Source organism: Petromyzon marinus, chromosome 59 (genome assembly GCF_048934315.1).
Source record: "Petromyzon marinus isolate PM22_M1 ecotype Great Lakes invasive population chromosome 59, UKy_Petmar_22M1.pri1.0, whole genome shotgun sequence".
Taxonomy (NCBI): Eukaryota; Metazoa; Chordata; class Hyperoartia; order Petromyzontiformes; family Petromyzontidae; genus Petromyzon; species Petromyzon marinus.
This window is the reverse complement of record NC_133725.1, coordinates 10,097,968-10,242,146: the sequence shown is the minus strand read 5'-3', so window position 1 is coordinate 10,242,146 and position 144,179 is coordinate 10,097,968. Positions and strand designations below refer to the sequence as shown.

Here is a 144,179-nt window from a genome sequence, read left to right as displayed (position 1 = left end):
GTTTTCTGGTAATAACTCTGGAAGGAAACGTCGCAGACCCATCAAGGTGGTACTCGTACTGCTCGCCTCGTCGAGAGGCATCCAAATATATGAGTGGTAACGCTATGGGATATGAAATGGACGAGTGATCAATAAAACAATATGTATTATGGGGATGAATGTTTTTTGCTATTCACAAAATAAAACACAAACAATCATGCAAATATCTGATTTAACACAGCACAGCAAAATCAGTTGCACCATTCAATTCGGCTCGTCCAGGCGGGGAGAATTCAATCACATTCATTCGATGCGACGTTTCGTATGGGATTTAACAAGCAACAACTTTGTGACCCCAAACCGAGAGTATTTTGGGATGTTTGTGTTTTTTGGCAATCATTCTGGAAGGAAACGTCGCAGACCCATCAAGGTTGTACTCGTACTGCTCGCCTCGTCGAGAGGCATCCAAATACATGAGTGTTTAAGCTATGGGATATGAAATGGATGAGCGACCAACAAAACAATTTGTATTATGGGGATGAATGATTTTTGCTATTCACAAAATAAAACAAAAGCAGTCATGCAAATATCTGATTTAACACAGCACAGCAAAATCAGTTCCACCATTCAATTCTGCTCGTCCAGGCAGGGAGAATTCAATCACATTTATTCGATGCGAAGTTTCTTATGGGATTTAACAAGCGACAACATTTTGACCCCAAACCGAGAGGATTCTGAGATGTTTGTGGTTTTCTGGTAATAACTCTGGAAGGAAACGTCGCAGACCCATCAAGGTGGTACTCGTACTGCTCGCCTCGTCGAGAGGCATCCAAATATATGAGTGGTAACGCTATGGGATATGAAATGGACGAGTGATCAATAAAACAATATGTATTATGGGGATGAATGTTTTTTGCTATTCACAAAATAAAACACAAACAATCATGCAAATATCTGATTTAACACAGCACAGCAAAATCAGTTGCACCATTCAATTCGGCTCGTCCAGGCGGGGAGAATTCAATCACATTCATTCGATGCGACGTTTCGTATGGGATTTAACAAGCGACAACATTGTGACCCTAAACCGAGAGGATTCTGGGATGTTTGCGTTTTTTGGCAATGATTCTGGAAGGAAACGTCGCAGACCCATCAAGGTGGTACTCGTACTGCTCGCCTTGTCGAGATGCATCCAAATATATGAGTGTTTAAGCTATGGGATATGAAATGGAAGAGCGACCAATAAAACAATCTGTATTATGGGGATGAATGATTTTTGCTATTCACAAAACAAAAGAAAAGCAGTCATGCAAATATCTGATTTAACACAGCACAGCAAAATCAGTTGCACCATTCAATTCCGCTCGTCCAGGCAGGGAGAATTCAATCACATTTATATGATACGAAAGTTTCTTATGGGATTTAATAAGCGACAATATTTTGACCCCAAACCGAGAGGATTCTGGGATGTTTATGTTTTTTGGTAATAACTCTGGAAGGAAACGTCGCAGACCCATCAAGGTGGTACTCGTACTGCTCGCATCGTCGAGAGGCATCCAAATATATGAGTGGTTAAGCTGTCGGAAGTGAAATGGACGATTGACCAATATTCAATAAATAAAACAAAAGCAGTCATGCAAATATCTGATTTAACACAGCAAAGCAAAACCAGTTGCACCATTCAATTCGGCTCGTCCAGGCGGGGAGAATTCAATCACATTTATTCGATGCGACGTTTCGTATGGGATTTAACAAGCGACAACTTTGTGACCCCAAACCGAGAGTATTTTGGGATGTTTGTGTTTTTTGGCAATCATTCTGGAAGGAAACGTCGCAGACCCATCAAGTTTGTACTCGTACTGCTCGCCTCGTCGAGAGGCATCCAAATACATGAGTGTTTAAGCTATGGGATATGAAATGGATGAGCGACCAACAAAACAATTTGTATTATGGGGATGAATGATTTTTGCTATTCACAAAATAAAACAAAAGCAGTCATGCAAATATCTGATTTAACACAGCACAGCAAAATCAATTCCACCATTCAATTCCGCTCGTCCAGGCAGGGAGAATTCAATCACATTTATTCGATGCGAAGTTTCTTATGGGATTTAACAAGCGACAACATTTTGACCCCAAACCGAGAGGATTCTGAGATGTTTGTGGTTTTCTGGTAATAACTCTGGAAGGAAACGTCGCAGACCCATCAAGGTGGTACTCGTACTGCTCGCCTCGTCGAGAGGCATCCAAATATATGAGTGGTAACGCTATGGGATATGAAATGGACGAGTGATCAATAAAACAATATGTATTATGGGGATGAATGTTTTTTGCTATTCACAAAATAAAACACAAACAATCATGCAAATATCTGATTTAACACAGCACAGCAAAATCAGTTGCACCATTCAATTCGGCTCGTCCAGGCGGGGAGAATTCAATCACATTTATTCGATGTGACGTTTCGTATGGGATTTAACAAGCGACAACATGGTGACCCTAAACCGAGAGGATTCTGGGATGTTTGTGTTTTTTGGCAATGATTCTGGAAGGAAACGTCGCAGACCCATCAAGGTGGTACTCGTACTGCTCGCCTTGTCGAGAGGCATCCAAATATATGAGTGTTTAAGCTATGGGATATGAAATGGAAGAGCGACCAATAAAACAATCTGTATTATGGGGATGAATGATTTTTGCTATTCACAAAACAAAAGAAAAGCAGTCATGCAAATATCTGATTTAACACAGCACAGCAAAATCAGTTGCACCATTCAATTCCGCTCGTCCAAGCAGGGAGAATTAAATCACATTTATATGATACGAAAGTTTCTTATCGGATTTAATAAGCGAAAATATTTTGACCCCAAACCGAGAGGATTCTGGGATGTTTATGTTTTTTGGTAATAACTCTGGAAGGAAACGTCGCAGACCCATCAAGGTGGTACTCGTACTGCTCGCCTCGTCGAGAGGCATCCAAATATATGAGTGGTTAAGCTGTCCGAAGTGAAATGGACGAGTGACCAATATTCAAAAAATAAAACAAAAGCAGTCATGCAAATATCTGATTTAACACAGCACAGCAAAAACAGTTGCACCATTCAATTCTGCTCGTCCAGGCGGGGAGAATTCAATCACATTTATGCGATGCGATGTTTCTTATGGGATTGAATAAGCGACAACATTTTGACCCCAAACCGAGAGGATTCTGAGATGTTTGTGTTTTTTTGGTAATAACTCTGGAAGGAAACGTCGCAGACCCATCAAGGTGGTACTCGTACTGCACGCCTCGTCGAGCGGCATCCAAATACATGAGTGTTTAAGCTATGGGATATGAAATGGACGAGCGACCAATAAAACAATATGTATTATGGGGATGAATGATTTTTGCTATTCACAAAATAAAACAAAAGCAGTCATGCAATTATCTGATTTAACACAGCACAGCAAAATCAGTTGCACCATTCAATTCCGCTCGTCCAGGCAGGGAGAATTCAATCACATTTATTTGATGCGAAGTTTCTTATGGGATTTAACAAGCGACAACATTTTGACCCCAAACCGAGAGGATTCTGAGATGTTTGTGGTTTTTGGTAATAACTCTGGAAGGAAACGGCGCAGACCCATCAAGGTGGTACTCGTACTGCTCGCCTCGTCGAGAGGCATCCAAATATATGAGTGGTTAAGCTATGGGATATGAAATGGACGAGTGACCAATAAAACAATATGTATTATGGGGATGAATGCTTTTTGCTATTCACAAAATAAAAAAAGCACTCATGCAAATATCTGATTTAACACAGCACAGCAAAATCAGTTGCACCATTCAATTCGGCTCGTCCAGGCGGGGAGAATTCAATCACATTCATTCGATGCGACGTTTCGTATGGGATTTAACAAGCAACAACTTTGTGACCCCAAACCGAGAGTATTTTGGGATGTTTGTGTTTTTTGGCAATCATTCTGGAAGGAAACGTCGCAGACCCATCAAGGTTGTACTCGTACTGCTCGCCTCGTCGAGAGGCATCCAAATACATGAGTGTTTAAGCTATGGGATATGAAATGGATGAGCGACCAACAAAACAATTTGTATTATGGGGATGAATGATTTTTGATATTCACAAAATAAAACAAAAGCAGTCATGCAAATATCTGATTTAACACAGCACAGCAAAATCAGTTGCACCATTCAATTCCGCTCGTCCAGGCAGGGAGAATTCAATCACATTTATATGATACGAAAGTTTCTTATGGGATTTAATAAGCGACAATATTTTGACCCCAAACCGAGAGGATTCTGGGATGTTTATGTTTTTTGGTAATAACTCTGGAAGGAAACGTCGCAGACCCATCAAGGTGGTACTCGTACTGCTCGCATCGTCGAGAGGCATCCAAATATATGAGTGGTTAAGCTGTCGGAAGTGAAATGGACGATTGACCAATATTCAATAAATAAAACAAAAGCAGTCATGCAAATATCTGATTTAACACAGCAAAGCAAAACCAGTTGCACCATTCAATTCGGCTCGTCCAGGCGGGGAGAATTCAATCACATTTATTCGATGCGACGTTTCGTATGGGATTTAACAAGCGACAACTTTGTGACCCCAAACCGAGAGTATTTTGGGATGTTTGTGTTTTTTGGCAATCATTCTGGAAGGAAACGTCGCAGACCCATCAAGTTTGTACTCGTACTGCTCGCCTCGTCGAGAGGCATCCAAATACATGAGTGTTTAAGCTATGGGATATGAAATGGATGAGCGACCAACAAAACAATTTGTATTATGGGGATGAATGATTTTTGCTATTCACAAAATAAAACAAAAGCAGTCATGCAAATATCTGATTTAACACAGCACAGCAAAATCAATTCCACCATTCAATTCCGCTCGTCCAGGCAGGGAGAATTCAATCACATTTATTCGATGCGAAGTTTCTTATGGGATTTAACAAGCGACAACATTTTGACCCCAAACCGAGAGGATTCTGAGATGTTTGTGGTTTTCTGGTAATAACTCTGGAAGGAAACGTCGCAGACCCATCAAGGTGGTACTCGTACTGCTCGCCTCGTCGAGAGGCATCCAAATATATGAGTGGTAACGCTATGGGATATGAAATGGACGAGTGATCAATAAAACAATATGTATTATGGGGATGAATGTTTTTTGCTATTCACAAAATAAAACACAAACAATCATGCAAATATCTGATTTAACACAGCACAGCAAAATCAGTTGCACCATTCAATTCGGCTCGTCCAGGCGGGGAGAATTCAATCACATTTATTCGATGTGACGTTTCGTATGGGATTTAACAAGCGACAACATGGTGACCCTAAACCGAGAGGATTCTGGGATGTTTGTGTTTTTTGGCAATGATTCTGGAAGGAAACGTCGCAGACCCATCAAGGTGGTACTCGTACTGCTCGCCTTGTCGAGAGGCATCCAAATATATGAGTGTTTAAGCTATGGGATATGAAATGGAAGAGCGACCAATAAAACAATCTGTATTATGGGGATGAATGATTTTTGCTATTCACAAAACAAAAGAAAAGCAGTCATGCAAATATCTGATTTAACACAGCACAGCAAAATCAGTTGCACCATTCAATTCCGCTCGTCCAAGCAGGGAGAATTAAATCACATTTATATGATACGAAAGTTTCTTATCGGATTTAATAAGCGAAAATATTTTGACCCCAAACCGAGAGGATTCTGGGATGTTTATGTTTTTTGGTAATAACTCTGGAAGGAAACGTCGCAGACCCATCAAGGTGGTACTCGTACTGCTCGCCTCGTCGAGAGGCATCCAAATATATGAGTGGTTAAGCTGTCCGAAGTGAAATGGACGAGTGACCAATATTCAAAAAATAAAACAAAAGCAGTCATGCAAATATCTGATTTAACACAGCACAGCAAAAACAGTTGCACCATTCAATTCTGCTCGTCCAGGCGGGGAGAATTCAATCACATTTATGCGATGCGATGTTTCTTATGGGATTGAATAAGCGACAACATTTTGACCCCAAACCGAGAGGATTCTGAGATGTTTGTGTTTTTTTGGTAATAACTCTGGAAGGAAACGTCGCAGACCCATCAAGGTGGTACTCGTACTGCACGCCTCGTCGAGCGGCATCCAAATACATGAGTGTTTAAGCTATGGGATATGAAATGGACGAGCGACCAATAAAACAATATGTATTATGGGGATGAATGATTTTTGCTATTCACAAAATAAAACAAAAGCAGTCATGCAATTATCTGATTTAACACAGCACAGCAAAATCAGTTGCACCATTCAATTCCGCTCGTCCAGGCAGGGAGAATTCAATCACATTTATTTGATGCGAAGTTTCTTATGGGATTTAACAAGCGACAACATTTTGACCCCAAACCGAGAGGATTCTGAGATGTTTGTGGTTTTTGGTAATAACTCTGGAAGGAAACGGCGCAGACCCATCAAGGTGGTACTCGTACTGCTCGCCTCGTCGAGAGGCATCCAAATATATGAGTGGTTAAGCTATGGGATATGAAATGGACGAGTGACCAATAAAACAATATGTATTATGGGGATGAATGCTTTTTGCTATTCACAAAATAAAAAAAGCACTCATGCAAATATCTGATTTAACACAGCACAGCAAAATCAGTTGCACCATTCAATTCGGCTCGTCCAGGCGGGGAGAATTCAATCACATTCATTCGATGCGACGTTTCGTATGGGATTTAACAAGCAACAACTTTGTGACCCCAAACCGAGAGTATTTTGGGATGTTTGTGTTTTTTGGCAATCATTCTGGAAGGAAACGTCGCAGACCCATCAAGGTTGTACTCGTACTGCTCGCCTCGTCGAGAGGCATCCAAATACATGAGTGTTTAAGCTATGGGATATGAAATGGATGAGCGACCAACAAAACAATTTGTATTATGGGGATGAATGATTTTTGATATTCACAAAATAAAACAAAAGCAGTCATGCAAATATCTGATTTAACACAGCACAGCAAAATCAGTTCCACCATTCAATTCTGCTCGTCCAGGCAGGGAGAATTCAATCACATTTATTCGATGCGAAGTTTCTTATGGGATTTAACAAGCGACAACATTTTGACCCCAAACCGAGAGGATTCTGAGATGTTTGTGGTTTTCTGGTAATAACTCTGGAAGGAAACGTCGCAGACCCATCAAGGTGGTACTCGTACTGCTCGCCTCGTCGAGAGGCATCCAAATATATGAGTGGTAACGCTATGGGATATGAAATGGACGAGTGATCAATAAAACAATATGTTTTATGGGGATGAATGTTTTTTGCTATTCACAAAATAAAACACAAACAATCATGCAAATATCTGATTTAACACAGCACAGCAAAATCAGTTGCACCATTCAATTCGGCTCGTCCAGGCGGGGAGAATTCAATCACATTCATTCGATGCGACGTTTCGTATGGGATTTAACAAGCGACAACATTGTGACCCTAAACCGAGAGGATTCTGGGATGTTTGCGTTTTTTGGCAATGATTCTGGAAGGAAACGTCGCAGACCCATCAAGGTGGTACTCGTACTGCTCGCCTTGTCGAGATGCATCCAAATATATGAGTGTTTAAGCTATGGGATATGAAATGGAAGAGCGACCAATAAAACAATCTGTATTATGGGGATGAATGATTTTTGCTATTCACAAAACAAAAGAAAAGCAGTCATGCAAATATCTGATTTAACACAGCACAGCAAAATCAGTTGCACCATTCAATTCCGCTCGTCCAGGCAGGGAGAATTCAATCACATTTATATGATACGAAAGTTTCTTATGGGATTTAATAAGCGACAATATTTTGACCCCAAACCGAGAGGATTCTGGGATGTTTATGTTTTTTGGTAATAACTCTGGAAGGAAACGTCGCAGACCCATCAAGGTGGTACTCGTACTGCTCGCATCGTCGAGAGGCATCCAAATATATGAGTGGTTAAGCTGTCGGAAGTGAAATGGACGATTGACCAATATTCAATAAATAAAACAAAAGCAGTCATGCAAATATCTGATTTAACACAGCAAAGCAAAACCAGTTGCACCATTCAATTCGGCTCGTCCAGGCGGGGAGAATTCAATCACATTTATTCGATGCGACGTTTCGTATGGGATTTAACAAGCGACAACTTTGTGACCCCAAACCGAGAGTATTTTGGGATGTTTGTGTTTTTTGGCAATCATTCTGGAAGGAAACGTCGCAGACCCATCAAGGTTGTACTCGTACTGCTCGCCTCGTCGAGAGGCATCCAAATACATGAGTGTTTAAGCTATGGGATATGAAATGGATGAGCGACCAACAAAACAATTTGTATTATGGGGATGAATGATTTTTGCTATTCACAAAATAAAACAAAAGCAGTCATGCAAATATCTGATTTAACACAGCACAGCAAAATCAATTCCACCATTCAATTCCGCTCGTCCAGGCAGGGAGAATTCAATCACATTTATTCGATGCGAAGTTTCTTATGGGATTTAACAAGCGACAACATTTTGACCCCAAACCGAGAGGATTCTGAGATGTTTGTGGTTTTCTGGTAATAACTCTGGAAGGAAACGTCGCAGACCCATCAAGGTGGTACTCGTACTGCTCGCCTCGTCGAGAGGCATCCAAATATATGAGTGGTAACGCTATGGGATATGAAATGGACTAGTGATCAATAAAACAATATGTATTATGGGGATGAATGTTTTTTGCTATTCACAAAATAAAACACAAACAATCATGCAAATATCTGATTTAACACAGCACAGCAAAATCAGTTGCACCATTCAATTCGGCTCGTCCAGGCGGGGAGAATTCAATCACATTTATTCGATGTGACGTTTCGTATGGGATTTAACAAGCGACAACATGGTGACCCTAAACCGAGAGGATTCTGGGATGTTTGTGTTTTTTGGCAATGATTCTGGAAGGAAACGTCGCAGACCCATCAAGGTGGTACTCGTACTGCTCGCCTTGTCGAGAGGCATCCAAATATATGAGTGTTTAAGCTATGGGATATGAAATGGAAGAGCGACCAATAAAACAATCTGTATTATGGGGATGAATGATTTTTGCTATTCACAAAACAAAAGAAAAGCAGTCATGCAAATATCTGATTTAACACAGCACAGCAAAATCAGTTGCACCATTCAATTCCGCTCGTCCAAGCAGGGAGAATTAAATCACATTTATATGATACGAAAGTTTCTTATGGGATTTAATAAGCGACAATATTTTGACCCCAAACCGAGAGGATTCTGGGATGTTTATGTTTTTTGGTAATAACTCTGGAAGGAAACGTCGCAGACCCATCAAGGTGGTACTCGTACTGCTCGCCTCGTCGAGAGGCATCCAAATATATGAGTGGTTAAGCTGTCCGAAGTGAAATGGACGAGTGACCAATATTCAAAAAATAAAACAAAAGCAGTCATGCAAATATTTGATTTAACACAGCACAGCAAAACCAGTTGCACCATTCAATTCTGCTCGTCCAGGCGGGGAGAATTCAATCACATTTATGCGATGCGATGTTTCTTATGGGATTGAATAAGCGACAACATTTTGACCCCAAACCGAGAGGATTCTGAGATGTTTGTGGTTTTTTGGTAATAACTCTGGAAGGAAACGTCGCAGACCCATCAAGGTGGTACTCGTACTGCACGCCTCGTCGAGCGGCATCCAAATACATGAGTGTTTAAGCTATGGGATATGAAATGGACGAGCGACCAATAAAACAATATGTATTATGGGGATGAATGATTTTTGCTATTCACAAAATAAAACAAAAGCAGTCATGCAATTATCTGATTTAACACAGCACAGCAAAATCAGTTGCACCATTCAATTCCGCTCGTCCAGGCAGGGAGAATTCAATCACATTTATTTGATGCGAAGTTTCTTATGGGATTTAACAAGCGACAACATTTTGACCCCAAACCGAGAGGATTCTGAGATGTTTGTGGTTTTTGGTAATAACTCTGGAAGGAAACGGCGCAGACCCATCAAGGTGGTACTCGTACTGCTCGCCTCGTCGAGAGGCATCCAAATATATGAGTGGTTAAGCTATGGGATATGAAATGGACGAGTGACCAATAAAACAATATGTATTATGGGGATGAATGCTTTTTGCTATTCACAAAATAAAAAAAGCACTCATGCAAATATCTGATTTAACACAGCACAGCAAAATCAGTTGCACCATTCAATTCGGCTCGTCCAGGCGGGGAGAATTCAATCACATTCATTCGATGCGACGTTTCGTATGGGATTTAACAAGCAACAACTTTGTGACCCCAAACCGAGAGTATTTTGGGATGTTTGTGTTTTTTGGCAATCATTCTGGAAGGAAACGTCGCAGACCCATCAAGGTTGTACTCGTACTGCTCGCCTCGTCGAGAGGCATCCAAATACATGAGTGTTTAAGCTATGGGATATGAAATGGATGAGCGACCAACAAAACAATTTGTATTATGGGGATGAATGATTTTTGCTATTCACAAAATAAAACAAAAGCAGTCATGCAAATATCTGATTTAACACAGCACAGCAAAATCAGTTCCACCATTCAATTCTGCTCGTCCAGGCAGGGAGAATTCAATCACATTTATTCGATACGAAGTTTCTTATGGGATTTAACAAGCGACAACATTTAGACCCCAAACCGAGAGGATTCTGAGATGTTTGTGGTTTTCTGGTAATAACTCTGGAAGGAAACGTCGCAGACCCATCAAGGTGGTACTCGTACTGCTCGCCTCGTCGAGATGCATCCAAATATATGAGTGGTAACGCTATGGGATATGAAATGGACGAGTGATCAATAAAACAATATGTATTATGGGGATGAATGTTTTTTGCTATTCACAAAATAAAACACAAACAATCATGCAAATATCTGATTTAACACAGCACAGCAAAATCAGTTGCACCATTCAATTCGGCTCGTCCAGGCGGGGAGAATTCAATCACATTCATTCGATGCGACGTTTCGTATGGGATTTAACAAGCGACAACATTGTGACCCTAAACCGAGAGGATTCTGGGATGTTTGCGTTTTTTGGCAATGATTCTGGAAGGAAACGTCGCAGACCCATCAAGGTGGTACTCGTACTGCTCGCCTTGTCGAGATGCATCCAAATATATGAGTGTTTAAGCTATGGGATATGAAATGGAAGAGCGACCAATAAAACAATCTGTATTATGGGGATGAATGATTTTTGCTATTCACAAAACAAAAGAAAAGCAGTCATGCAAATATCTGATTTAACACAGCACAGCAAAATCAGTTGCACCATTCAATTCCGCTCGTCCAGGCAGGGAGAATTCAATCACATTTATATGATACGAAAGTTTCTTATGGGATTTAATAAGCGACAATATTTTGACCCCAAACCGAGAGGATTCTGGGATGTTTATGTTTTTTGGTAATAACTCTGGAAGGAAACGTCGCAGACCCATCAAGGTGGTACTCGTACTGCTCGCATCGTCGAGAGGCATCCAAATATATGAGTGGTTAAGCTGTCGGAAGTGAAATGGACGATTGACCAATATTCAATAAATAAAACAAAAGCAGTCATGCAAATATCTGATTTAACACAGCAAAGCAAAACCAGTTGCACCATTCAATTCCACTCGTCCAGGCGGGGAGAATTCAATCACATTTATTCGATGCGACGTTTCGTATGGGATTTAACAAGCGACAACATTGTGACCCTAAACCGAGAGGATTCTGGGATGTTTGCGTTTTTTGGCAATGATTCTGGAAGGAAACGGCGCAGACCCATCAAGGTGGTACTCGTACTGCTCGCCTCGTCGAGAGGCATCCAAATATATGAGTGGTTAAGCTATGGGATATGAAATGGACGAGTGACCAATAAAACAATATGTATTATGGGGATGAATGCTTTTTGCTATTCACAAAATAAAACAAAAGCACTCATGCAAATATCTGATTTAACACAGCACAGCAAAATCAGTTGCACCATTCAATTCGGCTCGTCCAGGCGGGGAGAATTCAATCACATTATTCGATGCGACGTTTCGTATGGGATTTAACAAGCGACAACTTTGTGACCCCAAACCGAGAGTATTTTGGGATGTTTGTGTTTTTTGGCAATCATTCTGGAAGGAAACGTCGCAGACCCATCAAGGTTGTACTCGTACTGCTCGCCTCGTCGAGAGGCATCCAAATACATGAGTGTTTAAGCTATTGGATATGAAATGGATGAGCGACCAACAAAACAATTTGTATTATGGGGATGAATGATTTTTGCTATTCACAAAATAAAACAAAAGCAGTCATGCAAATATCTGATTTAACACAGCACAGCAAAATCAATTCCACCATTCAATTCCGCTCGTCCAGGCAGGGAGAATTCAATCACATTTATTCGATGCGAAGTTTCTTATGGGATTTAACAAGCGACAACATTTTGACCCCAAACCGAGAGGATTCTGAGATGTTTGTGGTTTTCTGGTAATAACTCTGGAAGGAAACGTCGCAGACCCATCAAGGTGGTACTCTTACTGCTCGCCTCGTCGAGAGGCATCCAAATATATGAGTGGTAACGCTATGGGATATGAAATGGACGAGTGATCAATAAAACAATATGTATTATGGGGATGAATGTTTTTTGCTATTCACAAAATAAAACACAAACAATCATGCAAATATCTGATTTAACACAGCACAGCAAAATCAGTTGCACCATTCAATTCGGCTCGTCCAGGCGGGGAGAATTCAATCACATTTATTCGATGTGACGTTTCGTATGGGATTTAACAAGCGACAACATGGTGACCCTAAACCGAGAGGATTCTGGGATGTTTGTGTTTTTTGGCAATGATTCTGGAAGGAAACGTCGCAGACCCATCAAGGTGGTACTCGTACTGCTCGCCTTGTCGAGAGGCATCCAAATATATGAGTGTTTAAGCTATGGGATATGAAATGGAAGAGCGACCAATAAAACAATCTGTATTATGGGGATGAATGATTTTTGCTATTCACAAAACAAAAGAAAAGCAGTCATGCAAATATCTGATTTAACACAGCACAGCAAAATCAGTTGCACCATTCAATTCCGCTCGTCCAAGCAGGGAGAATTAAATCACATTTATATGATACGAAAGTTTCTTATGGGATTTAATAAGCGACAATATTTTGACCCCAAACCGAGAGGATTCTGGGATGTTTATGTTTTTTGGTAATAACTCTGGAAGGAAACGTCGCAGACCCATCAAGGTGGTACTCGTACTGCTCGCCTCGTCGAGAGGCATCCAAATATATGAGTGGTTAAGCTGTCCGAAGTGAAATGGACGAGTGACCAATATTCAAAAAATAAAACAAAAGCAGTCATGCAAATATCTGATTTAACACAGCACAGCAAAACCAGTTGCACCATTCAATTCTGCTCGTCCAGGCGGGGAGAATTCAATCACATTTATGCGATGCGATGTTTCTTATGGGATTGAATAAGCGACAACATTTTGACCCCAAACCGAGAGGATTCTGAGATGTTTGTGGTTTTTTGGTAATAACTCTGGAAGGAAACGTCGCAGACCCATCAAGGTGGTACTCGTACTGCACGCCTCGTCGAGCGGCATCCAAATACATGAGTGTTTAAGCTATGGGATATGAAATGGACGAGCGACCAACAAAACAATTTGTATTATGGGGATGAATGATTTTTGCTATTCACAAAATAAAACAAAAGCAGTCATGCAAATATCTGATTTAACACAGCACAGCAAAATCAATTCGACCATTCAATTCCGCTCGTCCAGGCAGGGAGAATTCAATCACATTTATTCGATGCGAAGTTTCTTATGGGATTTAACAAGCGACAACATTTTGACCCCAAACCGAGAGGATTCTGAGATGTTTGTGGTTTTCTGGTAATAACTCTGGAAGGAAACGTCGCAGACCCATCAAGGTGGTACTCGTACTGCTCGCCTCGTCGAGAGGCATCCAAATATATGAGTGGTAACGCTATGGGATATGAAATGGACGAGTGATCAATAAAACAATATGTATTATGGGGATGAATGTTTTTTGCTATTCACAAAATAAAACACAAACAATCATGCAAATATCTGATTTAACACAGCACAGCAAAATCAGTTGCACCATTCAATTCGGCTCGTCCAGGCGGGGAGAATTCAATCACATTTATTCGATGTGACGTTTCGTATGGGATTTAACAAGCGACAACATGGTGACCCTAAACCGAGAGGATTCTGGGATGTTTGTGTTTTTTGGCAATGATTCTGGAAGGAAACGTCGCAGACCCATCAAGGTGGTACTCGTACTGCTCGCCTTGTCGAGAGGCATCCAAATATATGAGTGTTTAAGCTATGGGATATGAAATGGAAGAGCGACCAATAAAACAATCTGTATTATGGGGATGAATGATTTTTGCTATTCACAAAACAAAAGAAAAGCAGTCATGCAAATATCTGATTTAACACAGCACAGCAAAATCAGTTGCACCATTCAATTCCGCTCGTCCAGGCAGGTAGAATTCAATCACATTTATATGATACGAAAGTTTCTTATGGGATTTAATAAGCGACAATATTTTGACCCCAAACCGAGAGGATTCTGGGATGTTTATGTTTTTTGGTAATAACTCTGGAAGGAAACGTCGCAGACCCATCAAGGTGGTACTCGTACTGCTCGCATCGTCGAGAGGCATCAAAATATATGAGTGGTTAAGCTGTCGGAAGTGAAATGGACGATTGACCAATATTCAAAAAATAAAACAAAAGCAGTCATGCAAATATCTGATTTAACACAGCACAGCAAAACCAGTTGCACCATTCAATTCCGCTCGTCCAGGCGGGGAGAATTCAATCACATTTATTCGATGCGAAGTTTCTTATGGGATTGAATAAGCGACAACATTTTGACCCCAAACCGAGAGGATTCTGAGATGTTTGTGGTTTTTTGGTAATAACTCTGGAAGGAAACGTCGCAGACCCATCAAGGTGGTACTCGTACTGCACGCCTCGTCGAGCGGCATCCAAATACATGAGTGTTTAAGCTATGGGATATGAAATGGACGAGCGACCAATAAAACAATATGTATTATGGGGATGAATGATTTTTGCTATTCACAAAATAAAACAAAAGCAGTCATGCAATTATCTGATTTAACACAGCACAGCAAAATCAGTTGCACCATTCAATTCCGCTCGTCCAGGCAGGGAGAATTCAATCACATTTATTTGATGCAAAGTTTCTTATGGGATTTAACAAGCGGCAACATTTTGAACCCAAACCGAGAGGATTCTGAGATGTTTGTGGTTTTTGGTAATAACTCTGGAAGGAAACGGCGCAGACCCATCAAGGTGGTACTCGTACTGCTCGCCTCGTCGAGAGGCATCCAAATATATGAGTGGTTAAGCTATGGGATATGAAATGGACGAGTGACCAATAAAACAATATGTATTATGGGGATGAATGTTTTTGCTATTCACAAAACAAAAGAAAAGCAGTCATGCAAATAACTGATTTAACACAGCACAGCAAAATCAATTCCACCATTCAATTCCGATCGTCCAGGCAGGGAGAATTCAATCACATTTATTCGATGCGAAGTTTCTTATGGGATTTAACAAGCGACAACATTTTGACCCCAAACCGAGAGGATTCTGAGATGTTTGTGGTTTTCTGGTAATAACTCTGGAAGGAAACGTCGCAGACCCATCAAGGTGGTACTCGTACTGCTCGCCTCGTCGAGAGGCATCCAAATATATGAGTGGTAACGCTATGGGATATGAAATGGACGAGTGATCAATAAAACAATATGTATTATGGGGATGAATGTTTTTTGCTATTCACAAAATAAAACACAAACAATCATGCAAATATCTGATTTAACACAGCACAGCAAAATCAGTTGCACCATTCAATTCGGCTCGTCCAGGCGGGGAGAATTCAATCACATTTATTCGATGTGACGTTTCGTATGGGATTTAACAAGCGACAACATGGTGACCCTAAACCGAGAGGATTCTGGGATGTTTGTGTTTTTTGGCAATGATTCTGGAAGGAAACGTCGCAGACCCATCAAGGTGGTACTCGTACTGCTCGCCTTGTCGAGAGGCATCCAAATATATGAGTGTTTAAGCTATGGGATATGAAATGGAAGAGCGACCAATAAAACAATCTGTATTATGGGGATGAATGATTTTTGCTATTCACAAAACAAAAGAAAAGCAGTCATGCAAATATCTGATTTAACACAGCACAGCAAAATCAGTTGCACCATTCAATTCCGCTCGTCCAGGCAGGGAGAATTCAATCACATTTATATGATACGAAAGTTTCTTATGGGATTTAATAAGCGACAATATTTTGACCCCAAACCGAGAGGATTCTGGGATGTTTATGTTTTTTGGTAATAACTCTGGAAGGAAACGTCGCAGACCCATCAAGGTGGTACTCGTACTGCTCGCATCGTCGAGAGGCATCAAAATATATGAGTGGTTAAGCTGTCGGAAGTGAAATGGACGATTGACCAATATTCAAAAAATAAAACAAAAGCAGTCATGCAAATATCTGATTTAACACAGCACAGCAAAACCAGTTGCACCATTCAATTCCGCTCGTCCAGGCGGGGAGAATTCAATCACATTTATTCGATGCGAAGTTTCTTATGGGATTGAATAAGCGACAACATTTTGACCCCAAACCGAGAGGATTCTGAGATGTTTGTGGTTTTTTGGTAATAACTCTGGAAGGAAACGTCGCAGACCCATCAAGGTGGTACTCGTACTGCACGCCTCGTCGAGCGGCATCCAAATACATGAGTGTTTAAGCTATGGGATATGAAATGTACGAGCGACCAATAAAACAATATGTATTATGGGGATGAATGATTTTTGCTATTCACAAAATAAAACAAAAGCAGTCATGCAATTATCTGATTTAACACAGCACAGCAAAATCAGTTGCACCATTCAATTCCGCTCGTCCAGGCAGGGAGAATTCAATCACATTTATTTGATGCAAAGTTTCTTATGGGATTTAACAAGCGGCAACATTTTGAACCCAAACCGAGAGGATTCTGAGATGTTTGTGGTTTTTGGTAATAACTCTGGAAGGAAACGGCGCAGACCCATCAAGGTGGTACTCGAACTGCTCGCCTCGTCGAGAGGCATCCAAATATATGAGTGGTTAAGCTATGGGATATGAAATGGACGAGTGACCAATAAAACAATATGTATTATGGGGATGAATGTTTTTGCTATTCACAAAACAAAAGAAAAGCAGTAATGCAAATAACTGATTTAACACAGCACAGCAAAATCAGTTGCACCATTCAATTCCGCTCGTCCAGGCAGGGAGAATTCAATCACATTCATATTATACGAAAGTTTCTTATGGGATTTAATAAGCGACAACATTTTGACCCCAAACCGAGAGGATTCTGAGATGTTTGTGGTTTTTTGGTAATAACTCTGGAAGGAAACGTCGCAAACCCATCAAGGTGGTACTCGTACTGCTCGCGTCGTCGAGAGGCATCCAAATACATGAGTGTTTAAGCTATGGGATAAGAAATGGATGAGCGACCAACAAAACAATTTGTATTATGTGGATGAATGATTTTTGCTATTCACAAAATAAAACAAATGCAGTCATGCAAATATCTGATTTAACACAGCACAGCAAAATCAGTTCCACCATTCAATTCCGCTCGTCCAGGCGGGGAGAATTCAATCACATTTATTCGATGCGAAGTTTCTTATGGGATTGAATAAGCGACAACATTTTGACCCCAAACCGAGAGGATTCTGAGATGTTTGTGGTTTTTTGGTAATAACTCTGGAAGGAAACGTCGCAGACCCATCAAGGTGGTACTCGTACTGCACGCCTCGTCGAGCGGCATCCAAATACATGAGTGTTTAAGCTATGGGATATGAAATGGACGAGCGACCAATAAAACAATATGTATTATGGGGATGAATGATTTTTGCTATTCACAAAATAAAACAAAAGCAGTCATGCAATTATCTGATTTAACACAGCACAGCAAAATCAGTTGCACCATTCAATTCCGCTCGTCCAGGCAGGGAGAATTCAATCACATTTATTTGATGCAAAGTTTCTTATGGGATTTAACAAGCGGCAACATTTTGAACCCAAACCGAGAGGATTCTGAGATGTTTGTGGTTTTTGGTAATAACTCTGGAAGGAAACGGCGCAGACCCATCAAGGTGGTACTCGTACTGCTCGCCTCGTCGAGAGGCATCCAAATATATGAGTGGTTAAGCTATGGGATATGAAATGGACGAGTGATCAATAAAACAATATGTATTATGGGGATGAATGTTTTTTGCTATTCACAAAATAAAACACAAACAATCATGCAAATATCTGATTTAACACAGCACAGCAAAATCAGTTGCACCATTCAATTCGGCTCGTCCAGGCGGGGAGAATTCAATCACATTTATTCGATGTGACGTTTCGTATGGGATTTAACAAGCGACAACATGGTGACCCTAAACCGAGAGGATTCTGGGATGTTTGTGTTTTTTGGCAATGATTCTGGAAGGAAACGTCGCAGACCCATCAAGGTGGTACTCGTACTGCTCGCCTTGTCGAGAGGCATCCAAATATATGAGTGTTTAAGCTATGGGATATGAAATGGAAGAGCGACCAATAAAACAATCTGTATTATGGGGATGAATGATTTTTGCTATTCACAAAACAAAAGAAAAGCAGTCATGCAAATATCTGATTTAACACAGCACAGCAAAATCAGTTGCACCATTCAATTCCGCTCGTCCAGGCAGGGAGAATTCAATCACATTTATATGATACGAAAGTTTCTTATGGGATTTAATAAGCGACAATATTTTGACCCCAAACCGAGAGGATTCTGGGATGTTTATGTTTTTTGGTAATAACTCTGGAAGGAAACGTCGCAGACCCATCAAGGTGGTACTCGTACTGCTCGCATCGTCGAGAGGCATCAAAATATATGAGTGGTTAAGCTGTCGGAAGTGAAATGGACGATTGACCAATATTCAAAAAATAAAACAAAAGCAGTCATGCAAATATCTGATTTAACACAGCACAGCAAAACCAGTTGCACCATTCAATTCCGCTCGTCCAGGCGGGGAGAATTCAATCACATTTATTCGATGCGAAGTTTCTTATGGGATTGAATAAGCGACAACATTTTGACCCCAAACCGAGAGGATTCTGAGATGTTTGTGGTTTTTTGGTAATAACTCTGGAAGGAAATGTCGCAGACCCATCAAGGTGGTACTCGTACTGCACGCCTCGTCGAGCGGCATCCAAATACATGAGTGTTTAAGCTATGGGATATGAAATGTACGAGCGACCAATAAAACAATATGTATTATGGGGATGAATGATTTTTGCTATTCACAAAATAAAACAAAAGCAGTCATGCAATTATCTGATTTAACACAGCACAGCAAAATCAGTTGCACCATTCAATTCCGCTCGTCCAGGCAGGGAGAATTCAATCACATTTATTTGATGCAAAGTTTCTTATGGGATTTAACAAGCGGCAACATTTTGAACCCAAACCGAGAGGATTCTGAGATGTTTGTGGTTTTTGGTAATAACTCTGGAAGGAAACGGCGCAGACCCATCAAGGTGGTACTCGTACTGCTCGCCTCGTCGAGAGGCATCCAAATATATGAGTGGTTAAGCTATGGGATATGAAATGGACGAGTGACCAATAAAACAATATGTATTATGGGGATGAATGTTTTTGCTATTCACAAAACAAAAGAAAAGCAGTCATGCAAATAACTGATTTAACACAGCACAGCAAAATCAGTTGCACCAATCAATTCCGCTCGTCCAGGCAGGGAGAATTCAATCACATTCATATGATACGAAAGTTTCTTATGGGATTTAATAAGCGACAACATTTTGACCCCAAACCGAGAGGATTCTGAGATGTTTGTGGTTTTTTGGTAATAACTCTGGAAGGAAACGTCGCAAACCCATCAAGGTGGTACTCGTACTGCTCGCGTCGTCGAGAGGCATCCAAATACATGAGTGTTTAAGCTATGGGATAAGAAATGGATGAGCGACCAACAAAACAATTTGTATTATGTGGATGAATGATTTTTGCTATTCACAAAATAAAACAAATGCAGTCATGCAAATATCTGATTTAACACAGCACAGCAAAATCAGTTCCACCATTCAATTCCGCTCGTCCAGGCGGGGAGAATTCAATCACATTTATTCGATGCGAAGTTTCTTATGGGATTGAATAAGCGACAACATTTTGACCCCAAACCGAGAGGATTCTGAGATGTTTGTGGTTTTTTGGTAATAACTCTGGAAGGAAACGTCGCAGACCCATCAAGGTGGTACTCGTACTGCACGCCTCGTCGAGCGGCATCCAAATACATGAGTGTTTAAGCTATGGGATATGAAATGGACGAGCGACCAATAAAACAATATGTATTATGGGAATGAATGATTTTTGCTATTCACAAAATAAAACAAAAGCAGTCATGCAATTATCTGATTTAACACAGCACAGCAAAATCAGTTGCACCATTCAATTCCGCTCGTCCAGGCAGGGAGAATTCAATCACATTTATTTGATGCAAAGTTTCTTATGGGATTTAACAAGCGGCAACATTTTGAACCCAAACCGAGAGGATTCTGAGATGTTTGTGGTTTTTGGTAATAACTCTGGAAGGAAACGGCGCAGACCCATCAAGGTGGTACTCGTACTGCTCGCCTCGTCGAGAGGCATCCAAATATATGAGTGGTTAAGCTATGGGATATGAAATGGACGAGTGACCAATAAAACAATATGTATTATGGGGATGAATGTTTTTGCTATTCACAAAACAAAAGAAAAGCAGTCATGCAAATAACTGATTTAACACAGCACAGCAAAATCAGTTGCACCATTCAATTCCGCTCGTCCAGGCAGGGAGAATTCAATCACATTCATATGATACGAAAGTTTCTTATGGGATTTAATAAGCGACAACATTTTGACCCCAAACCGAGAGGATTCTGAGATGTTTGTGGTTTTTTGGTAATAACTCTGGAAGGAAACGTCGCAAACCCATCAAGGTGGTACTCGTACTGCTTGCGTCGTCGAGAGGCATCCAAATACATGAGTGTTTAAGCTATGGGATAAGAAATGGATGAGCGACCAACAAAACAATTTGTATTATGTGGATGAATGATTTTTGCTATTCACAAAATAAAACAAATGCAGTCATGCAAATATCTGATTTAACACAGCACAGCAAAATCAGTTCCACCATTCAATTCCGCTCGTCCAGGCAGGGAGAATTCAATCACATTTATTCGATGCAAAGTTTCTTATGGGATTTAACAAGCGACAACATTTTGACCCCAAACCGAGAGGATTCTGAGATGTTTGTGGTTTTCTGGTAATAACTCTGGAAGGAAACGTCGCAGACCCATCAATGTGGTACTCGTACTGCTCGCCTCGTCGAGTGGCATCCAAATATGTGAGTGGGAACGCTATGGGATATGAAATGAACGAGTGATCAATAAAACAATATGTATTATGGGGATGAATGTTTTTTTGCTATTCACAAAATAAAACACAAACAATCATGCAAATATCTGATTTAACACAGCACAGCAAAATCAGTTGCACCATTCAATTCGGCTCGTCCCGGCGGGGAGAATTCAATCACATTCATTCGATGCGACGTTTCGTATGGGATTTAACAAGCGACAACATTGTGACCCTAAACTGAGAGGATTCTGGGATGTTTGTGTTTTTTGGCAATGATTCTGGAAGGAAACGTCGCAGACCCATCAAGGTGGTACTCGTACTGCTCGCCTTGTCGAGAGGCATCCAAATATATGAGTGTTTAAGCTATGGGATATGAAATGGAAGAGCGACCAATAAAACAATCTGTATTATGTGGATGAATTATTTTTGCTATTCACAAAACAAAATAAAAGCAGTCATGCAAATATCTGATTTAACACAGCACAGCAAAATCAGTTGCACCATTCAATTCCGCTCGTCCAGGCAGGTAGAATTCAATCACATTTATATGATACGAAAGTTTCTCATGGGATTTAATAATCGACAATATTCTGACCCCAAACCGAGAGGATTCTGGGATGTTTATGTTTTTTGCTAATAACTCTGGAAGGAAACGTCGCAGACCCATCAAGGTGGTACTCGTACTGCACGCCTCGTCGAGCGGCATCCAAATACATGAGTGTTTAAGCTATGGGATATGAAATGGACGAGCGACCAATAAAACAATATGTATTATGGGGATGAATGATTTTTGCTATTCACAAAACAAAAGAAAAGCAGTCATGCAAATAACTGATTTAACACAGCACAGCAAAATCAGTTGCACCATTCAATTCCGCTCGTCCAGGCAGGGAGAATTCAATCACATTCATATGATACGAAAGTTTCTTATGGGATTTAATAAGCGACAACATTTTGACCCCAAACCGAGAGGATTCTGAGATGTTTGTGGTTTTTTGGTAATAACTCTGGAAGGAAACGTCGCAAACCCATCAAGGTGGTACTCGTACTGCTCGCCTCGTCGAGAGGCATCCAAATATGTGAGTGGGAACGCTATGGGATATGAAATGAACGAGTGATCAATAAAACAATATGTATTATGGGGATGAATGTTTTTTCCTATTCACAAAATAAAACACAAACAATCATGCAAATATCTGATTTAACACAGCACATTAAAATCAGTTGCACCATTCAATTCGGCTCGTCCCGGCGGGGAGAATTCAATCACATTTATTCGATGCGACGTTTCGTATGGGATTTAACAAGCGACAACATTGTGACCCTAAACCGAGAGGATTCTGGGATGTTTGTGTTTTTTGGCAATGATTCTGGAAGGAAACGTCGCAGACCCATCAAGGTGGTACTCGTACTGCTCGCCTTGTCGAGAGGCATCCAAATATATGAGTGTTAAGCTATGGGATATGAAATGGAAGAGCGACCAATAAAACAATCTGTATTATGGGGATGAATTATTTTTGCTATTCACAAAACAAAATAAAAGCAGTCATGCAAATATCTGATTTAACACAGCACAGCAAAATCAGTTGCACCATTCAATTCCGCTCGTCCAGGCAGGTAGAATTCAATCACATTTATATGATACGAAAGTTTCTTATGGGATTTAATAATCGACAATATTTTGACCCCAAACCGAGAGGATTCTGGGATGTTTATGTTTTTTGCTAATAACTCTGGAAAGAAACGTCGCAGATCCATCAAGGTGGTACTCGTACGGCTCGCCTTGTCGAGAGGCATCCAAATATATGAGTGGTTAAGCTGTCCGAAGTGAAATGGACGAGTGACCAATATTCAAAAAATAAAACAAAAGCAGTCATGCAAATATCTGATTTAACACAGCACAGCAAAACCAGTTGCACCATTCAATTCTGCTCGTCCAGGCGGGGAGAATTCAATCACATTTATGCGATGCGAAGTTTCTTATGGGATTTAACAAGCGACAACATTTTGACCCCAAACCGAGAGGATTCTGAGATGTTTGTGGTTTTTGGTAATAACTCTGGAAGGAAACGGCGCAGACCCATCAAGGTGGTACTCGTACTGCTCGCCTGGTCGAGATGCATCCAAATATATGAGTGGTTAAGCTATGAGATATGAAATGGACGAGTGACCATTAAAACAATATGTATTATGGGGATGAATGCTTTTTGCTATTCACAAAATAAAAAAAAGCACTCATGCAAATATCTGATTTAACACAGCACAGCAAAATCAGTTGCACCATTCAATTCGGCTCGTCCAGGCGGGGAGAATTCAATCACATTCATTCGATGCGACGTTTCGTATGGGATTTAACAAGCAACAACTTTGTGACCCCAAACCGAGAGTATTTTGGGATGTTTGTGTTTTTTGGCAATCATTCTGGAAGGAAACGTCGCAGACCCATCAAGGTTGTACTCGTACTGCTCGCCTCGTCGAGAGGCATCCAAATACATGAGTGTTTAAGCTATGGGATATGAAATGGATGAGCGACCAACAAAACAATTTGTATTATGGGGATGAATGATTTTTGCTATTCACAAAATAAAACAAAAGCAGTCATGCAAATATCTGATTTAACACAGCACAGCAAAATCAGTTCCACCATTCAATTCTGCTCGTCCAGGCAGGGAGAATTCAATCACATTTATTCGATGCGAAGTTTCTTATGGGATTTAACAAGCGACAACATTTTGACCCCAAACCGAGAGGATTCTGAGATGTTTGTGGTTTTCTGGTAATAACTCTGGAAGGAAACGTCGCAGACCCATCAAGGTGGTACTCGTACTGCTCGCCTCGTCGAGAGGCATCCAAATATATGAGTGGTAACGCTATGGGATCTGAAATGGACGAGTGATCAATAAAACAATATGTATTATGGGGATGAATGTTTTTTGCTATTCACAAAATAAAACACAAACAATCATGCAAATATCTGATTTAACACAGCACAGCAAAATCAGTTGCACCATTCAATTCGGCTCGTCCAGGCGGGGAGAATTCAATCACATTTATTCGATGTGACGTTTCGTATGGGATTTAACAAGCGACAACATTGTGACCCTAAACCGAGAGGATTCTGGGATGTTTGTGTTTTTTGGCAATGATTCTGGAAGGAAACGTCGCAGACCCATCAAGGTGGTACTCGTACTGCTCGCCTTGTCGAGAGGCATCCAAATATATGAGTGTTTAAGCTATGGGATATGAAATGGAAGAGCGACCAATAAAACAATCTGTATTATGGGGATGAATGATTTTTGCTATTCACAAAACAAAAGAAAAGCAGTCATGCAAATATCTGATTTAACACAGCACAGCAAAATCAGTTGCACCATTCAATTCGGCTCGTCCCGGCGGGGAGAATTCAATCACATTTATTCGATGCGACGTTTCGTATGGGATTTAACAAGCGACAACATTGTGACCCTAAACCGAGAGGATTCTGGGATGTTTGTGTTTTTTGGCAATGATTCTGGAAGGAAACGTCGCAGACCCATCAAGGTGGTACTCGTACTGCTCGCCTTGTCGAGAGGCATCCAAATATATGAGTGTTTAAGCTATGGGATATGAAATGGAAGAGCGACCAATAAAACAATCTGTATTATGGGGATGAATTATTTTTGCTATTCACAAAACAAAATAAAAGCAGTCATGCAAATATCTGATTTAACACAGCACAGCAAAATCAGTTGCACCATTCAATTCCGCTCGTCCAGGCAGGTAGAATTCAATCACATTTATATGATACGAAAGTTTCTTATGGGATTTAATAATCGACAATATTTTGACCCCAAACCGAGAGGATTCTGGGACGTTTATGTTTTTTGCTAATAACTCTGGAAAGAAACGTCGCAGACCCATCAAGGTGGTACTCGTACTGCTCGCCTCGTCGAGAGGCATCCAAATATATGAGTGGTTAAGCTGTCCGAAGTGAAATGGACGAGTGACCAATATTCAAAAAATAAAACAAAAGCAGTCATGCAAATATCTGATTTAACACAGCACAGCAAAACCAGTTGCACCATTCAATTCTGCTCGTCCAGGCGGGGAGAATTCAATCACATTTATGCGATGCGAAGTTTCTTATGGGATTTAACAAGCGACAACATTTTGACCCCAAACCGAGAGGATTCTGAGATGTTTGTGGTTTTTGGTAATAACTCTGGAAGGAAACGGCGCAGACCCATCAAGGTGGTACTCGTACTGCTCGCCTCGTCGAGAGGCATCCAAATATATGAGTGGTTAAGCTATGGGATATGAAATGGACGAGTGACCAATAAAACAATATGTATTATGGGGATGAATGCTTTTTGCTATTCACAAAATAAAAAAAGCACTCATGCAAATATCTGATTTAACACAGCACAGCAAAATCAGTTGCACCATTCAATTCGGCTCGTCCAGGCGGGGAGAATTCAATCACATTCATTCGATGCGACGTTTCGTATGGGATTTAACAAGCAACAACTTTGTGACCCCAAACCGAGAGTATTTTGGGATGTTTGTGTTTTTTGGCAATCATTCTGGAAGGAAACGTCGCAGACCCATCAAGGTTGTACTCGTACTGCTCGCCTCGTCGAGAGGCATCCAAATACATGAGTGTTTAAGCTATGGGATATGAAATGGATGAGCGACCAACAAAACAATTTGTATTATGGGGATGAATGATTTTTGCTATTCACAAAATAAAACAAAAGCAGTCATGCAAATATCTGATTTAACACAGCACAGCAAAATCAGTTCCACCATTCAATTCTGCTCGTCCAGGCAGGGAGAATTCAATCACATTTATTCGATGCGAAGTTTCTTATGGGATTTAACAAGCGACAACATTTTGACCCCAAACCGAGAGGATTCTGAGATGTTTGTGGTTTTCTGGTAATAACTCTGGAAGGAAACGTCGCAGACCCATCAAGGTGGTACTCGTACTGCTCGCCTCGTCGAGAGGCATCCAAATATATGAGTGGTAACGCTATGGGATATGAAATGGACGAGTGATCAATAAAACAATATGTATTATGGGGATGAATGTTTTTTGCTATTCACAAAATAAAACACAAACAATCATGCAAATATCTGATTTAACACAGCACAGCAAAATCAGTTGCACCATTCAATTCGGCTCGTCCAGGCGGGGAGAATTCAATCACATTCATTCGATGCGACGTTTCGTATGGGATTTAACAAGCGACAACATTGTGACCCTAAACCGAGAGGATTCTGGGATGTTTGCGTTTTTTGGCAATGATTCTGGAAGGAAACGTCGCAGACCCATCAAGGTGGTACTCGTACTGCTCGCCTTGTCGAGATGCATCCAAATATATGAGTGTTTAAGCTATGGGATATGAAATGGAAGAGCGACCAATAAAACAATCTGTATTATGGGGATGAATGATTTTTGCTATTCACAAAACAAAAGAAAAGCAGTCATGCAAATATCTGATTTAACACAGCACAGCAAAATCAGTTGCACCATTCAATTCCGCTCGTCCAGGCAGGGAGAATTCAATCACATTTATATGATACGAAAGTTTCTTATGGGATTTAATAAGCGACAATATTTTGACCCCAAACCGAGAGGATTCTGGGATGTTTATGTTTTTTGGTAATAACTCTGGAAGGAAACGTCGCAGACCCATCAAGGTGGTACTCGTACTGCTCGCATCGTCGAGAGGCATCCAAATATATGAGTGGTTAAGCTGTCGGAAGTGAAATGGACGATTGACCAATATTCAATAAATAAAACAAAAGCAGTCATGCAAATATCTGATTTAACACAGCAAAGCAAAACCAGTTGCACCATTCAATTCGGCTCGTCCAGGCGGGGAGAATTCAATCACATTTATTCGATGCGACGTTTCGTATGGGATTTAACAAGCGACAACTTTGTGACCCCAAACCGAGAGTATTTTGGGATGTTTGTGTTTTTTGGCAATCATTCTGGAAGGAAACGTCGCAGACCCATCAAGGTTGTACTCGTACTGCTCGCCTCGTCGAGAGGCATCCAAATACATGAGTGTTTAAGCTATGGGATATGAAATGGATGAGCGACCAACAAAACAATTTGTATTATGGGGATGAATGATTTTTGCTATTCACAAAATAAAACAAAAGCAGTCATGCAAATATCTGATTTAACACAGCACAGCAAAATCAATTCCACCATTCAATTCCGCTCGTCCAGGCAGGGAGAATTCAATCACATTTATTCGATGCGAAGTTTCTTATGGGATTTAACAAGCGACAACATTTTGACCCCAAACCGAGAGGATTCTGAGATGTTTGTGGTTTTCTGGTAATAACTCTGGAAGGAAACGTCGCAGACCCATCAAGGTGGTACTCGTACTGCTCGCCTCGTCGAGAGGCATCCAAATATATGAGTGGTAACGCTATGGGATATGAAATGGACGAGTGATCAATAAAACAATATGTATTATGGGGATGAATGTTTTTTGCTATTCACAAAATAAAACACAAACAATCATGCAAATATCTGATTTAACACAGCACAGCAAAATCAGTTGCACCATTCAATTCGGCTCGTCCAGGCGGGGAGAATTCAATCACATTTATTCGATGTGACGTTTCGTATGGGATTTAACAAGCGACAACATTGTGACCCTAAACCGAGAGGATTCTGGGATGTTTGTGTTTTTTGGCAATGATTCTGGAAGGAAACGTCGCAGACCCATCAAGGTGGTACTCGTACTGCTCGCCTTGTCGAGAGGCATCCAAATATATGAGTGTTTAAGCTATGGGATATGAAATGGAAGAGCGACCAATAAAACAATCTGTATTATGGGGATGAATGATTTTTGCTATTCACAAAACAAAAGAAAAGCAGTCATGCAAATATCTGATTTAACACAGCACAGCAAAATCAGTTGCACCATTCAATTCCGCTCGTCCAAGCAGGGAGAATTCAATCACATTCATATGATACGAAAGTTTCTTATGGGATTTAATAAGCGACAATATTTTGACCCCAAACCGAGAGGATTCTGGGATGTTTATGTTTTTTGGTAATAACTCTGGAAGGAAACGTCGCAGACCCATCAAGGTGGTACTCGTACTGCTCGCCTCGTCGAGAGGCATCCAAATATATGAGTGGTTAAGCTGTCCGAAGTGAAATGGACGAGTGACCAATATTCAAAAAATAAAACAAAAGCAGTCATGCAAATATCTGATTTAACACAGCACAGCAAAACCAGTTGCACCATTCAATTCTGCTCGTCCAGGCGGGGAGAATTCAATCACATTTATGCGATGCGAAGTTTCTTATGGGATTGAATAAGCGACAACATTTTGACCCCAAACCGAGAGGATTCTGAGATGTTTGTGGTTTTTTGGTAATAACTCTGGAAGGAAACGTCGCAGACCCATCAAGGTGGTACTCGTACTGCACGCCTCGTCGAGCGGCATCCAAATACATGAGTGTTTAAGCTATGGGATATGAAATGGACGAGCGACCAATAAAACAATATGTATTATGGGGATGAATGATTTTTGCTATTCACAAAATAAAACAAAAGCAGTCATGCAATTATCTGATTTAAGACAGCACAGCAAAATCAGTTGCACCATTCAATTCCGCTCGTCCAGGCAGGGAGAATTCAATCACATTTATTTGATGCGAAGTTTCTTATGGGATTTAACAAGCGACAACATTTTGACCCCAAACCGAGAGGATTCTGAGATGTTTGTGGTTTTTGGTAATAACTCTGGAAGGAAACGGCGCAGACCCATCAAGGTGGTACTCGTACTGCTCGCCTCGTCGAGAGGCATCCAAATATATGAGTGGTTAAGCTATGGGATATGAAATGGACGAGTGACCAATAAAACAATATGTATTATGGGGATGAATGCTTTTTGCTATTCACAAAATAAAAAAAGCACTCATGCAAATATCTGATTTAACACAGCACAGCAAAATCAGTTGCACCATTCAATTCGGCTCGTCCAGGCGGGGAGAATTCAATCACATTCATTCGATGCGACGTTTCGTATGGGATTTAACAAGCAACAACTTTGTGACCCCAAACCGAGAGTATTTTGGGATGTTTGTGTTTTTTGGCAATCATTCTGGAAGGAAACGTCGCAGACCCATCAAGGTTGTACTCGTACTGCTCGCCTCGTCGAGAGGCATCCAAATACATGAGTGTTTAAGCTATGGGATATGAAATGGATGAGCGACCAACAAAACAATTTGTATTATGGGGATGAATGATTTTTGCTATTCACAAAATAAAACAAAAGCAGTCATGCAAATATCTGATTTAACACAGCACAGCAAAATCAGTTCCACCATTCAATTCTGCTCGTCCAGGCAGGGAGAATTCAATCACATTTATTCGATGCGAAGTTTCTTATGGGATTTAACAAGCGACAACATTTAGACCCCAAACCGAGAGGATTCTGAGATGTTTGTGGTTTTCTGGTAATAACTCTGGAAGGAAACGTCGCAGACCCATCAAGGTGGTACTCGTACTGCTCGCCTCGTCGAGAGGCATCCAAATATATGAGTGGTAACGCTATGGGATATGAAATGGACGAGTGATCAATAAAACAATATGTATTATGGGGATGAATGTTTTTTGCTATTCACAAAATAAAACACAAACAATCATGCAAATATCTGATTTAACACAGCACAGCAAAATCAGTTGCACCATTCAATTCGGCTCGTCCAGGCGGGGAGAATTCAATCACATTCATTCGATGCGACGTTTCGTATGGGATTTAACAAGCGACAACATTGTGACCCTAAACCGAGAGGATTCTGGGATGTTTGCGTTTTTTGGCAATGATTCTGGAAGGAAACGTCGCAGACCCATCAAGGTGGTACTCGTACTGCTCGCCTTGTCGAGATGCATCCAAATATATGAGTGTTTAAGCTATGGGATATGAAATGGAAGAGCGACCAATAAAACAATCTGTATTATGGGGATGAATGATTTTTGCTATTCACAAAACAAAAGAAAAGCAGTCATGCAAATATCTGATTTAACACAGCACAGCAAAATCAGTTGCACCATTCAATTCCGCTCGTCCAGGCAGGGAGAATTCAATCACATTTATATGATACGAAAGTTTCTTATGGGATTTAATAAGCGACAATATTTTGACCCCAAACCGAGAGGATTCTGGGATGTTTATGTTTTTTGGTAATAACTCTGGAAGGAAACGTCGCAGACCCATCAAGGTGGTACTCGTACTGCTCGCATCGTCGAGAGGCATCCAAATATATGAGTGGTTAAGCTGTCGGAAGTGAAATGGACGATTGACCAATATTCAATAAATAAAACAAAAGCAGTCATGCAAATATCTGATTTAACACAGCAAAGCAAAACCAGTTGCACCATTCAATTCCACTCGTCCAGGCGGGGAGAATTCAATCACATTTATTCGATTCGAAGTTTCTTATGGGATTTAACAAGCGACAACATCTTGACCCCAAACCGAGAGGATTCTGAGATGTTTGTGGTTTTTGGTAATAACTCTGGAAGGAAACGGCGCAGACCCATCAAGGTGGTACTCGTACTGCTCGCCTCGTCGAGAGGCATCCAAATATATGAGTGGTTAAGCTATGGGATATGAAATGGACGAGTGACCAATAAAACAATATGTATTATGGGGATGAATGCTTTTTGCTATTCACAAAATAAAACAAAAGCACTCATGCAAATATCTGATTTAACACAGCACAGCAAAATCAGTTGCACCATTCAATTCGGCTCGTCCAGGCGGGGAGAATTCAATCACATTTATTCGATGCGACGTTTCGTATGGGATTTAACAAGCGACAACTTTGTGACCCCAAACCGAGAGTATTTTGGGATGTTTGTGTTTTTTGGCAATCATTCTGGAAGGAAACGTCGCAGACCCATCAAGGTTGTACTCGTACTGCTCGCCTCGTCGAGAGGCATCCAAATACATGAGTGTTTAAGCTATGGGATATGAAATGGATGAGCGACCAACAAAACAATTTGTATTATGGGGATGAATGATTTTTGCTATTCACAAAATAAAACAAAAGCAGTCATGCAAATATCTGATTTAACACAGCACAGCAAAATCAATTCCACCATTCAATTCCGCTCGTCCAGGCAGGGAGAATTCAATCACATTTATTCGATGCGAAGTTTCTTATGGGATTTAACAAGCGACAACATTTTGACCCCAAACCGAGAGGATTCTGAGATGTTTGTGGTTTTCTGGTAATAACTCTGGAAGGAAACGTCGCAGACCCATCAAGGTGGTACTCGTACTGCTCGCCTCGTCGAGAGGCATCCAAATATATGAGTGGTAACGCTATGGGATATGAAATGGACGAGTGATCAATAAAACAATATGTATTATGGGGATGAATGTTTTTTGCTATTCACAAAATAAAACACAAACAATCATGCAAATATCTGATTTAACACAGCACAGCAAAATCAGTTGCACCATTCAATTCGGCTCGTCCAGGCGGGGAGAATTCAATCACATTTATTCGATGCGACGTTTCGTATGGGATTTAACAAGCGACAACATTGTGACCCTAAACCGAGAGGATTCTGGGATGTTTGTGTTTTTTGGCAATGATTCTGGAAGGAAACGTCGCAGACCCATCAAGGTGGTACTCGTACTGCTCGCCTTGTCGAGAGGCATCCAAATATATGAGTGTTTAAGCTATGGGATATGAAATGGAAGAGCGACCAATAAAACAATCTGTATTATGGGGATGAATGATTTTTGCTATTCACAAAACAAAAGAAAAGCAGTCATGCAAATATCTGATTTAACACAGCACAGCAAAATCAGTTGCACCATTCAATTCCGCTCGTCCAGGCAGGGAGAATTCCATCACATTTATATGATACGAAAGTTTCTTATGGGATTTAATAAGCGACAATATTTTGACCCCAAACCGAGAGGATTCTGGGATGTTTATGTTTTTTGGTAATAACTCTGGAAGGAAACGGCGCAGACCCATCAAGGTGGTACTCGTACTGCTCGCCTCGTCGAGAGGCATCCAAATATATGAGTGGTTAAGCTATGGGATATGAAATGGACGAGTGACCAATAAAACAATATGTATTATGGGGATGAATGCTTTTTGCTATTCACAAAATAAAACAAAAGCACTCATGCAAATATCTGATTTAACACAGCACAGCAAAATCAGTTGCACCATTCAATTCGGCTCGTCCAGGCGGGGAGAATTCAATCACATTTATTCGATGCGACGTTTCGTATGGGATTTAACAAGCGACAACTTTGTGACCCCAAACCGAGAGTATTTTGGGATGTTTGTGTTTTTTGGCAATCATTCTGGAAGGAAACGTCGCAGACCCATCAAGGTTGTACTCGTACTGCTCGCCTCGTCGAGAGGCATCCAAATACATGAGTGTTTAAGCTATGGGATATGAAATGGATGAGCGACCAACAAAACAATTTGTATTATGGGGATGAATGATTTTTGCTATTCACAAAATAAAACAAAAGCAGTCATGCAAATATCTGATTTAACACAGCACAGCAAAATCAATTCCACCATTCAATTCCGCTCGTCCAGGCAGGGAGAATTCAATCACATTTATTCGATGCGACGTTTCGTATGGGATTTAACAAGCGACAACATTGTGACCCTAAACCGAGAGGATTCTGGGATGTTTGTGTTGTTTGGCAATGATTCTGGAAGGAAACGTCGCAGACCCATCAAGGTGGTACTCGTACTGCTCGCCTTGTCGAGAGGCATCCAAATATATGAGTGTTTAAGCTATGGGATATGAAATGGAAGAGCGACCAATAAAACAATCTGTATTATGGGGATGAATGATTTTTGCTATTCACAAAACAAAAGAAAAGCAGTCATGCAAATATCTGATTTAACACAGCACAGCAAAATCAGTTGCACCATTCAATTCCGCTCGTCCAGGCAGGGAGAATTCAATCACATTTATATGATACGAAAGTTTCTTATGGGATTTAATAAGCGACAATATTTTGACCCCAAACCGAGAGGATTCTGGGATGTTTATGTTTTTTGGTAATAACTCTGGAAGGAAACGTCGCAGACCCATCAAGGTGGTACTCGTACTGCTCGCATCGTCGAGAGGCATCAAAATATATGAGTGGTTAAGCTGTCGGAAGTGAAATGGACGATTGACCAATATTCAAAAAATAAAACAAAAGCAGTCATGCAAATATCTGATTTAACACAGCACATCAAAACCAGTTGCACCATTCAATTCCGCTCGTCCAGGCGGGGAGAATTCAATCACATTTATTCGATGCGAAGTTTCTTATGGGATTGAATAAGCGACAACATTTTGACCCCAAACCGAGAGGATTCTGAGATGTTTGTGGTTTTTTGGTAATAACTCTGGAAGGAAACGTCGCAGACCCATCAAGGTGGTACTCGTACTGCACGCCTCGTCGAGCGGCATCCAAATACATGAGTGTTTAAGCTATGGGATATGAAATGGACGAGTGACCAATAAAACAATATGTATTATGGGGATGAATGTTTTTTGCTATTCACAAAAAAAAACAAAAGCACTCATGCAAATATCTGATTTAACACAGCACAGCAAAATCAGTTGCACCATTCAATTCGGCTCGTCCAGGCGGGGAGAATTCAATCACATTTATTCGAAGTGACGTTTCGTATGGGATTTACCAAGCGACAACTTTGTGACCCCAAACCGAGAGTATTTTGGGATGTTTGTGTTTTTTGGCAATCATTCTGGAAGGAAACGTCGCAGACCCATCAAGGTTGTACTCGTACTGCTCGCCTCGTCGAGAGGCATCCAAATACATGAGTGTTTAAGATATGGGATATGAAATGGATGAGCGACCATCAAAACAATTTGTATTATGGGGATGAATGATTTTTGCTATTCACAAAATAAAACAAAAGCAGTCATGCAAATATCTGATTTAACACAGCACAGCAAAATCAGTCCCACCATTCAATTCGGCTCGTCCAGGCAGGGAGAATTCAATCACATTTATTCGATGCGAAGTTTCTTATGGGATTTAACAAGCGACAACATCTTGACCCCAAATCGAGAGGAATCCAATCACATTCATTTGATGCGACGTTTCTTATGGGATTTAATAAGCGACAACATTTTGACCCCAAACCGAGAGGATTCTGGGATGTTTGTGGTTTTTATTCATAACTCAGGAAGGAAACGTCGCAGACCCATCAAGGTGGTACTCGTACTGCTCGCCTCGTCGAGAGGCATCCTTTTACATGAGTGGCTAAGCTGTGGGATATGAAATGGACGAGCGACCAATGAAACAATATGAATTATGGGGATGAATGTGTTTTGCTATTCATGAAATAAAACAAAAGCAGTCATGCAAATATCTGATTTAACACAGCACAGCAAAACCACTTGCACCATTCAATTCCGCTCCTCCAGGCGGGGAGAATTCAATCACATTAATCCTATGCGACGTTTCTCATGGGATTTAATAAGCGACAACATTTTGACCCCAAACCGAGAGGATTCTGGGATGTTTGTGGTTTTTTGGTAATAATTCTGGAAGAAAACGTCACAGACCCATTAAGGTGGTACTCGTACTGCTCGCCTCATCGAGAGGCATCCAATTATATGAGTGGCTAATCTGTGGGATATGAATTGGACGAGCGACTAATAAAAAAATATGAATTATGGGGATGAATCTGTTTTGCTATTCACAAAATAAAACAAAAGCAGTTATGCAAATATCTGATTTAACGCAGCACAGCAAAACCAATTGCACCATGCAATTCCGCTCGTCCAGGCGGGGAGAATTCAATCACATTCATTTGATGCCACTTTTCTCATGGGATTTAATGAGCAACAACATTTTGACCCCAAACCGAAAGGATTCTGGAGAAGTTTTTGTTTTTTTTTGGCATTGACTCTGGAAGCAAATGTGGCAGAACCATAAAGGTGGTACTCGTACTGCTCGTCTCGTCGAGAGGCATCCAAATATATGAGTGCCTAAGCTGTAGAATATGAAATGAACGAGCGACCGCTAAAACAATAGGAATTATGGGGATGATTGTTTTTAGCTATTCACAAAATAAAACAAAAGCAGTCATGCAAATACCTGATTTAACACAGCACAGCAAAACCAGTTGCACCAATCAATTCCTCTCGTCAAGGCGGGGAGAATCCAATCGCATTCATTCGATGCGACGTTTCTTATTGGATTTAATAAGCGACAACATTTTGACCCCAAACCGAGAGGATTCTGGGATGTGTGTGGTTTTTTGGCAATGACTCTGGAAGGAAACTTCGCAGACCCATCAAGGTGGTACTCGTACTGCTCGCCTCCTCGACAGGCATCCAAATATATGAGTGGCTAAGCTGTGGAATATGAAATGGACGAGCGACCACTAAAACAATATGAATTATGGGGATGAATCTGTTTTGCTATTCACAAAATAAAACAAAAGCAGTCATGCAAATATCTGATTTAACACAGCACAGCAAAACGAGTTGCACTATTCAATTCCACTCGTCCAGGCGGGGAGAATCCAATCACATTCATTCGATGCGACGTTTCTTATTGGATTTAATAAGCGACAACATTTTGACCCCAAACCGAGAGGATTCTGGGATGTGTGTGGTTTTTTGGTAATAACTCTGGAAGGAAACGTCACAGACCCATTAAGGTGGTACTCGTACTGCTCGCTTTGTCGAGAGGCATCCAAATATCTGAGTGTTTAAGCTGTCGGAAGTGAAATGGACGAGCGACCAATAAAAACAATATGTATTATTTGAATGAATATTTTTTGCTATTGACAAAATAAAACAAAAGCAGTTATGCAAATATCTGATTTAACACAGCACAGCATAACCAGTTGCACCATTCAATTCCGCTCGTCCAGGCGGGGAGAAACAATCACATTCATTCGATGCGACGTTTCTCATGGGACTTAATAAGCCACAACATTTTGACCCCAAATCGAGAGGATTCTGGGATGTTTGTGTTTTTTTGATAATAACTCTGGAAGGAAACGTCGCAGACCCATCAAGGTGGTACGCGTAATGCTCGCCTCATCGAGAGGAATCCAAATATATGAATGGTTAAGCTATGGGATATGAAATGGACGAGCGACCAATAAAACAGCATGTATTATGGGGTTGAATGCTTTTTGCTATTCACAAAATAAAACAAAAGCAGTCATGCAAATATTTGAATTTTCACAGCACAGCAAAATCAGTTGCACCATTCAATTCCGCTCGTCCAGACGGGGAGAATTCAATCACATTTATTCGATGCGACGTTTCTTATGGGATTTAATAAGCAACAACATTTTGACCCCAAACCGAGAGGATTCTGGGATGTTTGTGTTTTTTTGATAATAACTCTGGAAGGAAACGTCGCAGACCCATCAAGGTGGTACTCGTACTGCTCGCCTCGTCGAGAGGAATCCAAATATATGAATGGTTAAGCTATGGGATATGAAATGGACGAGCGACCAATAAAACAATATGTATTATGGGGATGAATGATTTTTGCTATTCACAAAATAAAACAAAAGCAGTCATGCAATTATCTGATTTAACACAGCACAGCAAAATCAGTTGCACCATTCATTTCCGCTCGTCCAGGCAGGGAGAATTCAATCACATTTATTTGATGCAAAGTTTCTTATGGGATTTAACAAGCGGCAACATTTTGACCCCAAACCGAGAGGATTCTGAGATGTTTGTGGTTTTTGGTAATAACTCTGGAAGGAAACGGCGCAGACCCATCAAGGTGGTACTCGTACTGCTCGCCTCGTCGAGAGGCATCCAAATATATGAGTGGTTAAGCTATGGGATATGAAATGGACGAGTGACCAATAAAACAATATGTATTATGGGGATGAATGTTTTTGCTATTCACAAAATAAAACAAAAGCACTCATGCAAATATCTGATTTAACACAGCACAGCAAAATCAGTTGCACCATTCAATTCGGCTCGTCCAGGCGGGGAGAATTCAATCACATTTATTCGATGTGACGTTTCGTATGGGATTTAACAAGCGACAACTTTGTGACCCCAAACCGAGAGTATTTTGGGATGTTTGTGTTTTTTGGCAATCATTCTGGAAGGAAACGTCGCAGACCCATCAAGGTTGTACTCGTACTGCTCGCCTCGTCGAGAGGCATCCAAATACATGAGTGTTTAAGCTATGGGATATGAAATGGATGAGCGACCAACAAACCAATTTGTATTATGGGGATGAATGATTTTTGCTATTCACAAAATAAAACAAAAGCAGTCATGCAAATATCTGATTTAACACAGCACAGCAAAATCAGTCCCACCATTCAATTCGGCTCGTCCAGGCAGGGAGAATTCAATCACATTTATTCGATGCGAAGTTTCTTATGGGATTTAACAAGCGACAACATCTTGACCCCAAATCGAGAGGAATCCAATCACATTCATTCGATGCGACGTTTCTTATGGGATTTAATAAGCGACAACATTTTGACCCCAAACCGAGAGGATTCTGGGATGTTTGTGGTTTTTATTCATAACTCAGGAAGGAAACGTCGCAGACCCATCAAGGTGGTACTCGTACTGCTCGCCTCGTCGAGAGGCATCCTTTTACATGAGTGGCTAAGCTGTGGGATATGAAATGGACGAGCGACCAATGAAACAATATGAATTATGGGGATGAATGTGTTTTGCTATTCATGAAATAAAACAAAAGCAGTCATGCAAATATCTGATTTAACACAGCACAGCAAAACCACTTGCACCATTCAATTCCGCTCGTCCAGGCGGGGAGAATTCAATCACATTAATCCTATGCGACGTTTCTCATGGGATTTAATAAGCGACAACATTTTGACCCCAAACCGAGAGGATTCTGGGATGTTTGTGGTTTTTTGGTAATAATTCTGGAAGAAAACGTCGCATGCCCATTAAGGTGGTACTCGTACTGCTCGCCTCGTCGAGAGGCATCCAATTATATGAGTGGCTAATCTGTGGGATATGAATTGGACGAGCGACTAATAAAACAATATGAATTATGGGGATGAATCTGTTTTGCTATTCACAAAATAAAACAAAAGCAGTTATGCAAATATCTGATTTAACGCAGCACAGCAAAACCAATTGCACCATGCAATTCCGCTCGTCCAGGCGGGGAGAATTCAATCACATTCATTCGATGCCACTTTTCTCATGGGATTTAATGAGCAACAACATTTTGACCCCAAACCGAAAGGATTCTGGAGAAGTTTTTGTTTTTTTTTCGCATTGACTCTGGAAGCAAATGTGGCAGAAGCATCAAGGTGGTACTCGTACTGCTCGTCTCGTCGAGAGGCATTCAAATATATGAGTGCCTAAGCTGTAGAATATGAAATGAACGAGCGACCGCTAAAACAATAGGAATTATGGGGATGATTGTTTTTAGCTATACACAAAATAAAACAAAAGCAGTCATGCAAATACCTGATTTAACACAGCACAGCAAAACCAGTTGCACCAATCAATTCCTCTCGTCAAGGCGGGGAGAATCCAATCGCATTCATTCGATGCGACGTTTCTTATTGGATTTAATAAGCGACAACATTTTGACCCCAAACCGAGAGGATTCTGGGATGTGTGTGGTTTTTTGGCAATGACTCTGGAAGGAAACTTCGCAGACCCATCAAGGTGGTACTCGTACTGCTCGCCTCCTCGACAGGCATCCAAATATATGAGTGGCTAAGCTGTGGAATATGAAATGGACGAGCGACCACTAAAACAATATGAATTATGGGGATGAATCTGTTTTGCTATTCACAAAATAAAACAAAAGCAGTCATGCAAATATCTGATTTAACACAGCACAGCAAAATGAGTGCACTATTCAATTCCACTCGTCCAGGCGGGGAGAATCCAATCACATTCATTCGATGCGACATTTCTTATTGGATTTAATAAGCGACAACATTTTGACCCCAAACCGAGAGGATTCTGGGATGTGTGTGGTTTTTTGGTAATAACTCTGGAAGGAAACGTCACAGGCCCATTAAGGTGGTACTCGTACTGCGCGCTTTGTCGAGAGGCATCCAAATATCTGAGTGTTTAAGCTGTCGGAAGTGAAATGGACGAGCAACCAATAAAAACAATATGTAATATTTGGATGAATGTTTTTTGCTATTCACAAAATAAAACAAAAGCGGTTATGCAAATATCTGATTTAACGCAGCACAGCAAAACCAGTTGCACCATGCAATTCCGCTCGTCCAGGCGGGGAGAATCCAATCACATTCATTCGATGTGACGTTTCTTATGGGATTTAATAAGCGACAACATTTTGACCCCAAGCCGAGAGGATTCTGGGATGTTTGTGATTTTTATTCATAACTCAGGAAGGAAACGTCGCAGACCCATCAAGGTGGTACTCGTACTGCTCGCCTCGTCGAGAGGCATCCATTTACATGAGTGGCTAAGCTGTGGGATCTGAAATGGAGGAGCGACCAATGAAACAATATGAATTATGGGGATGAATGTGTTTTGCTATTCACGAAATAAAACAAAAGCAGTCATGCAAATAACTGATTTAACACAGCACAGCAAAACCAGTTGCACCATGCAATTCCGCTCGTCCAGGCGGGGAGAATTCAATCACATTCATTCGATGCGACTTTTCTCATGGGATTTAATGAGCAACAACATTTTGACCCCAAATCGAGAGGATTCTGGGATGTTTGTGTTTTTTTGATAATAACTCTGGAAGGAAACGTCGCAGACCCATCAAGGTGGTACTCGTACTGCTCGCCTCGTCGAGAGGCATCCATTTACATGAGTGGCTAAGCTGTGGGATATGAATTTAACCAGCGACCAATAAAACAATATGAATTATGGGGATGAATCTGTGTTGCTATTCACAAAATAAAACAAAAGCAGTCATGCAAATATCTGATTTGACACAGCACAGGAAAACCAGTTGCACTATTCAATTCCGCTCGTCCAGGCGGGGAGAATCCAATCACATTCATTCGATTCGACGTTTCTTATGGGATTTAATAAGCGACAACATTTTGACCCCAAACCGAGAGGATTCTGGGATGTTTGTGGTTTTTAGTCATAACTCTGGAAGGAAACGTCGCAGACCCATCAAGGTGGTACTCATACTGCTTGACTTGTCGAGAGGCATCCAAATATCTGAGTGTTTAAGCTGTCGGAAGTGAAATGGACGAGCAACCAATAAAAACAATATGTAATATTTGGATGAATGTTTTTTGCTATTCACAAAATAAAACAAAAGCAGTTATGCAAATATCTGATTTAACGCAGCACAGCAAAACCAGTTGCACCATGCAATTCCGCTCGTCCAGGCGGGGAGAATCCAATCACATTCATTCGATGTGACGTTTCTTATGGGATTTAATAAGCGACAACATTTTGACCCCAAACCGAGAGGATTCTGGGATGTTTGTGGTTTTTTGGTAATAATTCTGGAAGAAAACGTCGCAGACCCATTAAGGTGGTACTCGTACTGCTCGCCTCGTCGAGAGGCATCCAATTATATGAGTGGCTAAACTGTGGGATATGAATTGGACGAGCGACCAATAAAACAATATGAATTTTGGGAATGAATCTGTTTTGCTATTCACAAAATAAAACAAAAGCAGTTAAGCAAATATCTGATTTAACGCAGCACAGCAAAACCAGTTGCACCATGCAATTCCGCTCGTCCAGGCGGGGAGAATTCAATCACATTCATTCGATGCGACGTTTCTCATGGGATTTAATGAGCAACAACATTTTGACCCCAAATCGAGAGGATTCTGGGATGTTTGTGTTATTTTGATAATAACTCTGGAAGGAAACGTCGCAGACCCATCAAGGTGGTACTCGTACTGCTCGCCTCGTCGAGAGGCATTCAATTATATGAGTGGCTAAGCTGTGGGATATGAATTTAACCAGCGACCAATAAAACAATACGAATAATGGGGATGAATCTGTGTTGCTATTCACAAAATAAAACAAAAGCAGTCATGCAAATATCTGATTTAACACAGCACAGCAAAATCAGTTGCACTATTGAATTCCGCTCGTCCAGGCAGGGAGAATTCAATCACATTTATATGATACGAAAGTTTCTTATGGGATTTAATAAGCGACAATATTTTGACCCCAAACCGAGAGGATTCTGGGATGTTTATGTTTTTTGGTGATAACTCTGGAAGGAAACGTCGCAGACCCATCAAGGTGGTACTCGTACTGCTCGCCTCGTCGAGAGGCATCCAAATATATGAGTGGTTAAGCTGTCGGATGTGAAATGGACGATTGACCAATATTCAAAAAATAAAACAAAAGCAGTCATGCAAATATCTGATTTAACACAGCACAGCAAAACCAGTTGCACCATTCAATTCCGCTCGTCCAGGCGGGGAGAATTCAATCACATTTATTCGATGCGAAGTTTCTTATGGGATTGAATAAGCGACAACATTTTGACCCCAAACCGAGAGGATTCTGCGATGTTTGTGGTTTTTTGGTAATAACTCTGGAAGGAAACGTCGCAGACCCATCAAGGTGGTACTCGTACTGCACGCCTCGTCGAGCGGCATCCAAATACATGAGTGTTTAAGCTATGGGATATGAAATGGACGAGCGACCAATAAAACAATATGTATTATGGGGATGAATGATTTTTGCTATTCACAAAATAAAACAAAAGCAGTCATGCAATTATCTGATTTAACACAGCACAGCAAAATCAGTTGCACCATTCAATTCCGCTCGTCCAGGCAGGGAGAATTCAATCACATTTATTTGATGCGAAGTTTCTTATGGGATTTAACAAGCGACAACATTTTGACCCCAAACCGAGAGGATTCTGAGATGTTTGTGCTTTTTGGTAATAACTCTGGAAGGAAACGGCGCAGACCCATCAAAGTGGTACTCGTACTGCTCGCCTCATCGAGAGGCATCCAAATATATGAGCGGTTAAGCTATGGGATATGAAATGGCCGAGTGACCAATAAAACAATATGTATTATGGGGATGAATGCTTTTTGCTATTCACAAAATAAAACAAAAGCACTCATGCAAATATCTGATTTAACACAGTACAGCAAAATCAGTTGCACCATTCAATTCGGCTCGTCCAGGCGGGGAGAATTCAATCACATTTATTCGATGCGACGTTTCGTATGGGATTTAACAAGCGACAACTTTGTGACCCCAATCCGAGAGTATTTTGGGATGTTTGTGTTTTTTGGCAATCATTCTGGAAGGAAACGTCGCAGACCCATCAAGGTTGTACTCGTACTGCTCGCCTCGTCGAGAGGCATCCAAATACATGAGTGTTTAAGCTATGGGATATGAAATGGATGAGCGACCAACAAAACAATTTGTATTATGGGGATGAATGATTTTTGCTATTCACAAAATAAAACAAAAGCAGTCATGCAAATATCTGATTTAACACAGCACAGCAAAATCAGTCCCACCATTCAATTCGGCTCGTCCAGGCAGGGAGAATTCAATCACATTTATTCGATGCGAAGTTTCTTATGGGATTTAACAAGCGACAACATCTTGACCCCAAATCGAGAGGAATCCAATCACATTCATTCGATGCGACGTTTCTTATGGGATTTAATAAGCGACAACATTTTGACCCCAAACCGAGAGGATTCTGGGATGTTTGTGGTTTTTATTCATAACTCAGGAAGGAAACGTCGCAGACCCATCAAGGTGGTACTCGTACTGCTCGCCTCGTCGAGAGGCATCCATTTACATGAGTGGCTAAGCTGTGGGATCTGAAATGGAGGAGCGACCAATGAAACAATATGAATTATGGGGATGAATGTGTTTTGCTATTCACGAAATAAAACAAAAGCAGTCATGCAAATAACTGATTTAACACAGCACAGCAAAACCAGTTGCACCATTCAATTCCGCTCGTCCAGGCGGGGAGAATTCAATCACATTCATTCGATGCGACGTTTCTCATGGGATTTAATAAGCGACAACATTTTGACCCCAAACCGAGAGGATTCTGGGATGTTTGTGGTTTTTTGGTAATAATTCTGGAAGAAAACGTCGCAGACCCATTAAGGTGGTACTCGTACTGCTCGCCTCGTCGAGAGGCATCCAATTATATGAGTGGCTAAACTGTGGGATATGAATTGGACGAGCGACCAATAAAACAATATGAATTTTGGGAATGAATCTGTTTTGCTATTCACAAAATAAAACAAAAGCAGTTATGCAAATATATGATTTAACGCAGCACAGCAAAACCAGTTGCACCATTCAATTCCGCCCGTCCAGGCGGGGAGAAACAATCACATTCATTCGATGCGACGTTTCTCATGGGACTTAATAAGCCACAACATTTTGACCCCAAATCGAGAGGATTCTGGGATGTTTGTGTTTTTTTGATAATAACTCTGGAAGGAAACGTCGCAGACCCATCAAGGTGGTACTCGTACTGCTCGACTCGTCGAGAGGCATTCAATTATATGAGTGGCTAAGCTGTGGGATATGAATTTAACCAGCGACCAATAAAACAATATTAATTATGGGGATGAATCTGTGTTGCTATTCACAAAATAAAACAAAAGCAGTCATGCAAATATCTGATTTAAGACAGCACAGCAAAACCAGTTGCACCATTCAATTCTGCTCGTCCAGGCGGGGAGAATTCATTCACATTCATTCGATGCGACTTTTCTCATGGGATTTAATAAGCGACAACATTTGGACCCCAAACCGAGAGGATTCTAGGATGTTTGTGGTTTTTTGGCAATGACTCTGGAAGGAAACGAGGCAGACCCATCAAGGTGGTACTCGTACTGCTCGCCTCGTCGACAGGCATCCAAATATATGAGTGGCTAAGCTGTGGAATATGAAATGGACGAACGACCACTAAAACAATATGAATTATGGGGATGAATCTGTTTTGCTATTCACAAAATAAAACAAAAGGAGTCATGCAAAAATCTGATTTGACACAGCACAGGAAAACCAGTTGCACTATTCAATCCGCTCGTCCAGGCGGGGAGAATCCAATCACATTCATTCTATTCGACGTTTCTTATGGGATTTAATAAGCGACAACATTTTGACCCCAAACCGAGAGGATTCTGGGATGTTTGTGGTTTTTAGTCATAACTCTGGAAGGAAACGTCGCAGACCCATCAAGGTGGTACTCATACTGCTTGACTTTTCGAGAGGCATCCAAATATCTGAGTGTTTAAGCTGTCGGAAGTGAAATGGACGAGCAACCAATAAAAACAATATGTAATATTTGTATGAATGTTTTTTGCTATTCACAAAATAAAACAAAAGCAGTTATGCAAATATCTGATTTAACGCAGCACAGCAAAACTAGTTGCACCATGCAATTCCGCTCGTCCAGGCGGGGAGAATCCAATCACATTCATTCGATGTGACGTTTCTTATGGGATTTAATAAGCGACAACATTTTGACCCCAAACCGAGAGGATTCTGGGATGTTTGTGGTTTTTATTCATAACTCAGGAAGGAAACGTCGCAGACCCATCAAGGTGGTACTCGTACTGCTCGCCTCGTCGAGCGGCATCCATTTACATGAGTGGCTAAGCTGTGGGATATGAAATGGAGGAGCGACCAATGAAACAATATGAATTATGGGGATGAATGTGTTTTGCTATTCACGAAATAAAACAAAAGCAGTCATGCAAATATCTGATTTAACACAGCACAGCAAAACCAGTTGCACCATTCAATTCCGCTCGTCCAGGCGGGGAGAATTCAATCACATTCATTCGATGCGACGTTTCTCATGGGATTTAATAAGCGACAACATTTTGACCCCAAACCGAGAGGATTCTGGGATGTTTGTGATTTTTTGGTAATAATTCTGGAAGAAAACGTCGCAGACCCATTAAGGTGGTACTCGTACTGCTCGCCTCGTCGAGAGGCATCCAATTATATGAGTGGCTAAACTGTGGGATATGAATTGGACGAGCGTCCAATAAAACAATATGAATTTTGGGAATTAATCTGTTTTGCTATTCACAAAATAAAACAAAAGCAGTTATGCAAATATCTGATTTAACGCAGCACAGCAAAACCAGTTGCACCATGCAATTCCGCTCGTCCAGGCGGGGAGAATTCAATCACATTCATTCGATGCGACTTTTCTCATGGGATTTAATGAGCAACAACATTTTGACCCCAAATCGAGAGGATTCTGGGATGTTTGTGTTTTTTTGATAATAACTCTGGAAGGAAACGTCGCAGACCCATCAAGGTGGTACTCGTACTGCTCGCCTCGTCGAGAGGCATTCAATTATATGAGTGGCTAAGTTGTGGGATATGAATTTAACCAGCGACCAATAAAACAATATGAATTATGGGGATGAATCTGTGTTGCTATTCACAAAATAAAACAAAAGCAGTCATGCAAATATCTGATTTAAGACAGCACAGCAAAACCAGTTGCACCATTCAATTCTGCTCGTCCAGGCGGGGAGAATTCAATCACATTCATTCGATGCGACTTTTCTCATGGGATTTAATAAGCGACAACATTTGGACCCCAAACCGAGAGGATTCTAGGATGTTTGTGGTTTTTTGGCAATGACTCTGGAAGGAAACGTGGCAGACCCATCAAGGTGGTACTCGTACTGCTCGCCTCGTCGAGAGGCATCCATTTACATGAGTGGCTAAGCTGTGGGATATGAAATGGAGGAGCGACCAATGAAACAATATGAATTATGGGGATGAATGTGTTTTGCTATTCACGAAATAAAACAAAAGCAGTCATGCAAATATCTGATTTAACACAGCACAGCAAAACCAGTTGCACCATTCAATTCCGCTCGTCCAGGCGGGGAGAATTCAATCACATTCATTCGATGCGACGTTTCTCATGGGATTTAATAAGCGACAACATTTTGACCCCAAACCGAGAGGATTCTGGGATGTTTGTGATTTTTTGGTAATAATTCTGGAAGAAAACGTCGCAGACCCATTAAGGTGGTACTCGTACTGCTCGCCTCGTCGAGAGGCATCCAATTATATGAGTGGCTAAACTGTGGGATATGAATTGGACGAGCGACCAATAAAACAATATGAATTTTGGGAATGAATCTGTTTTGCTATTCACAAAATAAAACAAAAGCAGTTATGCAAATATCTGATTTAACGCAGCACAGCAAAACCAGTTGCACCATGCAATTTCGCTCGTCCAGGCGGGGAGAATTCAATCACATTCATTCGATGCGACTTTTCTCATGGGATTTAATGAGCAACAACATTTTGACCCCAAATCGAGAGGATTCTGGGATGTTTGTGTTTTTTTGATAATAACTCTGGAAGGAAACGTCGCAGACCCATCAAGGTGGTACTCGTACTGCTCGCCTCGTCGAGAGGCATTCAATTATATGAGTGGCTAAGCTGTGGGATATGAATTTAACCAGCGACCAATAAAACAATATGAATTATGGGGATGAATCTGTGTTGCTATTCACAAAATAAAACAAAAGCAGTCATGCAATATCTGATTTAAGACAGCACAGCAAAACCAGTTGCACCATTCAATTCTGCTCGTCCAGGCGGGGAGAATTCAATCACATTCATTCGATGCGACTTTTCTCATGGGATTTAATAAGCGACAACATTTGGACCCCAAACCGAGAGGATTCTAGGATGTTTGTGGTTTTTTGGCAATGACTCTGGAAGGAAACGTGGCAGACCCATCAAGGTGGTACTCGTACTGCTCGCCTCGTCGAGAGGCATCCATTTACATGAGTGGCTAAGCTGTGGGATATGAAATGGAGGAGCGACCAATGAAACAATATGAATTATGGGGATGAATGTGTTTTGCTATTCACGAAATAAAACAAAAGCAGTCATGCAAATATCTGATTTAACACAGCACAGCAAAACCAGTTGCACCATTCAATTCCGCTCGTCCAGGCGGGGAGAATTCAATCACATTCATTCGATGCGACGTTTCTCATGGGATTTAATAAGCGACAACATTTTGACCCCAAACCGAGAGGATTCTGGGATGTTTGTGATTTTTTGGTAATAATTCTGGAAGAAAACGTCGCAGACCCATTAAGGTGGTACTCGTACTGCTCGCCTCGTCGAGAGGCATCCAATTATATGAGTGGCTAAACTGTGGCATATGAATTGGACGAGCGACCAATAAAACAATATGAATTTTGGGAATGAATCTGTTTTGCTATTCACAAAATAAAACAAAAGCAGTTATGCAAATATCTGATTTAACGCAGCACAGCAAAACCAGTTGCACCATGCAATTCCGCTCGTCCAGGCGGAGAGAATTCAATCACATTCATTCGATGCGACTTTTCTCATGGGATTTAATGAGCAACAACATTTTGACCCCAAATCGAGAGGATTCTGGGATGTTTGTGTTTTTTTGATAATAACTCTGGAAGGAAACGTGGCAGACCCATCAAGGTGGTACTCGTACTGCTCGCCTCGTCGACAGGCATCCAAATATATGAGTGGCTAAGCTGTGGAATATGAAATGTACGAACGACCACTAAAACAATATGAATTATGAGGATGAATCTGTTTTGCTATTCACAAAATAAAACAAAAGGAGTCATGCAAATATCTGATTTGACACAGCACAGGAAAACCAGTTGCACTATTCAATTCCGCTCGTCCAGGCGGGGAGAATCCAATCACATTCATTCGATTCGACGTTTCTTATGGGATTTAATAATCGACAACATTTTGACCCCAAACCGAGAGGATTCTGGGATGTTTGTGGTTTTTAGTCATAACTCTGGAAGGAAACGTCGCAGACCCATCAAGGTGGTACTCATACTGCTTGACTTGTCGAGAGGCATCCAAATATCTGAGTGTTTAAGCTGTCGGAAGTGAAATGGACGAGCAACCAATAAAAACAATATGTAATATTTGGATGAATGTTTTTTGCTATTCACAAAATAAAACAAAAGCAGTTATGCAAATATCTGATTTAACACAGCACAGCAAAACCAGTTGCACCATTCAATTCCGCTCGTCCAGGCGGGGAGAATTCAATCACATTCATTCGATGCGACGTTTCTCATGGGATTTAATAAGCGACAACATTTTGACCCCAAACCGAGAGGATTCTGGGATGTTTGTGGTTTTTATTCATAACTCAGGAAGGAAACGTCGCAGACCCATCAAGGTGGTACTCGAACTGCTCGCCTCGTCGAGAGGTATCCATTTACATGAGTGGCTAAGCTGTGGGATATGAAATGGAGGAGCGACCAATGAAACAATATGAATTATGGGGATGAATGTGTTTTGCTATTCACGAAATAAAACAAAAGCAGTCATGCAAATATCTGATTTAACACAGCACAGCAAAACCAGTTGCACCATTCAATTCCGCTCGTCCAGGCGGGGAGAATTCAATCACATTCATTCGATGCGACGTTTCTCATGGGATTTAATAAACGACAACATTTTGACCCCAAACCGAGAGGATTCTGGGATGTTTGTGGTTTTTTGGTAATAATTCTGGAAGAAAACGTCGCAGACCCATTAAGGTGGTACTCGTCCTGCTCGCCTCGTCGAGAGGCATCCAATTATATGAGTGGCTAAACTGTGGGATATGAATTGGACGAGCGACCAATAAAACAATATGAATTATGGGAATGAATCTGTTTTGCTATTCACAAAATAAAACAAAAGCAGTTATGCAAATATCTGATTTAACGCAGCACAGCAAAACCAGTTGCACCATGCAATTCCGCTCGTCCAGGTGGGGAGAATTCAATCACATTCATTCGATGCGACTTTTCTTATGGGATTTAATGAGCAACAACATTTTGACCCCAAACCGAAAGGATTCTGGAGAAGTTTGTGTTTTTTTTTGGCATTGACTCTGGAAGCAAATTTCGCAGAACCATCAAGGTGGTACTCGTACTGCTCGTCTCGTCGAGAGGCATCCAAATATATAAGTGGCTATGCTGTGGAATATGAAATGAACGAGCGACCGCTAAAACAATAGGAATTATGGGGATGATTGTTTTTAGCTATTCACAAAATAAAACAAAAGCAGTCATGCAAATATCTGATTTAACACAGCACAGCAAAACCAGTTGCACCAATCAATTCCGCTCGTCCAGGCGGGGAGAAGCAATCACATTCAATCGATGCGACGTTTCTCATGTAATTTAATAAGCGACAACATTTTGACCCCAAATCGAGAGGATTCTGGGATGTTTGTGTTTTTTTTTTTAATAATAACTCTGGAAGGAAACGTCGCAGACCCATCAATGCGGTACTCGTACTGCTCGCCTCGACGAGAGGCATCCAATTATATGAGTGGCTAAGCTGTGGGATATGAAATGGACGAACGACCACTAAAACAATACGAATTATGGGGATGAATCTGTTTTGCTATTCACAAAATAAAACAAAAGCTGTCATGCAAATATATGATTTAAGACAGCACAGCAAAACCAGTTGCACCATTCAATTCCGCTCGTCCAGGCGGGGAGAATTCAATCACATTCATTCGATGCGACTTTTCTCATGGGATTTAATAAGCGACAACATTTTGACCCCAAACCGAGTGGATTCTGGGATGTTTGTGGTTTTTTGGCAATGACTCTGGAAGAAAACGTGGCAGACCCATCAAGGTGGTACTCGTACTGCTCGCCTCGTCGAGAGGCATCCAAATATATGAGTGGCTAAGCTGTGGAATATGAAATGGACGAGCGACCAATAAAACAATATGAGTTATGGGGATGAATGTGTTTTGCTATTCACAAAATAAAACAAAAGCAGTCATGCAAACATCTGATTTAACACAGCACAACAAAACCAGTTGTACCACTCAATTCCGCTCGTCCAGGCGGGGAGAATTCAATCACATTTATTCGATGCGACGTTTCTTATGGAATTTAATAAGCGACAACATTTTGACCACAAACCGAGAGGATTCTGTGATGTTTGTGGTTTTTAGTCATAACTCTGGAAGGAAACGTCGCAGACCCATCAAAGTGGTACTCGTACTGCTCGCCTTGTCGAGAGGCATCCAAATATCTGAGTGTTTAAGCTGTCGGAAGTGAAATGGACGAGCGACCAATAAAACAATATGAATTATGGGGATGAATCTGTTTTGCTATTCACAAAATAAAACAAAAGCAGTCATGCAAATATCTGATTTAAGATAGCACAGCAAAACCAGTTGCACCATTCAATTCCGCTCGTCCAGGCGGGGAGAATTCAATCACATTCATTCGATGCGACTTTTCTCATGGGATTTAATAAGCGACAACATTTTGACCCCAAACCGAGTGGATTCTGGGATGTTTGTGTTTTTTTGGCAATGACTCTGGAAGGAAACGTGGCAGACCCATCAAGGTGGTACTCGTACTGCTCGCCTCGTCGAGAGGCATCCAAATATATGAGTGGCTAAGCTGTGGAATATTAAATGGACGAGCGACCAATAAAACAATATGAATTATGGGGATGAATGTGTTTTGCTATTCATAAAATAAAACAAAAGCAGTCATGCAAACATCTGATTTAACACAGCACAACAAAACCAGTTGCACCACTCAATTCTGCTCATACAGGCGGGGAGAATTCAATCACATTTATTCGATGCGACGTTTCTTATGGGATTTAATAAGCGACAACATTTTGACACCAAACCGAGAAGATTCTGGGATGTTTGTGGGTTTTTTGGTAATAACTCTGGAAGGAAACGTCGCAGACCCATCAAGGTGGTACTCGTACTGCTCGCTTCGTCGAGAGGCATCCATTTATCTGAGTGGCTAAGCTGTGGGATGTGAAATGGACGAGCGACCAATAAAACAAAATGAATTATGGGGATGAATGTGTTTTGCTATTCATGAAATAAAACAAAAGCAGGCATGCAAATATCTGATTTAACACAGCACAGCAAAACCAGTTGCACCATTCAATTCCGCTTGTACAGGCGGGGAGAATTCAATCACATTCATTCGATGCGACTTTTCTCATGGCATTTAATAAGCGACAACATTTTGACCCCAAACCGAGATAATTCTAGGATGTTTGTGGTTTTTTGGCAATGACTCTGGAAGGAAACGTGGCAGACCCATCAAGGTGGTACTCCTCCTGCTCGCCTCGTCGACAGGCATCCAAATATATGAGTGGCTAAGCTGTGGAATATGAAATGGACGAGCGACCACTAAAACAATATGAATTATGGGGATGAATCTGTTTTGCTATTCACAAAATAAAACAAAAGCAGTCATGCAAATATCTTATTTGACACAGCACAGCACAACCAGTTGCACTATTCAATTCCGCTCGTCCAGGCGGGGAGAATCCAATCACATTAATTTGATGCGACGTTTCTTATGGGATTTAATAAGCGACAACATTTTGACCCCAAACCGAGAGGATTCTGGGATGTTTGTGGTTTTTAGTCATAACTCTGGAAGGAAACGTCGCAGACCCATCAAAGTGGTACTCGTACTGCTCGCAACACGGATAGCTACGGGCCCCGTTCAGACGGACGAGTTCATCCATGGTCGGAACAGAGGTAGGGGAGAGAGACAGCTGCGAGGCGCTGTTATACTCCATGCTAAAGTTGAGGGTAATAATCCACCCATTTTTTCGCCATATAGCATTGTGATATATCACGACTTATTGTTGGTAGCTTAGCTGATTGGAGAATATATAGAGTTTATTGATAACATTGAGGTAATTTATATTTTAGTTTTTATTGGTTCACTATATAGTATTCATTATATATTGTAATGTATACCCAGTTACTGTGAATAGCTCAGATGTGTAGGCCTTGACTTCAACATAGCCATTTCTGTGACCAGTCACAAGCTAATCACTCAGTTATTTCAATGCTAAATTCGCCTAGTTATTTCAATTCTAAATTATCCTGCTTGATTTGTACTAGGTGCCTCTGTGAATGTGTATGCTCTGACTTTAACATAGCTATTTCTGTGACCAGTTACAAGCCAATCACTCAGCTATTTCAATGCTAAATTCTATGCTAATTCCTTTGTCAAGGAGTGCCTCTGCGGATGTGTATGCTTTAACTTAGCTATTTCAATGCTAAATTCTATGCTAATTCCTTTGTCAAGGGGTGCCTCTGCGGATGTGTATGCTTTAACTTTAACATAGCCATTTCTGTGACCAGTCACAATCACTCAGCCATTTCAATGCTAAATTCTATGCTAATTCCTTTGTCAAGGCGCTTTGTTTCTTCTCACACAGCTTAAAGGTCGCGATCTGAGCGTGGCTTTTTCACTCCAGCGCTGTCCTCCAGACAGTCTCGTCCCTTCACCTGATGAAGGCCGCTTGTGTTGTGGCCGAAACGTCGTGAGAATATTATTGTGTTATTTTATTTTATCAATTTATTATTATATTCTCATTTTACGTGACTTTACCGAAAGAACCAAAGAAGATGAATCCTTGCAGTCACGAAAGCTTTTAATCGAAAGTTGTATATCTCTCAAGGACGCAGACTCAGCTAAGCAGCATAAGCACAAGCTGCAGGGTTGACGTAAGCAGAGCCAGGGTCACCAAAAGTTTGCGTTAGCCTAGACATAGTTAAGTCAAAAAGCTCATGTATTCTGTGGTACTATTAAAGTAACGTTAAAGTTCGGGATTCAATGACAAAGTGGGGTAACATGGTCAATCATCACACCCACTCCCATTGGCAACCAGTCAATCATCACCCGTCTATTAAGTCATTATGAAATATTATTTCCATATTTTTATAATTTCTATACAACTTGACCCGAAGCATATGACAATCAGAATTTTCCTAAGTAAAAAGGAATGCTCTAACCTCCAGCCATAGGCAAATAATAAGCAGAGTTAATATAAGGTTAGAGAGGAAAACAAGAAGCCACAGCAACAGCATGCCGGGGCTTAGGAGTGCCAGTCAGTTATATAAATAATAATTACCAGGGTCAGAGGTCACAGACCAAGTGCTGAAGCAGGCAGACGAAAACCAGAACTGACTCCAAGGTTGACACTCCCCCACCACAGTCAGACGAAATTAATGAGGAACCTTGAGATGCACGGCATGTGTAGACCGGATAAAGTCGCAGCCCTGAAGAAGGGCGGGAGAGACACCGCCGGGTGTCTTTGCTAAAGTTGGCAGTTGCACGATAATGGGGCAGAGAGTGGGGGCCAGAGAGTATGGGGCACAGACTGAGAGAAACAGCGAGCAGGAATATGGGCGAGCAGAGAAGAGATGCTTGGAATGCCGCATGTCAGCGGAAACACCAGGCAAAGTTAATATATCAATTCACAATACCTTATTTCATCCATAACATTCATGTTGGCGCTATTCACCGTGAACTATACTAAGCTTACACAAACATAAACTGCATGACTTGGGCGATGTTAAACCCAGGGTCGGAGAGGAAGGGAGATCCCGGCCGTCTTTGTCTCCCCGCAGCGCAGGGTAGGAGTGTGTATACGCTCGGGAAAACATGAGTCAAACACCACAACGGGAAGCTAACACAGACCTTGGGTTACATACAGAATCATAACTGTGGAACTGTGATGAAATGAAATGTTAACTTAAAACTTTTTAACCATTCCCTTGTGTGTTGGGGACATAATGCAGGGAGGGAAGCTTGCCCTCTCGCGCCGGCAGACAGAGGGGCAGACAGAGCGATGCCTTCGAGACAATTTGTAACGTCTGGTTGTTTTACTTTTTGATGGTTTATCGACAGCGGAATATGCCGTGGGTGATGCACACAAGGACACACACTGAGACACGCACGGACACACACACATACGGACAGATCATGACACAGCAAAATCGAAAGAAGCCCCGCCTTGTGGGCAGGATCCAAGTGAAGGGATTTTTGGCATAAAAAGAGGACCCTGCAGCATTGAAACCTCAGTTCGACCAGTTCGGTCGGAACTCGGGGGAGTTCGGCCGGCTCACTGGAGCCGGCCCATCGGGGCTCAGTTCGTCCGGAACTCAGCTGAGTTTGGTCGGCTCATCGGAGCCGGCCCCTCGGGGCGCAGGAGCGAGCTGCGACCGGCGGGTCAGCTCGACTCTGCTACGACTTCGTCATCAGTAAGGCCTAAAAGCAGTTCGGCTCATCAGCCAGAGGGGCTTCTACCAGCCCGGCATCTGCCAGCAGGGCAAAGGGCGCCGTCAGCCACAGAGCGTCATCAGCCACAGAGCGCCGTCAACCAGAGAGCGTCGTCAGCCACAGAGCGCCGTCAGCCACGGAGCGTCGTCAGCCGCAGAGCGCGCTGTCAGCCACAGAGCGCCATCAGCCACAGAGCGCCGTCAGCCACAGAGCGCCATCAGCCACGGAGCGCCGACAGCCACAGAGCACCGTCAACCACAGAGCGTCATCAGCCACCAGAGAGCAGCGCAGACATCCAGCAGTGAAGAGAGTCTGCTGCCTTCGCCTCCCCGTGTGGTGCGTGTTCAAGCTGCACCAGGAGTTGGCCGCCTGCCAACTCTCCCCCCCCAGCCGTGGACCGAGGCTGGCTGCCGTGTGTAGGAGTGCCGGCTATACGTATGATGCACCCCCACGCACTCTCACCGCTCTAAAGGGAGCGAGTATACTTTTCTTACAAGGGATGCCAACGTCGGCATTTATTAACGCAAGAAGACCAACCACACTCACACATGAACCTATAAAAAATAACTCAACGATACGATGATGCGCTATGCCCCCCACTACACAACCAATCTGACGTTCGCTTGACCTAAAGACTCAACTTCAAACACTGACTATTCAAAACAATCCATATCACTCAAACATACACGGGTCCTTAACCAGAAGCCAATACTCAAGTCCATATGCCATCAGTGGCTGTGAAGGCATCACAACGAGACCGAGTGAACACTCCATCGTTTATAAGTATATTCATAATTTTCCTCTTTAATATTTTCTTTTGGACTGTACTTCTAATTGCATAAGTTACCAACCGATCCATCAATACGAATTAACCCTTGGCACCTTTGCCACGGAGCTACGCTCCCAGGGAGGAATCGTGCTAAACCGATTTTTTGATCATACAATCTTGTTCACGAATTAATGAATCTCCCATGAGATAAAACGTCCCGCCGCACACCCTCACACTAAGCCATTTCGGTAATCTTATAATCTGTCTGGTGGATTTGTTGTTACATTTATGCCTTTGAAAATAATAACTGTTTGATTGTCTTTTTATATGAAGATGGCTGCATGTTAATCAATCGCCTGTGGTACTGTGCTGACGATTTCAAGCATAATAATCATTCATGTTATAATGCGTTAAGGTCTTGTGTAGAGTAGCGTTTGCATGTTCTAATGACTCTCTCTCTCTCACGAACAACAATCACTTTATGTGGGATCCATGTGCCATGTCAAAGTGAAATCGTACAGTCGTTGATGATACTGTGTTGATACCGCGTTGAAGTTCCGAGATTGAGAGTTCACATACTATATTATAGTTAAGGTTTAATTAGAAAATGAATTGATTAATACAGAAATGGTCGTGTGAATCTTTCCTGAAATTTTTGCATAAGATCTGTATCCTGCGATGAGATATGAACCTGGGAACCTAAAATATAAACACACTAATTCACTCAGTAATGTTAAAGCGAGAATGATATGAACTTGGGACCTAAAACATAAACACACTAAATCCACTCAATAAACGTTAAAGCGAGCATCATTGTACTATACTGATCGATAATACGAGGGAAGACAACGAAGCCAAAGTTGACACTAGCATAACTGCATACGATTGATTGCATTATCCCGATTGATAACACCACCTCGTCAACGAGGCGGGGCCTGATGATCATAAAGGCTATCATTACCATAACCACACCCATTCGTATAAATTAATACGATTACCTGTCGAATTAGCATAATTTATACGCATAAATACACAAATAAACATAAATTCGGATTAATTATGCACATTTCAAATTTCATTTAATTTTCATTATTGTTAATCAATTTTCACACACCCACATATACAGCGGCGAGGGGCGCTCAGCGTCGGCGTCGTCGCTCCCCCGTGGTAGCGTCACGGCAGTGGGCACGGCCCCAACGGAGCGGCTCTGCTGCGGCGGCACCACACCACACACATCGACTCACACGCACACATGGACATAGACACACGCATTATTATAGTTAAAATAAGTAACTTAATTTTCAATTAGTAGTTGTCTACACACACACCACGCACACACATTGACTAACACACACATCGACTTACGCACACATCGACAGTATGCACTGCTATCACTTCAGCAGTGCATACCGACTGTGGTGGTACCTGCTTTAATTACAGCAGTGCAAGCCGACTGTGGTGGTTCCTGGTATCACTACAGCAGTGCCTACTGACTGTGGTGTAACCGGCTATTATTACAGCAGTGCATACTGTGGTGGTACCTGCTATCACTACAGCAGTGCATACCGACTGTGATGGTACCTGGTATGATTACAGCAGTGCATATTGACTGTGGTGGTACCTGCTATGATTACAGCAGTGAATACTGACTGTGGTGGTACCTGCTTTCACGAAAGCAGTGCATACTGACTGTGGTGGTGGCTGCTATGACTACAGCAGTGCATACCGACTTTGGTACCTGCTTTCACTACAGCAGTGCATTCCGACTTTGGTGGTACCTGCTTTCACTACAGCAGTGCATACTGACTGTGATGGTACCTGCTATGATAACAGCAGTGCATACTGTGGTGGTACCTGGTTTTGCTACAGCAGTGCATACTGACTGTGGTGGTACCTGCTATGATTACAGCAGAGCATACTGTGGTGGTAGCTGCTATCACTACAGCAGTGCATACTGTGGTGTAACCTACTATGATTACCGCAGTGCATACCAACAGTGGTGGTACCTGCTATGATTACAGCAGCGCATACTGTGGCGCTACCTGCTATAACAGTAGTACATGCTGACTCTATAGCAGTATCGACTGTATAGCACAAACCACGAACCTGACAGAGTGGCGTCGTGAGGCCTAGTCCCGCGCAGAGCCCCCGGCCTTGCCTAGATTGCCCAGCCGGCAGGCTGGGGGCTGGGCCGCTACCCCCCCCCCCACCATCCCCTGGGCCATGCAACAAAAATACTATCTATTATAGTAGTAACTGTATGCATCGGGGTGGGGGGGGGGAAGAAGAGGACATCACACAGTGAAAAATGTACCTCAGCGTTGTGTTTTTTTGTAGCATTTTTAACGCGAAACAAAATTTCCCCTTCACCCCCACCGAACGTGTGTGAATTGGCATGGTCCGTCCCCCCCCCCACCAAAAATGTGCGAGTTGGTGTGAAATAAACAAAAAACGCTAATTAAATTAATTGAAAGGTGACGGACGTGAAAAAGTAATCACGCTTGCCAACCGCGGGGGCTTATGGCGTGCTACCTGGCTCATTTTTTTACGTAAACCCCACCGTTTGAGAGCCAAATCATTCGCAAGCGCGTGAACACACACAGACATACAGACAAAAAAGACATTTATATATAAGATGGGCAGTGAAACGCTTCTAGGCAACGTTGAGGACTGGACACTCGCTGCTACTCCGTCGGGTGTCGTGTCGGGACAGTCCCTTTCTCTGAAATTTTTATGCTCGTCCACTGGGGCCATTGCTCTGGTGAACAGTATATTTGTGCTCGTGGCGTTTGCAGCATTTTGTAACGTACGTTGAATGAAGGCCAAAAAACTGGATATGGATTAGGCCCATAACTTATACTAAAGTCGTAACTGAAGTCAGAGTGTGAAATTTTTGCATTTACACAAAAGCATGATCATTTATTTATGAATTTCAAATAATGAGCACAATGCAGAAATAGTTACTTCAGAGCGGCATCACTTCATTTTATTATTTATTCAATAAATTACTCCCGAGAATGTTTTCACAAGCGTGCTGTTATCTGTCACGTGAGTGTGTGGTTCCTAACCCTGCAAAATCCAGGAGGGCCGATTCCACGACGAGTTTGCATTCCTGATCTTGCACATTTCGACTAAGCTCGTCTCTCCACCAGCTGTCATCATTCCTACCCAAGGGGAGGGAAAAGAAAAAAATCAGCCAAGCGCTAACATCTGGAGAAACCCTCAAGGGGTTGTAGATAAATACATTGAAAGGATTTCACTTCACTGTCTGTGACACTATCACTCACCACGCTCAAGTAGGGGTCGGATCTCGAGAACAATCGCATTGCCACGGTACGTTGCTGCTGCTGCTGGTTCTAAACACAAACCTAACGACTCTCGCTGCCCCTACTTGTTGCGTGATAATTCAAAGAGGACAGGGGTGGCGGCGCGGTGTCCAAGGTGCTGAAGCGTAGCACCGAAACATTCGTGGTCAGAGGTTATTGCAGCGGGATAATGTTATGGACTATGATGTTGCTGAAAAATAGCCACCGCTCGCTCACATTTTCCAAATAATAATACAGGGACTTCTCTACTTATGAACATTCGATTTGCGACTTTCAGAGATACGAACAAACCTGACCCATTCGGACCGAGAGTTGTAAGTTCAACCACCACACAAAAGATGGCGGTGGTAACATCTTAATCTGCAGAACGTGAAGAACCAGTGGCATCTATATCTACAGGAGATTATACAACTTTTAAAGCCATTTCCCTATTTAGTGTACATGTAGTACAGCATGTTTGGATTTGATAGAAGTAAAGTTGGACTTGCAAACAAATCTACTTACGAACAGACCTCTGGAACCTAACTCGTTTGTAAGTAGAGCAGCCCAGTAATGTGTGTGTTTATGTTGAACTTATCTATGTGACCTATTTGCCAGTATCTAAAATGATAAAAATAAGAATAGGTTTTATACCCTTTCTGGCAATAAAACAGGTGTTAAGATGTTCAAAGAGACACCTTTAATGCCAAAGGGTATAAAACATATATATATATTTTTTCCAACATTTTTGATACAGTGAAACCTTGGATTGTGAGCATAATTCGTTCCGGAAACGTGCTCGTAATCCAAAGCACTAGTATATTAAAAGTGAATTTCCCCATAAGAATAATGGAAACTCAGATGATTCGTTCCACAACCCAAAAATACTGTATTCATATAAAAATGACTAATACAAAGTAGCTTTTTATATTTTTATTATTTAAATTTTACATAAAGTAATCAAATGTATTAATTACATTTAATCATGGGTGGTATGAGGGACACGAGAGAGAGGAGAGGAGGAGGGTTATTGTGTAGGACGACTTTCACTTGCAGTACAGATACTAAAGAACAGTCACTACACTTGGACACACAATTAAAAAAATGCTTTACGCACACAGACGTGGTCACAACACTATACTGTAGTAAACAGTATACGCTCGCACGGATGTTGACTATACGATTGAGGCACGCCGACTGAGACCGAGCATGGGAGATGATTACCCACAATCCCGCAGCGAGAGAGAGAGAGAGAAGAACCATTGGCTCAGTTGTGATCACGTGACGCTCGGCAGACAAAGTGTATACTGCATGTACTGCTCGTATTGCAAGACATCGCTCGTTTATCAAATTCTGATTTATTTAAAATTTTTGCTCGTCTTGCAAAACACTCGCAGACCAAGTTACTCGCAATCCAAGGTTTCACTGTACTGCCAAAAAGGCATCCCATAGATATAACTGCTCGACCCGAGCAAAAAGTGCTCTGATACTTGCATTGTCTTTGTACTGTTCACCTTTTGGCGTTCTCTAGTCTAACAGTGGTGGTGAGACAAGGCCATAAAGAAGGCTGTCTCTGGTGTAGGCCAATACGTTTCAAAGACAATGCGTATATTATTCTCAGAGGATGCTTGTGTGCATGTTTTGCCATAAGTACAGCGAGGGAAAAAAGTATTTGATCCCCTGCTGATTTTGTACGTTTGCCCACTGACAAAGAAATTATCAGTCTATAATTTTAATTGTAGGTTTATTTGAACAGTGAGAGACAGAATAACATAAAAAAAATCCAGAAAAACGCATGTCAAAAATGTTATAAATTGATTTGCATTTTAATGAGGGAAATAAGTAATTGACCCCCTCTCAATCAAAAAGATTTCTGGCTCCCAGGTGTCTTTTATACAGGTAACAAGCTGATATTAGGAGCACAATCTTAAAGGGAGTGCTCATAATCTCAGCTTGTTACCTGTATAAAATACACCTGTCGACAGAAGCAATTAATCAATACGATTCCAAACTCTCCACCATGGCCAAGACCAAAGAGCTCTCCAAGGATGTCAGGGACAAGATTGTAGACCTACACAAGGCTGGAATGGGCTACAATACCATTATCAAGCAGCTTGGTGAGAAGGTGACAACAGTTGGTGCGATTGTTCGCAAATGGAAGAAACACAAAGGAACTGTCAATCTCCCTTGGCCTGGGGCTCCATGCAAGATCTCACCTCGTGGAGTTGCAATGATAATGAGAACGCTGAGGAATCAGCCCAGAACTACACGGGAGGAGCTTGTCAATGATCTCAAGGCAGCTGGGACCATAGTCACCAAGAAAACAATTGGTAACACACTACGCCGTGAAGGACTGAAATCCTGCAGCACCCGAAAGGTCCCCCTGCTCAAGAAAGCACATATACATGCCCGTCTGAAGTTTGCCAATGAACATCTGAATGATTCAGAGGACAACTGGGTGAAAGTGTTGTGGTCAGATGAGATCAAAATGGAGCTCTTTGGCATCAACTCATCTCGCCGTGTTTGGAGGAGGAGGAATGCTGCCTATGACCCCAAGAACACCATCCCCACCGTCAAACATGGAGGTGGAAAGATTATGCTTTGGGGGTGTTTTTCTGCTAAGGGGACAGGACAACTTCACCGCATCAAAGGGACGATGCACGGGGCCATGTACCGTCAAATCTTGGGTGAGAACCTCCTTCCCTCAGCCAGGGCATTGAAAATGGGTCGTGGATGGGTATTCCAGCATGACAATGACCCAAAACACACGGCCAAGGCAACAAAGGAGTGGCTCAAGAAGAAGCACATTAAGGTCCTGGAGTGGCCTTGCCAGTCTCCAGATCTTAATCCCATAGAAAATATGTGGAGGGAGCTGAAGGTTCGAGTTGCCAAACATCAGCCCCGAACCTTAATGACTTGGAGAAGATCTGCAAAGAAGAGTGGGTCAAAATCCCTCCTGAGATGTGTGCAAACCTGGTGGCCAACTACAAAAAACGTCTGACCTCTGTGATTGCCAACAACGGTTTTGCCACCAAGTACTAAGTCATGTTTTGCAGAGGGATCAAATACTTATTTCCCTCATTAAAATGCAAATCAATTTATAACATTTTTGACATGCGTTTTTCTGGATTTTTGTTGTTGTTATTATGTCTCTCACTGTTCAAATAAACCTATAAAGCCACGTAGATAGAAAAAGAATAAAAAAAATATCACGTTTCGATTGCAACACAAGCAATCGTCTTCAGGTTAGAGAGAGAGAAAGCTGCTGAGACAAGGTCTTATATAGGCCTGAGCTGGGTGCATCAAGGTAGGTGGGGGGAGCTCGAAATGGTCCATGAATACGATTGTTAGAAGTATTTTAGTCATTCGTTTTCGTTAATTGCATAATCTTGCCAATGAATTAATTGATAACTACTTTTGCCTTCGGGGCAGGTTTCTTTATTGCTGTTCGTATAAATATCGTCACAATTTTTAAGGACTTTTTCCTATCACCGTGTGCGTTACTCTGAGGAATTAACCGATTGTTCTGTTACCCAGTTTGACAAACGTGATCATTGAGGGTTAAATGTACGGATCAATGAGGAGGACATCTCCAGGAGTACTGTGTTGACGTTCCAAGCATAAGAGTTCACATATTAGAGTGTTATGATTTTGTTTAGAGATTAAAGTTGCTTAACACAGAAGAGCCCGAGTGGTGCTTTCCAAAGTTCATGCGTAATAATCTTAATAATAAGATCTGTATCCTGCGATGAAATCTGAATTTGGAGACCTGACATAAAAACACTAAGACATAATTAGTAAATGTTGATAATACGACGTAGACAACGAAGCCGAGCCGAATTATCATACATGCATACATTAGCATAATTACATACAATTACACATCCATATTTAGCATCATTTATACATAACTACATACATTGACATAATTCTATTTTCTTTTTTAGTTTTCAAGACCCCGTGTCTCACTCACTCAGCCACCCACTCAGCCACTTACTCAACCACTCACTTGTCTATGGGGCACAGCTCGCTCGGCGCCACCACCGCCGCATCTCCGTAGTCGAGCAGCAGCACCTGCACTTGGAGACCGGGCGGTGCGACAAACCGCACGCAGCCGTGTCACGTTAGTCAGTCAAGTCAATAAAGTTAGTTAATCAGTCAGTCGTCTGAGTGAGAAGCCCAGGTGGAGTGTCGGCAAGAAGCGTGGCGATTCACAACTCGCAACGGGCTCCTCCCTCCATCCACCCCTCTCCTCCCTCCCAGATTTTAGGAACAATCACAACTCGTGGGTCATGCTTCGAAGGAAAATAATGAAGTCTCTCGCTTTTACCGTCTCGTTTGCAGTCTCTTTCGGTTTCTGCTCTCAAACGTAATGTAATCATGAAATAAAGTTTTGAACCTTGGTAAAGTTGTTTCTCTAGTCCATGCCCACTCCCCACTGCTCCAACATTAAGCTAAACATGTATCAATTCCCTCTACCCATAAGCCTCACTATTCAATAGCGAAGCTACACTTACTACAGAGAGACACACAAACAACGCAAAACACCCTCTCTGTATTTGCCCAAGAGCCACAAGTGGTCATTGTAGGTTTTGGCCGAGTGACAGGAGGCCCCACCTAGTCCAGAGCGAAGACAAAGGGGTGTGAGGCACCCCCTATGAAAAGGCAGCTCAGATGAAGAGCGAGCAGGAGCAGAAACAGCAGCAGTGAGTGAAGGATGATCTCTAAGATGCCAGCACAGAATTGATTTACTTCACTAAATATTATCTTCAGAGTTTAGTGAATACCCTGCACATCACAGACTAGGTTGTGGCCCCGTGCCTGCCTCACGTTGTGTGCGGCGGCGATCCCGGGTCAGGACAGCAGCACGCAGATGCAGCTGCCCTGAGACCGAGCAGCAGACACGGGCACTGGTGAGGAAGCGGGAGACTCGGAGAAAGCCAGCCCAGACTCTCACCTCCTGTGACTCAGCGCCAGTCTCGAGCTGCGACCCTGGGTAATGCATTGTAAACGGCGTCACAGCTGTTCAGACTATGTCGTACGGTAGTGGCCTAGTGCCTTTTAACACGTAGTAGTGCTTTCATGACGTAATACCATCCAAAAGAGGTTTATGATGGATTGGATCGCGTAAAAATTAATGTGTCATCAAACCCGCCATCCCCACCCGACACAGCCAATTAGTAAGATTTGTTACGTAAACAACTTTATGAAGATTGATGTTGTAATTACTGTCGAAACGTCACGGTACTTGTGTGTACTGAACTTGTAAATAATTAGCACGTTTTGTTTACGTAACAAACCTGACTAATTGGCTGTGTTGGGTGAGGATGGCGGGTTTAACGACACATTTAAATTTACGCGATCAATTTATTGTTTTATTCTCATTCTACGTGACTTTACCGAAAGAACCAAATAAGATGAATCCTTGCAGTCACGAAAGCTTTAAATCGAAATTTAAATCCAAAATAATAAACTTATCTTATGGACAATACTGGAGCGAAAGCCTCCTACGTTATAAACCCTGCACCATACTTCACCCTGGCAGACTCTGCAATGCGATGGGTACCCACTGTTGCATTGACACATGGAAATCAGAAACGTGGACAACAAATTAAAACGGAGAGTGCAAGAAAAGAGACAGCTGTTCACAGCGGCGTGGAAAGATGGGATTCTTGAAATTACACTGAGACACAAAGGTACATAGTAGATTAGACAACATGGGCAAATTAGAGACACACATTTGAGCTTTACGCAGCAGTGATGATAATCATGATGATAAAAACAGAGATGCACGCTTGGAACAAGGATAAGACAGAGCGAGGATAAGGTGTGAATTGTAGGGGGGAACGCAAGTTGGACAAATCGCATTGAGCTCTAATGCAGCAGCGGATAGAGCAGAGCGAAGATTGTGAAAGCGTAGAGAGAAATGCCTGCTGGGAAAGATGCAGAAGAGGAAAGTGTGGATTAGATGACAAACCCACATTAGAGAGGCATCGTTTTTTGGTTATTATCTATCAGCGGATAGATCATGGCTGATGAAGATAACGGATGAGTGACTTGGGTCCTGCCCTGGTGTCGCCCAATTTCTCCACGCAACGTCATCGGCCAAAGTCCGTTAAGTCACAATGGCTAAAGGAGGCTAATATACAGTTCTCTCGATTACCCAATTTACGGATTAACCGCGCACCTGAGATTTTGATTTGCCCTTAAGCCAAAATTAATAATCTAAAAACATTTCTACATTGTTATTTTGGTTGGGGTAGTATGGGTTTCTCGCCTCAGCTCCACCTCTGAAATTGTCATCTGGATCTACGTCTTCCTCGCTCTCTGACTTGCTGCTCTCTTCTCAAGACGGCTGCTCTCTCTCCGGAGGTATGGGTACGGGAAGCTCATGGCAGTGTGGCACCGGGCGATGAATGAAGGAAGGTCAGGATACGTGATAGCAGGTGCATTCTTACCAGTCCGACATTTAGAAGGGTCCACCATGCAGAAGTATCAGTTGCTTGAGTGGTCAGTGGGTTCCCACCAAATTATTTGGATAGCGAACTTCATGGCTCTCTTTTCCCCTCTGTAACCATCCTACAAAAATACATTTATTTCACCCATGACTAACGGCATGATAGAACCACCGACTGCAGGCTACGAGCGGATTCTACTCATGAGATTGCTCACTGCTTCTGGGCATGTAAACATCCTGAGTGTCTACGCCCCAACACTCTACTCACCTCCGGAGATTCATGACCAATTCTATGAAGAGCTTCACAATATTATTCGCAAAATCCCCAGCTCTGAGCATATGTTTCTGTTGGAAGACTTCAATGCAAGGGTTGGGGCTGACCACGACGCGTGGCCTGCATGCCTTGGCTATCATGGCATTGGAAGATGAATGCCAGTGGCCAAAGACTACTGGAGATATGTTCATACCACAATCTCTGTATCACAAACTCATTCTTTCTCACAAAACCATGCCATAAAGTATCATGGAGACATCCAAGGTGTCTTAATTGGCACCAACTGGACCTCGTCATCACCCGATGAGCCCTCCTCAAGTCGGTACTTATCACACGCAGCTACCACAGTGCAGTCTGTGACACCGATCACTCGCTGGTATCCAGCAAGGTCAGACTACGCCCAAAAAAGATACACGGACTCAAACAAAAGCGCTACCTACGCATCAACTCTGCCAAGACATCCCTCCCAGAGCTCACTCAATGATTCCAACATAGCCTTGAGCAGTCCCTACACGACACACCAGATGGAAGCGTGGAGACAAAGTGGGCATACATCAGATACGCCATCTTTAATGCAGCCATCAATACCTTCGGCAAGCAGACAAGGCGGAACACAGGCTGGCGTGAGGAACACCTGGCTATATTGGAACCCATCCTCCAAGCCAAACGCATGGCGCTCCTGAAGTACAAGCAAGTCCCAAGTACAGAATCATTAAGGGCTCTGAAAGCTGCTTGCAGTGCAGCTCAAACGACCGCCAGACGCTGCGCCAACAACTACTAGTGAATCTCAGTAGTAGGATCCAACTCGCCTCTGACACTGGCAATATCCGTGCCATGTATGAAGACATCAAGACAGCCTTTGGTCCAAACATCAGGAGGACTGCACCCCTTAAATCCAGCACAGGGGCCATCATCACTGATAAACAAGAGCAAATGGCCAGGTGGGTAGAACACTACTCAGAGCTCTACTCACGAGACAACAGTGTGTCAGAAGCTGCCCTTGCTGCTGTAAAGCCCATACCAACGATACACGAACTGGACAATGTTCCAACCTTGAAGGAACTTGACAAGGCCATCAACTCACTAGCCAGCGGCAAGTCACCGGGACAGGACGGCATCACACAGGGGTGCGTGCTTGCCCCAACACTATTTGGCATCTTTTTCTCACTTATGCTCACACATGCCTTTGGGACAGCAGAAGAGGGAGTCTTTCTTCATACAAGATCTGATGGCAAACTCTTCAACCTTGGCCGTCTCAGATCCAAAACCAAAGTCCGCAAAGTCCTCATCAGAGAACTCCTATTCGTTGATGATGCTGCGCTGACAGCTCACACAGAACAAGGTTTGCAGACACTCATCGACCACCTTGCCAATGCCAGCAACAATTTTGGCCTGACAATCAGTCTGAAAAAGAACAATGTCATGGGCCAGGATATCAGATACACCCCTTCCATAAACATTGGCAGCTACACCCTGGAAGTCGTTCAGGACTTCACCTACTTGGGTTCTACCATCACCTACAATTTGTCCCTTGTCACAGAGATTGACAAGCGCATTGGGAAGGCGTCAACAGCTATGTTCAGGTTGACTAAAAGAGTGTGGGAGAACAAATCCCTAACGCTCAACACCAAAGTACAAGTGTACTGCGTCATTAGCACCCTCCTCTATGGGTCTGAGTCCTGGACAACATACGCCCATCAAGAACATCGATTAAACACATTCCACCTCCGATGTCTCAGGCGCATCCTCGATATCAGATGGCAAGATCGCATTCCCAACACCTCAGTTCTCAACTTGGCCAACATTCCCAGCATGTATTCTCAACTCAGTCATAGGGGCCTGAGATGGCTTGGACACGTGTGCCACATGCAGGATGGCAGAATACCCAAGGATGTCTTGTACGGCGAGCTGGCATCAGGCACACGGGTCACTGGTCGCCCGGTCCTGCGCTTCAAAGATGTATGTAAACGGGACATGAAGAGCTGTGACATCAAATGACTGGGAGAAAACTGCCGGCGACCGACTCAGCTGGCAGCAGGCTGTAAAAACAGGCCTCAGGAGAGGCGAGGAGAAAAGACACACTGCTTGGCAGACCAAGAGGGAGCGACGTAAAGAAAAAGCAACAAACACCTCTGGAACTGCCACCGCATTAACTTGCAATTGCTGTGGCAAGGATTGTCACTCAAGGATTGGCCTACTAAGTCATTCTAGGCACTGCAAAACCTACAGCTGACCTTGTAAGGCGCAAAAAAGAATTGTCTCTCGAGACACAAAGGCCTATGATGCTATGATAATGTGTAAGAGATTCTCGTAACATTTTAAAATCTGATATATTTTTTCAATAACATGGAAAATTGTGAAAAATATATATATATTTTAATTTTAAAATTTATTACGTAAAATTCCGAGCAACTATTGTCCACCTTACCTTCCAGAGTTTTTTTTGCATTGCTCACAGGCGAAATTAGGTGCCCAGGCTTTGTCTTGAAACCCGAAAGGCATGTCGAAATATGCCTTGTAGGCCTCACACATCTTAATAGATGCTTCTACTGAGTACTTTTTCGCTCGTCTTGATAAATTGGCTGCAGACATAGCAAAATGCATTTGCCGGATGCTTGCAGCCTCTTGATGCCATCTCAGAAAATGCAGATATGTATCCACTTAGGCAGCTGGACTAAACTGAACTGGTGGGCTGAAGTTCCCTGTATTTATACTACTATTTATATTAATGGAAAGTTCTAGAATGTTCTAGAAGTTACTCCAAGTTTTTCTCAGCACTGAATCTATCAGGAATGTTCTGGAAAATATGGTTAATTTCAAAATATCAATGTCCTGGTCACAAAAGCAAAGGTTGTGAGGAATAATAGCCATTTTCTGTATTTTGAGGCATAATCAATTAGAAATAGCACTGACTACCCAGGAACAGAAAAAAATGTTACACAGTATAGTGAACGCACCACCTTAGGATGGCCACCCTTTTTGAAACGCAAAAATATATACGCACGTTATGTGTGCGTGTGGAACCAACGGCACTCTCGCTGGCGCCGACACTCTCATGGTTGCGCCAGGCTCTAACCGCTGCTTTGGGTGGTGGTTGTTAAGTGAGCACGATGCTCGGTGTCGGTGGTGCTCGTGCGCGATGGTCCCGTTGTCAGACAGCGCTTGCAGCTCGTCCGCTGGTCACCACGCATCACCCCCCTTTGACACCAGGCACGTTTCATCCTCGACCTTTACAGGAGTGTGCTCGGCTTCCAAGTCCGCACGCTCATGGCGAGTCGTTAGCAGCTGCTGCTGGTCCTGTGCGATGCTAACTTGGTCGATGCTTGGTGTTCTCCGCCCTTTCTCCAGGTTGCTCGTCACTCTTGTCTCGGTTCTCAGCTGGGGCGCTGGGTTGGTGTGTGTGTCAAACACACAGCGCTATCGCCAGTGCCGACACTTTTTCCCTTGGCTGCAGCTGCTTTCATCGCGCGCTCTCTCTCCCTCTTGCTTCAGCTGCTGGTGGGAGCTGATACTCAATGTAGAATAAAACTTTTAGCGATACTTCGTCTGTCAGTGCCGAACTCGCACTCAGCAACACATTGCTCCTCTGCAAGCCTCGTCATCCATGGTCGACTTGCATCATTTCTGCTCGTCGTTATATTCGAAAATCTCCCACCTCGGCTCGCCTCCTCACAAAGGACCGGAATCCTCTTTGATGTTTCTCTCATCCTGTGGGGAGAGGTGTTTGTCCCTCGGTATAGCCGACTGGTTTTACTATACCTCTTGCCATAATTAATCTGGAAGGGGGTTGGTGGTTCCTTTTGGCTCTTTTTTTGGAGTCCATTTGGAATTTCGCGCAGAATCTCTGCACCAGGGTTTTATTAAAATGTTTTTTTGTTGTTGTGTAGTGTTGTAAGGACGAGCAGACTTCTTTAGGAGGCACACTCTGTTTATTGTATTATTTCCTTATACAACGCTTAACACGCACAGAGGGATATTCGGTCCCCTCACCCGATACCCTAGGGAGGTACAGCCTCCGGACCTGGCGGGACTCTCACGTCTACCGCTAACCTCCTTGATACCTAAGGAGGTACAACCTCTGGACTTGGCGGGACTCACACATCTACCGCTATCCTAGTCCTCCGGCTAGGACCTAGGGGAGGCTATCTGACCCACCGCTGGCCTGGTGGGTCCTGACCACTGGATATGCCGAGCCTTAGCCCTTAGAAGGGCTGAAAGGCTGGTCCAGGGTCCTAGCTAGGCTTCAGCCCAGTCTTCTATATTCGTGCAGGGAGAGAACTCCCCGAGGTCCGTTGGGTCACCCGTCTTATACCCCTTCGTGGCCAGGTAGAACCAATCATACATTCCCACGTGGAACCGTCTGATTGGTTCGCACCAAACCCTGGCCACGATCCGTTTCACCTCGACTGACCCCAACCGTTGTACCCAGGGGTAATGCTGCACTGCCCTGGTGGCAACGCAGGTTACGCAACAGCGCGTAGTTAACACCTCTACATCACCCCCTCCTTCGGAAGCTCCAGCCGTCCCGGCTGCAACAATGGGAAACTCCGAAATTACCAACGGTAGAAGAATTGTGAGTGTGCCTCACGAACAACAAGAACAATTAAACCCCTATAAATACCCCCCTTAACAACATAACGTATGTACAAGGCACTAGACATGCCAAAAAAACATTATAACAACCTTCTTTGGTTCTTTCGGTAAAGTCACGTAGAATGAGAATAAAATAATAAATTGATAAAATAAAATAACACAATAATATTCTCACGACGTTTCGGCCACAACACAAGCGGCCTTCATCAGGTGAAGGGAGCGAGACTGTCTGGTAGGACAGCGCTGGAGTGAGAGAGCCACGTTCAGATCACGGCTTTTAAGCTGTGTGAGAGGAACAAAGAGCCTTGACGAAGGAATTAGCATAAAATTTAGCATTGAAATGGCTGAATGATTAGCTTGTGATTGGTCACAGAAATAGCTATGTTAAAAGTTAAAGCATACACATCCGCAGAGGCACCCATTGTTAAAAGGAATTAGCATAGAATTTAGCATTGAAATAGCTAAATTAAGGCATTCGCTTGTAACTGCTACAGAAATAGTTACGTTGAAGTCAGAGCATACACATTCACCGAGGCACTTAGTACAAATCAAAACAGGAGAATTTAGCATTGAAATAACTAGGCGAATTTAGCATTGAAATAACTGGGTGATTTGCTAGTGACTGGTCACAGAAATGACTACACATCTGAGCTATTCACAGTACTATATAGTGAACCAATAAAAACTAAAATATAAATTACCTTCATGTTATCAATAAACTCTATATTCTCCAATCAGCTAAGCTACCAACCATAAGTCGTTATATATCACAATGCTATATGGCGAAAAAATGGGTGGATTCTTACCCTCAAATTTCCGTACCACGGATAGCTACGGGCCCCGTTCAGACGGACGAGTTCGTCCATGGTCGGAACAGAGGAGGAGGAGAGAGACAGCTGCGAAGCCCTAGTATACTCCATGTTGTAAACCATACCATTAACCGTGGTGTGAGAGGTATTAAGAGGCAATGCTGGCGAAAGAGCTGCGGTCTGAAGGTCATCGTAAAATTACAATTAATTAAGAACAGAAATGATTTAACACATCTTTCCAGTGGTTACTAAGCCTGAATCCATCTTCTCGGTTGAAATTGTCTCTGTGCTTGTATATGTGAATGGCCTCATGAACGAATCTCTCATGGTAGCCAGTTGGTTTGCAAAGAACCTCCGTCTTGGAGAAGTCAATGTCATGTGAGCCCACTGAATTGTAACAGTGATCTGCCACGGCAGAGGAGTTCGTCTTACCGTGTTTCAAGTCTGCTTTATGTTCGCGGATGCGGTCCGAGATATGTCTTTTGGTTTCTCCAATGTAGCTACTGCCACAGAGGCACTTTAGTTTGTAAACGCCCGGGTACTGTATGTCTGGAAGAGCATCTTTTACAGATGGAACTAAATCACGGATTTTGTGTACTGTGTTGAATCGGACCTGGATCTTGTGTTTATTCAGGATTTTGGAGATCTTTTTAGTGACCCCTGCAATGTAGGGTAAGGTGATGGTTTTGAGTGGCTCCACAAGAGGATCCTTCTTCATGACTGGAGTGATGGCTTTGCGGATTGTGTAGTCGGAGTAGCCATTAGCCCTGAGAGCCTGGTGTACGTGCTTGAGTTCACTGGTAATGTGTTCCTGGTCGGAAATGCATTGGGCTCTATGGTATAGAGTCTGGATGAGGCAGTTCTTCTGGGATGGATGGTGGTGGGAATCCGGTTTCAAGTAAGCATCTGTATGGGTAGCTTTCCTGTAGACAGAGTGGCTCATTGAACCATCATGTCTCCTTTTAATTAAGACATCCAGAAAGGGTAGTTTGCCATCTTTTTCGACCTCCATGGTAAATCTGATGGCTGGGTGTATGGAATTGATGTGGTCGCGGAATTGGTCTAGAGCAGGCTGGCCATGTGGCCAGATGACAAAGGTGTCATCAACGTACCTCTTCCATAAGGTCGGGCGTAGAGTGGCAGTCTGGATGGCGTCAGTTTCAAATTTTTCCATGAATACGTTGGCTACAACCGGAGATAGGGGGGAGCCCATTGGGGTGCCCTCAGTTTGTTTGTAGAAAGTTCCATTCCAGGTGAAGTATGTGTTGGTTAAGCAATGTCTCACCAGGGGGGGTACATCAGTATGCAGTCCTTGATGAACCAGGTCTTCAATGATAGCGATGGTGTCAGGTACCGGGACTTTGGTGAACAAGGACACCACATCAAAACTGACAAGCAGGTCGTTTGGGGACAGGGAAATGTCTTTGATTGTCGATACCAGGTGAGTAGAATTTAGTACCGCAGAGGTGGTTTTTCCAGTGAAAGGTTGCAGTATATCAGCCAGAAAACGTGCCAGTTTGTAGGTGGGGGAGCTGATAGTCGAGACGATGGGACGAAGGGGTGTATCTTCTTTGTGTATCTTTGGAAGGCCATATAATCTTGGTGGTCTGGCAGCAGAGGGTTTCAACAAGAACTGTTTGTTCTCATCAATTAATGCTGTTGAATCAGAGATAAATTTGTTCGTTTTGGTGACCAGGCTGTTGGTGGGATCTCTTTTTATTTTTGTATAGCTGCCATCGTTGAGTAGTTCTTGAATTTTGTTGTTATATTCTGTTTTGTCCATGATGACAGTGGCATTGCCTTTGTCGGCTGAGAGAACGACAATATCATCCCTCTTTTTTAATTGAGATAATTCAAAACGTTCGTCTTTGCTGATGTTGCTAGGTGGCAACTTAGCGTTTTTGAGGGTTGCAGCGATTTCAGATCTTGCTACGTCTGCAGAGATGTGACTCAAGCCCTTGAGTGCAACGTCGACATGGGCAATGATATCATTAACCGGTAAGTGTCTCGGTGTGACAGCAAAGTTTAGACCTTTAGCTAAAACGGATTTCAGACCGTCAGAAATGGAACTGTTACTGCGATTAATTACGACTTTGTTGACGTCTATCTTTTCGGTGTGTGGATCCGATTTTTTGCTGGAGAGGTGATTGAATTTGGAAATCAAATTGTCCCTACATTTGTTCGACATAGTGGCAGCCGAAGAGGTAGTCATATTGTCTACATGTTCCCAATCCGATGTAGACATTGTTGCTGTCAATTTTAAGTGTGATTTGTAGAGTGTCTTGTCTAACTGATCGAGTTCGGTGCGTGTAAGTCTGATTTTTTCCGAGATAAGAGCGAAGCTAGTTCTAGCTAGAATTCGTTTTGCATTGAGAGAAGTTGCAACAGCAGAGGTTAGTGTAAATGCGGTTGGTATTACATTAGAGTCGCGGCATCTCTTCAGAAAGGTGAGAGACTCGATTAGTTGAGCCTTCTTATCCCGAAGTCTGTTGAATGATCTTAAGGATGTGTGGAATCCCTCCCCGTAGAGGCGGTTAAATTTCGATTTAAAGCTTTCGTGACTGCAATGATTCATCTTCTTTGGTTCTTTCGGTAAAGTCACGTAGAATGAGAATAAAATAATAAATTGATAAAATAAAATAACACAATAATATTCTCACGACGTTTCGGCCACAACACAAGCGGCCTTCATCAGGCGAAGGGAGCGAGACTGTCTGGTAGGACAGCGCTGGAGTGAGAGAGCCACGTTCAGATCACGGCTTTTAAGCTGTGTGAGAGGAACAAAGAGCCTTGACGAAGGAATTAGCATAAAATTTAGCATTGAAATGGCTGAATGATTAGCTTGTGACTGGTCACAGAAATAGCTATGTTAAAAGTTAAAGCATACACATCCGCAGAGGCACCCATTGTTAAAAGGAATTAGCATAGAATTTAGCATTGAAATAGCTAAATTAAGGCATTCGCTTGTAACTGCTACAGAAATAGTTACGTTGAAGTCAGAGCATACACATTCACCGAGGCACTTAGTACAAATCAAAACAGGAGAATTTAGCATTGAAATAACTAGGCGAATTTAGCATTGAAATAACTGGGTGATTTGCTAGTGACTGGTCACAGAAATGACTACACATCTGAGCTATTCACAGTACTATATAGTGAACCAATAAAAACTAAAATATAAATTACCTTCATGTTATCAATAAACTCTATATTCTCCAATCAGCTAAGCTACCAACCATAAGTCGTTATATATCACAATGCTATATGGCGAAAAAATGGGTGGATTCTTACCCTCAAATTTCCGTACCACGGATAGCTACGGGCCCCGTTCAGACGGACGAGTTCGTCCATGGTCGGAACAGAGGAGGGGGAGAGAGACAGCTGCGAAGCCCTAGTATACTCCATGTTGTAAACCATACCATTAACCGTGGTGTGAGAGGTATTAAGAGGCAATGCTGGCGAAAGAGCTGCGGTCTGAAGGTCATCGTAAAATTACAATTAATTAAGAACAGAAATGATTTAACACATCTTTCCAGTGGTTACTAAGCCTGAATCCATCTTCTCGGTTGAAATTGTCTCTGTGCTTGTATATGTGAATGGCCTCATGAACGAATCTCTCATGGTAGCCAGTTGGTTTGCAAAGAACCTCCGTCTTGGAGAAGTCAATGTCATGTGAGCCCACTGAATTGTAACAGTGATCTGCCACGGCAGAGGAGTTCGTCTTACCGTGTTTCAAGTCTGCTTTATGTTCGCGGATGCGGTCCGAGATATGTCTTTTGGTTTCTCCAATGTAGCTACTGCCACAGAGGCACTTTAGTTTGTAAACGCCCGGGTACTGTATGTCTGGAAGAGCATCTTTTACAGATGGAACTAAATCACGGATTTTGTGTACTGTGTTGAATCGGACCTGGATCTTGTGTTTATTCAGGATTTTGGAGATCTTTTTAGTGACCCCTGCAATGTAGGGTAAGGTGATGGTTTTGAGTGGCTCCACAAGAGGATCCTTCTTCATGACTGGAGTGATGGCTTTGCGGATTGTGTAGTCGGAGTAGCCATTAGCCCTGAGAGCCTGGTGTACGTGCTTGAGTTCACTGGTAATGTGTTCCTGGTCGGAAATGCATTGGGCTCTATGGTATAGAGTCTTGATGAGGCAGTTCTTCTGGGATGGATGGTGGTGGAAATCCGGTTTCAAGTAAGCATCTGTATGGGTAGCTTTCCTGTAGACAGAGTGGCTCATTGAACCATCATGTCTCCTTTTAATTAAGACATCCAGAAAGGGTAGTTTGCCATCTTTTTCGACCTCCATGGTAAATCTGATGGCTGGGTGTATGGAATTGATGTGGTCGCGGAATTGGTCTAGAGCAGGCTGGCCATGTGGCCAGATGACAAAGGTGTCATCAACGTACCTCTTCCATAAGGTCGGGCGTAGAGTGGCAGTCTGGATGGCGTCAGTTTCAAATTTTTCCATGAATACGTTGGCTACAACCGGAGATAGGGGGGAGCCCATTGGGGTGCCCTCAGTTTGTTTGTAGAAAGTTCCATTCCAGATGAAGTATGTGTTGGTTAAGCAATGTCTCACCAGGGGGGGTACATCAGTATGCAGTCCTTGATGAACCAGGTCTTCAATGATAGCGATGGTGTCAGGTACCGGGACTTTGGTGAACAAGGACACCACATCAAAACTGACAAGCAGGTCGTTTGGGGACAGGGAAATGTCTTTGATTGTCGATACCAGGTGAGTAGAATTTAGTACCGCAGAGGTGGTTTTTCCAGTGAAAGGTCGCAGTATATCAGCCAGAAAACGTGCCAGTTTGTAGGTGGGGGAGCTGATAGTCGAGACGATGGGACGAAGGGGTGTATCTTCTTTGTGTATCTTTGGAAGGCCATATAATCTTGGTGGTCTGGCAGCAGAGGGTTTCAACAAGAACTGTTTGTTCTCATCAATTAATGCTGTTGAATCAGAGATAATTTTGTTCGTTTTGGTGACCAGGCTGTTGGTGGGATCTCTTTTTATTTTTGTATAGCTGCCATCGTTGAGTAGTTCTTGAATTTTGTTGTTATATTCTGTTTTGTCCATGATGACAGTGGCATTGCCTTTGTCGGCTGAGAGAACGACAATATCATCCCTCTTTTTTAATTGAGATAATTCAAAACGTTCGTCTTTGCTGATGTTGCTAGGTGGCAACTTAGCGTTTTTGAGGGTTGCAGCGATTTCAGATCTTGCTACGTCTGCAGAGATGTGACTCAAGCCCTTGAGTGCAACGTCGACATGGGCAATGATATCATTAACCGGTAAGTGTCTCGGTGTGACAGCAAAGTTTAGACCTTTAGCTAAAACGGATTTCAGACCATCAGAAATGGAACTGTTACTGCGATTAATTACGACTTTGTTGACGTCTATCTTTTCGGTGTGTGGATCCGATTTTTTGCTGGAGAGGTGATTGAATTTGGAAATCAAATTGTCCCTACATTTGTTCGAAATAGTGGCAGCCGAAGAGGTAGTCATATTGTCTACATGTTCCCAATCCGATGTAGACATTGTTGCTGTCAATTTTAAGTGTGATTTGTAGAGTGTCTTGTCTAACTGATCGAGTTCGGTGCGTGTAAGTCTGATTTTTTCCGAGATAAGAGCGAAGCTAGTTCTAGCTAGAATTCGTTTTGCATTGAGAGAAGTTGCAACAGCAGAGGTTAGTGTAAATGCGGTTGGTATTACCTTAGAGTCGCGGCATCTCTTCAGAAAGGTGAGAGACTCGATTAGTTGAGCCTTCTTATCCCGAAGTCTGTTGAATGATCTTAAGGATGTGTGGAATCCCTCCCCGTAGAGGCGGTTAAATTTCGATTTAAAGCTTTCGTGACTGCAATGATTCATCTTCTTTGGTTCTTTCGGTAAAGTCACGTAGAATGAGAATAAAATAATAAATTGATAAAATAAAATAACACAATAATATTCTCACGACGTTTCGGCCACAACACAAGCGGCCTTCATCAGGTGAAGGGAGCGAGACTGTCTGGTAGGACAGCGCTGGAGTGAGAGAGCCACGTTCAGATCACGGCTTTTAAGCTGTGTGAGAGGAACAAAGAGCCTTGATGAAGGAATTAGCATAAAATTTAGCATTGAAATGGCTGAATGATTAGCTTGTGACTGGTCACAGAAATAGCTATGTTAAAAGTTAAAGCATACACATCCGCAGAGGCACCCATTGTTAAAAGGAATTAGCATAGAATTTAGCATTGAAATAGCTAAATTAAGGCATTCGCTTGTAACTGCTACAGAAATAGTTACGTTGAAGTCAGAGCATACACATTCACCGAGGCACTTAGTACAAATCAAAACAGGAGAATTTAGCATTGAAATAACTAGGCGAATTTAGCATTGAAATAACTGGGTGATTTGCTAGTGACTGGTCACAGCAATGACTACACATCTGAGCTATTCACAGTACTATATAGTGAACCAATAAAAACTAAAATATAAATTACCTTCATGTTATCAATAAACTCTATATTCTCCAATCAGCTAAGCTACCAACCATAAGTCGTTATATATCACAATGCTATATGGCGAAAAAATGGGTGGATTCTTACCCTCAAATTTCCGTACCACGGATAGCTACGGGCCCCGTTCAGACGGACGAGTTCGTCCATGGTCGGAACAGAGGAGGGGGAGAGAGACAGCTGCGAAGCCCTAGTATACTCCATGTTGTAAACCATACCATTAACCGTGGTGTGAGAGGTATTAAGAGGCAATGCTGGCGAAAGAGCTGCGGTCTGAAGGTCATCGTAAAATTACAATTAATTAAGAACAGAAATGATTTAACACATCTTTCCAGTGGTTACTAAGCCTGAATCCATCTTCTCGGTTGAAATTGTCTCTGTGCTTGTATATGTGAATGGCCTCATGAACGAATCTCTCATGGTAGCCAGTTGGTTTGCAAAGAACCTCCGTCTTGGAGAAGTCAATGTCATGTGAGCCCACTGAATTGTAACAGTGATCTGCCACGGCAGAGGAGTTCGTCTTACCGTGTTTCAAGTCTGCTTTATGTTCGCGGATGCGGTCCGAGATATGTCTTTTGGTTTCTCCAATGTAGCTACTGCCACAGAGGCACTTTAGTTTGTAAATGCCCGGGTACTGTATGTCTGGAAGAGCATCTTTTACAGATGGAACTAAATCACGGATTTTGTGTACTGTGTTGAATCGGACCTGGATCTTGTGTTTATTCAGGATTTTGGAGATCTTTTTAGTGACCCCTGCAATGTAGGGTAAGGTGATGGTTTTGAGTGGCTCCACAAGAGGATCCTTCTTCATGACTGGAGTGATGGCTTTGCGGATTGTGTAGTCGGAGTAGCCATTAGCCCTGAGAGCCTGGTGTACGTGCTTGAGTTCACTGGTAATGTGTTCCTGGTCGGAAATGCATTGGGCTCTATGGTATAGAGTCTTGATGAGGCAGTTCTTCTGGGATGGATGGTGGTGGGAATCCGGTTTCAAGTAAGCATCTGTATGGGTAGCTTTCCTGTAGACAGAGTGGCTCATTGAACCATCATGTCTCCTTTTAATTAAGACATCCAGAAAGGGTAGTTTGCCATCTTTTTCGACCTCCATGGTAAATCTGATGGCTGGGTGTATGGAATTGATGTGGTCGCGGAATTGGTCTAGAGCAGGCTGGCCATGTGGCCAGATGACAAAGGTGTCATCAACGTACCTCTTCCATAAGGTCGGGCGTAGAGTGGCAGTCTGGATGGCGTCAGTTTCAAATTTTTCCATGAATACGTTGGCTACAACCGGAGATAGGGGGGAGCCCATTGGGGTGCCCTCAGTTTGTTTGTAGAAAGTTCCATTCCAGGTGAAGTATGTGTTGGTTAAGCAATGTCTCACCAGGGGGGGTACATCAGTATGCAGTCCTTGATGAACCAGGTCTTCAATGATAGCGATGGTGTCAGGTACCGGGACTTTGGTGAACAAGGACACCACATCAAAACTGACAAGCAGGTCGTTTGGGGACAGGGAAATGTCTTTGATTGTCGATACCAGGTGAGTAGAATTTAGTACCGCAGAGGTGGTTTTTCCAGTGAAAGGTCGCAGTATATCAGCCAGAAAACGTGCCAGTTTGTAGGTGGGGGAGCTGATAGTCGAGACGATGGGACGAAGGGGTGTATCTTCTTTGTGTATCTTTGGAAGGCCATATAATCTTGGTGGTCTGGCAGCAGAGGGTTTCAACAAGAACTGTTTGTTCTCATCAATTAATGCTGTTGAATCAGAGATAATTTTGTTCGTTTTGGTGACCAGGCTGTTGGTGGGATCTCTTTTTATTTTTGTATAGCTGCCATCGTTGAGTAGTTCTTGAATTTTGTTGTTATATTCTGTTTTGTCCATGATGACAGTGGCATTGCCTTTGTCGGCTGAGAGAACGACAATATGATCCCTCTTTTTTAATTGAGATAATTCAAAACGTTCGTCTTTGCTGATGTTGCTAGGTGGCAACTTAGCGTTTTTGAGGGTTGCAGCGATTTCAGATCTTGCTACGTCTGCAGAGATGTGACTCAAGCCCTTGAGTGCAACGTCGACATGGGCAATGATATCATTAACCGGTAAGTGTCTCGGTGTGACAGCAAAGTTTAGACCTTTAGCTAAAACGGATTTCAGACCGTCAGAAATGGAACTGTTACTGCGATTAATTACGACTTTGTTGACGTCTATCTTTTCGGTGTGTGGATCCGATTTTTTGCTGGAGAGGTGATTGAATTTGGAAATCAAATTGTCCCTACATTTGTTCGACATAGTGGCAGCCGAAGAGGTAGTCATATTGTCTACATGTTCCCAATCCGATGTAGACATTGTTGCTGTCAATTTTAAGTGTGATTTGTAGAGTGTCTTGTCTAACTGATCGAGTTCGGTGCGTGTAAGTCTGATTTTTTCCGAGATAAGAGCGAAGCTAGTTCTAGCTAGAATTCGTTTTGCATTGAGAGAAGTTGCAACAGCAGAGGTTAGTGTAAATGCGGTTGGTATTACATTAGAGTCGCGGCATCTCTTCAGAAAGGTGAGAGACTCGATTAGTTGAGCCTTCTTATCCCGAAGTCTGTTGAATGATCTTAAGGATGTGTGGAATCCCTCCCCGTAGAGGCGGTTAAATTTCGATTTAAAGCTTTCGTGACTGCAATGATTCATCTTCTTTGGTTCTTTCGGTAAAGTCACGTAGAATGAGAATAAAATAATAAATTGATAAAATAAAATAACACAATAATATTCTCACGACGTTTCGGCCACAACACAAGCGGCCTTCATCAGGTGAAGGGAGCGAGACTGTCTGGTAGGACAGCGCTGGAGTGAGAGAGCCACGTTCAGATCACGGCTTTTAAGCTGTGTGAGAGGAACAAAGAGCCTTGACGAAGGAATTAGCATAAAATTTAGCATTGAAATGGCTGAATGATTAGCTTGTGACTGGTCACAGAAATAGCTATGTTAAAAGTTAAAGCATACACATCCGCAGAGGCACCCATTGTTAAAAGGAATTAGCATAGAATTTAGCATTGAAATAGCTAAATTAAGGCATTCGCTTGTAACTGCTACAGAAATAGTTACGTTGAAGTCAGAGCATACACATTCACCGAGGCACTTAGTACAAATCAAAACAGGAGAATTTAGCATTGAAATAACTAGGCGAATTTAGCATTGAAATAACTGGGTGATTTGCTAGTGACTGGTCACAGAAATGACTACACATCTGAGCTATTCACAGTACTATATAGTGAACCAATAAAAACTAAAATATAAATTACCTTCATGTTATCAATAAACTCTATATTCTCCAATCAGCTAAGCTACCAACCATAAGTCGTTATATATCACAATGCTATATGGCGAAAAAATGGGTGGATTCTTACCCTCAAATTTCCGTACCACGGATAGCTACGGGCCCCGTTCAGACGGACGAGTTCGTCCATGGTCGGAACAGAGGAGGGGGAGAGAGACAGCTGCGAAGCCCTAGTATACTCCATGTTGTAAACCATACCATTAACCGTGGTGTGAGAGGTATTAAGAGGCAATGCTGGCGAAAGAGCTGCGGTCTGAAGGTCATCGTAAAATTACAATTAATTAAGAACAGAAATGATTTAACACATCTTTCCAGTGGTTACTAAGCCTGAATCCATCTTCTCGGTTGAAATTGTCTCTGTGCTTGTATATGTGAATGGCCTCATGAACGAATCTCTCATGGTAGCCAGTTGGTTTGCAAAGAACCTCCGTCTTGGAGAAGTCAATGTCATGTGAGCCCACTGAATTGTAACAGTGATCTGCCACGGCAGAGGAGTTCGTCTTACCGTGTTTCAAGTCTGCTTTATGTTCGCGGATGCGGTCCGAGATATGTCTTTTGGTTTCTTCAATGTAGCTACTGCCACAGAGGCACTTTAGTTTGTAAACGCCCGGGTACTGTATGTCTGGAAGAGCATCTTTTACAGATGGAACTAAATCACGGATTTTGTGTACTGTGTTGAATCGGACCTGGATCTTGTGTTTATTCAGGATTTTGGAGATCTTTTTAGTGACCCCTGCAATGTAGGGTAAGGTGATGGTTTTGAGTGGCTCCACAAGAGGATCCTTCTTCATGACTGGAGTGATGGCTTTGCGGATTGTGTAGTCGGAGTAGCCATTAGCCCTGAGAGCCTGGTGTACGTGCTTGAGTTCACTGGTAATGTGTTCCTGGTCGGAAATGCATTGGGCTCTATGGTATAGAGTCTTGATGAGGCAGTTCTTCTGGGATGGATGGTGGTGGGAATCCGGTTTCAAGTAAGCATCTGTATGGGTAGCTTTCCTGTAGACAGAGTGGCTCATTGAACCATCATGTCTCCTTTTAATTAAGACATCCAGAAAGGGTAGTTTGCCATCTTTTTCGACCTCCATGGTAAATCTGATGGCTGGGTGTATGGAATTGATGTGGTCGCGGAATTGGTCTAGAGCAGGCTGGCCATGTGGCCAGATGACAAAGGTGTCATCAACGTACCTCTTCCATAAGGTCGGGCGTAGAGTGGCAGTCTGGATGGCGTCAGTTTCAAATTTTTCCATGAATACGTTGGCTACAACCGGAGATAGGGGGGAGCCCATTGGGGTGCCCTCAGTTTGTTTGTAGAAAGTTCCATTCCAGGTGAAGTATGTGTTGGTTAAGCAATGTCTCACCAGGGGGGGTACATCAGTATGCAGTCCTTGATGAACCAGGTCTTCAATGATAGCGATGGTGTCAGGTACCGGGACTTTGGTGAACAAGGACACCACATCAAAACTGACAAGCAGGTCGTTTGGGGACAGGGAAATGTCTTTGATTGTCGATACCAGGTGAGTAGAATTTAGTACCGCAGAGGTGGTTTTTCCAGTGAAAGGTTGCAGTATATCAGCCAGAAAACGTGCCAGTTTGTAGGTGGGGGAGCTGATAGTCGAGACGATGGGACGAAGGGGTGTATCTTCTTTGTGTATCTTTGGAAGGCCATATAATCTTGGTGGTCTGGCAGCAGAGGGTTTCAACAAGAACTGTTTGTTCTCATCAATTAATGCTGTTGAATCAGAGATAATTTTGTTCGTTTTGGTGACCAGGCTGTTGGTGGGATCTCTTTTTATTTTTGTATAGCTGCCATCGTTGAGTAGTTCTTGAATTTTGTTGTTATATTCTGTTTTGTCCATGATGACAGTGGCATTGCCTTTGTCGGCTGAGAGAACGACAATATCATCCCTCTTTTTTAATTGAGATAATTCAAAACGTTCGTCTTTGCTGATGTTGCTAGGTGGCAACTTAGCGTTTTTGAGGGTTGCAGCGATTTCAGATCTTGCTACGTCTGCAGAGATGTGACTCAAGCCCTTGAGTGCAACGTCGACATGGGCAATGATATCATTAACCGGTAAGTGTCTCGGTGTGACAGCAAAGTTTAGACCTTTAGCTAAAACGGATTTCAGACCGTCAGAAATGGAACTGTTACTGCGATTAATTACGACTTTGTTGACGTCTATCTTTTCGGTGTGTGGATCCGATTTTTTGCTGGAGAGGTGATTGAATTTGGAAATCAAATTGTCCCTACATTTGTTCGACATAGTGGCAGCCGAAGAGGTAGTCATATTGTCTACATGTTCCCAATCCGATGTAGACATTGTTGCTGTCAATTTTAAGTGTGATTTGTAGAGTGTCTTGTCTAACTGATCGAGTTCGGTGCGTGTAAGTCTGATTTTTTCCGAGATAAGAGCGAAGCTAGTTCTAGCTAGAATTCGTTTTGCATTGAGAGAAGTTGCAACAGCAGAGGTTAGTGTAAATGCGGTTGGTATTACCTTAGAGTCGCGGCATCTCTTCAGAAAGGTGAGAGACTCGATTAGTTGAGCCTTCTTATCCCGAAGTCTGTTGAATGATCTTAAGGATGTGTGGAATCCCTCCCCGTAGAGGCGGTTAAATTTCGATTTAAAGCTTTCGTGACTGCAATGATTCATCTTCTTTGGTTCTTTCGGTAAAGTCACGTAGAATGAGAATAAAATAATAAATTGATAAAATAAAATAACACAATAATATTCTCACGACGTTTCGGCCACAACACAAGCGGCCTTCATCAGGTGAAGGGAGCGAGACTGTCTGGTAGGACAGCGCTGGAGTGAGAGAGCCACGTTCAGATCACGGCTTTTAAGCTGTGTGAGAGGAACAAAGAGCCTTGACGAAGGAATTAGCATAAAATTTAGCATTGAAATGGCTGAATGATTAGCTTGTGACTGGTCACAGAAATAGCTATGTTAAAAGTTAAAGCATACACATCCGCAGAGGCACCCATTGTTAAAAGGAATTCGTATAGAATTTAGCATTGAAATAGGTAAATTAAGGCATTCGCTTGTAACTGCTACAGAAATAGTTACGTTGAAGTCAGAGCATACACATTCACCGAGGCACTTAGTACAAATCAAAACAGGAGAATTTAGCATTGAAATAACTAGGCGAATTTAGCATTGAAATAACTGGGTGATTTGTTAGTGACTGGTCACAGAAATGACTACACATCTGAGCTATTCACAGTACTATATAGTGAACCAATAAAAACTAAAATATAAATTACCTTCATGTTATCAATAAACTCTATATTCTCCAATCAGCTAAGCTACCAACCATAAGTCGTTATATATCACAATGCTATATGGCGAAAAAATGGGTGGATTCTTACCCTCAAATTTCCGTACCACGGATAGCTACGGGCCCCGTTCAGACGGACGAGTTCGTCCATGGTCGGAACAGAGGAGGGGGAGAGAGACAGCTGCGAAGCCCTAGTATACTCCATGTTGTAAACCATACCATTAACCGTGGTGTGAGAGGTATTAAGAGGCAATGCTGGCGAAAGAGCTGCGGTCTGAAGGTCATCGTAAAATTAAAATTAATTAAGAACAGAAATGATTTAACACATCTTTCCAGTGGTTACTAAGCCTGAATCCATCTTCTCGGTTGAAATTGTCTCTGTGCTTGTATATGTGAATGGCCTCATGAACGAATCTCTCATGGTAGCCGGTTGGTTTGCAAAGAACCTCCGTCTTGGAGAAGTCAATGTCATGTGAGCCCACTGAATTGTAACAGTGATCTGCCACGGCAGAGGAGTTCGTCTTACCGTGTTTCAAGTCTGCTTTATGTTCACGGATGCGGTCCGAGATATGTCTTTTGGTTTCTCCAATGTAGCTACTGCCACAGAGGCACTTTAGTTTGTAAACGCCCGGGTACTGTATGTCTGGAAGAGCATCTTTTACAGATGGAACTAAATCACGGATTTTGTGTACTGTGTTGAATCGGACCTGGATTTGTGTTTATTCAGGATTTTGGAGATCTTTTTAGTGACCCCTGCAATGTAGGGTAAGGTGATGGTTTTGAGTGGCTCCACAAGAGGATCCTTCTTCAGACTTACACGCACCGAACTCGATCAGTTAGACAAGACACTCTACAAATCACACTTAAAATTGACAGCAACAATGTCTACATCGGATTGGGAACATGTAGACAATATGACTACCTCTTCGGCTGCCACTATGTCGAACAAATGTAGGGACAATTTGATTTCCAAATTCAATCACCTCGCCAGCAAAAAATCGGATCCACACACCGAAAAGATAGACGTCAACAAAGTCGTAATTAATCGCAGTAACAGTTCCATTTCTGATGGTCTGAAATCCGTTTTAGCTAAAGGTCTAAACTTTGCTGTCACACCGAGACACTTACCGGTTAATGATATCATTGCCCATGTCGACGTTGCACTCAAGGGCTTGAGTCATATCTCTGCAGACGAAGCAAGATCTGAAATCGCTGCAACCCTCAAAAACGCTAAGTTGCCACCTAGCAACATCAGCAAAGACGAACGTTTTGAATTATCTCAATTAAAAAAGAGGGATGATATTGTCGTTCTCTCAGCCGACAAAGGCAATGCCACTGTCATCATGGACAAAACAGAATATAACAACAAAATTCAAGAACTACTCAACGATGGCAGCTATACAAAAATAAAAAGAGATCCCACCAACAGCCTGGTCACCAAAACGAACAAAATTATCTCTGATTCAACAGCATTAATTGGTGAGAACAAACAGTTCTTGTTGAAACCCTCTGCTGCCAGACCACCAAGAATATATGGCCTTCCAAAGATACACAAAGAAGATACACCCCTTCGTCCCATCGTCTCGACTATCAGCTCCCCCACCTACAAACTGGCACGTTTTCTGGCTGATATACTGCGACCTTTCACTGGAAAAACCACCTCTGCGGTACTAAATTCTACTCACCTGGTATCGACAATCAAAGACATTTCCCTGTCCCCAAACGACCTGCTTGTCAGTTTTGATGTGGTGTCCTTGTTCACCAAAGTCCCGGTACCTGACACCATCGCTATCATTGAAGACCTGGTTCATCAAGGACTGCATACTGATGTACACCCCCTGGTGAGACATTGCTTAACCAACACATACTTCACCTGGAATGGAACTTTCTACAAACAAACTGAGGGCACCCCAATGGGCTCCCCCCTATCTTCGGTTGTAGCCAACGTATTCATGGAAAAAATTGAAACTGACGCCATCCAGACTGCCACTCTACGCCCGACCTTATGGAAGAGGTACGTTGATGACACCTTTGTCATCTGGCCACATGGCCAGCCTGCTCTAGACCAATTCCGCGACCACATCAATTCCATACACCCAGCCATCAGATTTACCATGGAGGTCGAAAAAGATGGCAAACTACCCTTTCTGGATGTCTTAATTAAAAGGAGACATGATGGTTCAATGAGCCACTCTGTCTACAGGAAAGCTACCCATACAGATGCTTACTTGAAACCGGATTCCCACCACCATCCATCCCAGAAGAACTGCCTCATCAAGACTCTATACCATAGAGCCCAATGCATTTCCGACCAGGAACACATTACCAGTGAACTCAAGCACGTACACCAGGCTCTCAGGGCTAATGGCTACTCCGACTACACAATCCGCAAAGCCATCACTCCAGTCATGAAGAAGGATCCTCTTGTGGAGCCACTCAAAACCATCACCTTACCCTACATTGCAGGGGTCACTAAAAAGATCTCCAAAATCCTGAATAAACACAAGATCCAGGTCCGATTCAACACAGTACACAAAATCCGTGATTTAGTTCCATCTGTAAAAGATGCTCTTCCAGACATACAGTACCCGGGCATTTACAAACTAAAGTGCCTCTGTGGCAGTAGCTACATTGGAAAAACCAAAAGACATATCTCGGACCGCATCCGCGAACATAAAGCAGACTTGAAACACGGTAAGACGAACTCCTCTGCCGTGGCAGATCACTGTTACAATTCAGTGGGCTCACATGACATTGACTTCTCCAAGACGGAGGTTCTTTGCAAACCAACTGGCTACCATGAGAGATTCGTTCATGAGGCCATTCACATATACAAGCACAGAGACAATTTCAACCGAGAAGATGGATTCAGGCTTAGTAACCACTGGAAAGATGTGTTAAATCATTTCTGTTCTTAATTAATTGTAATTTTACGATGACCTTCAGACCGCAGCTCTTTCGCTAGCATTGCCTCTTAATACCTCTCACACCACGGTTAATGGTATGGTTTACAACATGGAGTATACTAGGGCTTCGCAGCTGTCTCTCTCCCCCTCCTCTGTTCCGACCATGGACGAACTCGTCCGTCTGAACGGGGCCCGTAGCTATCCGTGGTACGGAAATTTGAGGGTAAGAATCCACCCATTTTTTCGCCATATAGCATTGTGATATATAACGACTTATGGTTGGTAGCTTAGCTGATTGGAGAATATAGAGTTTATTGATAACATGAAGGTAATTTATATTTTAGTTTGTATTGGTTCACTATATAGTACTGTGAATAGCTCAGATGTGTAGTCATTTCTGTGACCAGTCACTAGCAAATCACCCAGTTATTTCAATGCTAAATTCGCCTAGTTATTTCAATGCTAAATTCTCCTGTTTTGATTTGTACTAAGTGCCTCGGTGAATGTGTATGCTCTGACTTCAACGTAACTATTTCTGTAGCAGTTACAAGCGAATGCCTTAATTTAGCTATTTCAATGCTAAATTCTATGCTAATTCCTTTTAACAATGGGTGCCTCTGCGGATGTGTATGCTTTAACTTTTAACATAGCTATTTCTGTGACCAGTCACAAGCTAATCATTCAGCCATTTCAATGCTAAATTTTATGCTAATTCCTTCGTCAAGGCTCTTTGTTCCTCTCACACAGCTTAAAAGCCGTGATCTGAACGTGGCTCTCTCACTCCAGCACTGTCCTACCAGACAGTCTCGCTCCCTTCACCTGATGAAGGCCGCTTGTGTTGTGGCCGAAACGTCGTGAGAATATTATTGTGTTATTTTATTTTATCAATTTATTATTTTATTCTCATTCTACGTGACTTTACCGAAAGAACCAAAGAAGATGAATCATTGCAGTCACGAAAGCTTTAAATCGAAATTTAACCGCCTCTACGGGGAGGGATTCCACACATCCTTAAGATCATTCAACAGACTTCGGGATAAGAAGGCTCAACTAATCGAGTCTCTCACCTTTCTGAAGAGATGCCGCGACTCTAAGGTAATACCAACCGCATTTACACTAACCTCTGCTGTTGCAACTTCTCTCAATGCAAAACGAATTCTAGCTAGAAATAGCTTCGCTCTTATCTCGGAAAAAATCAGACTTACACGCACCGAACTCGATCAGTTAGACAAGACACTCTACAAATCACACTTAAAATTGACAGCAACAATGTCTACATCGGATTGGGAACATGTAGACAATATGACTACCTCTTCGGCTGCCACTATTTCGAACAAATGTAGGGACAATTTGATTTCCAAATTCAATCACCTCTCCAGCAAAAAATCGGATCCACACACCGAAAAGATAGACGTCAACAAAGTCGTAATTAATCGCAGTAACAGTTCCATTTCTGATGGTCTGAAATCCGTTTTAGCTAAAGGTCTAAACTTTGCTGTCACACCGAGACACTTACCGGTTAATGATATCATTGCCCATGTCGACGTTGCACTCAAGGGCTTGAGTCACATCTCTGCAGACGTAGCAAGATCTGAAATCGCTGCAACCCTCAAAAACGCTAAGTTGCCACCTAGCAACATCAGCAAAGACGAACGTTTTGAATTATCTCAATTAAAAAAGAGGGATGATATTGTCGTTCTCTCAGCCGACAAAGGCAATGCCACTGTCATCATGGACAAAACAGAATATAACAACAAAATTCAAAAACTACTCAACGATGGCAGCTATACAAAAATAAAAAGAGATCCCACCAACAGCCTGGTCACCAAAACGAACAAAATAATCTCTGATTCAACAGCATTAATTGATGAGAACAAACAGTTCTTGTTGAAACCCTCTGCTGCCAGACCACCAAGATTATATGGCCTTCCAAAGATACACAAAGAAGATACACACCTTCGTCCCATCGTCTCGACTATCAGCTCCCCCACCTACAAACTGGCACGTTTTCTGGCTGATATACTGCGACCTTTCACTGGAAAAACCACCTCTGCGGTACTAAATTCTACTCACCTGGTATCGACAATCAAAGACATTTCCCTGTCCCCAAACGACCTGCTTGTCAGTTTTGATGTGGTGTCCTTGTTCACCAAAGTCCCGGTACCTGACACCATCGCTATCATTGAAGACCTGGTTCATCAAGGACTGCATACTGATGTACACCCCCTGGTGAGACATTGCTTAACCAACACATACTTCACCTGGAATGGAACTTTCTACAAACAAACTGAGGGCACCCCAATGGGCTCCCCCCTATCTCCGGTTGTAGCCAACGTATTCATGGAAAAATTTGAAACTGACGCCATCCAGACTGCCACTCTACGCCCGACCTTATGGAAGAGGTACGTTGATGACACCTTTGTCATCTGGCCACATGGCCAGCCTGCTCTAGACCATTTCCGCGACCACATCAATTCCATACACCCAGCCATCAGATTTACCATGGAGGTCGAAAAAGATGGCAAACTACCCTTTCTGGATGTCTTAATTAAAAGGAGACATGACGGTTCAATGAGCCACTCTGTCTACAGGAAAGCTACCCATACAGATGCTTACTTGAAACCGGATTTCCACCACCATCCATCCCAGAAGAACTGCCTCATCAAGACTCTATACCATAGAGCCCAATGCATTTCCGACCAGGAACACATTACCAGTGAACTCAAGCACGTACACCAGGCTCTCAGGGCTAATGGCTACTCCGACTACACAATCCGCAAAGCCATCACTCCAGTCATGAAGAAGGATCCTCTTGTGGAGCCAATCAAAACCATCACCTTACCCTACATTGCAGGGGTCACTAAAAAGATCTCCAAAATCCTGAATAAACACAAGATCCAGGTCCGATTCAACACAGTACACAAAATCCGTGATTTAGTTCCATCTGTAAAAGATGCTCTTCCAGACATACAGTACCCGGGCGTTTACAAACTAAAGTGCCTCTGTGGCAGTAGCTACATTGGAGAAACCAAAAGACATATCTCGGACCGCATCCGCGAACATAAAGCAGACTTGAAACACGGTAAGACGAACTCCTCTGCCGTGGCAGATCACTGTTACAATTCAGTGGGCTCACATGACATTGACTTCTCCAAGACGGAGGTTCTTTGCAAACCAACTGGCTACCATGAGAGATTCGTTCATGAGGCCATTCACATATACAAGCACAGAGACAATTTCAACCGAGAAGATGGATTCAGGCTTAGTAACCACTGGAAAGATGTGTTAAATCATTTCTGTTCTTAATTAATTTTAATTTTACGATGACCTTCAGACCGCAGCTCTTTCGCCAGCATTGCCTCTTAATACCTCTCACACCACGGTTAATGGTATGGTTTACAACATGGAGTATACTAGGGCTTCGCAGCTGTCTCTCTCCCCCTCCTCTGTTCCGACCATGGACGAACTCGTCCGTCTGAACGGGGCCCGTAGCTATCCGTGGTACGGAAATTTGAGGGTAAGAATCCACCCATTTTTTCGCCATATAGCATTGTGATATATAACGACTTATGGTTGGTAGCTTAGCTGATTGGAGAATATAGAGTTTATTGATAACATGAAGGTAATTTATATTTTAGTTTTTATTGGTTCACTATATAGTACTGTGAATAGCTCAGATGTGTAGTCATTTCTGTGACCAGTCACTAGCAAATCACCCAGTTATTTCAATGCTAAATTCGCCTAGTTATTTCAATGCTAAATTCTCCTGTTTTGATTTGTACTAAGTGCCTCGGTGAATGTGTATGCTCTGACTTCAACGTAACTATTTCTGTAGCAGTTACAAGCGAATGCCTTAATTTAGCTATTTCAATGCTAAATTCTATGCTAATTCCTTTTAACAATGGGTGCCTCTGCGGATGTGTATGCTTTAACTTTTAACATAGCTATTTCTGTGACCAGTCACAAGCTAATCATTCAGCCATTTCAATGCTAAATTTTATGCTAATTCCTTCGTCAAGGCTCTTTGTTCCTCTCACACAGCTTAAAAGCCGTGATCTGAACGTGGCTCTCTCACTCCAGCACTGTCCTACCAGACAGTCTCGCTCCCTTCACCTGATGAAGGCCGCTTGTGTTGTGGCCGAAACGTCGTGAGAATATTATTGTGTTATTTTATTTTATCAATTTATTATTTTATTCTCATTCTACGTGACTTTACCGAAAGAACCAAAGAAGATGAATCATTGCAGTCACGAAAGCTTTAAATCGAAATTATAACAACCGGCGAGATTTCGCGCGCGTGCGTTTCGCGGGACCATCGTAGGGGATGGCACGCTTTGTCGGCGGCACAAGGGAAGGAGGAGGATGAGCCAGAGCATCCGGTGGGCCTTTAGGCATCTCCACGGGGACACCTGCTGCTCCACGGTCCATTGAGGCCGAACGTGGCCTGCATGGAGCCGTCACTCCCGCGTCATCTGCAGGAGGAATGACACGCCTGCGCTGTGGGTTAGGCACCAACGGGGCAACATCCGGCTCGTCGGACGCGTCACACACTCGGCCCCCATGTCGTGTGTGTTGTGGAGGGACCCGTGGCGTGACGAAGGGTTTTAACTGAGAGGGGTGAACGCACCAGCGACGCCGTCCCCAGCTAATTTTAACACATTGGGGACGCAGGACTTCCACTACCTCAACCGGGCCTCGCCATGGTCTGAGGAGTTTGGCCGACGTGGACACCGGCACCTGGGGGCAGTGGAGCCATGCCCTGTCTCCCGGTGCCCACCGATGCGTGTACGACTGAGGGTCCCGCAGTCGCAAATTCGCCCGTTGGCGGGAAGCCGAATTTTCAATTGCGGCCTCCCGTGCCTCGGCCAACTTACGGAGGTTGAATCGCAAGTGGTCAACGAGCTTTGACTTTTGCGGTGGCTGTTCGATTTCCAGCCGAACGTCGGCGGGAGGAAAGGCATCCCTGCCGTACATTAGAAAGAACGGGGAAAATCCCGTCGCCGCGTGAGGTGCCATACGGTATGCGGCGAGGACCCCCGGAACCTGCAAGTCCCAATCGAGGTGGGATTCATCGACCTGATGGCATAACATAGCAGTGAGAGTTCTATGAAGGCGCTCCACCATGCCGTCAGTCTGGGGATGGTAGGGCGAAGTGCGCACTTTCTTAGTGCCCAACAGGCGGCACACATCAGTCAGCAAGGCTCCCGAAAAATTTCTTCCCTGATCGGTCAGCAACCGTTCTGGTGCGCCCTTGTCCAGGACGTAGCCTTGAACAAAGGCGTCCACAACGGCCACCGCCGACTGGTTGGGGAGGGCCGAGGCCATAGGCCACCGTGTAAAATACTCTACCCCAACCAGAAGGTACTTATTACCCCGTGGCGTAGTAGGAAAAGGGCCCAAAATATCGAGAGCCACCAACTCATTTATACGAGAGACCGAAATGGGTTACAGGGGTGGATATGCCGGTTTAACCGGCGGTTTACGTTGCGCACAATGGGTGCATCCCAGCAAAATGTCAGTGACGTCGCGCAGCATGCCCGGCCAGAAAAATTGCAACCGCAACAACCCAATGGTCTTATGAACACCCAGGTGCAATAAACGCTCATGCACCGCCCATACGGCCTTGCATTGCAAGGCGGATGGCACGACGATTTTATGTTGACACGAGTCAGCATCCCAATGCATCAACAAGCTGCGCTTCATGACAAATGAATTAAATTTGCCCTGTCTTGGAACCGCATTATTCGCGTGGCGACGCAACCTCAATAACGACATGTCCTCGCCCTGGTGCCGACCCCATTCGGCCAAAGTTAGCCCCAGCAAATCGTCACTGGCCATTGGATCTGCATGATCCAATATCGGCGCTGAGGCAGTGGGAAGTGCGGCTGACATCGTTGTGAGAGGCGCGACCTGCGCAGGCAGTGGCGGCTTACAACGGCCCGAGCCCAAAAAACACGCACATTTGTGAGCCGGAGGAAGGCGAGACAACGCATCGGCATTCGTGTGTTGTGCACCCCTACGGTAAGTGACATTGAAATCGTAGTCCTGAAGGACTTCGAGCCACCGAGAAAGCTGCCCGGATGGTTGGTCAACCCGCAGAGCGTACTGTAAAGCTGAATGATCAGATCGCACGGTAAAATGCTGACCATACAGGTACGGCCTGTATTGCTGAATAAAAAAAACAATGGCCAGCAGCTCACGTCTGGTCACACAGTATCTTTGTTCAGCAAGAGACAAGACTCTGCTACCATAGGCAACAACCTTTTCAATGCCATCAACTTTTTGGGACAGAACACCCCCAATCCCCGTATTGCTAGCGTCGGTGTCCAACACGAATGGCACGGAAAAATCGGGGTACGCAAGGGACGGTGCCGTCACGAGCGCATTCCGCAAGGAGTCGAACGCAGCCTGTTCTGCGTCCCCCCAATGAAACGCCACCCCTTTTGACGTAAGGGCGTGGAGTGGCTTGGCAATCGTCGCGAAGCCAGCAACAAACCGGCGGCAGTACGACGCAAAACCAATAAAACTACGAACATCGCCCGCAGATGTAGGGGTCGGCCAATGTTGAACACATTTGGTTTTTTCAGGGTCGGTAGAGATGCCCGAGCGGCTAACTATGTGGCCCAGATAGCGCACAGACTCACGCAGAAGGTGACACTTCTGCGGCTTGAATTTCAAGTTAGCGGCCCGCATTTTCAAGAAGACAGCACGCAACCGTTCGATGTGTTCGCCGAACGTGCGGCTAAAGACGATGACGTCGTCAAGATAAATGAGACATGAGTCCCACTGGAGCCCAGCGAGGACCAGATCCATGAGCCTCTGGAACGTTGCTGGGGCCGAGTGGAGACCCATGGGCAATCTATTAAACTCGAAAAGGCCCTGTGGTGTCCGAAAAGCAGTCTTAGGTTTTGACGATTCGTCGAGGGGGAGTTGCCAAAACCCCGACAGAAGGTCCAAGGTGGAGAAATAGTGCGCCCCTGCCAGGGCATCCAATGACTCGTCTATACGAGGGAGAGGGTAGGCGTCCGCTACCGAGATTTTATTTAGGCGCCGAAAATCAACGCAAAAACGGAGACTGCCATCGTGCTTTTTGACCAGCACTATTGGAGCACCCCAGGGACTAGTGGAGGGAGAAATTATATCGGCCTTCAGCATGTCATCCACAGCCGATTTAACATGCTGTTTCTCCGCCGGGCTAAGCCGAAACGGGTTTTGTCGAATCGGGGCAGCGTCACCAGTATCAATGTGGTGACGCAGCAGCTTGGTGCAGCCAATATGAAATTTAGATTTACTAAAGACATCGGAAAATTCTCGCAGAAGAGTGCGCAATTTAATTCGCTGCGAATGAGACAGATCACTCGTGTCTGTGCAGAGCGTGTCCAACCATCTCTCATCCGATTCGGAAGGAGGTGGGACCTGCGGCGTGTCATGCACGTGTCCCGCGACTCCGGTCCCCAACGGCACCGGGGTCGCGTGAGCGAGCACAGTTCCTTGCGGAATGACGGTTGTGGACAATCCGACATTCAAAACCTGCAAGAACAGCTCCCTGTCGGCTGCTACGAGGGTCTGTGCAGCCACCAAATCTAACCCCTTAGCAGCTGCGTTTGAAGGCCCCAGCAAAATGCCATGTGCCGAGGCCTCCGGGGCTAGCGGTTTTTTTAAGTTGCAAGGGCACGAGCATTTGTGTTCCTGGCGGAATGCGGACTGTGCTCGCGACAAACGCCTGCACCGAGGCACTAGTTATGCGCGGATGTGAGGGTGTGGGCAAGAACGCCATCTGTCGACCCGACGGGAGTTCGATGCAGCCTTGATCTACAAGGATCTTAATAGGCATTTTCGCGAGAAAATCAGTGCCTAACAAACACGGCACGGCGAGGGAAGAAGAGACCAAAATAGGCCCTGCCAATTTAATGTCTCCAATCGAAATTTGCGCCCGAATTTGCCCAATAATGCCAAGTGAACTGCCATTAGCGGCAAAACACGGGATAGAAACCCGTTCCAAGGGGCGGCATCATATGGGCAGTATATTGTAAATGAAATCCGAAATGATTGTAGCCGACGCACCAGTATCGACCAACACGCGAAATTCCACACCCTCGATTGATCCGACAACCACGGACGAACCTGCCGTCGCCGCGACTACCCTATGGGCCAACTCAGACCACTGCCCAGGTCCGAGTGGCCGCGAACAAACGCCAGAATACCCCCCATCACACGCCGAATCGCGAGCCCTTCTTATGGTGCGTTGCAGTGTGTATGGTGTGAATGAGGGCCGAGCGTGAGAGGCGTCGCGACTTGCCTGGTTTTGCCGCGATGCTGTGGACGTCCTGTAGTCCTGGCCCCGGGATGCGGAGGGGCATCGTCGAGGCGCACGGCAGTCAGAGGAGATGTGGCCTCGTCGGCCACAGTTGAAGCACGTCACGTCGCCGCGTGGAGCAGGCCGTCCCCGCTGCTGGTCGTTGCGGCGACCACCGTGGTCGGACGATCGCCGGCCCGTTGACCTGGTCGCCATGAAGGCCCGGTCGGGGGAGAACTCGGCGTCCCTGCTGGCAGGCTCCGACGTCGAAGCCGAGGCGGTGATGGTCGATTCCGTGTGGAGCAGCAGATGTGCGTGGATGCACCAAGCGGTTCGTAGCGAGCACATACCGTCGTCGTCCACCGCTTGGATGACGTGGCGCAGCTCGCGCGCCAGCTCCAGCATCTTCTGGAGAACGATGGCATCGATGGCCTCATCGTCCATGCGAGGGTAACCCGCTCTTGCCATCGCCAGTAGAGCGGTCCGGAATGCCAACGGAGACTCTTTAGGGCGGCGTCGCCTGTCGTAAAATCGGCTGCGGACGTCGGATGGAGGCCCGTACACGTCGGACATCCGTCGGAGGGCCGATTGAAGAGTCGCCCTTTGTTGCCTGGGGATGGTGAGGAGCGAGGCGAGAGCGTCGTCATCCAAAGTGGCCGGTAGTGCTCGGAGCGCCTGTGCGTCCGACCAGCCCACCATCTCTTGGTGGCTCAGGAAGCGACGCTGGAACGCCACCCAGTCGCCCCCTTCAGATGTGAATTCTCGGAAGATGGGCAGGCGTTGTTGGAGAGCGGACGTCGTCTCCCCCTCAGCTTGTACCGTCTTGAGCCGGAGATCGGCGATTTCCCGGCCAATAGAGTCTACTGTACCGTGTCGGTACAGTGATGACGCGGCGTCCGCTGAGGAACTTGAATTCGCAGCATCGCGTGCTGATGACGTTGCGGGTTGTGATTGGCCCCCCGCGTTCCCAGGATGCCCCTGGCTTCCGCTTCCGGCGGAATCACGTGGTTCCCCGGCGGGAAAATCAAAATGTCTGCCCTGGCCGATGGCGGGAAAGTCTGCCGGCGGTTGACTCGGCCTGCCCGCAACTTCCAAGTTGATCTCTTCGAGAATGGAGGCCGCGGCGTGTAGGAGTTGAGCGAGACGGCCGTGTGCTGCCCTGAGTCCGTCCCCCATGGCAGCGGGAGCAACCGGCTGCTCAACCGGTGGCTGGGCGGCCGTCAACGCGGCAGCGTTTTCAGCGGAGCTGGCGGTGCTTGCAGGTGAGACAGCGTTATATTCGTTCTGGCTCCGCGCGTGGGCTGAACTTCTGGTTTCCATTTCCAACCACTTCTGACTCCAGTTGTAGTGTTGTAAGGACGAGCAGACTTCTTAAGGAGGCACACTCTGTTTGTTGTATTATTTCCTTATACAACGCTTAACACGCACAGAGGGATATTCGGTCCCCTCACCCGATACCCTAGGGAGGTACAGCCTCCGGACCTGGCGGGACTCTCACGTCTACCGCTAACCTCCTTGATACCTAAGGAGGTACAACCTCTGGACTTGGCGGGACTCACACGTCTACCGCTATCCTAGTCCTCCAGCTAGGACCTATGGGAGGCTATCTGACCCACCGCTGGCCCGGTGGGTCCTGACCACTGGGTATGCCGAGCCTTAGCCCTTAGAAGGGCTGAAAGGCTGGTCCAGGGTCCTAGCTAGGCTTCAGCCCAGTCTTCTATCTTCATGCAGGGAGAGAACTCCCCGAGGTCCGTTGGGTCACCCGTCCTATACCCCTTCGTGGCCAGGTAGAACCAATCATACATTCCCACGTGGAACCGTCTGATTGGTTCGCACCAAACCCTGGCCACGATCTGTTTCACCTCGACTGACCCCAACCGTTGTACCCAGGGGTAATGCTGCACTGCCCTGGTGGCAACGCAGGTTACGCAACAGCGCGTAGTTAACACCTCTACAGTTGCATGGCAGGAGGCAGCGGAGGGGGGGGGGGTGGGGGGGGCGACACCCCTTTTCACGTCCCCACACTAGACCCTGATCAAAATTATTACCAAAAAAATATTGCCAGAATAAATCTTAATATACTTTTTTGGGTTGTCTGTGAGGGTCCTGACGTTCCAGGATCCAATGTTTAGGTTTTATATATATATATATTTTGCTTCGACCGCGAATATTGAGGTGAGTCCGGACAGGCCTTCATTTTTACCAAAGTGGCCCAGGTGGTCGAACCACCCACCATACTACCACCCACCACACTAACACAACCCTAACCTAATCCTAAGATAACCCTAATCCAACCTAACGCTATCTCTAACCTAACCCTAACTTAACCCTAACCTAACCCAAACCTTAAACTAACCGTAACCTAACCCTTACTTAACCAAAACAAAACCCTAACATAACCATAACCAAATGCTAACCCTAACCTGACCCTAACCATAAACCTACCCCTATGCTAACCTCACATAACCCGAATCAAACCCTAAATTACCCTAACATAACCCTAACCCAACCCTAAACTAACCTACATTAACCCTAACTCTAATGTAACCATAAACGAACCCTAACTCTAACCTAATCCTAACCTAACCCTAAGTCTAACATAACCCTAACCTAATCTAACCTGAACCTAACCTAACCCAAACCAAACACTAACGTAACCCTAACCTAACTCTAAGATAAGCTAACCATAACCCTAACCCTACCCATACCCATTCCCTAACCTCACCTAATCCTAACCTAACCCTAAATATCTAACCTAACGATAACCTAACCCTATCCCTTACTTAACCCTAACCTAACCCTTACCCTAACCTAACCCAAACCAAATCCTAACCTAACCTTAACGTAATTCTAATCTAACCTAACCCTAAACTAACTATAACCATGACCAAACCATAACCTAACCCTGACCTAACCCTAATTCTAACGTAACCCTAACCTCACTCTAAATACCCTAAACTAACCCTAACCATAACCTAACCCTATCCTAACCTAACCCTTATTCTAACCTACCCCTAAGCTAACGCTAACCTAACCCAACCCTAACCATAACCTAAGTCTACCATAACCCTATCCTTTATGTAACCATAACCTAACCCTTACTCACCCTAACCCAAACCTACATCTGAATCTAAACTAACCTAACCCTAACCATACACCTACCCCTTTCCTAATGTAACCTAACCCTAAATAACTGTAATGTAACCCAAAACCTACCCCAACCTAACCTAACCCTAATGTAACCCTGACCAAATCCTAATCTAACCTAACCAAAACCAAAACCAAAAACGAACCTAACCCTGACCTAACTCTAAATATAAATTACCTAACCCTAACATAACTCTAAATATCTCTGACCTAACCCTATCCCTTACTTAACCCTAACCTAACCCTAACCCAAACCTTAAACTAACCGTAACCTAACCCTTACTTAACCAAAACAAAACCCTAACATAACCATAACCAAATGCTAACCCTAACCTGACCCTAACCATAAACCTACCCCTATGCTAACCTCACATAACCCGAATCAAACCCTAAATTACCCTAACATAACCCTAACCCAACCCTAAACTAACCTACATTAACCCTAACTCTAATGTAACCATAAACGAACCCTAACCCTAACTCTAACCTAATCCTAACCTAACCCTAAGTCTAACATAACCCTAACCTAATCTAACCTGAACCTAACCTAACCCAAACCAAACACTAACGTAACCCTAACCTAACTCTAAGATAAGCTAACCATAACCCTAACCCTACCCATACCCATTCCCTAACCTCACCTAATCCTAACCTAACCCTAAATATCTAACCTAACGATAACCTAACCCTATCCCTTACTTAACCCTAACCTAACCCTTACCCTAACCTAACCCAAACCAAATCCTAACCTAACCTTAACGTAATTCTAATCTAACCTAACCCTAAACTAACTATAACCATGACCAAACCATAACCTAACCCTGACCTAACCCTAATTCTAACGTAACCCTAACCTCACTCTAAATACCCTAAACTAACCCTAACCATAACCTAACCCTATCCTAACCTAACCCTTATTCTAACCTACCCCTAAGCTAACGCTAACCTAACCCAACCCTAACCATAACCTAAGTCTACCATAACCCTATCCTTTATGTAACCATAACCTAACCCTTACTTACCCTAACCCAAACCTACATCTGAATCTAAACTAACCTAACCCTAACCATACACCTACCCCTTTCCTAATGTAACCTAACCCTAAATAACTGTAATGTAACCCAAAACCTACCCCAACCTAACCTAACCCTAATGTAACCCTGACCAAATCCTAATCTAACCTAACCAAAACCAAAACCAAAAACGAACCTAACCCTGACCTAACTCTAAATATAAATGACCTAACCCTAACATAACTCTAAATATCTCTGACCTAACCCTATCCCTTACTTAACCCTAACCTAACCCTAACCCAAACCTTAAACTAACCGTAACCTAACCCTTACTTAACCAAAACAAAACCCTAACATAACCATAACCAAATGCTAACCCTAACCTGACCCTAACCATAAACCTACCCCTATGCTAACCTCACATAACCCGAATCAAACCCTAAATTACCCTAACATAACCCTAACCCAACCCTAAACTAACCTACATTAACCCTAACTCTAATGTAACCATAAACGAACCCTAACCCTAACTCTAACCTAATCCTAACCTAACCCTAAGTCTAACATAACCCTAACCTAATCTAACCTGAACCTAACCTAACCCAAACCAAACACTAACGTAACCCTAACCTAACTCTAAGATAAGCTAACCATAACCCTAACCCTACCCATACCCATTCCCTAACCTCACCTAATCCTAACCTAACCCTAAATATCTAACCTAACGATAACCTAACCCTATCCCTTACTTAACCCTAACCTAACCCTTACCCTAACCTAACCCAAACCAAATCCTAACCTAACCTTAACGTAATTCTAATCTAACCTAACCCTAAACTAACTATAACCATGACCAAACCATAACCTAACCCTGACCTAACCCTAATTCTAACGTAACCCTAACCTCACTCTAAATACCCTAAACTAACCCTAACCATAACCTAACCCTATCCTAACCTAACCCTTATTCTAACCTACCCCTAAGCTAACGCTAACCTAACCCAACCCTAACCATAACCTAAGTCTACCATAACCCTATCCTTTATGTAACCATAACCTAACCCTTACTCACCCTAACCCAAACCTACATCTGAATCTAAACTAACCTAACCCTAACCATACACCTACCCCTTTCCTAATGTAACCTAACCCTAAATAACTGTAATGTAACCCAAAACCTACTCCAACCTAACCTAACCCTAATGTAACCCTGACCAAATCCTAATCTAACCTAACCAAAACCAAAACCAAAAACGAACCTAACCCTGACCTAACTCTAAATATAAATTACCTAACCCTAACATAACTCTAAATATCTCTGACCTAACCCTATCCCTTACTTAACCCTAACCTAACCCTAACCCAAACCTTAAACTAACCGTAACCTAACCCTTACTTAACCAAAACAAAACCCTAACATAACCATAACCAAATGCTAACCCTAACCTGACCCTAACCATAAACCTACCCCTATGCTAACCTCACATAACCCGAATCAAACCCTAAATTACCCTAACATAACCCTAACCCAACCCTAAACTAACCTACATTAACCCTAACTCTAATGTAACCATAAACGAACCCTAACCCTAACTCTAACCTAATCCTAACCTAACCCTAAGTCTAACATAACCCTAACCTAATCTAACCTGAACCTAACCTAACCCAAACCAAACACTAACGTAACCCTAACCTAACTCTAAGATAAGCTAACCATAACCCTAACCCTACCCATACCCATTCCCTAACCTCACCTAATCCTAACCTAACCCTAAATATCTAACCTAACGATAACCTAACCCTATCCCTTACTTAACCCTAACCTAACCCTTACCCTAACCTAACCCAAACCAAATCCTAACCTAACCTTAACGTAATTCTAATCTAACCTAACCCTAAACTAACTATAACCATGACCAAACCATAACCTAACCCTGACCTAACCCTAATTCTAACGTAACCCTAACCTCACTCTAAATACCCTAAACTAACCCTAACCATAACCTAACCCTATCCTAACCTAACCCTTATTCTAACCTACCCCTAAGCTAACGCTAACCTAACCCAACCCTAACCATAACCTAAGTCTACCATAACCCTATCCTTTATGTAACCATAACCTAACCCTTACTTACCCTAACCCAAACCTACATCTGAATCTAAACTAACCTAACCCTAACCATACACCTACCCCTTTCCTAATGTAACCTAACCCTAAATAACTGTAATGTAACCCAAAACCTACCCCAACCTAACCTAACCCTAATGTAACCCTGACCAAATCCTAATCTAACCTAACCAAAACCAAAACCAAAAACGAACCTAACCCTGACCTAACTCTAAATATAAATGACCTAACCCTAACATAACTCTAAATATCTCTGACCTAACCCTATCCCTTACTTAACCCTAACCTAACCCTAACCCAAACCTTAAACTAACCGTAACCTAACCCTTACTTAACCAAAACAAAACCCTAACATAACCATAACCAAATGCTAACCCTAACCTGACCCTAACCATAAACCTACCCCTATGCTAACCTCACATAACCCGAATCAAACCCTAAATTACCCTAACATAACCCTAACCCAACCCTAAACTAACCTACATTAACCCTAACTCTAATGTAACCATAAACGAACCCTAACCCTAACTCTAACCTAATCCTAACCTAACCCTAAGTCTAACATAACCCTAACCTAATCTAACCTGAACCTAACCTAACCCAAACCAAACACTAACGTAACCCTAACCTAACTCTAAGATAAGCTAACCATAACCCTAACCCTACCCATACCCATTCCCTAACCTCACCTAATCCTAACCTAACCCTAAATATCTAACCTAACGATAACCTAACCCTATCCCTTACTTAACCCTAACCTAACCCTTACCCTAACCTAACCCAAACCAAATCCTAACCTAACCTTAACGTAATTCTAATCTAACCTAACCCTAAACTAACTATAACCATGACCAAACCATAACCTAACCCTGACCTAACCCTAATTCTAACGTAACCCTAACCTCACTCTAAATACCCTAAACTAACCCTAACCATAACCTAACCCTATCCTAACCTAACCCTTATTCTAACCTACCCCTAAGCTAACGCTAACCTAACCCAACCCTAACCATAACCTAAGTCTACCATAACCCTATCCTTTATGTAACCATAACCTAACCCTTACTCACCCTAACCCAAACCTACATCTGAATCTAAACTAACCTAACCCTAACCATACACCTACCCCTTTCCTAATGTAACCTAACCCTAAATAACTGTAATGTAACCCAAAACCTACCCCAACCTAACCTAACCCTAATGTAACCCTGACCAAATCCTAATCTAACCTAACCAAAACCAAAACCAAAAACGAACCTAACCCTGACCTAACTCTAAATATAAATTACCTAACCCTAACATAACTCTAAATATCTCTGACCTAACCCTATCCCTTACTTAACCCTAACCTAACCCTAACCCAAACCTTAAACTAACCGTAACCTAACCCTTACTTAACCAAAACAAAACCCTAACATAACCATAACCAAATGCTAACCCTAACCTGACCCTAACCATAAACCTACCCCTATGCTAACCTCACATAACCCGAATCAAACCCTAAATTACCCTAACATAACCCTAACCCAACCCTAAACTAACCTACATTAACCCTAACTCTAATGTAACCATAAACGAACCCTAACCCTAACTCTAACCTAATCCTAACCTAACCCTAAGTCTAACATAACCCTAACCTAATCTAACCTGAAACTAACCTAACCCAAACCAAACACTAACGTAACCCTAACCTAACTCTAAGATAAGCTAACCATAACCCTAACCCTACCCATACCCATTCCCTAACCTCACCTAATCCTAACCTAACCCTAAATATCTAACCTAACGATAACCTAACCCTATCCCTTACTTAACCCTAACCTAACCCTTACCCTAACCTAACCCAAACCAAATCCTAACCTAACCTTAACGTAATTCTAATCTAACCTAACCCTAAACTAACTATAACCATGACCAAACCATAACCTAACCCTGACCTAACCCTAATTCTAACGTAACCCTAACCTCACTCTAAATACCCTAAACTAACCCTAACCATAACCTAACCCTATCCTAACCTAACCCTTATTCTAACCTACCCCTAAGCTAACGCTAACCTAACCCAACCCTAACCATAACCTAAGTCTACCATAACCCTATCCTTTATGTAACCATAACCTAACCCTTACTTACCCTAACCCAAACCTACATCTGAATCTAAACTAACCTAACCCTAACCATACACCTACCCCTTTCCTAATGTAACCTAACCCTAAATAACTGTAATGTAACCCAAAACCTACCCCAACCTAACCTAACCCTAATGTAACCCTGACCAAATCCTAATCTAACCTAACCAAAACCAAAACCAAAAACGAACCTAACCCTGACCTAACTCTAAATATAAATGACCTAACCCTAACATAACTCTAAATATCTCTGACCTAACCCTATCCCTTACTTAACCCTAACCTAACCCTAACCCAAACCTTAAACTAACCGTAACCTAACCCTTACTTAACCAAAACAAAACCCTAACATAACCATAACCAAATGCTAACCCTAACCTGACCCTAACCATAAACCTACCCCTATGCTAACCTCACATAACCCGAATCAAACCCTAAATTACCCTAACATAACCCTAACCCAACCCTAAACTAACCTACATTAACCCTAACTCTAATGTAACCATAAACGAACCCTAACCCTAACTCTAACCTAATCCTAACCTAACCCTAAGTCTAACATAACCCTAACCTAATCTAACCTGAACCTAACCTAACCCAAACCAAACACTAACGTAACCCTAACCTAACTCTAAGATAAGCTAACCATAACCCTAACCCTACCCATACCCATTCCCTAACCTCACCTAATCCTAACCTAACCCTAAATATCTAACCTAACGATAACCTAACCCTATCCCTTACTTAACCCTAACCTAACCCTTACCCTAACCTAACCCAAACCAAATCCTAACCTAACCTTAACGTAATTCTAATCTAACCTAACCCTAAACTAACTATAACCATGACCAAACCATAACCTAACCCTGACCTAACCCTAATTCTAACGTAACCCTAACCTCACTCTAAATACCCTAAACTAACCCTAACCATAACCTAATCCTATCCTAACCTAACCCTTATTCTAACCTACCCCTAAGCTAACCCTAACCTAACCCAACCCTAACCATAACCTAAGTCTACCCTAACCCTATCCTTTATGTAACCATAACCTAACCCTTACTTACCCTAACCCAAACCTACATCTGAATCTAAACTAACCTAACCCTAACCATACACATACCCCTTTCCTAATGTAACCTAACCCTAAATAACTGTAATGTAACCCAAAACCTACCCTAACCTAACCTAACCCTAATGTAACCCTGACCAAATCCTAATCTAACCTAACCAAAACCAAAACCAAAAACGAACCTAACCCTGACCTAACTCTAAATATAAATGACCTAACCCTAACATAACTCTAAATATCTCTGACCTAACCCTATCCCTTACTTAACCATAACCTAACCCTAACCCTAACCGAACCCTAACTCTAACCCTAACCTAAACCAAACCTTTACCTAACCTTAACATAATTCTAACCTAACCAAATCCTAACCTAACCCTAATGATGATCTAACCATAACCTAACCCTGACTTAACCCTAATTCTAGCATAACCTTAACCTCACTCTATATACCCCTAAACTTCTAACCATAATCTAACCATAACCTAACCCTAACCTAAGCCTATCCTAACCCTAATCTAACCCTAACCTTACCCTAATTATACCCTAACCTAGCCCTAACCTAACCCTAACCCTCACCCAAACCTACATGTAAATCTAACCTAACCTAACCCTAACCATACACCTACCCCTTTCCTAACCTAACTTAACCCTAAATAACTGTAACTTAACCCAAAACTTACCCTAACCTAACCCTATCCCTAACCTAACCCTAACCTAACCCTAATGTAACGTAACACTAACGGTATCCTTATCCTAACCTACCCCTAACCGTCTCCTAACCTATCTCTAACCCTAACGCTAGCCTAGCCCTAACGTAACCCTAACCTAACCCTAACGTAACACTAACCTAACATAACAGTACCATAACCTCACTTAACCCTAACCTAACCCTAAACTAACCCTAGCTCTAACCTAACCCTAACCTAACCATATCCTAACCCAAACCCTAACCTAAACCTAACCCTAACCTAACCCTATCCTAATCCTAACCCTAACCTACCCCTAATTCTAACCTAACCCTAACCTAGTCCTAATCTAACTCTATTCCTAACCAAACCCTAACTTAATCCTAACCTAACACCAACCTGACGCTAACCTAACCTAACTGTCACCTAACCCTTACCTAACCCTTACCTAACACTAACCCTACCCTAACCTAACTCTATCTAATCCCTAACATAACCCTAACCTAACTGTAACCTAACCATAAAATAACCCTAACCGAACCCTAGCCTAACCCTAACCTAACACTAATCTAACCCTAAACTAACTCTAACCCTAATGCTAACCTCACCCTAACCTACTCAAAACCTATCCCTAACCATTATCCATCCCTATCCCGAAGCCTAACCTAACCCAAACCTAACCCTAACTGTTACCTAATCGTAAGCTACCCCTAACCCTACCCTAACCGAACCCTAACCCTTCACCTTACCCGAACCTAACCCTAACCATGACCCTAACCTAACCCTAACTTAACCCTCACCTTACCCTAACCTAACCCTAACTTAGCTTTAACCCTAACCTATACCTAACTTAACAATAACCTAACCTAACCCTAACCTTTCCCTAACCGTAACCAAACTATAATCTAACCTAAACTTTCCCTAATATTAACCTAACTGTAACCTAAACCTGACCTAACCTTAACCTAACCTTAACCTATCCTAACCCTAACCTAACCCTAATCTAACCCAAATCCTAACTTAACCCGAACCTAACCATAACATAACCCTAACCTAACCCTAGCCCTAACTTAGCCCTAACCCTAACTCGAGCCTAACCTAACCCTAACCTAACGCCAACCTATACCTTGACCTAAACCTAACCCAAACTCTAACCTAACCCTAACCTAACCCTAACCTAATCCTACCCCTCACCTAAGCTAACCCTAACCCAACCCTAACCAAACCCTAACCAAACCCTAACCTAACCCTACCCCTTCCCTACCTAACCCCGTTGTGGCCAATAGAGTGGCCTCTCCCAGATCAGATGGAGGCGTTCGTAATTGTGTATGTGGTGGATACACCCCCCTCCCCCCTGGGCAAATGCTGTGACTGTGGTCATCCAAAACAAACCGGACAATGTATAACTACGCAATGCTCCAATCCATTAAAGAGCTGCATAGCCCACTGAGCTATGCAGCTATTTTTTAGAAGTGACCTGGCTATGACAAATGATAGCTCAACGAAGTAGCAGCCAAATACTCTAAAGGCACGTTTATGCATGTGTAGTGAGTCCAGCTGAGTCGCAGTCGTTGTTCCTTTTAGAGGCAACACATTTATTTGTAACACCATAACACAAAGGGGTAACTGCCCCTTTACCAGATACAGCCTAGGTTGATGACCACCAAGCTAACTACACTATACAGAGGAGTTACAGCTACGAAGGGTCGGACCCTCACTCGGGTCCGCGACCACGTGTTTGCCTCGTAGGGCGTAGAGCTTCCAGCTTGAGATGTAGAGCTTCCAGCTTGTAGAATGCAGTGCCCTCGGTCCCTCTCCGGGACCCGCCTTATATGCTCCCGGGTCGGGGTCGGCTCCGCCCTCGGCCCCTCCCGCCTTCACGAGCGTTCTAGCTCCCTCTCAATCCCCTCGAGAGCTCTCCCCAGACACGTGATCACCCCTTAGCCCCCCCACCTGGGGCCCTCTCTGTGGACACTCCAGATCACGTGTCTACGGGGTCTAACAGAGTGCCATGTCCCGGGGCAACACTGTCCCTGGGCTCACACTCTCCCGCTCCCCCTTGTGCACGCTATGAGTGGTGCCTGCGCTATATCCTAGCACTCACCAAGCCCGCTAGGGCTAGTACTACACACAGCCACCCACACGGTGCTGTCCACGATGTAGGAACATCGCACGGCACGGCCCTTCTGGGCCGGCACCATACAATGACATCCCCGATGTCACTACACATGTGGAGAAAAAAAACAGAGGAACCAGAGAAGATGATGCAGGTAACATTTCCTAGCCACTGTAGTGTCCCTCTGTTTAACCGAGCAGCACCACAGACTCTACCGGATGGAAGGAACCTTGATTGGGAGGCACACGCCAGCATCCTTGGAAACATCCTCCCATGATGTTCAGGCTTCGCGTTGAGTTTTTTTTTCTCAATCTCTGTATGTATGTACGTTGAACTTCTTTCTTCTTTCGCACCGTACGTAGTTAAACTTGGTATGTCGCGCACCTCCAATTAGCACAGTTGGCTGCATACTGTGCGAAAGAAGGTCAAGGTACCTATGTACATAGTGGACCATAGAGCTTGGGCAACTGTTGGTAGCACCGGCTCATTGCCAGGGGGTTGCTGCTGCTGCCTTCCCGTCCGTCTTTTGTTCCCCCTCCTCTTTTCGCCTCGGAGTTGTCTTCTCTCTCTACAAGAGTGAGCGACTCCTGTGCACATTGCAAGTTGACAACTTGGTTAATCTTTCCTTTTTAGAAGAATACGGTGATTCACCGACATGGTAATAATTACGTTTGCAGCCCCGCAATTTCCCACTCATGGCACTGCTGGTGAATCAGAAGCCATTTTTCACAGATATATACTAGGGGCACGGGGTCAGAACGTTACAACAACAAACAACACAAAACACAATAGGAGTGCAAAGTATAGGAAAGTTAAGCAAATCACGAAATAATGTTCAAATGAAAAGAAACAATTTTATTTTGCCAGGTAAAGCCCACTGAGTTATTAGCTTATTTTTCAGAAGAGACCTGGCCACAAATGATAGCCAAACGGAGCCGCTCATCACGTGAAAATTTATGGCAGCCAAAAAAATCTAAATACTCTAAATGCATTACTTTGATGCTGAATTTGGAGGGAAAATCGGAGGAACCGAAGAAAAAAACCAACGCGACCGCAGGGAGAGCCCAGAGGAAAAAAAATCCACGCGAGAGACGCAGACTCCAAATATACAGCAGGTTTCAGGGTCGGGATCGAACTCCCGACTCCCTGCATATCAGGCGAGGGAGATAACATCTCGCCACCATGGAAGGGGTTATCCAGTGAAGAAAGTTCCAGAGAGAAAGCCCCTCTAAGAGAGAGGACGATCTAGGCCTCTTCTTCCAAATTGTCCTGACGCCCTTGGAAAGAGGTTGTTAGTACCCACACTATACCCCACCACTGAACGCGACGTCCCCATTGTGTACCGTGAAGATGTACCTATTTACACAGCTGGGTGGACAGAATCAGAGTATGTATGTATACTGGAGGAATGCGATGAGCATTAAAGCTCTTTTTTCACAGATGTCCAGTAAGGGCATGGAGGTCAGAACGTTACAACAACAAACAATATTAAAGCACGATAGAAGTGAAAAGTATAGGAAATGTCAAAATCACTTAAAATATATATGTCGACAAGTAAAACTAAATTATTTTAATTTTACCAGGTAAGGCCCACTGAGCTATTAGCGTATTTTTCAGAAGCGACCTAGCTATCACAAATGATAGCTCAATGAAGTGACTTTTCATCGTTTGGAAATGTATAGCAGCCAAATACTCTTAAAGCATGACGTTAATTCTAGATGTAGAGGGGGAACAGAAGGTACCCGCAGAAAAATCCACGGGGAGAGAAACACGCAAACTCTAAATATACAGGCATCATGGTCGGGATCGACCTCCTGTACACCAAGCGAGGTAGTTAACATTTCGTCACCGTGGCAATATATCTGCTGATATTCACAACACGAAAAATTCAGCAGAGCGAGAGAATTCGTGTAGTTCTGCTGTTCCTCCTCCATTGAACAAGTGCAGACTATAATGGTTCATTATACGGATCTTTATGAGTCTCTGTGTCTGTATGGCTCTCTATGTATATCTATGGGTTCACTATGTGGTCCATAGCTTGATTTTCATGTCAACAATCGCACTACTGTGGCTTGTCTTTAATGCATCTCTCGGTATATCTATGCATTATGGGGCTCTATGTATCTGTATGAGTCTCTATGAGTATCCATGTGTCTCTATGAGTCTTTGTTTCTTTATGAGTTTAATATATGGTCTATTGATTGGCTTATCACGTGTGCATTTATGGCAGAAAAATAAACCAGAGGACCTGGATAAAAAATCCACGCGACCACGGAGAGAACATGAAACTCCAAATATACAGGCATTATGCTCGGGATCGAACCCCCGATCTCCTGCATACTAGGCGAGGAAGATAACATCACATCGGAAGTAGGGGTTGGGATGTAACTGACTTGTCGTGACTGCCTTCTAAAGATGGGAATATCGAACCCGCGAGCCCTGGATGAACCAGTCCATCATCATAACGCTTAACCATGACTCACACACACATACCCCACGGCAGTAATATCCCACTTGGGATAAACATAGCGTGACAGTATTACACTGTATTGACAATGAGCTTACAACCCAAGCCGATTATGCCAGCACTTGGCTTTGTGTAAATGTCACAGTAACGGCATCAGCAGCAGCAACAGTCAAGAGAGCTGTAATTGAGCAACTTACTAACCAAACATCATCGAAGCACGTCATCCACTCCTCGAAGACACTGGTAGAACTATAAACATCAGCAGCAACAGGCCGATGCTGCATCACATCTCCTGTACAGATAGGACATTACAGGCACAGCCACAGTACTGCGGTTGTGGCCATGCAATCCAAGATTTAGACCACATAACAAACCCATAGAGGTTTAAGAGATACAGAGATACACAGAGATACGTTACAGGTACAGGTGTAGGGACGTAAGTAGCGTCCCTACGGGGTGAATGCTGTAAGCATCTACGATTTGTGTGAGTGAGGGCACGCACTTCTGCAGAGAGTCGACGGAGACGTTGCGGGAAGCGGGCCCTGCTTGGCGGGGTCCCGTCGCTGGAAGAGGGAGGGGATGTGCCGGCTCAGGGGAATTCGAAGGGGCCCGGATGAGAGGGCCCGAGGACATGTGACGCTGGCTCTGGTTCCTCTCGAGAGACTGAGCAGGAGGCGTGGCCAGAGGCGGCACGAGACGAGGCTCGGGGGAGGGAAGAGGAACGGGGGCAGAGCGGAGGACTCAGTCCAGCATGGGAAGCGATCGGGTCGACGGCGCGGGGGGCCCGGGAGATCGGCTATAGGGGCTGAGGGAAAACGGGACCCCTTCCAATGGGTCTAGTATAGATTTCCCCAAGTGTTGCGTTCAAGTGTTGTGTTCTAGTGTTGTGTTCAAGTGTTGTGTTATCCTTAGGCTAGATATTATAATACATTGTGGTGCCTCCAAATTTCTGCGTGTGCCTTGTTCGACACACTACACAGGCAAGCAACAGAAGTGTGTGGCCATACAACCCAAACTATGGACCACATAGTGAACCTATAGAGAAACATAGAGAGCCATAAAGACTAATATGTAGTAAACTACTGCAGTCTGTCCTCTTTAAACGGAGGAGGAACAGCAAAGCAACACGAACTCTCTGCTGAAGCCGTTTTTTGGGGTCCGGCGTCCACCCCACCGCCCTCGCCCGGCAGGTGGGGCGCAACGTCCGCCCCCTCCACTCCTTCCTCCACCGTGTCGATCGGCTCCCGTCGGGTCCCCGCCGACCAGGTGATCAGCCCTCCCCCCCGCGCCAGCCCTCCCCCCCGCGCCAGCGCCCTCTCTGAGGGACATAGCCAAATTTCTGGCTCACCGCCGCATGGGGTTATTCCGCGTACACCACCACTAATGCCAACGCGGCGTAGCAAACGCGCGCGCACCTGCAGGCGATAATCTCCTTACATGCGCATGCACCACAGCTAACACTACAGCGACTGCACGAACACACGCGCGTCTGCGGGCGGTTATATTACAACACGCGCCCGCACTACAGCTGACGCTAAAGCAGCTGCGCGAACACGCGCGCACCTGCAGGCGATTATCTCAATGAGCGCTCGTGCTGCGGATCTGCCCTCACTCTCGCCGCGCGTTTGACCACGCAGCCACTCCACACAAATTACACTGCACCGATGCGCTGTGCTAATGTTTATTGAAGGAGCAAAACCCTGCACTGCCCGGAGTGAATATTCTGCAAGCAGAGCCTATCCTACTACTATCCAATTTCCCAGATACTCACACGCCCTAACACGTACCTCGCAGCTGTACTCACGGCGTCGCATGGACGCTGTGAGAGTCAGAGGGAGGATGATGAAAAAACCTTGCCTATCACTGCCTCGTAGCAGCACTCGCTGGCATCCCATGGATGCTGCGTGTGGCTCGATGAGGCAGGACGGCCGGGGGGAGGGGGCGGGGTTTGGCGACCAAGCTGTTGAAGATCAGATCTCTTGAACCGTGTTTTGGCTCCCCATTTGACCACCTTTACTTTTGAAATCCAGAGTTACGTCATCCTGCGCAGCCAATCGTGCGCCTACCTGTGATTATCAACCGTTTCTCTGCCCTAACATGGAACGTTACGTTATTTTTCGACCCATTGTCTCTGCACCCATACTCATTAATCCCTGACTCAGCCTGTTTAATTTGGAAGGGCGTCGGGCTGGCGAATACACACCCGGCTAGTGTGTACAGAGTCTGTGGCGCTGGGATTCCCTGATCTTATCATCTGCTCTGCTCGCTTAAAATTTCACCCCAACCCTCTCCCCGATGTCGTGCATGACTCATTGCGGCTGGCCCAGTGAACCTTTGTGCGCCCATACAATTTTAAGCCAATTTAGGGGCACCGCAATGTGATTTGTCCTGAGAGGGTCGGCCAATCTCCTGGCACCAGGAAACCGCGGGACTTCCTACCTAGGGGCCCTTCGGATGAAAACCCGTTGTGCCAGGCGATCCCCTGCCGGGGCGCTACGTGTGTGTGTGCTGCATGTGTACGTGTGCTCAGGTTGGGGGGAGTCGCGGTGCTTGCAAAGTTGCTCTGCGGCCGTGGCACCACAGTCTCATTGCGGCGAGCAGCAGACCAAGACATTGACATTGAGCTCTTGAACATCATCGCTGCTGCTGATGCCATCAGTTGCAAGAGTAGAAATCATCTGAGTATTCTTTAGTGGGCGTTGTAGGTATGTTACGCACGTTCTGGGGAGCGGAATTGCAGTGGTTTCCACGCTGCACTATGCTCGCTAACAGCATTTGTCCCAACAATCTGTTAAGGCCATACGGGATATCTTTGTCTTTTTATGTATTTTGAACTTCTTTCGCACCGTATGTAGGCAACTGAGCCAATCGTGCAGGGGAAGAAATTCGCTTTCAACCTAAATTATTAAATAGTGCATAGCTCCCAGTTGCTTCCTTCAGTTGTAGCAAGTTCACGTCAGAAGTTATAATTGAACTTGAGTTGCAACAAGCCTCAGCGATGTGTCACAGTAACATGTTCCCAGTCTAATCCCTAAGCCAAACATAGAATTTGCAGAGGATTTGTGTTGTGTGTGTGTGCATTTGAGATTAGCCACTGATGGATTCGGGGACATGATGATGATGCCGCCAATCATACCATCATGGTGTGGACACACCCAGAGACAGAGATTTCCCTGTGTAACCCACACAGACTCTTGAGAGGGTGGCTAGCCCCACCACGCCAGACCACTTTTGTATTTCCACCGGTGTGCTGAAGTAGTAACTAAATTGCACGTTTTGTTCACGTGACAACCCTTACTAATTGGCTGTGTCGGGTGGTGTTGGTGGGTTAACGACACGTTATTATTTATGTTCTATAATCCATTTTTTTTATTTTGAAAGTCTACTACTACGTGTTGAACTTCTGCTGCGGCTATTGTCACTGGCCAATAATCTTATCAGCCAGGTCCAGAGGAACGGTGCTTGCAGATGCTGCTGTACAAGCAGAGTGGTACAACGACGGATGTCCGGAATCATAAGCACCTCCTTATATTCACCTCATATTCGTACGGTTGGCTACATACGGTGGTCTCCGTGTGTTCACGCACATCCGATTAGCACGGCTGGCTACATACAGTGCGAAAGAAATTCAACACACATACATATTCGAGACCCAAACATCCTCGAACCTCATCCTGCTCCTCCTGGCTTTGACATTGTTGCTACGACTCGCGTACACTGCATGGTGGAACCACCATGTATTTGTGTTGTTGCTCTGGAGTCCCGGAGATTTATGATCGATATTCAGTCGCCAAGTTGATGGCATTCTACGTGATTTTTTCACTTAACAGAGTGGGCCATGTGAACGACTTCATCTTGCACTCCAAAATAATAATTATAATAACAGTACTTCTATATTAATTGCACCGAAGCACAATGCATGTTGAACTTATTTTGCACCGTAGGGAGCCAATTGTGCTAATCGGAGCCATCAGCCACATCAAAACGTCATCAACTGTAGCAATAGCAGCAACAGCAGGTTGTAGCTGCACATAATTGTGGCCATACAACCCAAGCTATGGACCAAATAGTAAACTCATAGAGACACATAGAGACTCATACAGATGTAGTGACTAACTCGGAGATAGTAAGACTTGGAGGCACTTCTTTATTTAACAAGCACCATCGGGATAACACACTATTTATTAAGACCGTCTATTGTCGGCGGCACTACTTTGTTAGAACAGTTGGTAGGCTGTCTGACTAGCGGCGCCCCGGGATAGTGAAGACAGAGACGACAACGAGAGAAATGGTGATGACGACGAGAATAATGGTTGCGATGGGCTTGAGCAGCACGACGGGGATCCCACTTCAAGCAACAGCCACGAGGTCTCCCTCAGGCGCCCCTCTTATACTCTTCAGCATGGCCTCGCTCCACTCCAGCCACACCCCCTTTCTGGAACCTACTTGCGGGTTCCCGAGGCTTCTTTGACGGGCCCTTTCTGTGACCTTTCCCCGAGATTCCCCTTTCGTGTATATCATGGCCTGCTGACGTCAGAACTGCCGTACGCCGCAGATCCCCTTTATCACCAGCAGGCATCTCTATGCCACTACACAGATATGTGGAGACTCATACAGACTCATACGGATACATAGAGCCCCATAATGCATAGATATACAGAGAGATGCATTAAAGACAAACCAAAGTAGTGCGATTATTGGCATGAAAATACAACTATGGACCATATAGTGAACCCATAGATATCCATTTTGGGAACCACTCGAGTCTGCGCTGAACTACTACTGAAGCCCACTTGTCGTGGCTATCAGCAGATATCTTGCCACGGTGGCGAGATGTTAACTACCTCGCCTGGCACACAGGAGGTCTCATCTCGACCCTGATGCCTGTATAGAGTTTACGTGTGTTTCTCTCTCTCTCTCCCCGTGGATTTTTCTGCATGTAACTCCGGGTTTCCCTCCATATTTATAATTAACGTCACGCTTTTAGAGTATTTGGCTGCTATACATTTCCAAACGATGATAAGCCACTTCATTGAGCTATAATTTGTGATAGCCAGGTCGCTTCTGAAATAGGGTTATATAGCTCAGTGGGCCTTACCTGCTAAAATAAGAAATACTTTTAGAGTTTAGTGAACGTTGGCATTGGGCTCTCGAACATATTGCTGCTTCCAATTGATGTTGGTTAACCAGCCACACCAGAGGGGGATAGGGCCAGGTAGCTGTGAGAAAATCTGCGGGTATGGCCTCTGGCGTTAAATCGCTGAAATAAGCTAAACCGGTTTAGAAACCGGCCCGGGTTTGATCTTCAGCAGCAGCATCGATCAGGGGAGCCTCGGGGAAGTGTAACGTTTAAAGGGGTTTCACCCCTCGCACCAGGTAGTCATGTTAAGGCTAAGGGGACGACCAAGTCCGGTGGGAATCGAACAACTCGCGTCACCTGGTTCGTAGCGCATCGGTTCCTCTTGCATAACAAAAATCCTCCTCATGGTCTTAAACAGACTTTTGGGGCCAGTGAGTGCCACCTGTTAAGGTTGGCACAGTACACGAGGGGGTGGGCGAATAACACCACGCCCCACCAACTTTGTTTCCTTCGTGGCGATGTTGACACACCACACCAGGTTCTCGTTTTAAGGCTGAGTTCACCTAGGGAGGATGCCCAGGACCGGTTCAGATAATCGCTATCACTGGTGTTTGCGTTGGCTGAGAGGGTGAATCGAACTCGGGACTGTCGAGTTGTATGTGTGTTGAACTCCTTTCGCAGTGTACGTAGCCAACCACGCTAATTGGAGATGCAGGGAAAGTACAACAAACTAAACACAAAACGCAGTTATAAAGAAATTTGCTTTTAATATAGATTTAAAAAATCTAGTTTTCAATCTAGACAGAACGATGTTGGAGCAGGATTTCTCCGATTAGCACGGTTGGCTACGTATGGTGCGAAAGAGGTTCTACATACATACATTACACAGGGCTATGTTCGAACACAAGGTGTGGTTCTCTTCGAGTGAGTGACGCCCCCTATCGCAGTTGTGAAGTCCTCTATGCTCAGCTGTCCTTAGCTTAGTTCTCTAACCACTGTGCCTCGAAAAGACATTTGCACAAATACACACTAAATTAATATATTATACACTCCATGCTCTCTCTTTCCTTAGCAATACAAATGAGTCAATCAAGGGCATCTGCGCGACTCCGAGAGGAGACGTTGCTCACTCTCCCCACTGTCATCGCTGGGCTCCTCCTCCGCTCACTCAACCACTCCCTTGTGTTCCTGCATCATACCATGTGTAACAGGAGGCAATCCTGTTTCGACTTTGCATCGTGTAACAGGAGGAACCCTGCTCCAACATCGCCACGTGTGTGTGTAACATGGGGAACCCTGCTCCCACATCGCTCTCTGTGTGTAACAGAAGGAACCCTGCTCCAACATCGCCTTGTATGTAACAAGAGGAATCCTGCTCCAACATCTCACTGTGTGTAACAAGATAAACCCTGCTCCATCATCGCACTGTGTGTAACAGGAGGAACCATGCTCCTACATTGCGCTGTGTGTAACAGGAGGAACCCTGCTCCATCATCGCCCTGTGTGTAAGAGGAGGAACCCTGCTCCCACATTGCTCTGTGTGTAACAGGAGCAACAGTCTTCCAATATTCCAGTTCCACCCACAAGTGAGTATACGTGTATACCCCCCCCCCCCTTTCCAGTCGTACATTTGCACGCCTGTTCTCTACGGATGTGGAAGCCGTGATTCTATAGATGGGTCTCTGCGTGAGTCAATGGGTCTGTGTGAGTCTCTGGGTCTATATGTAAATCGAAGGGTCTGTGTGCAAATCTTTGAGTCTCTGTTGAAGTCTCTGGGTCTCTGTCAGTATATGGGTCTCTATGCAAGTATATGGTTCTCTGTATGAGTATATGAGTCTCTGTGTGAGTTTATGCGTTTCTGTGTGATAAATATATGGGTCTATGTGCGAGTCTATTGGTCTCTGTCAGATGGAAATTCCTTCGGTAAACTAATGGAAACCTTTTTGAACTACGTGGTCAAAGAAGATGTGAAATAGCGTATGAGCTACAGGGCATCCCTGTCGCACCCTAAGGTGAAAAAGGAATTGCTCTGACTCCCAGTCACGTAGCTTTACTAGGGCCTGCCCACCGTTATGAATGTATTTAATGATTGTGAACAGAAAGCCAGGGACTCCGAAAGCATGAAGAACGACGCAGAGCCAAAACCTATTGATGATAGCATAGGCCTTTACCGGTCCAATAAAACATAAATGTAGATTTTGTTGGAATTCTCCACCTCTGCTGTAGTAGACAGAGTGAGAATATGGCATCGATGCAGGACCATCCCGGTCTATTTTGGGGTTCCAGAAGTGTTTTTCTTCAGAGTGCTTGACAAGGGGGCGACGTTGACTAATCCTTACGGGGACATTTCTTGGTACATTGGGGAGGGAGATACGCTTGTAGTCGTTACAGTGTAGTTCTCTTTAAAAAAAAACATTACAACCATCATGGCATCCTTCAATTCAAGTGGTCTAGACAGTTGTGATGATGTCATGTAAGGCAGCCTGCACAAAACTGCCACCCTCCCTCAGCAGTTTGCTTGGGAGATCATCTCTGCCCGGTTATTTTCCTGATCTCAAACTCTGGATCGCCTTCATTTCTTCCTCAACAGATGCTACCTCAGCCAGCCACTCACGGAGGGTGGCAACTTCCACCAATATTTGAGGCACAGCAGCCTCAGCAGGGTCATCCCTACCTTACCCCATGATGTTATCTGGGATGAGGGATTTCCCCTCCCCCAAGATGTCATACAAATGCTCTTCAAACCTGTTCCTGGGAATTTAAGATCCGATCAGTTATTTAATTTAAATAAATTACAGGTGTGGTGCTGCAAGTTACTTTTTAATGACATTAAAGATTTGTGATCACGGGACACTGAGGCAATTTAAATCTGCTCAGCAACCTGTGACCACCACTTATCCTTGCAGTGCTGCAAGGCTCTCCAAACCTCTGACCGAAGGCTGTGGTAAACATCCTCTGCATTCTTGGGCAAGGGATGTTGTAGATGGTGGGAGTGGGCCTCCCGTTGGTAATTACAAGCCCATGAGCTGCACAGAAGTCTAGCAGCTTCCAGCTACCATAATAATTGAGCTTATTTGATCCATGTCTTCCAATGACTCTGGGGTTAAGTCACCCAACCGGATGATTCTATCCTAAGGGGTCACTTTAGATATAACCTGGAACATGAAGTTAGAGAAAACATATTTCTCACCAGCCTTGCGTGCATTTTAAGGCGTTTTACATAGAGTGCAAAAGAAGTTCAACATAGGTAACCCACCACCACCATTCCTGGCCAACTGTTGATGGGGAGGCAAGCCAGCAGCAACCTGGGACAACTTCAACAAAAACCGTTACGAAGGGGCAGTGACATCACCACGGCGCTTGTACCAAGCTATGTGCACTTTGAGGCTATCACGTTAGGTGTCGAAGGCTCACTGCTGACAGGTCATGGGACAGACCCAGATGCTATGGGTTGATTGACTGAGACGACCGGCAGATGCACGAACTGTGCCCCCTTCACAGCTTCCCAAAGACAAGGATCCTCCGTATAGCCTTAACAGACTATAGGAGCAAGTTCCGTAAGCGAGCACTATGAAGGCCGGCACAATACACGAGGGAGTGTGTGGCCAGAACCACGCCAGACTGCCTTCATCTCTATTGTGACGATGTTTACACACCGCACCAGATAATAATTTGGGGCTGAGTCGACCTATGAGAGGTCCAAGACCGATTCAGATTATTGGCAGTGGTGTTTGTGGCTGTGAGCAGTAATCATTGTTCCCCATTTTTGTGTTTGATTTGTTGTCCTCCCCCCGCACCTCCGATTATCATAGTTGGCTCCGTAGGGTGCGAAATAAGTGTAACATGCAGGCAGTCCTCGACTCACCAACAACCGACTTATGAACACCCACACTTACAGACTCGCGTTTGCAGAACTATTTTGTTCAGCTCAACGATCCTCCTCAAGATGTAATGAGTCAGTCGTACGCTGGGAGTGTATGTGCAAGCGGCCACGTGTGTGTGAAAATGAGTGTATGGGGATTGGTAGTGTAATGGTTAGCACGCTGCGCTACAAAAGCGGCGACCCGAGTTCAATTCCCGCTCACAACCAACACCAGTGACGATTATCTGAATAGGTCCTGGGCCTCCCCAAGGTCGATTCATCCTCAAACGAGCACGTGGTGCGGTGTGTAAACATCACCACTGGGGGAAAAAAGGCAGCAGGGCGTGGTGCTGGCCATTCACCCCCTCGTGTGCCATGCCGGCTTTCATAGGTGGACTTGCCCTAACAGTCTGTAAAGGCTATACGGGAGTCTGTGTGAATGCACACGTTCCCCGTGTGCGCAACTGTGGTTACTCATTGCGCCCTTTCCGAGACAAACCAGGCAGCATCAATAAAATAAAACGGATTTTTTAAACTATATTTATGTTTTATATTTTCATTATTTTATTGTTTCCCTTCTACGTGACTTTACCGAAAGAACCAAGAATATGAATCCCTGGAGTCACGAAAGCTTTAAATCAAAATTTATATTTATGTTATTTTACTTGTTGTTTTCTATACAGTATTTATTTAACAGTTTTACATGCGAATGTACATTATTTCTTCCTTTTGACGACTTTAACAATGCTTCCTTTTCATTGAACCGTAACCAATTTCATAACACTGACCTATGGGTATTTAAATACAGTACATTATTGTGTTCCGACTAATCAACCATTCCATTTACAAACGGGTCTCAGGAACAAATTATGTTCATATGTGGAGAAAAATCCATATATGCAGCTTCCCACACCCACTCGCACCCACCCACTCAGCCACCACCACCCTTCCCCCTCTGTCTCCTGCACTCAGGACCATGACTGTCGTCGCCTCCTCGCTGCTCAGGTTCATCGCAAAACTCTTTGCAGTGCTCTGCGTGCTGCAGCTGGGATGGCTCCTGGTTGTGAACCGTCGGGTTCCTTGGTCCAGAGGAGCCGCCTCCTCCTTGCTCCTTATATCTAAGCGAGTGGGCGGGGGGCAGGAGACGCCTGGAGAAGGGAGAGGAGGAGAGGACGAGGCTTGGCCCACGATGCTGTTGACGAATTGGCCTAGGACTTCTGCTGAACCGGTTCGTGCCCTGGCGCGGATGAACAGCGAGAGAGGCGGTGCAGAGAGGCACAATGGGACGAGCGCAGCAAGCAGAATGTGCCCGGACTCTCCACCCGCCTTGCGTGAGCAGCATCATCAGCAGCATCATCATCTGCATCATCAGCATCACCATGAGCAGCAGCATTATTAGCAGCAGAATCCTTATCAGTAGCAGCATCATCAGGAGCAACAGCATCAGCAGCAGCATCATTATGAGTATCAACATCAGCATTATCACCAGCACCATCACCAGCACCATCACCAGCACCATCACTGACAGCATCATCAACATCATCAACATCATCATCAGCGTTATCATCACCACACACCTACACGCATCGACACTGACACACAAACAACATCCTACGATTGCTACTAAGTGGTGGTGATGTCACCACAGTGCATGTGCCAGGCAAGGTGCACCTTGAGACCACATGACGTGTTGAAGGCTCCCTACTGGCAGGAGAACACGGGACTGGCCCAGGTGCCATGGGTAGACTGAGATGACTGGCAGATGCACGACCTGTGCCCTACGTTGTACAAACTAAACACAAAGATACCCCTTATAACCTTAACAGAATGTTGGGGCAACTGTTGTTAGCGATCACCTATATCCTGTAACACACCCACACAGTGGGTCCCATGAACGTCCAGGTCTCCTCGACTCCGAGCCTGGAGTCGGTGTCCCAGTCCAACCCCCTGGTAAGCCCTGGGGGCACCTATCGCCCTGACGGCTGTCTGGCCCAGCAGCGCGTGGCCGTGGTGATTCCGTTCCGAGCTCGGGAGCGCCACCTGGCGCTGCTACTTAAGCAGCTGCACCCCATGCTCCAGAGACAGCAGGCGCACTACTCGGTCTACGTGATCACCCAGGTGAGCGATGGGCGGTGGTGGTGATGGTGGAAGTGGTGATGGAGGTGGTGATGTTGGTGATGGTGGTATTGTAACGGTTAGCGTGCTGCGCTACGAACCCGGCGTCCTGAGTTCGATTCCCTCTCGCGGCCAACACCAGTCACAATTATCTGAACTGGTCCTGGGCCTCCCCTAGGTTGACTCGGCCTCAAATTAGTACCTGATGCAGTGTGTAAATGTCGCTACTAGGGAGACGAAGGAGGCCGTGCATGGTGTTGGCCATCCACCCCCTCGTTTGCCGTGCCGGCCTTTATAGGTGCTCGCTAACAGCACTTCCCCCAACAGTATGTTGAAAGCTAAACCTGGTACCTTTGTCTTTGTATTTGTTTTTGATGGTGGTAGAGGTAATGATGGCGATGGAGGTAATGTTGATGATGATGGGGGTGGTGATGTAGGCGGTGATGGTGGTGGTGATGGAGGTGCTGATGGTGGTGCTGGTGGTGATGGAGGTGGTGATGGTGGTCGCTGTAGTGATCCTGTTCCGAGCTCATGCACGCCACCTGGCGCTGTTACTCAAGCAGCCGTCACTTAGTGGCGAATAGTAGGAATTGGTATCGGAGGTGACAGAGGTGGCGGTGGTGGTCGTTTTAGACGTGGTGGTGATGGAGGTGATGGATGTGGTGATGGTGGTCGCCGTGGTGATTGCGTGCCGAGCTCTAGAGCGCCAGCTGGCGTTGCTGCTGTTGCAGCAACTTCAGCCTAGTTGATGGTGATGCTCCTGCTGCTGATGATGATCATGCTGGCCATCGTAATGATGATATTGCTGCTACTGCCACTGCCAAAGACGATGATAATGTCACTCGCTACCCCCCCCACTCCACCGCCCCCCCCCCCCTGTGCCCTCTTCCCCCATCGTCTATGACGATGATGGCTCTACTTCAGATCATCCTGATACTGATGATGCTGCCCTTGCTGCCCACTATGTGCCCCATGTTCCCCCACACCTTACCACCCCTTGCAACCCCGTGTCACCCTGTGCCTACCTGCCAAGCACGGGTAGTGGGACGTTTAACCGCGCTGAGCTGATGATGATGTCTCTACTCCAGATCACCATCAATCACCCTCCTGACACAGCTACTGATGATGATGCCCTTGACGCCCACCCCTTGCCACCCCTTTTCCACTGCTTGTCACCCCATGCCACCCTGTGCCCACCTGCCAGGCGGGTAGCAGGACGTTTAACCGCACTGAGCTGATGATGACGATGATGCCTCTACTCTAGACCACCAACAGTCATCCACTTGAAACTGCTATTGATGATACCCACTCTTGCCCCCCCCCCCCCTGCCAATCCCACCGTGCCCACCTCGTGTTCTCCAACCCCTCCTCCCCCTCTAGGCTGGTAACGGGATTTTCAACCGCGCCAAGCTGATGAACGTGGGCTACGTGGAAGCGCTCAGAGACGCGCCCTTCGACTGCTTCATCTTCTCTGACGTCGACCTCATCCCCCTGGATGACCGCAACCTCTACCGATGTGGGGAGCAGCCGCAACACCTCTCAGTGGCCGTAGACAAGTTCGATTTCAGGTGGTGGGCGACGATGTGGGTGGCTGGGTGGGTAGGATGGGTGGGTGATTGAGTGGGTAGGTGACTGAATGAATGAGTGTGTGGGTGATTGAGTGACTGAATAGGTAGGTTATTGAGTGGGTATGAGGATGAGTGAGTGTGTGGGGTGGGATGGGGTGGAGTAGGGTGGGGTGGGTGAGTTACGGTGGTTGGGTGAGGTGCGGTGGGTGGGTGAGGTGCGGTGGGTGGGTGAGGTGTCATGGGGTGGGTGGAGTGGGTGTTCATAATGGCCATGTCAGATGGTGTAGCAATTAGTGTCCTTCTAACCCAGTGACCCGAGTTCAATCTCCACTTAACGGCTAACACCAGTGCTGATTATCTGAATCAGTAGTGGGAGTATGTGAGGTCGACTCAGCCTGGTGCGTTGTGTAAACATCGCCATTATGGAGACAAAAGCTGCCGGGCATTACGCTGGCCACCCCACCCCCATCATGTGCTTTGCCGGCCTTCATAGATGCTACTCGCTAAGAGCACGTGCTCGTGCGTACGCACGTGCCCGTGTATGCAATTGGGGTTACTTATTGCGCTTCTTCCTCAACAAGCCAGCCACCATTAGGAAAACAAAACAGATGTTTTCACATTTATGGTACTCTTTTATGGGGATCTATGTCCTTGGTGTTAATTTGTGCACTCCCAGGCTGCCGTACCTGCAGTCCTTCGGAGGCGTCTCTGCCCTGTCCAGGGCTCAGTTCAAGACAATCAACGGCTTCTCGAATCTCTACTGGGGCTGGGGAGGGGAGGATGATGACTTCTTTAGACGGTGAGAGACTTCCCCTCTGCGCCCAGCCCCCCTTCACCCCCTTCCTCCGCAGGAATAACATCAGCAATAACAGCAACAAAACCTTGTGATGGCTTCTGATTTCTGGCTGCTTGCAGCTGGGACCTGCTCTTGTGGGATTCCCGCTGAGCGAGCCAAGCGGTCTGGTCAAGTAAAACCTCATATCTTCCGTGGAGAATGGGGGCCATACCGGGAATTTATCTTGGCTTATATCGACAAACCGATTCTATCTCATCCAAACGTCGCCTATACTTCAGTGGGACTCGCTAACAGACTCAGGCCAGCTTTCAACGTGCATAAGAAGGTGCTGGCCCACTTTCCAATTCAAACTACTCGAGTTCTGCACCCAATGTACTACGATCTGCTATGGAAATGCTGACCCCTAACCGAACGTGTTTGTCACTTGTTGCAATGCTTCGCACATGGTTGTGCTGCAGATCTAGTCGGTTCTTCTTCCGCCCTACAGCCACGCAATCATGGAAGAACACCTTCATAGCCATACTGCTGCTGATGTCAGATATCGATACAAGCCCTGGAACAGGGCTCCTCAAATTTGGATTGGCCAATGCATGCTCTATAGTCAACGGTATGGCGCTGATCCACGATTTGATTAACGATTGTGGAGAGTACATATTGGTCGTTCCTCAAACCTTGGTATATGACAACTCACCGGACGTAAGTGACCATGAGGCTGCACTGAATGGATACGCTATGGTACATCAGCACCATTGCAGGAAGCCTGTCACTGGCAGCTCACATATTGAAGGGATAGCACTGATTCACTGTGAAGAAATCTGCGTGAAAGTCCTGAGATATTCATCAACAATCACGTCATTTGAGCTGCTGCTTATGAAAATAACGAACAGAATGCGGTCGCTTATGACCACTGTCATCTATCGACCTCCGTCTTTACCTTCGTAGGAATTATTTTCCGAGCTTTCCAGTCTGCTGGATTGTAGGTTACCTGAACTGTCCCAGACCGACCCGTTCTTGTGGTAAAATCAACAGTGATCTCGCTTAGATTATATTATCGACAGATAGTTTAACCCATTACGTAAGCAACGCAACATGTCACTCTGGAAATATAATGGATTGCATCTTCACGTCCACCAATGCCGTAACTGTGACCAATGTTATTGGATGTGTGGGTATTTTAGATCACAGTTGATCACAACAATATTATACAGAGACTGCAAACGTTTTTACCCCACCATATTTTCAGTTAGAACATTTGGTCATCATCAGCGTGTCTAATCCTCCATCGACGGTCGATTAATTTGCAACTCAATTATAAATTTACATAACTGCTGTTTTTAGTGAACTCGTTTCCATCTGAACAAGCACAAATAAAATGGGGAAAGTCCATGTTATCATTCATTGGAAGCGATCACACCGAAGCAGACCCGGAGGAGGCTGGAGCATATTGGAATAAAACTAGTTTCAGGACAGTCTTACTTACTTACAGAACCTCTGTGCTCTGTGCCGTATCGTGAAGTGTCTGCTGCACTCCAACCACCCATCAACTAGTCAACCCGATGTGTGCACTACGTGCGACGTTCAAGATGGCAGTTTCAAACTTGAAGGCTACACAGTCAGCTATATGAGCTTGATCAACCTGGAACCCATGCAAAACCTGAGACCCTGGGACCAATGTCAGTGGCCGAGGTGTAGAAGTTCATCGCATGGCTGCCAAATAAGACATCGCCGCTTGACTACATCCACACGTCGATTCTCACATCATGCTTGGACGTGCTTGTACTGCTAATAGTCAACCTCGGAAATCTTTCATTCAGCGAGGGCTGTTTCCTAGACTGGTTTAAAATGGCACAGTTAACACTACTCCTGAAAAAAAAGTTAGTTTGTTCCTTAGTGACCCCGCAATTATCACCCAATCTCAAATCTGCAAACTTTTAAAAAGTAATAGAATGAATTTAGCTGCAGCGGTTACTTCTCCACATGTTTGCAATGGGCAGATTCAACAGGTTGTATTCGGCATACTGGAAATTCCACATCACTAAGATAGCTCTACTAAAGATCGATGATGAACTCTACTTGGTCATGAATGACCGGTCTACCGCAGCATTGGTTGGCCTCGATCTTCTCTCAGCCACCTTCGACACCAGTGACCATGAGATACTCATCCTGGGGCTAAGTTAAAGGTTTGGTGTATTGTGTACGGCACTGGGATGGATTGAGTTCGACCTGCATGATCAATCACAGTTCGTCAAGCTGGGTGATGAACAGTCATCTCCTATGCCATGCCTAGTTGTCATTAAACAGGGAACCGCCCTCGGACCCTTCCTATTTTTAACGTTTCTCTGATCGCCGATGGCATCTCATCACATGACATCCAGTTTTATAGATATGCTGATTATACAAAATTATACACCACAGTGAAGTCAAAGTTAGATATGGAGAGCCTCAGCAATATCTCGAAGATTGCACGCAAGTGGTGTTTGTATAGTTTCACGAAACTAAATGCTGCTTAATCCAAGAAAATATAAAGTACTATTGGTTGGCCCTCTTGGCTCAGGTGAAAGTGTGGGAAGATTAGGTGTGGCAGTTGCTGACTTCAGTGATACGTTTTCTACTCCTCTAAAGAGCATCAGCACCTTACTTGACAAGAATATGTCGTTTGATCACCACGTGCAAAATATAGTCAGGTCCTGCAATGTTCATGTCAGGGCTCTACGACACATTTGGCTACTATTAAGTAATCGTATAGCCATGACTTAATACATGTAGTGGCATCGCACTGGCTGCTGGCAGAAAAGGGGATCTGCGGCGTATGGCAGTCCTGACGTCAGCAGGCCAGGATATACACGAGAGGGGGATCTAGGGGAAATGTCACAGAAGGGGCACACCAGGAACCCGCTGGAAGGTTCCAGAAATGGACCGTGGTCGACGGCAGACCGAGGCAACGCTGACAGCATAAGAGGGGCCCCTGTGGGGGACCTCGGAGCTGTTGTTGGAGAGGGATCCCCATCGTGCTGCTGAAGACCATCGTCGCCATTCTTCTCATCGTCTTCACCATTCTTCTCGTCGTCTTCACCATTCTTCTTGTCGTCATCTCTGTCTTTATCATCTCGGGGCACCGCTAGTCCTATCTGAGTTGCATCGCCGATAATAGACGGACTAAATATTAAGTGTATTAATCCCGATGGTGCTCGGTAATAAAGAAGTGCCTCCAAGTCTTATCATCTCCGAGTTAGTCACTACACGTAAATAAAGGCCTCACCTAATAAAACCTCACCATTACTCGGATCACAGAGGTGCTGGAGCTTTTCTCAGAAAATGACCCGGACTGCGAGCGCAGCAGCTCCTCCAACCGCATCTCTCACTGCTGCCTTGTAGGAGTTAAGTAGAATGCACTCATGAGTACAGTACATGATACTTACTAATGTTATTATAATAAGTTATTATTTTATGAAACAATGATCTTTACTATTAGCACTGTTACCGATACTCCAATGAAGACCTAATATATTTTACTGTCCGAAACGCATATCTGTGTTGTATAAAATAATACAATGACCCCTTTGAGCGTTGATTCAATTAGGGCTCGCTTCGCTGAGGGAATACGCATCTTGAGGAGCGCTAAGCGAGCTCTGCCCATGTATTTAACATTGGTATCGCCGAGTGAGTTCCTTACCTCGCCTTGACCGACTCAGAGCGGTAGAGCGAGTGACTCGCGATAGCCGAGGGTTCGAGAGTTCACTATCACAGATCAAGGGTGGGGAGTGTTGACTCAGCCAATCATCCCTTTATTTTGGAGGCTGATGCTGCTGACTTTGACAACGAGGAGCAAAACGCCTATCATCATCATTATCACGATCCTTGGGCAGATAGCCCATAGATGTCCACTGTACATTTCATAATTTGATTCCCCTTTCCTCTGTCTTGTCGTGCCAATATGCTCAATTAGTGGCACATCTTTCTGGCACCATTGTTCAGACCCCCCCCACACGAAGAAAAAGATCCCCGTATAGCACCTATGAAAGCCAGCAAGGCACACCAGGAGATGGGTGGCCAACACCACGCTCGGCCGCATTTGTCTCCCGACTAGCGATGTTTACACATCGCATCAGGTACTCATTTGAGGCTGTCAACCTAGGAGAGGCCCAGGACCGGTTCAGATAATCGTCACTGGTGTTGACCGTGAGTGAGAGTCTAACCTGGGTCGCCAGGTTCATAGCAGAGCGCACTAACCACTACACTACCGCTCCCCGCTACACACACACGGACACTCACACAGATACTCATAGACTCACATCGTCATCACAATCCATGGCCAGATAGCCCGTAGGTGTCCACTGTACATTTTGTAATTTGTTTCTACTTTCCTCTGTCTTGTGCCAGTAGGCGTTTGTACCCCGTTGTTAATGTATGTGTAACGTTCGTGCCACACAGTCCCTGGAACTAGAGAACAGAGCGGCGCTTACTCGTCAAAGACCAAGAATCGCCGGTCAATCAAGACGGGTGGAGAAAACACTTCACGCTCTAATTGGTTAGGGCACGGGGAGCAAGAGGATTGGCTGGGACGTTCAAAATGGAAAATAGCAGGAAAGTCGGTGATTGAGATGGGGCGATGGTTAGTTCATGAGAGGGGAAGAGATGAGGATTGGTGGAGACAGAGTGAATCGAAGGGCGGAGCCAGGAAAAGGTTAAAAGAGAGAGGGGATGTGGAGCTCGAGACGTTGCAGGAGAAAGCGAGTAAACGTGTGAATCCGTCCCGTAGAAATAAAGACATCTCATGGACAAAGAGGCCCATCGTCCTATTTTCATATGTATGTTGAACTTCTTTAACACAATGTAGCCAACCGTACTAATCGGAGGTGTGGGGGGAGGACAACAAACAAATAGCAAAACGCAGTCCTAAAGAAATTAGTTTTCAATTTATATTCAAAATTGCATAGCTCCAGTAGCTTCCTAATATCGGGAGTAAGAGCATTCAAGGCAGCCACAAAGCGCATCTGCAAGTGCGAGATGCGGTGGCCATCTTTGCTCAATGGTTAACCAAAAGCCGCTGCTGCAAGGATGACCGGAGTTCACGTGATGGTTTATGCTTCTTGACCAGATGAATAAGGTATTTGGTTCATTTGTGGAAAGCACTTTGTTTGTAATGAGCCCGACCTTATAACGTATTCGTTAAACATGGTGTCCATGTGGATCGCTAAACAGCATCGCGCCCGTGCTGAGCCGATGCTACTCAAGCAGTAATTAATAGTACTTCACGTGGACACTTTATTAAATTGTCTGCCTCGGATGGAGGAGGGTGTACAACACAACATTTTACTTGCGCAATTTGACGAAAAAAATCAGTTATGATTAAAGATAATGAGCCGCACTTTGTGGTCGGGAAATCAATAGACGTAAAATCGAAGAGAATCACCCCGCCTCCCTTCTGCCATAAGAATATGGAATTTCCACTAACTGGCCTTTGTGTGCAAGGCTGCAACCAGCGTTGCATCAAATGCTCATTAGAGATGATAGTATGCACGCTCAGGCCGTGCGTGTGGCTGACGGGATGTGCACGTGAAACTTTTTTCATGCGCAGAGACGGGCTGTGAAGGATGAGACGTGTTGATCTGCCTGTATAGTTTGATGATATTCACAACAACGACTGCCGCTTGTGATGATTATTGTGATGGGAGGTGGCCGGTGGCGAGGAGATGTGTGAGGGCCTCCGTACACCCCACCGCCCTCGCTGGGCAGGTGGGGCGCGACGTCCGCTCCCTCCTCCACCTGGTGATCGCCCCACCGCCCCTGCGCTAGCGCCCTCTCTGAGGGACATAGCTAAACTGCTGGTTCACCGCTGCACGGAGTTAACCCACACTCACCCGTGTACACCACAGCCAACGCTAACGCAGGGCCGCGACCGCGCTCGCACCTGCGGGCGATTATTTACTAGCACGGGCACACGTTACTAGCACGGGCACACGTTATGGCTCCGCTTTCACGCTTCCGCGCACGCCACCACTCACGCTAACGCGGCGCACAGCGGTACGACCGCACCCACGAGCGATTTCCTCTTAACACGCGCACACGCTGCGGCTCCGCGTTCACTCTTCTGCGCACACCACCACTTAGGCGGTCGCGGCGCACAGCGGTACAACCGCCCCTGCGAGCGATTACCTCACCGTGCGCCCGTGCCGCGGCTCCGCGCCCACTCTCGCAGCGCGTTTTCCAATGCAGTCGCTCCACACACAAATCACATGATATCAATGACTGCGATGATGATGAGCTATCAACACAGGTAGACAGGTCGCCTCTGAAAAAGAACAAAGCTAATTGGGTGTTACCTGTTCTAAAAACTAAACTCAAATATTTTTTTATTTTATCAGGTAAGGCCGACTGAGCTATGTTGCTCTTTGTCAAAAGCAACCTGGCGATCACAAAATTATAGTTTATAATCATGTGGAAATGTATAGCAGCAGCCAAATAATATAAACAGATGTTTCTAACTGTCGAGGGACAAACCGGAGGACCCAGGGAAAATATATGCCACCACGGGAAGAACATGCAAACTCCAAATATACAGACGTCGGGGTCGGGATAGAACCCACGACCTCCTGTATACCAGGCAAGGGAGTTAACATCTCACAACCGTTGTCTGAAATCCCCTTGCAGGACAGTGGCGAGTGGCCTGCACGTCTCCCGGCCCAGAGCGGGGATCGGGAGGTACACAATGGTCAAACACAAGGCCGATGCTCACAACGAGCCCAACCCCCAACGGTCAGTATAGAATTCGCTCGGACTGATCATAAATCGCAATCAACATAATTCTGTGTCCTCAATTTATGCGCAGTGGTAGTGGTGCTGGCTGTGTTCCAAGTGGCAGCAGGGTAATCCAGCACTGCGGAGGCAGCATTGCCGAGGGTTGATGGATCACGCTTGGATGGGCTGTGAAAGTCCCATCCCCGTGGGTGGGTGGCGTGGAGGAGCCATTCCCTCGCTCTAGCAGTACGCGGTACAGCAAAAAATGTGAACTAGACCTGTTTCACCTGTACGGGATATGTGTTTATCCCTATGCTAATACACAGTTTATCAGCGTATTCTGGTTTCCTCCCATTTGTATAAACTCTCATGATAAACTGGCAGATAACACCTTCATTTTTAAAGGGACGCAAAGCTTCGGAAATTGTTGGTACCCCTAGTTCATCACCACCGCATTGCTGCTGCCTCTCCACTTGTCTGTAGTTGCTCTTCCTCACGCCTTTGAACTGCTTTCTGCGAGAGTGCGTCCATTATCTTCCTCATCCCTCCTCTCGCCCATCCACTCCTTTCCCGTCCATCACCTCTCCTTTCCTGATGTATGTGTGTTTAACTTATTTCGCATAGTACGTAGCCAACCGTGCTAATCAGAGGTGCTGGGGAAGGCCAACAAATCAAACACAAATAGTAAAAAATATATATTATAAATTTAAATGCTTTGCAAGTGTATAACTCCAGCGGCTACTTAATATCGGAAGCACATCTGACAGCGTGCGATGCAGTGACCATCTTTGTTTAATGGCCAGCCAAAAGCTACTGCTTCGAGGATGACCGGAGTTCACTTGATGGTTTATGCTCTTTGATCCCTGTATCCTTTTTCATTCCTCAACCCTTGCATGCCGCTACAGTATAAATAATTATATTCTGTGACCGTTTTTTTTACTCTATTTGGCACCTTGAGTGAAGGTGCTGTATAAAGATTAGAATCATGTGTGGTGGTGATGCAGTTACATGATGACATAATCGTTATTCATATTGTTTATCCGTTTTATTAACAAAACCCAGTTATTTCCAGAAGACCAAGCTACTTTAGCTCTTTGACATCTCACAAATTTAAGGTCTGGTGCGTGGTAGATTACATAACATGAGTTGCTGTCAATTAATACAGGCAGTCCTGAACTTACTAATACCTGACATATGAACACCCACACTTACGAATCCACACTCTTTGGTTCTTTCGGTAAAGTCACGTAGGTAGAAAAATAAAATAAAACAAGCAATAATATAGCACGACGTTTTGATCGCTACACAAGCGGTCGTCCTCAGGCGGAAAAATAATAATCCAGCAGAACCAAAGAGTATACTTACGAACCAGTTTACATGAAATATGTTTTAACATTGAATAAAATGCTAACTTGCACTTGCAAACTGAAGCGCAAAAAATATTTTTTTTCAGTGGAACAATCCTCCGCTAGATGTAATGAGTCAGCGTCGTGCTGGGAGCGTTTGTGTGTGTGAACCAATGTGAAAGCTAATGTGTGAACTTGATTGTGTGGAGAGCAGTAATATAGCAGTTAGCACGCTGTGCTATGAAAGCAGTGACCAGAGTTTAAGTTTTGCTCACGACCAACACCTGTGACGATTATGTGAAGTGGTCCTGAGCCTACCTTGGTCGACTCAGCCTCAAATTATTTCCAGGTGTGCTGTGTAAGCATCGCAAACATGACCACTGGAACGACAAAGGTGGCCGGGCGTGGTAGTGGCCACCCACCCCCTCATAGGTGTGCCGTGCCAGCCTTCATAGGCGTTGCTGACTAACAGCACTTACCCCAACAATATGTTAAAAGCTATACGGGGGGATATTTGTTGTTTTTATTCCACAGGTTTCACCTGATCCGGCGGGCAGTTTCACGGATGAAGTGGGACGGCCTGAATTCTTTGCACTACTTGCTGGTGAAACGGACGATGAGCCCCCTCTACACCAACCTCACCGTGAACATCGGCGGGCTGCAGGGAAGCCGGCTTTGAAACAATCCCCCAGGTCGTACTTCCCACCCAGTTAAGCGTCTTGACGACGCTGTACCGACGTGTTCCTTGATTATTGTCCATTAACCAACGTTCTAACGACGCACGCTCTTGCGTGAGACTTCACCGAGCAGCTGGTTTGGAATGTCGAGGCCATAATTTGAGAATGGCCATCGTCGGTCACAGGACGTGGGACGATGTTCGTCGTCGATCAGTCACTAAGCACGAGTTCATTGGTCAACGTGTAAAAACTCATTCACAATCCAATTGTGGATCTGCAGGGAACAGGTTTCGTAATCTTCGCATTGTCAAATGGTTATTTGAGCACTCGACGTGGTTCGTTGATTCGGTGTGTTTTGAGAACATGGAGCTGGTCATTAGTGGAAACTCTCCTTCAAAGACATCGTAGTAGCTCCAAAGTGGGTTCGTGTGTATGTGTTTGTTCGCGAGTGGGGAATGGTGGTGCACGATTACTATCCTGCTCGACGAACCCGGCAACACGAGTTTGATTCCTGTTCGCGGCCAACACCATTGACAATTATCCGAGCTGGTCCTGGGCCTCAAATTAATTGACCGCCTTTAATGAGTAACCTATATTATATGTAAGTCTTGCAACTTCGGAGACAAAGGTTGCCGGATGGGGAGTTGGCCAACCAACCCCCTTGTTTGCCATGCCGGACTTAATAGGTGTTCATTAACATTGTAGATCAATAGATATCTCAAAACCGTTTAATTAACTCTCTTGGAATTTTCATATTCTGCTTCCTTCTTCTTGCGGTAGGGTCTGTACCAAACGGCTTTTCTAAGACCCAATGATGCCACTTTTCTCACAATTTACTCCCAAGGCCGCATTTTGCTGCAAGCAGTCTCCATCAAGAATACGATATTTGAGAATGATCGTAGGGTTCCTAGGCAGTGCTTATGGTGTGCGTGTGTGTTGGTGCAACTTGCTTTGTTGACATGTATGGAAACGAGTTAAATGCTACTTCACCACGCAAGTTAAAATTAAACAAACAAAATTTAAAGATACACAATATTGAAAAGACTGCTTGTAAAGTATTTGTTTTAATTATATAAACTCAGAGGGATTAAAACTTCTTCTTTGGTTCTTTCGGTAAAGTATTTTATCAATTTATTATATTATATTTTATTCTCATTCTACGTGACTTTACCGAAAGAACCAAAGAAGATGAATCATTGCAGTCACGAAAGCTTTAAATCGAAAGGATTAAAACTTACCAGAAAAAAAACAGGGGCCTAAAACTATCGCTGGTGCTGCTGCCATCCTGCTCATCAGTGGTTCATCCTCCTGGCGCCTCTGAGTCCTTTCCTCTCTCTCTATGCCAGCAATAAGCTGCTCCTGTGTGATGACAACGCACGAGTTTACATCATCGTTATTACCCAGCTGTCCTGAGCCCGTTTCTAAGTGGTAGTTGGCGTCGACTGGCCACGGGTTGTAATGTATGAATCTTGAACTTCTTTCGCACCATATGTAGCCAAGGACAACAAACTAAACACAACGATCTGTTTAAAATAAATGAGTTTTCATTCTAGATTGTGTTTTGTAACATTTTATTCATTCAACCACGGTATACAATTTCAGGTGAGTGGTGTATAGCGGGATAGGCCGCTCGGACAGAAAACCAACGTGGATGTGTTGGACCATAACGTTATATGGTACGTGTGGCAGATGACTTCTCTTTGGGGAAGGAATGGGGGAAAAGGGGGCGGGGCGGAGGGGGCGGGGGGAGGCAGTCTCATTTCAAGTTCCATCAAGTAAACCTGGTCTCTGGAGTGGCATTCACGATGGGGCCCCCGATCTGGGTGAACTCCCCCTTCCTATTCCTCAGTTTCAGACTCAGGTTTTCTAAAGCTGCTTTGGCAAATAGGGAGTTATGCCAGAAGGTGATTGAGGGGGCCCCATTATTCTTCCAGGAGCTCATGAAGGTCATTGTAACCGAAATGTAAAATGCTCGGAGATGGGTGTGTTGGTGCCTGGTGATACCTTGGGGTTTAAGGCTGAGGAGGGAGGATTCAATGATAGTATCTTGGTGCCAGACTTCACGTTGTACAGATCGGTTATTTTATCATAGAATGTTTTGATTGTGGGACAGTTCCAGAAGATGTAAATGTACGTTTGGATGGTGCCCAGGAGGCACCTAGGGCAGTCTGGGGATATGGTCTGGGAGATGTATCTTTCCATTGCTTAGTGAGATGTGTGAAATGAATGAACTTAAATTGAGACGACCTGAAAGGGAGGAATCCTAAGCCAAATTAATTTACAAGACTGATGGGATCGGGCAGCCCAGTGCCTTACCATGCACTGTGGTGTTTGGTCTCACCTCAGTAGGGCCCGGGAGTCGGAGTTGATATGCCTCATTTTTTAGTGGACCCTCTTCTCTGGCAGCCATACCCATATCGGGGAGGGAATCTTTTAGAGGTCAACATCCCTTGCCTTTGTAATAGAGTCCTTGATCTGGAATTTTTTGAAAAAATCGTTATTAGGGATGTCCACCCCCCTGAGTCACCCTCCTGATTCCTGCTTTTTCAAACCAGTCAGCTGACCCCCTTGCCCCCAATTCTGAGGGATAGATTATCCTAATAGGGGAGAGTCGCTGGAGGCCAAAGGTGATAGGGATCGGTCTATTTCTCAGGATCCAGTGGGTTGTGTTGACCGAGGGTGGTGGTTAAAAATCCGAGGGCTTATCCATATGGTGCGAGTGGACTATTTCTTTAAGGCTCCAGGAGGATACTGATACCTCTTCCCACTACTTCCAGGAGTTCTATTTGTTTTTTTAGTCAATTCTTGCCCATAAGGAGGCCTCGCGATAAGTAGTACTTAACAAAATTAGGTAGCGCCAACCGACCGCATGTCTTCCCCTGAGTTAAGGTATGATTGTCGATCCTGGTCACCTTGTGGCCCCAGACAAAGGTGGATACGAGTGAGCGGAGCTAACTGAAGTCTATTTGGTTCTTTCGGTAAAGTCACGCAAAAAGAAGATACATTAAATAATAGAACACGACGTTTCGATTGCAACACAAGCAACCATCATCAGGTAGAACTAAATTTGAGAGAGACAAAACACAGACACGGAGTCACACAGACAGACACACCATTGACCCACCTCCAAACTGGCGCGGTTTCTGTCTGAGACCTTGCAACCATTCATTGGTAAGACCACTTCATCTGTACTAAACTCAGCTCACTTGGTATCCCTAATTAAGGACATCTCACTATCTACAAGTGAGTTGCTTGTTAGTTTCGATGTAGTTTCTTTGTTCACCAAAGTTCCTGTGCCCGACACCATTGCAATCATTGAAGATGTAGTCCAACAAGGATTGAATGCTGATGTACCGGCCCTTGTTAGACACTGCCTCACCAATACATACTTCACCTGGAATGGAACATTGTACAAACAAGTTGAAGGCACTCCAATGGGTTCTCCCTTATCTCCAGTTATAACCAATGTTTTCATAAAAAAAATTGAGACAAATGCCATCCAGGCATTCACTCTACATCCATCATTGTTGAAGAGGTACATAGATGACACGTTCGTCATCTGGCCACATGGCCGACCAGCTCTGGGCCAATTCTTCAACCACATCAATTCCATACACCCAACCATCAAAATCATCATGGAGGTGGAAAATGATGGCAAGTTACCATTCCTGGATGTTTTAATCGAAAAAGAGACCAGATGGCTCAATGGGACACTGTCTACAGGAAAGCCACCCATATGGATGCCTATTTAAAACCTGACTCCCACCAACTTCCATCCCAGAATAATTCCCTCATCAAAAATCTACACCATAGAGCTCGATGTAACTCCGACCATCATCACCTAGCCAGTGAACTGAAATATGTGCACCAAGCTCTCAAGATGAATGGATAATGGGACCACACAATCCATAAAGCTATCACCCCAACCGTTGAGAAAGAACCATCTGAGGACCGAATCAAAACCATCATCTTGCCATACATAGCAGGGGTCCCCAAAAATATTTCCAAAATCATGAGCAAACACAAGATCCAGGTTTGATTTAATGCAGTTCATAAAATTCGTGATCTGATCCCTTCTGTGAAGGATAGGATCCCTGACATGCAATATCCTGGCGTCTACCAACTAAGCTGTGTCTGCGGCAGTAGTTACATTGGGGAAACTAAGCGACATGTCTCGGACTGTGTTCGTGAGAATAAAGCAGATTTGAAACGCTGTAGGACCAACACTTCGGCCGTGGCTGATCATTGTTTTAATGCAGTTGGCTCACACGAAAATGATTTATCTCCAATGAAGTTACTTTGTAAGCCCACTGGCTATTAACAAACATTAGTTCATGAAGCCATCCATATATACAGACAGTTTCAACCGATAGGATGGGTACAAACTCAGCAATCATTGTAAGGACGTCATCAACCAGTTTACGTCATAACTGGCTGTGATGTTCCCATCCTGCCACCTTCTGATGTTATTGTTTTTTTTTTATTTTCCCTGTGCTTCGGCTCTCCGATTTTACATTAACAGGTTAAATTTCTCATACCAACATAGCCACCTCCACGTGCCGACATCGACGTGGCAGCGGCTCTGCGATCTTACATTAACATGCTAATTTCTCACGTTAACATCACTAGCCCTGCCCACTTCGTTATGACCCTTGGGCTACGCCCATTCTAAACCTTTAAAAACAGCCTGCCTTCGGCAGCTTTCCACCTATTTTTTCCTCCTGATGACGATCGCTGGTGTTGTGATCAAAAAGTCGTAGTTTTTTGTTTATTTTATTATTCATGTTTATTAATTCAACCTGTCTACGTGACTTTACCGAAATACCCAAATAATGGGAGGGAGATTTGATCATTAAACACCTTGTTTAGTTCCAGCTTTAATATATTGACCTCCCCTTTGGCGCACGAGATTGGGTTGTCTTAAATAGGCTTTGTTTCTCATTCAGTTTTTCCTCTAGCTCCAGGCACCTTTTAAGATTAAAATGCCCCTGACGGTAGCTTTAAGGGCATTCCAGACCACCAGGGGGGAGCTTCGGTGGGATGATCTCGAGCTAATTTCTATGAAACTAGTGACCTGATTTATCATTCTCATTAATATGCCCACATCGTTCAATAGCCTGGTGTTCAGGGACCATGTGCTATGGTATTCTTCAGTGGGGTCCAGAATAAACTGCGTAAGACCAGGACAGTGGTAAAAAAGCTGTTGGTCAGGTATCCTTACTTTTGAGACGAAAGGGAGGAGGGTCTTTGAGATTAAGAATTCAAGTCTAGTTATGTGGGCCCGAGATACATGAGTATAGTCCATTTCCAGGGAATTAAGGGTCCACCAGTGGTAAATGAGGTGGAGGAGATGGATCATTCCTCTGATAGCCAGTCGTGAAGATGCCATGCCGTCCCTCTTTGGGGAGTTGTGTTGTATACAGTATATAGGCGTTTTCCATTTTTTATATTAATAATGATTTTGCCAATATTTTTTTTCATATAATCACTCGCGGGGTCGCTGGGAGCACAAACAAATGGAACCCCCCCTCTTTTCGAGCAGCTGTCTTGTCACTCTCGCAAAGATAATGACACCCTCCCCTCCCACCAACAGAAAGGGTCAGTCATAAAGTCAAATAAAAAACACACACACACGCCCCCCCCCCCCCCCCCCCGACGAAGGATAGAAAACAGGCGTTTCGTTTTGGTTAACTTTTTCATGCTTCTAACAAATGGTAAAAAATCAAAAACTTAGCGACCAAAGATGAAGCTAACATTATCCATCCTCACACTCACTCCAATTAAAAACCAGGCTACAATCTACATCAGTGGATCATTACTCCTCATTTATTAATTCAATACTAATGTTATTTTCACCTTTAATAATTTTCTACACGACCTGACCGAAGCATCAAGAAGAATTCTGGCAGTCAGGGTTATTCCTAAGCCAAAACGAATTCTCTGACCTCGGGAAATCAGATAATAACAATAACTCGAGAGCAAACAGCACAAACCCAGGATAGAGGCGGTGGAACGAAAATTAATAAACCCTAAGAAATACGTGGTGATAATGTTAAATCACAAATCTTGGGAAACATAAACCAAATAATAATTATGCAGTATTAAACCGGGGGGGGGGGCAGCCAGAAGAGATGAGGCGAGGTGGGTCGATCACGTGACCAAGATAAATGTATCCCAGAGAGAAAGAGAGCCTCCGGGCCGCCTTTGTCTTCCAGCAGCACGTGATAAGAATTTGCATACGCAGGCAGAGGGCATCTCCTCTTAAAAATAAAAATCAAACACCACGACGGAAGCACTACTACAACATACCTTGAGTCACGTACAGAATAATAACTACAAGTGGTACGGTATCAAACAATGAGGTAAAATAAATGTTTAACTTCAAAAGCCTCAATGCACCCTTTGTGCGAGGCAAAAGTATGTCACACCGGGAAGGAAGAGAAGAGGGGGAGGACTCGACTGGACAGGGGGCACCCCCCTCCTTCCAGATTAATTAGTGCAGAGGGTGCGAAAGAAGGACGCACTCGGGGGCAATCTGGAGCATCTGTTTCCTTTTGATGGCGGGATGGCTTGAGGAAGGCGACAGGGAACCATGCCTTGATGAAACTCATATTACCTCAATAAATATCACACACACACGAACACACGTACAACCCCCCCCCCCCCCCCCCCCACAACACAGAGCGAGATCAAAGGAAGTTCCGGTCCTTTGTGAGAAGGCGAGCAGAGGAAGATATGTTGGCCTAAACAGAGAGACACGGGCCATACATTGCATCACAGCTACCAGCGGCAGAAGACGGCGACCAACTATCGAAGATCCTCAACCCCCGAAGATAACAGCCAGCCACCGAGGGCGACCAACCACCGAAGAGCTCGAGTTGAACTGGCGAACAGCGGCAAGCCATAAACTTCGAGAAAGGGCAGAAAGCGCCAAGCATCGACCAAGCCAGCATCGCAGCGAACCAGCTGCACGCGCAATCGACACCGCCAGACAGACGGAACAGGAGAGAGCACGCCGCAGCGCCACCAGCGCCACCAAGCAAGGGTGTCAGCTGCCAGCGGACAAGCTGTGGGTGCTACCTGACGACGGGATCATCGCGCACCGACGGCGAGCGTCGTGCCAACTCTTCCAACCAGCTGTGGACCGAACTCCGGCCGCCCGTGTGAAAGGAAAACCCAGCTATCCGTATGATACGCACGCTGTCACACATTACAACGCATCGCCTGGCGTCTGCTTGACGCAAAGAATTGATCAAGAACACATCCCCACTCAACCCATACCATCCCCACTCAACACATACACGAATCATTAATAAGAAGACTCATGATAAGTGCGTCAAGTATCAACTGATAACGAAGAACACGGTTGCCATTGGGTTACAGGGTAACGTCGTTTAGAAGTATTTTAGTAGTTATGTTTCTTTTTGATTTGCATAAATATTATCAACGAGTTCATCGATGAAAACTAAACGTTTAAAAACCTAAGTTACGAATCCACACACTCACAGGGAGAACATTGATCACAGAATCTGCCCGTGAATTTATTGAAACCTCAGCCAATTAATGAGTATTTGCTGAAGCAGGCATACTGCTGCACACCATGGTTTCAACATTTCGTTAAATTACGTAATCTCGCTCATTAATTAATTGCTGTATACGTTTTGCCTTCGGGACATGTTTCTTTATTGCCTTCGTATGAATGTCGTTGCATGAATTTTTAAGGACTTTTTATTTCTATTTGCCGTATATGCTCGTGTTACTCTGATGATCGTTTGTTCTGTTACCCAATTAACAAAGTGATCATTGAGGGTTAAATGTATGAATCCATGAAGCCTGAGCCAATTGATGAGTATTGCTGAAGCAGGCGTACTGCCACACACCCTTGTTCCAAGACATATCGCAATTACGTAATCTTGCTCATGAATTAATTACCATATACTTTGCCTTCAGGACATGTTTATTTATTGCCTTAGTATGAATATCGTTGCATGAATTTTTAAGGACTTTTGGTTCCTATCGCCGTATATGCTCGTGTTACTCTGAGGAAGTAATCAATTGTTCTGTTACCCAGTTAACAAACGTGATCATTGAGGGTTAAATGTATGGATCAATGAGGGGAACATCTCCTGGAGTACTGTGTTGACAATTTCAAGCATAATAATTCACATATTAGAGTGTAAAGGTTTTGTTTAGAAATTGAAATTGCTTAACACAGAAGTGTCTGAGTGGTTCCTTCCCAAGTTCATGCGTAATAATCTTAATAATAAGAACTGTATCCTGCGGATGAGATTTGAATTTGGAGACCTGACATAAACACACTAATACATAATCAGTAAATGTTAAAGCAAGAATAATTGTATTACACCGATTGATAATACAAACCTAGACAACGAAGTTGAGCTTAATCTAGCATACTTACAGCACACCTGCATAACTTCATGCAATTAATTGTCTTATCCCGATTGATGATACGACCCTGGGCAACGAAGCTAAGCCTAATTATCAAAACTGCCTACATTAGCATAATCGCATACATTCGCATAAATTTATACGCTTATCTCTATAATTAGCATATTTTATGTACATAATTGCATCGAATAACATAATTTTAGACAGTTACGCATTTTTTAAATTTAATCATTTGTTATTATTTTAATAAAATTTTCATACCCAACATATACAACAGTTGTACCTGTCCAGGGCTGGGTCAAGCGTGATATTCCAGTCCCCTCGCACAGTTATTTCATGCTCTCTCTCTCGGCCCTACCAGTGCTGCTATTGAGAAGAGGGCCCTAGAGTTAACGGGGGGGGGGGGCATCTACCAGGAAAAATCTCCCCTGAGAGTCTTTTTTCCTAGAGGAGGGGTGGAATTTCACTATCTTATGGATCATAATTGCTACTCCCCTGCTACCTTGGGAATGGGAAGAGTGTAAAACCTGTCCCACCTATCCCCTCTTAAGCTTGGCTGACTCAGGCTCAGTGAGATGGGTTTCCTGTAGGAAGGCGATGCCGGCTTTCTGCCTCTGGAGGAAGAACAGGGTTCACTATTTTTCATAGGGTGGTTAAGGCCGTTGACATTGAGGGAGATTATATTTAGCCAGACGAGGTCCAGAGGGATATGTCCCCTAAGCTGGCAGTGGCATCCTGTATTAAGCGAGGCAGGGGAGGGGTGGGGGGGCATGGGGGCATTGGAGGCAACGCGAATTAACCGATATTAACAAGCCGACCGACGTGGTTACAAATCCATACCACAAATACAAACCCCCTTGCATTTCCCTTACAGAGTGCTCTCCCAACACAAGTATCTAATAAAACTCTGCTACGAAAAAACATGGAGGTCTATGGTGGGTGGGGTAATGGCGTGAAAGGTGAGTGGAATGGTGATGCGTGGGATAAGAAAGGCAGTGATATTGGGGGGGGGGGGGGGGGGTGGTGAAGTTGGGTGAGTTGCGGAGGTGGTGCAGGCATTAGGGGGGGAGGGGCGATGGGTGGATGTCACGTTGGTCCCGAGGATCCACCACGGCCGCTGGGATGACGGCTCCAATGTCGAGGTGCCGGGGAATAGAGGGGGGCCCACATGGCCCAGGTGCATGAGGCAAGGGGACGATAGCTGTCCCCACCGCCTCACTCTTCGTGCCGTGCCTAGGTGTGCCCCGGTGGGTCATGCTCTCTCCTTGGTCTTCGTGTGGTCCGTGTGGCAGGTCCTGGATCTCTCTGTTGCTCATCGCCTCTGGGGTTGGTGAATTCGAGGTTCCATTCAGGTGGACCCTGAGCTTGGCAGGGCATAGGTGCTGCGTCCTCATCCCCTCTCTCTTCCCCAGGTCCTTGTGTAATGAAATACACAAGGGAGACAGGTAATCATCACCCCTCTTTATTCAACTTCTCCAACTCCCCTTTAACAGCCATGTCCCATTCTCTCCACCCGCGACTCCCGCTCTTTTCTCTCTCCGCCAATCATGTCCCCCGTTGGGCCTTTCCTCCAACGCATCATGGGGTCAACAGCTTGTCCTCCAATGGGGGAGCTGTCAGTCTCTGCTGTCAGCTACGCACTGATTGCATCTGCTAGGTTATCGCAGCCGTGCTCATCACATCTGCCCTGAGTACCCTACATAACTGACCCTCCTCCATAAAAAAGTCCTCCTCGATGGAACAGCCTTACTGCACGGCACCAGTGGGAGCCCAATGCTCAGATACACCGCACCATTTTCCCCCAATAAAGAAAGTGCCGGTCGCCCTTGAACACGTCGCCCTCGTATTTGTATGTGTCCCACCTTAGCGCACGGACGCACACCTGTAGTACACCCCCAACTGACAACCTGCACTTGAGTAATACAACGACTGGGGAAAAGGGGAAACAACATATGCTTAGACGCCACTAAAAATATAAACAAACCTGCAGGCAGCATCACACCCAGCGAGGGAAGGGAAAAAAACAACACAACACAGCCATGGTGACACAATGCACGAAAGGCGGTCTATACAGTATTTCAACAGCAACCACATCCCGGCAACGCATCTGCCTCGGGGAACCCTGAGGAGAATCATCCTGATCAATGCTCTTAGGTCCCTTCACCGTGCCGAATTGTCGGCCTTCCCATCACCGCGGGAGCATGTTCCGGGCCAGTGTACGAGTTATAGGTCCCGACTCCCACGTCCGAGGCTGACCCGCCCCTCCTGTCACATGCGGCCCTGGGGGAGGAAGGCATTGGCTGTCAGCTGGTCCCTTCACGGCTGGCTGTCCCCCCGACCCCGGCAGTGACAGTGGAGGTGATGGAGCGGATGGGGGTGACTCTGCAGGTATGAGTGGCGCCGATGTGTATGGTGGTGTGTCGGCCGGCCGTGGCATCTCAGTGACAAGTCTAGACACGTCAGATTTTAGCCGCGTGAGGTGTACATGCCAACGTTGTCGACCCAATTGGACACACACACACCGGGGTCAAATAACTTAAATAACTTTGACAGGCCCCTGCGATGGCCGATGAAACTTGAGTGATATCCCCAAGGGAACCTGCGGGCAATGCAACCAGGCGCTGCCCCCACTGCAAAAGAGAAAGCAGTAACGACCTTCTGTCTGGCGCAATGCGTTCAACCAAGCGAGCAGATGCCACAGCCGCTTGTGCCTCCTCCCTTGCTGACTGCCACTGCTACATTGAACAGTATACCGTCGTTGGCCACTTGGTTGCGCCAGCCGTCTGACGTTCAATAGGGGGATCCGGATCCCACCCATACATAAAGAAAAGGGGGAGTACCCCGTGGATGTATGAGGCACCAACCAGTAAGCTGCGAGAACCCCCGCAATGTGCATGTCCAAATCGGTCTCTGACATATCGACGACCTGGCAGAGCATAGCAATGATGGTGTGGTTTAGGCGTTCCACCATGCCATCAGTCTCTGGGTGGCACGGTGATGTGCGCAACTTCTTCATACCCAAAATGCCGTACAGCTCCTCCACCAGCTTAGAAGAAAAATTGCGACCTTGATCCCTGAGCAATTTCTCCAGCGCACCCTTGTCCCCTATAAGAAAACCTCCGCAATGGACTGAGCTGTCTGATCGGCGAGGGGCCACGCCATAGGCCATCGGGTAAAATACTTAACACCCACAAGCAAAATGTTGTGACTGCGAGCAGTGCAAGTGAAAAGTCCTAAAATGTCGAGAGCCACCAGCTCAGTCACCAACTGATTGCAGCCTTCAGACCAGTGCCCCGGCGAACGCCGAATTTCATCCACTTTTCGCCGGATTTAACTGTATATTTTCTTTTTTTATGACTATAGATATTAGTCGTGAAAAATTTAAGCACGTGCAGTATTTTCATTCTTTACGTTTTTGTGTGTAGTGTAACAGGTCCCTGCAGGGTGGGCTGGTAGGAACATTGGAATTTTGCGCAATTTTATAAGACATATCAAGTCTCTGCGCTGTCTATTGCTGATTTTACACCCAACAGCACGAGATTTCACTTCGTTAAAGTATTGAAAGGGGACGGACGGACGGACACATTAATCTATTGCAGGCTGGTACACTCAGTTTACAACTTCGTTCCTACCAGTATAATGTGCTGTATATAATATTTAACCCTGAAATCAAGCTTAGCTACTTTTTTGTCACACACATGGTGCCGATCACCAAAATTGTACAGTATATACTGTAGATACGACATATATTGG

General features: G+C 44.4%; 1 protein-coding gene across 2 annotated transcripts; it reads left to right on the top strand.

The window, feature by feature from the left end:
• The first annotated feature begins 53,720 nt into the window (after nt 1-53,720).
• On the top strand, nt 53,721-133,569 carry LOC116955428 (beta-1,4-galactosyltransferase 2-like). 2 transcript variants are annotated; one of them, XM_076053106.1, is made up of 8 exons: nt 53,721-54,922; nt 116,391-116,501; nt 119,750-120,108; nt 120,660-120,895; nt 122,273-122,460; nt 123,137-123,259; nt 129,908-130,012; nt 131,875-133,569. In XM_076053106.1, exons 3-8 carry the CDS (start codon nt 119,754-119,756, stop codon nt 132,017-132,019), a joined length of 1,152 nt encoding a protein of 383 aa, XP_075909221.1. In that variant the 5' UTR covers nt 53,721-54,922; nt 116,391-116,501; nt 119,750-119,753; the 3' UTR covers nt 132,020-133,569. The 2 variants fall into 2 exon arrangements, with proteins under 2 accessions (XP_075909221.1, XP_075909222.1); XM_076053107.1 differs by lacking the exon at nt 53,721-54,922 and adding an exon at nt 107,794-115,275.
• The last annotated feature ends 10,610 nt before the right edge of the window (nt 133,570-144,179 follow it).

Bases quoted from the DNA above. Each gene is read 5' to 3' on its own strand.
- LOC116955428 (XM_076053106.1), top strand. From the start codon at position 119,754: ATGACTGTCGTCGCCTCCTCGCTGCTCAGGTTCATCGCAAAACTCTTT. The intron at 120,896-122,272 runs GTGAGCGATGGG...CTCCCCCTCTAG, and splicing joins CGGTCTACGTGATCACCCAG to GCTGGTAACGGGATTTTCAA. The intron at 130,013-131,874 runs GTCAGTATAGAA...TTTATTCCACAG, and splicing joins AACGAGCCCAACCCCCAACG to GTTTCACCTGATCCGGCGGG.